This window comes from Thermothelomyces thermophilus, chromosome 4, assembly GCF_000226095.1.
Source record: "Thermothelomyces thermophilus ATCC 42464 chromosome 4, complete sequence".
In the NCBI taxonomy this organism is placed as follows: Eukaryota; Fungi; Ascomycota; class Sordariomycetes; order Sordariales; family Chaetomiaceae; genus Thermothelomyces; species Thermothelomyces thermophilus.
This window is the reverse complement of record NC_016475.1, coordinates 303,227-438,287: the sequence shown is the minus strand read 5'-3', so window position 1 is coordinate 438,287 and position 135,061 is coordinate 303,227. Positions and strand designations below refer to the sequence as shown.

Sequence of the window (135,061 nt, the reverse complement as noted above, 5' to 3'; positions counted from 1 at the left end):
AAATGCGAGTCATATATCATGCTAGATTTGATGATAACAGCTAGGTATGCAACCTTGCAGAGTCCACTTTGTTCCCGCTTGTTAATTTTGGTGTGTAGGTTTGTCCTGTTGCCATAGAGTTTTTAGACAACAATATCTGTCTTTTTTGGTTGGGATGAAGCGATGCTTGCCGTAGTAAACGTCGTTTGGTATTGGAATGCGAGGTCATCGTACCTGCCACCCTTTACGGAATCATCTATGACAAGGATGCTTAGAACGAACAAGAACCTGAATATTACAGGATTTGACCACCAGGGGATCATATCTGGTTGAACCACCAACGGGAATGACAGACCAGGGCTCGACATGAATTTAGACAGCACCTTCCAGTGCCTCTGGCACTTGAAAATAATCAACGCATTTATCACCACTTCTGAGGCTCATACAAAAGTTCCGGGAGTGTCTGCCACAGCGCGCATACCGCTGTAGTTAGCCAGGATTGCAGCACATCTGCCCGTGCTGTAATTAGCAGTGAATGTGCCTGTTTGCAAGAACGCCACGCAAAAGACCAACTAAAATACTAACTCAAAAGGAAAACGAGAGTGACTATCGTTTAAAGTTTCCCTTGGGTAGAACAGAATCTAAATTGGAAATGAAAGATGGAAACAAAGACAGTTGGAAAGCAAATGGAGATGAAGAAAGCTTGATATATACAAGAGGAGTTATATGATTTGGTTAATTATATCCTCCGCGTCGATTGACAAACCTGACGTAATAACTGCCTTATCTCTATCAACGACAAGCTAAGAAAACAATTGGCTGTTCTTATCTAATTATATAATGGAAGAACTAGTTGCCTGTATCTGGTACGCTGGTACGCGATCAGTCTGTGTTGATGTGTGAGGGATACTGCTGGGGCTGTAGCAGGTTCTTAGGCTTCAAGGGACGCGGGTAGCATGGCATGGTATATTTCCGTACATACATACATGGAGTATGTTTCGCAAATACTGGGCCAATGGAGGAAGCGTAGAAATCTCTGGTGATTGAGTTTTTCGATGTAATTGACCATCCAATGAATGCTCTACCTTTCCCCAACTCAGATATGCGGCTCAGTTCCCTCTGCCAGGGTTATTCCCACGGTGGTTGCGCTTGGGTTCTGCCTCGGAGCATCGAACATATTTTTAGACACCATCATCTATACCCTCCAACATTGTATTCCATGTGTGAAGTGTCTGATCTTGGAGAGGATTCGTTGAATAGCATTCCCTCGGGCAAGAACAGGGAAGGGGACCAATGTCTTCGCTAAGTTTAAAACACTTTTTGTATGTAAGGTATTTGTTGCAGATGCCTCACCGCCTTACACAGAGGAGCTATCGGCGGTTTGCTTCGAATTACTTGTAAGTGCATACGAAATTCATCAGATACTCATCAAATGGGTATCGTTGGCTCTTTCCACTGTCGGGGTCCAACATCTCCACTCTCCACTTATCCCCGCGTTTGCCTTCCCCAAATGCCGATCTGTAGCCACCCAGACCCGCTATCGAGCGCTGATCCTGGTATTTTTGGTCGAGGGATTTCGCGTTGCCGGTCAGCAGAAGGGCAAAGACACGCAAAACCGGGCCAATAATTGCGGGGCGGCTCGAAAGCGGAAGGTGAGAACACTGTCCCACGCTTGTTTCCCAGTCCTTTGTGCGGAACTGATTGGTCGAATCTCCCATACCCCCGACCCTGAAGGTAACGTTCGACACCCGATGTTTGGGCGCGGACCGGCGGGAACCGCCATCGTTCCTCCACAATACGGACCGACTCACATTACCCTGCGATGCTCAAGGGTGCAAAACAGCCGAACACCGGCATTGCCAAGGCCCCGAGGAAGCTCCGCGTCGCAACGTGGGGAACTGCCCGCGAAACTGGGGAACTGGGGAACTGGGGTTTTGGCGGGGGGAAGGGGGCGGGGAGGGGGGTGCTCCGGATGAATCATTACCCGGGTGACACAGTAAAGGTATCTATCTACCTTTACTTCGCCCAGTACCTGACTTGCATCGTGCATGTTTTCTCCTCTTGACCCACCAGGAAGTTGGCAAAGTTGTGGGATTGTGGAAGTTCAAACCATCCAGAAACAAACATACGATGCTGTCGAGCGGGTTCTGGAAGCGGCGGTCGCTGCGGGTGCCCGACAACCAGCGGACCAAGGCGGCCGAGTTGACGCTACGCGAGTCGCTATATCCCCTAAGCCTCGTCACCATTCTGTTCTTCCTGTGGGGCTTCAGCTACGGCCTCCTCGACACGCTCAACAAGCACTTCCAGAACACCCTCGGCATCACCAAGACGCGCTCGTCCGGGCTGCAGGCCGCCTATTTTGGGTAAATAGCGGGATCTCAAGACTTGGCTACGGTTACTAGGTATTCTTTTGGACCCAAGAGAACGACTAACGACTCTTTCGCCAGGGCGTACCCGCTAGCTTCTCTTGGCCACGCGGCATGGATTCTGAGGCACTATGGCTACCGCGCCGTCTTCATCTGGGGCTTGTTCCTGTACGGCCTCGGCGCCCTGCTCGCCATCCCCTCCATCATGCACCATTCGTTCGCCGGCTTCTGCGTCTGCATCTTCATCATCGGCAACGGCCTAGGCTCGCTCGAAACGGCCGCCAACCCGTATATCACAGGTTCGTCCTCGTTTTCTTCCCCCTTCTTTACTCGAGAAGACGTCTCGGCGCTGACGCGTGAGGTCCGATTTACCGCTTCCTCCCAATAACAGTCTGCGGCCCGCCCAAGTTCTCCGAGATCCGAATCAACGTCGCCCAAGCCTTCAATGGCATTGGCACCGTCGTGGCCCCGGTCCTGGGCTCATACGTCTTCTTCACTTTTGACGACCAGACGGCCCTGCGCAACGTGCAGTGGGTGTATCTGGCCATCGCCTGCTTCGTGTTTCTGCTGGCCGGCGTCTTCTTCCTCTCCGTCATCCCCGAGATTACCGACGCCGACATGGCCTTCCAGGCGGCCGAGACGCACGCCGGCGCCGACGACCGGCCCTTCCACACCCAGTACCGTCTCTTCCACGCCGCCTTTGCCCAGTTCTGCTACACGGGCGCCCAGGTCGCCATCGCGGGCTACTTTATCAACTACGCGACCGAGACGCGGCCCAACACGGACTCGTCGCTCGGCAGCAAGTTCCTGGCGGGGTCCCAGGCCGGATTCGCCGTCGGCCGCTTCGGCGGCGCCGCCATGATGCAGTTCATCAAGCCGCGCAAGGTGTTCGCCCTGTTCATGACCATGTGCATCGTCTTCTCGGCGCCCGCCATCACCCAGCGGGGGAACGCGGGCCTGAGCATGCTCTACCTCGTCATGTTCTTCGAGTCCATCTGCTTCCCCACCATCATAGCGCTGGGCATGCGCGGCCTCGGCCGCCACACCAAGCGCGGCTCCGGCTGGATCGTCGCCGGCGTGCTCGGCGGCGCCTGCGTGCCCCCGCTCATGGGCGCCGCCGCCGACGCCCGCGGCACCGGCTTCTCCATGCTCGTGCCCCTCTGCTTCTTCGTCGCCGCCTGGACCTACGCCCTGGCCGTCAATTTTGCACCCCCCTACCGCAGCGTCGTAGACGCCTTCTCTACCACCGACGTCGGCCTCAGGGAGAAGCAGCGCGAGGACGTCGGGGCGGAGAAGGGGGGAGAAGCAGGGGGCAAAGGAGGGGTAACCGGGCCGGAGGACGCCAGTGAGGACAAGCCGGATGTGGTGAACTCGGAGAAGGTCTGATAGAGTATCCGCTTAGAGAAGAAGGTAGAGAGACTGGGGGGCTACTCTCCCAAAGAGAAGAGAGGGCCATGGTTTTTGATAACGGCATATAACGAACACCCGGACGAACAGGAACAGGCATTGAAAGTAATCTGAAAGCCTTTTTCAATTGTGTTGGTCCTAGTACTACGACGCTACGGTATCCGTAGTAGCACACCTCTCAGAACCGGATGATGGGTTTGATAACCTGGGTGTGTCAGCAGTCGAGTGGGCACGGGGCTATAGCAAGCCTCTCTCTCTTACCGTTCCGTCCTTCATGTCCGAGATGGCCTTTTTGAGATCAGCCACAGGATATACCTTACTGATCCTCTCCACCGGAAACTTCCCTCGCTTATGGAGGTCGATAAGTTCGGGAATGAACTGTTGGCCGTTAGACTAGTCCGACGAGGGCTGTTTTTGGGTGGCGGTGGGAAAGAAGGGGAGACTGGGTGGCGGGGATATATTATCAAACCTTTGGGGGATGCGAATCTCCTTCGGCAACGCCGATCCACGTCTTCTTGTTGGCGAAAAAGGCCCCGACGTCCACGCTGATCCTTGCTTCCATGGGCGTAGCGCCGATCGATGCCGCGGTCCCGCCGTACGCCAGGCAGTCCAGCATCTTCTCGACAACCGACGGCACACCCGTGGTATCGATGGCAAAGTCCACCCCCCTCCCGCCAGTCAGGCGTCGGATCTCGTCCACGACTGTGCCCTTCTGGAGCGCGGCCGTGTTGATGGCGTCGGTCGCCCCCATCTCTTTGGCCAGCTCCAGTTTCCGCTCCACAAGGTCGACGGCAATGACCTGCTTGACCGAGACGGCCGCGGCAGCCATGATTGCGGCGAAGCCGACGCTCCCCGCGCCGAATACGGCCACCGTCTGGTCCGGCCGCGGCCGCATAATGTTGAGGATGGTGCCCGCCCCGGTCTGGTAGCCGCAGCCCATGGGCGCATAAATGGCCAGGGTATCCTCCTCCTCCTCCTCTTCTTCTTCTTCCTTCGGGAACGGATACCGGACGACGCAGTGCTCGTGGACGGCCGAAAAGCGCGAGAAGGAGGACTGCCCGAAGAACTGGCTCCGCACCGGCCGGCCGTCGTCCCGCAGCGCCGCCGGCGTGGTCCCGTCGGGCCGCCGGAGCCCCGTCAAGTTGAGCCGCGCAAAGTCGGCGCACCGGCTGAACTGCTCCTCCCGGCAAGGCGTGCACTCGCCGCAGGCGGTGAATGAGAGAAGAACGCGGTCCCCGACGCGCAGCGTCTTGTCCTTGACCTCCGAGCCGATCGCCCGGATGATGCCCGCCCCCTCGTGCCCGGGAATCGCGGGGAACTCGACGAGCGGCCCGGCGGCGCCCGACTGGAGCCAGATGTCCTGCAAGTGAGATGGACTGGTTAGCTGTTTTCTAATAATAATTAATCTGTATTCTTTTTTTCTCTTCGTTTTGCCCTTTTGCCCTCTTTCAGGGTTAATAATTAAAGCGTATTTTCCCCCCTTTTTTCTGTTCTCTTCTTTCCTCGAGAGGAACACGTACTGTGTGGCAGATGCCCGAGTACTTGATCTCCACCAGCAGCTCGTCCGGCCGCAGATCCTGGATCACGATTGGTGTCATGGCGAAGTCGGCCCCCGGTGCATGCACCACGAGAGCTTCCGTCTCGAGCGGTAGTTGCATCTTGAGTGTGCTTTGCCCCGTATCAGGACCGCGCGTAGAAGAAGAAGAAGAGCTGGGGAGGAAAGCAGATGCCAGGTAAGGCATTCATCAAGTCTCAGTTTGCTTTTAATATTTAAGCAAAAGCACGGGGAGAGATCTCCACTTCGGTTACGAAGTCGAACATCCCGGAGCTGGAAGTCGTTCTCCGTGTTAGTTCAAGAAGCAACACTCTCCTCACCCCAGCCCATGTCCCCCTTGTCCCAAGTCTTGGCTTTTCCGCACATACATAGCCTGTATAGAGCAGGCTATTTTACCCCTTTCAGTCACATGGTTGCGCTGTTTAAGCCGACATTCAGAACTTATTAGTTACACTGCTACCCCACAATCATCCTACGAGTAGAGTTTTCCGAAACCCCTAAACAGAGGCAGCCACAGATAGCTATGCTGTATTATTAGCAACCTGAGACAATAGGCTCATTGGCTATTCACTTTTCGATTCCGATACCATGTGGCTGCCCTTAGCGTTTCGTCCTTCCCCCCTATATGCTTGTGAATGAGCAACGGATGCTGTATTATTCAGTGTGCCGAACGCAGTGATAAGCTTCCGGGAGCGCTGAAAGCAGTCTACAGTAGGTGGCTATACGAAGGAAAAAGTGCCTTGTTAAAACTATCTACAAAGGAGACAAAAACGACTAATATTTATAGATAAAGGAACTAGCTAATGCGTTAAACAGCCTTATACAGCTGTGGCATATATGTGGCTAATACCCTTAGAAGCTCTATAGCTTCTGACACACCCCCTAGTTAAAGGCGATAGTCGTTTAACTACGCTTTGTAGTAATACTGTTCTTAGTATTATATCCTTTGTTACTCTTACCTTGATAGCTCCTTCAGGGGCCTGCCTTCTATATTTAGAAGTCTAAAAGAGTTAAGTATAGTAGAGCGATTCCTTTGAAGCTATAGATCAAATATAGCTATTATAACTATAGTAATAATAGTATCTTTAGTTTTAATTATAGTAATAATAATAGGATAATGCCTTTTATACTTAAATTAATGGATGACTTGTTAGGTACGCCTGTTACGAATATTATAACTATTAGTAGGTCGACTCTTACTCCTATAACGCCTCGAAAGCGTAAGCGTACTAAAGCTTCTATATTGTAAGTATTCTAGTCGTGTTAAGATCGTTTAAGCTGACTAAATATAGTAATATCAAAGCTAGCGAGCTTTGTAAGGTGCCCTATAGAATGTATATATGGTCGGCTCTAGTAGGACGTTCTTTCGGCAAATGTCATAATCATTCTAGTACTAGCTCCTACTATTACTATTATATCTATGGTTCTTATAAGTATAAAGATATATATACTAATTGCCTATATATCTAATAGCTCTTGTAATACTTATATTAACTATAATAGTAGTCCTACTTCTTATATTAGGTTAATAAAGGATTTGACAAAGGCTCTACTAGATAGAGCTAAGGCTTTTATAAGTCCCTAGATCCTAAACCTTTACCCCTAATACGTAGGCAAATCGCTAATAATTACATGTAGGATCTTAAGAAGTTATATATAGTTCTTTAGAATGACCTTAAACGTGCTAGTATAGATAATATAGAGGAGTATAAGCTTAATGAGGCTGAACTTGCACGTTTTACAAAGATTACCTACTCTATATATAATATCTTCTACTAGTTAGGTAAGATTAAGGAGGGTTATAATGCTTACGTTAGCACGTCCAATAACGCGTTAGGCGCTACGTCGTCACCTAGCTAGGATAAAGGTAAGGGTAAAGCTATTAATCCTAGTAACGGCTAATAGTAGTAGATAGGGAGTATTAGGTAGCATTTTATTTCGCGAATTTGACTTATTTTCTACCCCCTGATTATATAAGCCTATAACTAACATTTTAAAGATTAAAGAGAGCCTTTTAACGCTTAAAGGCTTATTGGCTAAGTCATTTAGTAAGCCTATCTACTAATATCTAACTAGTTAGTAGATATATAGCTTTAAACGTTCGTTTTGCTACTTCCTAGTATAACTATATATTATAGATATCTATATACTATAGGCAAGTATTAATACGTTTATTCTTAGCCATTACTAGTCTTATTATTTACTAATTGTCGTAGTAGATGTTCTAGGGTTCCCTAGGCTTAAGATAAATATCTATAAATAGCCTTTTAAGCGCTATAGCCTCTCTTACTATAAGGGAGAGTATTAGAAGTTTTACTTTAGTGCTTAACGTTATAATAGTATTCTAGTATAACGCCTTCTACGTAATAGGACCTCCGAATAGGAAGAAGATATATCTCTACGACGAATACTACATATCTAGATCATCTACGTACAAAGCGTCCCTAGCGATTACAAGCGTCGGACTTTCTAGCACTCGCTTACCTCTATACTAGATTGACAGGTAAGAGGTCCTAAATAGATATCTTACTACTTGCCGCGCCTCTAACAAGTAGTCTAGTCCTAGGTTAGTCAGGTATCGAGAGAGTACTAAACAGATATATACAACGTCTAGATGTAGTATAACTATATAGTATAGGATTAATCTAACGAGCTCCTAATACTCTTTGATCTATATACTAGTAATACTCCCTTCGAACTTCTTAAGCTCTTTATAGCTTAAGGGAGTTAGCTTATATATACTAGGTATATCTAGCCTATATCTTCTTACTACCTTTCTAATATATTAGTTATAGACTAACTATATCTTATATATAGGTTAGTCTCAAATCACCCTAATACTAAGGAACTAACCGACATTACCCTACTTATAGACGTCATATCAAGCTTTGATTCCTTCTATTACCTGCTTAGCTATTATAGTATTACTTTTATAGAAGAAAACTAAGAAGTTATTAATATAGAAGATCAGGATAACTTGTTTATTATAGCTTAGGAAAAGATACTTCTCTTCGCCTAAAGGTTCTATACCTAGATCTAATAGCATTTTATAGAACTCCTTATACTATAAGAGTAGCAAATCTCTTAAGCTATATAGAGCTCTTTATAACTCTATATATTTCCCTAGCTACTTAAATGCTTCTAGTAATTTGTAGATAATAGGATTATCTTCTGGTCGTTTAGTATTAAGGAACGCTTACGCTATATCGAACTACTTGACTTCTAAGTCAAAGTATATAGCGATTACTATTATTATATAGAACGACTACGCCGCTAGAGTAGCTATATACGTACTTTTTACTAAGCTAATATCTTATAGATCTCCTTATATATAGATCCTTGCCTTGTATTTCTCTAAGAAACCGTCCTTGTCAAACTTATATATAAAGACCTATTTTAAAGGGATAGGTCGCGCTTTTGCCTACTTACGTAGTACGACCTTTTACATTCCCCTGCTCTCTAAGTTATATATCTCCTTATAAGCTATATCTTTAAACTATTATTCTAACAGGTAATTATATAGGTCTCGCTAGTTATTAGGAATACAAATAAGATTATTAATATACTAATATAACTTATTTAGAGCTGCTCTAAGGTATATAATATCCTTCTATTATATAGTAGTAGCAAATACCATATATATCGTTTAAAAGCTCTAGTCTCCTAGGTAAGCTTCCTATTAATTAGGTAAACTTTCTTCCTCTATACCCTCTAACTGCCCTTGCCTCCTATAATTATACTTACTATCTATACTTAAAAAAGGGGAAGGGGAGGACGCTTCTCTTACATCTCTGCGAAAACCCTACCAAAACACGCGAAACTACCATCGCTAGAAAGCTCTCGAAAAACGCTACCTAACGGTACCACTTTCAACCGTGCGTAGGCTGTTGCGGCTACACAACAGGCATTGCGAGCGTGGAAGCCGGACCCGACCGCATTCCGACCGCTTCTCGTACGCCCGTCAAAATTTTCACCGCATAGACCACCTAGAGCCCTTGAACGCCCCTGAACGTAACGTCGATTTAAAGCCTACTGCCAAGCCACTAAGTAGGGAGGCCTATAGCTTTGAACTAAACAAAGGGGGGCCTATTATAGGCCTACCCTACCCTAGATATTAAGGAGCTAAGGGGTCCTATTACGTAACTAGTTGACCTCGTACTAAGCCCTAAATAGGGTAAGGCGTAGGACCTTATTAATAGGCTCTTATAGGGCCTTATAACTACTATTATAGGCCTAGTCCCGAACCTATAGGAACTCGTGGCCAAGGAAGTCAAAAAGGGGCTTAAAGAAGCCTTTAAGGCTACCCCCCGCCCTACCTAGGCATAGGTAGCTGTAGGGCCGTAATAAGGGGTAATAGCCCCCTAAGGAGGCTTACCGTCGGCCAAAGTAATACCGTTATAGGCCTTATAGGAGGTCACGATATGAAATACGAGCCTATAGGAGGACCTTAAAGCCCGGACCCTAGCCGAGATAGTCTAAGCAATTAATAGGGCTTCTAGCCGCTAGGGAGCCGTTATAGCTAGGAAGCTCCTAAGCGGGGATATAGTAGTAGTCTTTGAAGATAAGGCTACTAAGGATTAGTATTTGGCTAATAAGCGATAGGTAGCTATAGCCTTTAGAGAGGAGGCTAGGGAGGTCGGTAGGGCCTATATAGTCCTAGCTAATGGAGTCCGGAAGGAGGAGCTATAGGGGGTTAGCAAACAAGACTTTAAGGGGGCTATAGGCCTATACTCGATCGAAACGGTCAAGTTCCGGCTGCTAAAGAGCCTATAAAGAAAGTAGGCTATAGTACTCTTAGGCTTATAGGACCTCGAAGAAGCCTAGAAAGCCTGTAACAAGGGCGTAGTCTAGGATGCCTAGGTACTAGACTACGAGCCCTACTAGGATGCTCTAAAGCTAAGGTAGTATTATAAGTATTAGAGCTTCGGCTACACCTAGCGGTATTACTAGCGGCTAGCCCGTTATAGCCGGTACGGTATAAAGGCCTATAGGGAGGGAGGGAAGACTAGGGAGGCCTAGTATCCTACCTACTCTAACTAACTCCCTTATAGATATATAGCCTGTAGGGGCCCCTATATAGCTTAGTATAGGGGCTGCCTAAAGAAAGTCAAAGCCTAGGAACGGGCTAAGGAGGCCTACTAGTATAGACCCTAAACCTTCTAACCACTAGAGCAACTATATTAGAAAGTAGCCTTCGAGTTTAATAACTAACTAGAAAACGACGACCACTACCAAACCGGGGCTAAGCGCCCCTATAGGAGGCCTACCCTAGCCTAGCAGGCGGCTAGGGGTGCCCTATTCGACGCCTAACAGACCTATATTTCCTTTCTATAGCTCAGAACCCCCTCCTTTTTGTAACTAGCCAGGGGGGTAATAGCTATAAAGCCTACTACTATACCTTTAGCCTCTACCCTAGCTACCTTAGATATCAATTTAGATCCTTTAATGGAATACCTAAGGTAATAAACAGGCCCTTAAGGTCCTATTAGAAGAGGCTAAATACGACCTACTATTATAGGCCCAGGCTACACCCAGGCTAGACAATGCCCAGGCTTTACCTAGGCACGGAACAGACCTACCCTACCCTACTTACCCACGCCCCACAGGTCCGTAAATCGTTCGTTACTCGTTCGTAACTCGTCCGGTAGACACGCGGCCAAGGCCTAGTTAGGGCCTAACCTAGAGCCTAACCGGGCCCTACCTAGGTCATAACGCACACACTCAAAAGGCGCCCCTCTATATAACTCTTATATTCTTTCTCTTTTTCCTCCCTAAGGTAGTCAAATAAAATATTATACACTTATCTATAGTTACTATAAGGCCAGTATATTACATTTTAACTACCTTCCTACTAGTAGTAACTCCCTAAGGGAGTTATCGATAACGTAGTTATATCAGATTTAATAGTATATAGGCCCTCAGGCTTAGTGGAATTATAGGAGCTTATCTACTCCCTTTAAGCAGTAATAGAACAGCAGAATACGACGATCGACACTCTCCGAGCATCCTAAACCTAACCTATCCTAACCCCTAAGTCGGCTAGGGTGCCCCTTGAAGCTTAGCGGCCGTAGCGGAAGCGTCCCCTAACTAGACAACCTTTTGATAGCAAAAAGGAACTCTTTATAGTATAGAAGAGTATGATAGAATATGTCCTTGTGGCTAATAGAGATTTTATTAGCTCTAATCACGACTAATAGGTCTTTATCTAGGGAAACCTCACGTGCTAGGTATAGACTTAGGTTATAGCCTACTATAAATCTACGGGCCTAAAAGTTAGGTATAACCTGACCAAGTTCCTCTAATATCTCGAGAGTATCTTCTCCGACCCCTATAAGAAGATGGTAGCCCTGTCGGAACTAGAATTCCTTCGATAGAGAGACAACGAACCGTTTACCGCCTTTATTATTCGGTTTAAGGCCAAGCTATCGAAGGCAGGCGGTCTCCTCTAGAGCGACGAGCTATGCCTAATCAAATTATAATAATGCCTCTCTTTAAAACTTAAATATACGGCGGTCGGACGAGGAATTCCCTAGGATAATTACGTAATAGCGGTCAAGAAATACTATAAGATTACTATAGATCTCGAGGCTCTTTGGCTTAGTAATAAGTATTAGCAGATATAGGGGTAGTAGGCGGTACCTAAACCGTAGAGAGAGAAGGATGTAGAAGGAGATATACCGATAACCGGAATTAACTTATTACGTACTAACCTATAGAGGAAGGGACCTAACAAGGATAGGGTAGGAAAATATAGAGGTAATATCCTATAGGCGAAATAGGTTAGTCTAGAAGTACGTATAGCCTAATAGGTAGCTAGAGTATATATCTAGTATAGGTAGAAGGGTCATTTTATTACTAAGTGTTACTTTACCCTTACTTTAAAGCTAATATAGTAGAACTAGCTTAGAACCGATATTAATGCCTTAGAGGCTAAGGATTGGAAGGAAGACGACGACCTATCTAATAAAGAAGATAGCAAGCAGGGAAAAGAGTAGCCCCCGAGCAAAGCCTTATAAGGGGGCTAGAAGACTACGACTACTTAGAAGATAAGTTTATAGAGATTAGTAAAAGAATAGATAGACCTCCTTTTCTTATTCTAATCTTCTTTAACTCTACCGGCTTTATAAACGCTTAGGTGGATAGTAGATATTCTAGCTATAGTATTATTAGCAAGAGAATATACTAGAAGCTTAGAATTAAGTAGATTAGTTTGCCTACCACACGTACCCTTAGGACTATAACTAGGCTATAACGAGACCAGAAGATTACTTGGATAGCCTACATTACGATAGATATTAATGGCTAGGAGAGTTAGGCTACGTTTTACATAGTCCTAGGACTTATATATAATGTTATACTAGGTCTTCTATAGATAGAACACCAAGAGGTCAAACTAGATATATATATAGGTATTCTCAAAATCGAGATATAATTAGGGTTACTTATCTATAAGATCTCTTTATAGTCAAGATAGATAGGAATCTCCCAAATTATAGGTATAATCTTTATAGGTATAGTTCGGAAGGTATAAAAGAAGAAGACTTCCAACACCTTCCTAGTTACTAGTATCTAGGAAATGACAACTATCCTAGAATCAAGATACCAATTTAACGGAGAAAGTATGGGGAATAAGGGTACCTAACGAGGGCCTAGTATAGAGTTAAAGGTCACCTTACTAGACGAACTTCGCGACTTTACCGACCTCTTTAATAAGGAGAAAGCTAGCGGACTTCCCCTATATCACAGTATAGCCGATCATTATATCAAATTAAAGGAGGGCCTAGACGGAAAGATCCCTAAACTCCCTTAGGGGCCTCTCTATAATATACCATAGGATCATTTATTAGAAGTCCGAAAGCAAGTCATTAACTTACTAGATAAGGGATAGATCCGAGCTAGCTCCTCTTTAGCTACTGCCCCTGTCCTCTTAGTAAAGAAAGCAGACAGAGGTTAGAGGTTCTATATCGACTATCAAGCGCTAAATAAAATCATAAAGCAAGATCGATACCCCTTCCTACTTATTAAGGAAACGCTTTACTCCCTAGCCGGAGCTAAGTAGTTTATAAAGTTAGATATCTAGGCGGCCTTCCACCGTATCCAGATCGCAGAGGGCTATAAATACTTAATAGCATTCTAGATCTGGTTTAGCCTCTTCAAGTAGCTTATCTATCCCTTTAGACTTATAGGCATACCTATAACCTTCTAACGATATATTAATAATGCTCTTAGCCTAATACTTAGAGACTTTATAATGATATACCTCGATAATATCTTAGTTTATACTTTAGGTAGTAGGAAAGATTATATAAGGTAAGTAAAGAATATACTCTAAAGGTTATAGAAAGCAGGACTTATACTAAACCTTAAGAAGTACGCGTTTACTATGAAAAAAGTTAAGTACCTTGGCTATATTGTAGAGGCAGGGGCCTAGGTCTGTCTAGACCTTGAAAAGCTAGCCGCTATCTATAAGTAGGGGGTACTATAGAAGGTTCAGGGAGTACAAAGCTTCCTAGGGTTTACTAATTTCTACCGAGACTTTATCCCTAACTTTTCCAGGCTAATAGAACCCTTAACGTAGTTAACCTATAAGAATATCCTATTCTAGTAAGGGACTAAGGAACAGAAGGCCTTTAACGCCCTTAAGACGGCCTTTATATCAGAACCTGTCCTTACGTAATAGGACCCCAAACGGGAGACGATACTCGAGGCAGATTGCTCTAGGACAGTACTAGGAAGATGCCTATCCTAGTAAGGAGAAGACAGGGTCCTATACCCTATAGCCTACTACTCTACGAAACTAACCCCGGCTAAATAGAACTATATAATCTATAATAAGGAGTTACTTACGATTATCTCGTACCTAAAGGCCTAGTTAGCCAAGCTTTATAGTATTATAGCTCCCTTTTAGATCTTAACTAACTATAAAAACCTCGAATACTTTTCCTAGCCTTGTTTAATTAGTAAGTAGCAAGCTCGATAGGCTAAGATACTCTCCCTCTTTAACTTTAAGCTCTGTTACCGACCTAGGTCGTAAGCGTCCTGCCTAGATGCCCTGTCCCATCGCGAACAAGACTTTCCTAAAGATATATAGTATATAGTACAACTTCTCCCTACTATCTAGATAGACACGATAGATTCCTCGACGTTATTTAAAGCATCCTACCTACCAAAGGGAAGTACTATTTTTACAGACAAATAGCTAGTAGCCTTATAGGATAAGGGAGTTGTTAAGGACAAACATTATATATACTATCACGGAAATATACATACAGATGCCGCCTAAGCCACTGGCACAAACGGGCCAATTAAGCCGAAGGAATGATAGACCAATTAGGATAGGATCACACTTGGTAAGAAATGATCCTAGCAAAGGATCACTAGCTCACGACATAAGCTAGGTAAGCCAGTATAAAGGATCACCATAACTACTAATAATCCTAGGATTATATATATATATAGATAATCACTCGTTACAATGGACTCTAAGAGTTCACCAGTAAGAGTAACCTACAATCACAGTACTTATACCAAACATCGTTAACTACTATAAGAGATAACTCTAGTATTGTTATAAACCCTTTAGCTTTACCAAATCCTTTAGACGACCTATACGCTTATCCCGCTTCACCTACCTTCGTCTAAACCCTTTCAGAAGAAGTCTAAGTTAGGTTCGTCACACGTTGCTATTACTCCCTTTGTTCTGTCATGGTTTAGAATAGAGGTAACTTCGACCTCGACATCGATATAGCTACTAATGTTACGGCCGAACAGCTGCTTGCCTAGCTTAGTCAACTCTATTAGTAAATCTAGGAGTTAGACTAGAGAGATAAGACTGCTTAAGCTCGAATCAAGGAACTCGAGAACGGTGAAAAGCACTCGTAGAAACTGGTTAACGAGGCCTATACCAAAATCAAGGCACTCGAGGGTGCTAAAGCGAGCCGTATCAAGATCGAACTACCTAGCAAATATAGAGGAACTAAGGAGGATCTTGTAGGATTCCTAATAAACCTCTAATCTTACTTCTGGCTTAATAATAACAAGTTTCCAGATAATAAAGCTAAAGTCTTCTATATAGTTATAAGACTAAAGGGTAAGGTACTTAGATAGTTTAAGCCTATATAGAATGACTATCTTACTAAGGAAGACGAAGATAACTAAGACGTATTTATATAAGTAGTCTTTCGATCCTATGACCGTTTCGAAGAAGAGCTTTAGAAGGTTTTTAATAATAAAGACGAGAAGATTTATATATAAGAAAGACTTACTAATCTCTAATAGACTAAATTAGTAGCCTCTTATGCTATATAATTTAGATAGGATATACTTAAATCTTAGCTTAATGATAAGGTATTGATATAACTATTCTATAATAGCTTAAAGAAAAAGGTTAAAGATAAGCTATATAAGTATAATCGGCCCAAGACTCTAGATAAATATATTATATAAGCTATTAGAATTAATAATTAACTCTATATATAGGAGTAGTAGAAACGAGGCCAAATAAACGGAACCACAATTAAGGCTAATAATAAGAAAAAGCAAGCATATATTAGTACCTTATATAGGACGTACCCTAGAGCTATAGATATAGATATAGTATAGAAGCAAGACTAGAAGAAGACAACTAAAGACAAGTCTAATATTACCTACTATAACTATAGAAAGAAAGGGCACTATAAGCGAGAATGTCGAAGCCCGAAGAAAGAGTAGAAGACAGTCCCTAGAAAGGAAATTACGGTTATCGACAAAACTACTAAGGACGTTATCAAAGTAGCGGCTACAAGCTACAAAGATAGGAGTAGTAATATAGATAGTCTTAGATATAACGGCAATAGTAAAGACGAACAAGCACCGTACTCTAAACTAGTCACTATAGACCTAGAGATAGGTCTTGCTAAATAGGATATGGCAGGAGAGTATATACTGCCAATTTCAATTCTCCTAGCCTTGAGGTAGTAGGGTTTTACAGTTATATAGAGGCAGGACGGATTGTAGATAACCAATACCTAAGGAATTAAAAGACCTAGACCTAATATTCTATTCCTCTAGGAACGAATTAAATAGTACTATAATAAAATTTTCCGACTTAATATGGAACTATATAAATAGGATAAGCACTTAACTTGACTTGCCTAATAGAGCGATAAGATAAGGGACGAGATAAGGGAACTCTAACGTATCGTAGAAACTATTAAAGGAGAACAGCCTATAATATATAATAGGCCTAATAGCTATACTAAGTATTTTAATGACTAGTAACTTAGTAATGACATATAGAACCTAGAGTACTAGTTTATACACGCGAACCGTAGAAAAGACGAACGTACGTAGGAAAGCTACTAGAAGAAATATTCCTACCTTAGCGTTAGGGTACCTATAGTCTATATATAGTAGGAAGGATTTAGGAAAGAATTCTAATACCTCTTAGATAACGCTATATAACTATACCCTTGACACGAGGCATACGCGTAAGTGCCCTAGTTCTAATGTATAGTATACGAATGTCGATATTACTTCCGCGATAAATTCGAAAACAATTACTAGCCAACCTGATAAGGAAATGAGGATAGAAGCCTCCGCCCTATAGAATAGGTCTATAATATAAGAAACAGAGCAGCCGAATTGCTCTAGAAGATTAAAGCCTACGATCTAAAAGGCATTACGATAGTTTTAAGACGAGCCTAGCCTAGGTACTATGGAACGGGACGAGACATATAGGACTTGTACTAGAGTAACGACTACCTCTATCACACAGACAAAAAGAAATCGCGAATTCGGGAGCTTTAGATAAAGCTATAATATACATGATAAGAAGTAGAACAGACTTAATAGTAGGAAGCCGTAAGCACTTAATGGCTTACGGAAATAAGTACGATTGACAAAGCTACTATTAGCCGAATGACTAAAGAGGTTAACATTAACCTAGGAAACAGGTTAGGACCCTTTAAGGGGCCTAGGAACTATTAATGCCTATATAGTAGCGAGTAGTAGTATAGTATAGGAGGAACTAGCATAAGAGACTACTATATCGAGACCTCCTAGCAGAAATATAGGAAATCACTATAATCTTTAGACGATAGCGGTAAGATAAGCGATTATAGATAATAGCATAATGGAAATAGCATAAAATGCTCGTACTAGTAGATAGTAGAGTAGAGATAAACCTAATTTTACCGACACTTATAAATTAGCTATAGATACCCTAGAGAATAAAGCAGAAGTATAATATAGTCAAAAGGCTATTTCTAATATAATAGGTATATAGGGAGACTAAACCGATTAACATTATTATAGTAGGAAAGACTATAGTAGTTATATTTAATATTATAGATATAGGTAATAACAAAGATATAATATCAAGGTTATTATAGTATAAAGATTACAACCTAGATATTAGCTAGAAGAATAGTAGCTACCTACGATCCCGAACAGAGTTATATTTAACTAGTAAGATAAGGAGCATATAAGGATCGCAAATAGACGATACTTAGGGGAAGGCATATCTTATAGATCTACTACAAGAGACGAGTAGTAGTAGGCAGACTACTATAGACTCTAGAAGAAGCGGTATAATGACACTAACATTATAATAGGAAGAACGAGCTAAACCGCCGATAGCTATTCTCTCTATTAACGAATACAGAGCACTATAATTAGAGTAATAAGTTAAGATAGGAGAAATCGCTAGCATCGCCATAGACGGAACCAAGTTCGCATACTATTAGAAAATCGAGAAACGAGACAAGACTAGGGAAGTACCGAAGGAATACGAAGGATACCTAGCATTTAAATCGAAATATCTAGAAGGATTACTAGAACACGGCCTATAGGATTACAAGATCAAGCTTAAGGAAGGAGTATAACTAAAGTTCTTTAAGATTTACTATATAAGCTAGATATAGAACGAAGAACTTAAGCGATATTTAGAGGAGAACCTTCGAAGAGGATATATCTGCCTGTTAATATCGCTAGTAGGCTACCTAATCCTATTTATACCTAAGAAAGATAGAAAATTATAGTTATATGTCGACTATTAGTAACTTAACGAATAGACTATAAAGAATCGATACCTGTTACCGCTGATCTTATAGCTCCGAGATTAGTTAGTAGGAGCCTAATATTTTATGTGTCTTGACTTGCTATTGGCCTATAACTATATATAGATCAAAGAAGGCAATAAGTAGAAAACGGCCTTTAGGACACCCTATAGCCACTACGAGTACCTCGTTATACCATTCGGACTTACAAACGCGCTAGCAACGTTCTAAGCTCTAATTAATCAAGCGATCTAACCCTTCCTCGACAAATTTACAGTATATTATCTTAACGACATACTTATTTTCTCTAAGACAATAGATAAACACCGGAAGTACGTAAAAGCAGTGCTAGACGCGTTATATATATATAAACTATTAGTTAACAAGGAAAAGAGCGAATTCTATATTAGGAAAACAATATTTCTAGGATACGAGATATCCTTAGGATAAATTTAGATAGAACCTTTAAAGGTCAAAGCTATTAAGGAGTAGCTATGACTAACGTTAGTAACGGAAATACGAAGCTTCATCGGATTTGCAAATTTCTACTAAATGTTTATTAAGAACTTTAGAGCGATCATATAACCTTTATACAAACTTACTAAAAAGAACGCTAAATTCCAATAAGAAGAGCAATACAAGTAAGCATTTACGTAGATCTGTAACACTATTACTAAAGATCTAGTACTAGTACTACCAGACCCTAAGAAGCCATTTAAGGTAGAAACAGACGCTTTAGACTATGCTATCGGAGGATAATTAGGACAACGAGATAGACAAGGGAAGCTACATTCTATAGCCTTCTTTTCAAAGAAGCTCGATAGACTATGTCTTAATTATCTAATCTACGACAAGGAACTACTTACGATTATCAAAGCTTTTAAGGAATAGCGACTATACCTTAGCAGTACGATTAAACCGGTATAAGTATACATAGATTATAAGAACCTATAATACTTTATAACGATAAAGGAGCTTAATAGATGATAAATACGATAGGTAGAATTCCTTATAGAATTTAATTTTAAGATCTGCTACAAGAAAGGTAAAGAGAACGTATAAGCGGATGCTTTAAGCTAACAAACGGATCATATAGAAAGACGAACGGGAACAACACCACTATTATTCAAGGAACGGACAGATAGAACACTACATCACGAAACGTAGATACCTATAGAAGATAATCTACTTAACTCGTTCCTAGAGTATTATGTAATCTTTTAAGAAGAAAGGACTAACGAGGCATAGTATCAAGCAATACCTAGACTACTAGTACCTAATAGAGTAGAAGAAAGGGATAGGAAACTCTAGTACCAAGGCAAAGCATATATCTACGACTAGGATTAATAGCTACAGATAATTCGAGAACTTTATAAGTCAAAACTCGGAGGATATAAAGGAGTTATAAAGACTATTGCACAAGTTAAGAAACACTACGACTTTCTATAGTTAACAGCACAAGTTAAGGAAGTTATATAGAACTATAACATCTATAACCGAAGAAAAACGGCACGATATAAGCTATATAGGCTACTTTAGCCACTGCTAATAGCTAATAAACTATAGAGCTTAGTCACGATAGACTTTATTATAAAGCTACTAGAATCTAAGGATATAGCTACAAGAGTAACCTATAATAGTATTCCTACTATAGTAGATTGCCTAACTAAATAGGTATACTTCTTTCCCCATAAGGAGTCCTAGATAGCTAAATAGCTAGTAGACGTGATCTATCGGCAAGTTACATTAATATATGCTTAGCTATAAAAATAGATTACCAATAGAGACACCAAGTTCGTATCAAAGTTCTAGCAAGCGTTAATATAACGATTAGGCGTTAATAGTAAGCTATTAATAGCATATTACCTATAGACTAACAGACAAATAGAGCAACTAAACTAAGTTATTAAGCAGTACCTCTACTCTTACATTAACTACTAGTAAGATAACTAGGTCATACTATTACTAATAGTATAACTCGCTTATGATATAACGCTAATGGAAACGACTAAAGTCATACTATTCTTCGTAAACTACAGATATAAAGTAGACCTTAGGTAAGGACTAGAGGTCATAGTGCCGAAAGCAATAGTCAAAGTAAAACAAATGTACGTACTATATAAGAAGCTTAAAAAGAAACTCGAGTTTATTAGGACTAGAATAAAAAATTACTACGACAAACATAGGCTTAAGGGACCTCGCCTAGAGAGGGGAGACAAAGTCCACTTGATTACACGAAACCTATAAACCAAATGACTAAGCACGAAGCTAGACTTTAAAAAGGTCAGACCTTTTATTATTAAAGAACAAATTTCGACATCTAACTACCGACTATCGTTACTATTATCTATATAACTATAGATAGATGTTTTTTATATTTCGCTTCTCGAACTAGCACCGAAAAACGCTAAGGTTACTATATATATTAAAGTAGAAGACAAGGAAGAAGAATAGGATGTTAAAGAAATTCTAGATTTATATATTATTAATAGGGAACTATAGTATCCAGTTAAATAGCTTAATTTTAGACTAGAGGATAACTTATAGAAACTAGTTAAGAACTTAAACTGCCCTAAGAAACTAGAACAGTTCTACTAGCAGAACCCGGATCGACTATAGGCACTAGCTCGGACAAAACGGCTAAGTCGGCCTCTAACAAATCCAGGCCTAAAGAAGACTAGTCAAATAGGACATTAGCACCCTAGGACTATACGTTACTAATAACGTATACCTTAGAATCCCGCACCTTCCGTTCTTCTACTTCTATTTCCTCTAGAGACTATATACCTTGACGAAACAGCTCGGAACCCTGCTCCTTTAAGAAATATTTCTAGCAATAAAGACAAGCTAATTAACTAATAGCCGTCTAAAGTTAAGTCTGAAGAACGAAAAGGGCCTCTTTAGCATTAGCCTCTTCTTATTCTATACATTTTTCTTTAGATATAATCTTTATTACTATAAAAAATTAGCTATAAATATTAAAGCAATAAACTAGGTCATAAATAAGCAGACGCTACGTCGGAACTATTATAAAAATAACCCTAACATATATACTCGCTATAGCGAGAAGAGCCTGACACTATATAATAAGCCAAGTTCCGCTTAAAATACTACAAACATAGTATAACGTCTATACTAGAAGAATTAATAAAAGAAGCAAGCGCGGCATGCTATTAGAATTTCGAAGATTAGCGTTTAGAGATATAATCTGCCATCTTATTAGCCACTAGTAATATAGAAAAAGGAAAAATTACAAGGTATACGTAGAAAAGAATATTAGCGCTATTTAAAACGACCTAAAGAGGGCTTTTAGGTCGAAAGCCTTAGAAGGAAGGCATCGTGTCACGGAAATATATATACAGATGCCGCCTAAGCTACTAATATAAACGGGCCAATCAAGCCAAAGGAATAATAGACTAATCAAGACAGGATTACACTTAGTAAGAAATGATCCTAGCAGAGGATCACTAGCTTACGACATGAGCCAGGTAAGCTAGTATAGAGGATCACCATAACTACTAGTGATCCTAGAATTATATATATATATAGATAGTCACTCGTTACGGTGGACTTTGAGAGTTTACTAGTGATAGTAACCTATAATTATAGTACTTATACTAACATCGTTAACTACTGTGAGAGATAACTTTAGTGTTGTTGTGAACCCTTTGGCTTTACCGAATTCCTTAGACGACCTGCGTGCTTGTCCCGCTTTACCTACCTTTGTCTGAACCCTTCTAGAAGAAGTCTGAATTGGGTTCGTCACATATACCGGCTCTAGGCTATCTAGGATAGGGCCCGAAAATTTCCGAAGGAAGTAAATATAGTATAGACCTAGATTATAGACTATTCTCTTAATATATAGGGTACTCTCTAGTTCTAGGGTAGACTTTAGCTCCCTATATAGGAACCACTTACTATTACCATCCTTTAATATATCTATAACTCCCCTATATTAGGTTACCTAGGGAGGAATAGGCCATTTAAAATGCTTTAATAGGACTACTATTAGAATTTTATATCCCTAGACGTAAAGAGGTTTACAAGGAACTATTATATATATTAAAGGGCTAAGGTTTTACGTTAACTATAATAAGGACTCCTCTAGCCCCTACCCATTGCTAACCGCTTCTAGAAATGGATTTCTATCGATTTTATAGTCGATCTCCCTATACAAGACGAGAATTTACCCTGGTATCTTATGATGATTACCGACCAGCTGTCAAAGTACGTCTAGCTTGAAGCCATATCCTCGATAGGAGCCGAGGCGTATACGCTCTAGTTCTAGGACGTATAGTAGCGGTTTTATAGATTCCCAATATAAATTATTACTAATCGCGGTTTAGACCAGCTTAGCCAGTTTTAGACTACTCTCTATAAGACTATTAGAATCAAGTAACTACTATTAATAGCCTATTATCTATAGATAGATAGAGGTATAAAACGTATAAATTAGGAGGTATAGACTATCTTATAGATTATAGTTTCCTTTACCTAGTATAACTAGCCTAAATATCTACCTATATACTAGCTTATAATTAATAACCGTAACTTGATAATAACTAGGACAAACGCGAGCTACCTTCTCTATAGTTATAATATAAGCCTAATATAGTTTGCCGACCTATTAGACGCTCCTACCTTAACCCTATAAGGAAGAGCTACTAATTTCTTACACTACCTAAGAGAAGGTATAGAATAGACCTAGGCCGCTATTATATATATATAATAGCACTAATAAGAAAACGCTAATCGTTCTTAATATTTAGCTAAGAGATTTAAAGTAAAGGATAAAGTATAGCTATCCTTATATAATATTAAGATTAACCGTCCTAACTATAAACTTAACTAAGTTAACGCTAAGTATAAAGTAATTATAGTATTAACGCTATTAATAGTAACTCTAGATATTCCCTATAGCCTTTACCCTACCTTCTATATTAACCTTATTAAGTATACTATATCTAACCTACTACCTTCGTAATATATATTAGATTTCTAACTAGACCTAGTATTAGAACTCTCCTAGGAAGGACTACTATAGGAGGAATATAAAGTAGAAGCAATCCTCGCGGCTAGGAACGCGAGGGGGAGAGGAAATCGACACGACATATTAGTAAAATAGAAAGGATATAATATCCTAACTTAGGAACCGTTAGAGAATCTAGAAAATACTAAGGCGCTTAACGCGTTTAAGTAGGAGTAGGGAAACATATATTACTATAACAGACCGGTTACGAACAGGAGGTAGGGGAGAGTATAAAAGTAAACGATATAAATTTTTCGCGTAAGTAGGCAAACCTAGGGCAAACGAGTAGCAGGCGCGTCGCGGTCGTATCGCGGACGCGTCACGACCGTATTATAGACGTACCTATAGAGATAGTCTAATTACAAAAACAAAACAAACATACTAACCAGTGTATAATATACTTACTCTATAACCTCCTCCTCCTTATCCTCCCCCTCTAAAACAATGGTTATAGCGGCAAGGGTAGGGTTGTCATAGTCGTAGACTAGGCGCGCTATACGCTTGACGGGTAAGGAAGAGCGGCGGGCGTAGGAACGGCTAAAGTTGATTAGCACGGGTATAGGGTATATAGAGGCGCTCGAGTAGGCGCGGGAGGCAGGCAACGGGGTGCCTAGGACGTAGGTGACGAGGGTAGCATTAGTATCGACTAAAGTTGACATGTTCTCGTTCGTATACTATATCTAGTATAGTATACTATCGTTCTATGCTATAGTACGGCGTATAAGCTACCTAGCAGCTTATAGGGTAGGGTTAGGGCTGGTGGTAGGCTAGACAATATTACTACGATAGGTAAGGGTATTAGGAGCGGTAGTAGTAGCGACTAGGGCAAAGTCGTTACTAGAATGATGAGAACTTGCGGCTAGGGTAGGGGCGAAGGCGGCCTATCTAGGCGAACAGTTAGACTAGGCGGCCTCGAAGAGTATAGAGAACAAACGTACTAGCGTAGAGAACTTAGGCATTAGGACGGCGCGACGGGCACCCTAGTTAGTAGTCTTATAGTAGGCAAGGGAGGCAAGGGTAGTGCTAGTATTGTAATAATCTACGATTTTCTTGATGCCTATATATAGGTAGGGGTTGTTAGCCTAGAGCTATAGATCTTAAACGTAGCTCCTATAGCTCTTATAGCACGTTATATAGGAAGCGCCCTAACCCTAGATGTACTTAACCTTATCGCCTTTTAGAAGTTAATTAATATATAGTAGGTAGTATTACTATTTTTTAGGCTATAGTTTAAACTCCTTATTAGAGGAGTTACTCTTAATAGTATATCTACTAAGGGAGAGGTTAGCATTCTTATACTATAAAATAAGGAATTAGTCTATACCTTATATATATATATAATAGTTAAAATTAATATAAGAAAAGGAAAAACTTATATAATGATCTTTATTCTTATTGCTATTAGGGTAGCGACTACTACTACTACTACTAAGCGAACTAGTAGCTATCAATATATTAGACGGATGCTAATTAAAAAAAAAAAAAACTTAAGAGTATAATAGGGGCATGGGTAGCGAGTATAGTTATAGGAGGTAGGGGCAGTTAGAGGGTATAGAAGAAGAGAGTTAGTTATAGGTAAGAAAAATTAAGAGGAGGAAGGAAGAGGAGGGGGTATTTATAGGTATAAGAGGAGGGCAATAGAAGAGCACACTAGGCCTAAGCAGACTACTTATTACGTATATAATCTACTACTAAGTATACAGGTCACGTTATTCTAATAATAAAGGAAAGGAGGTATAGGTTTTATCCGAACTCGAACAGCTACCTATTCGCGTATAACGCACCATTGTACGTATAGGTCACATTATCATAGCGACAAAGAAAGGAAGGTACAGAACCCGCTTACGGGACCGACATGTAGGGCATGATACAGCGCGGGTCGGCCCGGCGACCGCGAAAAAAAAAAAAAAAAAAAAAAGAGGGGGGGTATATTATAGGCCCGGGCTGCACCCGGGCTGGATAATACCCGGGCTTTACCTAGGCACGGAACGGACCTACCCTGCCCTACTTACCTACGCCCCACGGGTCCGCGAAGCGTTTGTTACTCGTTCGTAACTCGTCCGGTGGACACGCGGCTAAGGCCTGGTTAGGGCCCGACCTAGAGCCTAACCGGGCCCTACCTAGGTCATAACGTACACACTTAAAAGGCGCCCCTCTGTATAACTCTTATATTCTTTCTCTTTTTCCTCCCTAAGGTAGTCGAATAAAATATTGTGCGCTTATCTACAGTTGCTATAAGGCTAGTATATTACACCTACTAGCTATCTAGGAGCTGTAGATTAACCGGTTTATAGGGTTAATATACTACCTCTAGGCTTTAAAATACTACCTAGTTTACAAGCCTAAGGCAAAGCGGCAATTCTAGTGGCTAAGCGCTTCCTAGTTAGCTAGTAAGACTATTTAGTAGAGGAGAACTAATATAAGGTGACCTTTCTGGCCCTAGGGGAGAGGGGGTTTAAGCTCTGGTCAGTCTATAATAATAAGGGGGAGTAGGCCCTCTTATAAGATCTACTAGCCCTACCTTGGCTAACCTACCCCCTAGTTCTTACAGGTAACTTTAACCTTTACTACCTAGTCTAGGACCTATTTAATAGGCTTAGCCTAGGGGCTAGAGACCTCCTTAGCCTTGTAGACTAGTAGGACCTTAACCTATATACGCCCTATAGCTAGGTTATAAGGGCCCCCTAGGGGGACTAACGTAGCTAGCCTTCTACAATAGACCTATTCTAGGCCTCGGCCGGACTAGAAGCAACCTATAGAGATATCATAGAACGGGGGAAGTCCGACTACTACCTATAGGCCTTATATGTCTCCTTCTAGAGGGCTAATAGACCTATACCGGCTAGTAGGGGGTGGGATTAGAATAGCCTAGATAGGGAGGTTACATGGGCCGAAGCGGTGTACCTCCTACTCTAGCTTAGAAGATAAGCATTAGCCTAGGCTAGGCCTATCTTCTAAGGCCTAGAGGAGCTTCTATAGGCCTTTAATAGGCTTATAGAGGCCTTTAAGGAGATAGCTTTAGTCTCGGCTCTGGTAAAGAAGGCTAGTATAGGTGGTAAACAAGCTCGGTAGTAGACAAAGAAGGTTTAAGAGGCCTAGAAGAGGGCTAAGGAGGTAGAGAGAGCCTATAAGGGTACACTAAACCCCTATATATAGGAGGCACTTCGGTAGGCCCTATAGGACTAGGCTAAGACTATCATAGCTATAAAGACCAAGAGCTAGAGAGCTACGTTATAGGAGGTAACTAACCGGCCGGACCTGCTATAGAGGCTAGAGCGGTAGGCAAGGCTGTAAAGCTACCTACCGGTCGACCCCCCGAAGCTCCCAGCCTTCGAAGGAGGGCTTATAACCTACTAACAGAAGGCTAGGGCATTGGCCGACAAGTTCTTCCCGAACCCGGAAGCAGACCTTTCGGATATCGACGACCTAGAACTAAACGGCTACTAGGAGCCGAAGTTCGAGATAAGTCAGAGGGTCATAGTAGGCAAAGTCAGGGTAGTACTAGCTAGAGCAGCCCTATAGAAGGCCCTAGGGGAGGACCTCCTCCCTATAGGCCTGCTAAAGGCCTATAGGCGGCCGCTTTACCAGATACTAGCTATACTAGCCTCGGAGAGCCTCTGGCTCGGCTATTTCCTAGCCTAGTTTAAAAGGGCTAAAACAGTAGTCCTCTACAAGCCTGGCAAACCCCTATGGGCCTACTTTACCCTAGGCAGCTATAGGCCTATAGCACTCCTACTAATAGTAGGTAAGGTACTAGAGGCTATAGTCGCCTGGAAGGTAACGGCCGTTATAGAGGCCTATAGGCTTCTCCTAGCCGAGTAGATGAGTAACTAGGAATATAGGTCTACCGAACTAGCTATTCGGCTTGTTATAGCTTAGGTTTAGGAGGCTTAGAGGTACAAGGCAGCTACCTCCCTCCTATAGCTCGATATCTTAGGGGCTTTCGACACCGTTGACTATACCTAGTTACTAGCCACCTTACGGAGCCAGGGCTTCCTAAAGTGGCTAGTAGTCTAGGTTAGGGAGTAGCTATAGGATAGGGTAGCTATCCTTTACTTCGATAGCTAGGAAACAGAGGATATAATAGTAAGGGCTGGGGTCCCCTAGGGGTTACCCCTTTCCCCTATACTATTTATCTTCTATATAGCCTCTCTTTACCAGGCCATTTACTAGGCTTGCCCTGTAGTTAGTTTAATAGGCTTCGCCGACGATACTAACCTTCTAGCCTTTAGGAGAGCTAAGGAGGCCTGTAATAGTCAACTATAAAGGGCTTAGAAGGCCTGCCTATAGTAGGTAAAGACCTGGGGTATAGCTTTTGCCCTGGAAAAGTACGAACTTATCTACTTTAACAGGGGCCGGAGATAGTAGTCGCGACTGCTAGAGCTCCTATAGCCCGGAGGGGGTACTACTACTATAGCCCCGTCAAAGTCGGCTAGATTCCTAGGGGTCTAGCTAGACTAGAGGCTACAATAGGGCCCCTATTGTACGAAGGTGGCTAAGAAGCTAGAAACCTAAGAGTTTGCCCTAACTAGGCTTGCTATAAAGACCTAGGGCTCTAGCCCCTTATAGGCCTACAAGGTCTATACCAAGTGTATCTATAGCGCCCTAACTTATAGGGCCTCAAACTTCTACAGGCCTACCAAGCCAGGGGGTAAGCTAGAAGGCCCTGCTAGGGAACTATTAAAGGCCTAATACAGGGCCCTTCGAGTAGTTACCAGGGCCTATAAGGCTACCCCTATCCGATACCTCGAAATAGAAGCCTAGGTACTACCCCTTAACCTCTACCTTAATAAGAGGCTAGCCGACTTCAAAGCCAAACTCGACTAGCCACTCCTATGAACTAGGACAGGCCTAGGAGCCCCCCGGGTCCCTACAAGGGCTCTCATCTAACAGGCCTATAATAGGCTAAGCTAGAGGTTCCGGAAGAGAAGGGCTAGGGTAAGGGGCTAGGAGCCAAGGCCTATAGCCCTAGAAATAGTAAGATCGACGGTCCGGCAGTAGGTTTAGGAAGGCTATGGAGAGGGTCAACCCCCCCTACAGACCTTATAAAGAAGGCCACAGGCCATGGAACTAGCTATAGTAGTAAGCTAGAGCAACCGTTAGAGGGCCGACCAAGCCGGCAGGAGGATATAGTGTGTATCGGACAAGGACCCCCTACACCTAGTTTTTACAGGGGAAGGCCTATAAAGGTACCAGGGCCTAACGAAGGCCTAGAGCTCCCTACTAGTACAGGCCTATATAGGGGCTATTAGCCTCCGTGACTTCCTCTTTAAGGTTCAAGTCCCGGGGGTTAATACCCCTTACTATGCCTGTGGCTAGGGGAGGGAGACTGTCGAGCACCTGGTTATATAGTGCCCAAACCTACCAAGAAGCCGAACGTAGGAATCCTAGGAAATACGGTTGTAAAGGGACCTAGACCTCGTTTTACGGAGTATAGGGGCCCGTAACCATCGTTTGGCAAGGAGGGTTCTATAGTGGCTAATGGACCTAGGGAGGCTTCCGGAATACCGCCTCGTAAGGAGGCTAGACCCGGAGGTAAGGCCTCTATAGAGCCATTCTAGCCACTTCTCCTTTTCTTTGTAGTGTATTAGTATTCCGGATTAGGCGTTAAAAGCGGGACAGGGGTTTTTATCTGGCCTATTAAAGGGTATGGTTTCCTTTATATATAACTAGAGAGGCTCTAGTATACTTATTAGTATAGCGGTGTAGGACTAATAATAATAATGATAATAATAATATTAATTAGGTAGGTAAGTCTTATAGAACTATTACCAGAGTTCCTTTATTATATAGATAAAGGAGTAGTAGTAATTAACCCTCTCTTTGTTTTATAGCCGTTCGCTTGACTATATAGGGTCCCTAGGTATACAAGCCCTCCTCCTGCCTCTACCTCTCCTTGTAGGAGGTTACTAAATAGCTTCTCCTTCACTTCTACCTTCTAAAGAATACGTTAGCTAATCTAGACTTCGTTTAATACTCTACTCCTCTAGCCTAGCTAGGTATAATATATTAGTAGTACCGTCCCTAGCTTCTAGCTCTTCCGTTAATACACTATACGTGCTTAACTCTTCTATAGAAGGCATTTCTCTATCAGATCTAACGGCTCCCCTACTCTCCCTAGCGTCTAGTTAGCTAGCTAGTGACTAGGAAGGCCCTAATTTAAACCCTCCTACTTCCTAGTGGATATCCCCTTTACTAGCTAGCGTAAGGCAAGTTACCAAGGGCTTAGGTATATATTTAGGGGTTAAAAGTCCTCTAAAGCTCTCTATCTATTTAGTAAGTTTGTCTGTTACTTACGTCTCCGCTATAAGAGTCTCTAGAACTAATTGCTTGCTTGTAGGCTATATATTAGAGAGCTCCCTTACCCCTAAGTCTTGACCTTATTAGAGAGGTCGGTCTACTGCTAGACTCTCTTACGATAGAAATAGCTAAGCCACTATAATAGAGTCTTCTACTAATTATTAGGTCTATTATAACGCTTCCTAGAGAAAGTTAGTATCCTAGGAATCTTTACTAAGATCGAATTAATTGATTTCCTAGCTTACTACTACTAGCGACGACTCTATCGGCTACTCTTTATATAGACGGTAGAAAGTCTTCTTATCGAAGCGAATATTATAAGTTATAATAACCCTATTAAGCTTAGGTATCTAAACGTAATAGATATTAAATATATAATATCCTATAAGATACCTTATTAGCCTATATAATAGTACCTTAAAGTCCTTTATACATTACTTAGCTTCCTTATCCTTATAAAGGATATATACCTAGTATCTATATATAAAGATATTACTCTAGTCTAGGTATAGGTCGCTAGTTAATATAATTATCAAGCTAGGTTCGTACTAGTGAAAATACTATTTAAACTAGCTATAGAGCACTTTATTAGGAGTTCTAAACGAGTAAGCATAGCTCGGGCTTATTATATATAAGTATATTACCGCTTATATACTTTCTAACTAGAGCTTTATAGGCAGATTTGTATCATTAAGTATCTTAATTAAGTGTAAGATTAGTTCTTGCCCTACTCGCTCTACTAGTCTATTAGGCTCGTGGGTATATAAAGGTAAGAGTTTAAAATCAATACCGCTTTCTATAGCCTAAGTCTGGTAGCGTGTCGATATATACCTTGCTAAACTAATCGTCGTAGTATCGTTATCCTACTTGATCTTATGGATAGCAAGTCTATATTAGCGTCTTACCTAGCTCTCGAAATTCTAGATAACTCTTATAATCTAGTCTAGTGACTTTGTTATTAAGAGGAAAGGGAAGAGCTTCCTACTATACTTATTAATAATTATAAGTAGCTATCGCAATCTATTAATTGCTTTAGGATAGTCAAATAGATCCTAGGCTACTTACTAGAATAGGTATATAGACTTCTACTTAGGTAGTGTTTTCCTGGAGATAACCTTGCTTATATAAGTATAAGCGTAGCTCTCGTACTTAATATATGCTATCCCCTTAATATAGACGTTTCTAGCGTTATTAATAAGCGCTTTTAACGCTTCTAGTCCAAGGTAGCTAGCTCTTAAGTGCTAAAGATCCTTGGTATCCTTCTCTTATGGTAGGTAATGCTTATATCTAGGACCTTCTACTATATATAGCGAATATATTCCATAAGAATATACGAACGTTTATAGTACCTGCTTTACTAATTCAAACGTAGTCTAGGAAGCTTAAGTAGTAGGAAAGTAGCTTGTATTTAAGGAAGGTAAGATTATACTTACGTTCTAGCTCATAAAGAATAACGTTATTTTCTAATATTCTAAAACGTAGAGAGTAATCTAAGCTATAGTACCAAGTGCCTACCTTAAGTAATAGAGCTTCTGGGATAATATTAATATAGAATCCTTTGACAATAGTGACATCCTTAAGCGTTAGGTTCTTAGTATATAGTCTATATAGTTCATCTAGAACGTTCTCGATCACCTAAGTACCCTTCTTACTAATAGGAAAGTTTATTATACCTGCTTTAACAAACTTAGGATTATTTGCCTTAACGAATATCTCAGGTAAAAGGAACTTCTTATTATTAACTAAGTAGGTTATACTATATAAGTCTAGTAAAGTGCTTTCCGAAAGAAGATAATATTATAGAGCGACTATACTAAATGCCCTATAGTAAGTTAAGAGCTTACCAAATAGCTAAGGGCTAATAATTGATATATTAAGGGAACTAAGGTATCCTACCCCTAACTACCTAGAATAGGATAGCTCCCCCCACTTAGCGATAAGTTAATTTTTTAGTCTAGCCTACTTCGGCTTATCAAGCTCCTAGCAAATCCTCTTATACTCCTTATTGGAAAGGTACAAGCGTTACTCGTTATTATGGATAGCTTACTTAAGTATATAGTAGTCTACTAGATCCTATATATATCTTAGATGCTTATAGGGATATCTTATATTATACTACTAACCGCTATAAGAGTCTCTATATAAGTCTCTACCTCTCTCCTTACCGCTCTTCTAAGCTATAGGAAGTATTAGTATATAAGTTATCAAGAAGATTCTATACTTCTAGGAGACTCTAGGTTATATATTATTATTAATTAGGATCTCGGCTATCGTAACAAAGGTACTAAGCTCTAGAAGTAGCTATCTTATACTATTAGCAAGCTCGATTTCTATCCTTTTATTTGCTACCTAGGTTAGTAAAATATATATAACGATAGCGTTAAGAAAGGTATAAAGTCCTTATATACCTTATACTTCTAGGATATTATATTAGATAGCTTACTAGAAGGTAACATTAAAGTTATAAATCTAATATTATAGGTTAACTCCTAAACGCTTAACTATATTAAGACTAGCTATATATTATACTATAACTATTATATAAAGCGTTATGATAGATAGTATAAGTATAGAGTAAAGCGCCTAGATAATCCCTCTAATAAGGTTAATATCCTTCTTCCTATATACTTTTATAGCTTTATAGAGTTTAGGATTTATAATATATACTAGCTAGCATTATAACTATCCTATCTACTTATTAATATCTATAGTATATATAATATCTTTATAAAAAAGGTCTCATAGTTATATAAATTTGGCTATAATAGCTACATTAGAAGGCATTAAATCTATAGATATTAAAGGTAATAATCCTTCTAGGAGTTACTCCTAGGAAGCTAAGATAAGGTTATCTCTAGCTTACTTATAGGTTAGGCACTATAAAACTTCTAGCTCTAGCTTATAGTCATTATTAAGGTTAATAAATCCCTATATACTAGCAAATTTAGCCTATAATCATAGTTTAATCTACTATAAGTTCTAAGAACTAGGCCTAGTAAGGTATATAGAAGTCTTAACTAGGATCTTAGATATAATAGACGTATTACCGAAAGCATATTAAAGCAGGGTAAGAGAGTTTATAATAGAAGAAGCTACTACTAATATTAAAGATACGTCGGTAGAGGAGTAGTCAAGGCGCCGGGCTTATAACTGCTAAACGTAGTGATAAGCTTCTAGGAGCGTTGAAAGCAGTCTATAGTAGGTGGCTATACGAAGGAAAAAGTGCCTTGTTAAAACTATCTATAAAGGAGACAAAAACGACTGATATTTATAGACAAAGGAACTGGCCAATGCGTTGAACAGCCTTATATAGCTGTGGCATATATGTGGCTAATACCCTTAGAAGCTCTATAGCTTCTGACACAGTGGCTATATAAGTAATTTTGCTATAAGTAAGACGATGGCAACTGACCTTGTCAAGCTGCAAAGGTACTAGAATTTTGGTAATAAGCTCTAGAGATATTGTAATGAATGCTTTTGCTTCCCGCTGCGGCTTGTTTTCATGAAGAGCTATTAATTAATCACTTCATAATTGCTCCGTCATCACACGGACGTTGGCTTTGATTTCCGTTTGTCAATCCTGTTTGCAAGAGCGTCACGGCAACTGTGCCTCCTCTCTCTCTCATCTCGGAAACACATAAAGAAGGCCTTTTCAGACCCTTCAATTGATCCTGGTAGGCAATCTTATGATCTACCCCTATCAAACGTCCCCGTTATTCGGCACGAATTTCCACCAACGTCATCTAATATGGGTCCAATAGTTCAACACATCGCCGAGTGATCTCGTTATAGGAAAGTACCTACTCAGGGCGGAAGTCCGCGGGAGAGACGATCAGCCGCTACAACGGGACTCGACGTCCATTCATGTGTTTTTATCAGACGTTGAGGGCCTCCAAGCGTACCACAGTGAGCCCGGTGCGACCCAAACAAGGGGACGGTACACTTCGTGGCAGTGGTGGCGAGTCTTCTTGCCTTAATTACCGACAGAATGGCCACACTTAATATTTGGGGTGACTCTAGCAATCGTTTGTTTATGTGTGACAGCCGAGATATAGATTCATTCATCCCCTGTGTGCGATGCTGGGGTAGTCGAAAGAGACGGGAAAGAACAAACAGAACTGAGAAAGAACTAGAGAGCAATGAAATGAAAACCGAGTATCGTCCCACGGTTAATAGTACCGGCAACTGCGGGAAGGAGATATTCAAGACTGATCCCTTACCTGTACCGAGATCAGCCACGAGCAACCACCCAACACTACTAGAAAAGAAAATAATCCCTTATATCACGCCTTTTATAGCATTCCACCCCATCCTTAGAGCCTCAACTCGCCCATGACCTCACGGTAGCCCTCCAGCACCCGCTTGCCCCGCTCGGCGCTGCGGACGCGGATGCTGAGCTGGTACGGCCTGGGTTCGAGGATGACGTGGCTGTTGGTCGCCTGGCTGTCGATGGGCACGGGTTCGCCGGTGCGCGGGCAGGCCTTGGGGCGGAGGTCAAAGGCCCACAGGACGGCGGCGGCGAAGACGAAGGTCTCGTCGTCGACCAGGTGCTGGCCCAGGCAGGTGCGGCGGCCCCAGCCGAACGTGTGCATCGCCTGGCCCTCGCGGAAGTTGGGGTACCGCGTCAGCGGCTCCTGGTACGTCGGCCACCCGGGCTCTAGCCAACGCTCTGGCCGGAAGCTGTCCCCGTCCGGATACCGGCTCGGCACGCGGTTGAGGGCCCTGATCCAGAAGAGGAAAGAGAATTAGTCAGAATTTTTTTTCTCCCCCTCCCCCTTTTTTTTTTCCACAACGGGAAGGGGTGGAGAGGGTTAGAGGGAATGTAAAGAAAGAGAGAGAGGAAAGGGTATCGTTTCTGTCGAATGGTAGTATAGGTCCGGACTCCTTACCATTCGCAGGCGAGGACAACGGTTCCCTTCTTGATCTTTACCCCCCTGTACTCGTCGTCGCGCTCTGCTTGATGAGGGACACCTGGCAAGATTATAACTGTCAGTGGTTATGGTTTCTCCCCCCGTTTCCCCCTTTCAGTTCTCATCATTGATTCCGGGAGAGATGGGAAACAGAGTCAATACAACTCATTGAGAAGAAGGAAGATACTCACCCAAGGGCACACTCGACCTCCACCGGACCGTCTCTTTCATGCACGCCCGGACCGTCGGCAGATCGGCAAAGTCCTGCATCGTCGGCATGCGGTCGCCGCAGACGCGGTCGATCTCGGCCTGTGCCTTGATTTGGCAGTCCGGATGCAGGGCCATGGCCATGAGGAAGAACTTCAGGGGCCCGCTGATGGTAATGACCCCGACGAGGTTGAGGAAGCCGATCATGCAGCTCGCAAACACCTCCTGGTCCTCGGTCTGGTCGAGATCGCCGTTCCCCTCTCTCCCGACCTGCTCAAAGTAGCGGTACGCCCACGTGTCGCCGGGCAGGTCGCCCCTCCGCATGCGGTCCTTGGCCAGGCGGAAGTTGCTGAGCCACCAGGCGCGCTGCTCGCGCTCGCGGCGGATCTCGAAGCGGTACCAGGGGTTGGCGAAGGCGGGCAGGTGCCACAGGGGCGTGGCCGTGTTGGTGATGGGGCCCGACACGCTCATGCAGTGCAGCGTCGTGTCGGCGCTCTCGCCGTTGGCCCGCCCCTGCGTCGCGTCGTCCCAGGCCAGCCGCGACATGACGCGCCCGCAGTACTCGCGCGTGTAGTCGAGGAACCGCGCCGGGTCCAGGAGCAGCAGGCCCAAATACCGCCTCGTCTCGCGCTCCACGTGCCCGTAGAAGTGCTGCTTGTACGCCTCGGCCATGGCAGCGTGCACCCATTTGCGCTGGGCCTTCCAGATGTCTTTGGTTTGTGAAACACAAAATGGGAAGAGTGTGCTGTCAGCAATGAAACGGGCCGTATTTTTTTTTTTTTTTTTTTGGGGGGGGGGGGGGGGGTTTGGTGGTTGGGACGGACGGAGAAGAGGGGAATACGTACCATGGCGGTCCATCAAGGCGGAATACGCGGGACCGTCCTTGTGCCTGATGAGCGAGCGGATCTGCGGCCGGCCCGAGTAGATGTGACCCCTCTTCACCAGCAGCTCCTCGGCAATCTTCTCGTCCGTGACGATGACGAACCGTTGATCCAGTGCCCGGGTGTAGTAGATCGGCCCGTACATGTCGGCCCATTCCTTAAACTTCAGCCAGAGCGAGAATCGCGGCAGGTCATGTACGCGACCCAAGATGGGGAACTGCCGCGGTCCGGGGAATCGAGCCTTGGGTCCGGGGTTCTTTCTCCACGACATGAGCTTCTTGACGGCCGAGAATAGAAGGCTCGGGACAGCCAGGTATAGCAGAATCAATGCGAGTCCCTCCATCGTGATGGTCCGGGAGAAGAAAGACGGCGGAAGGGTCGACAGACTTGGCACCTTTAGTCCGTAAGAGACCGGGGGAAAGAGGTGTTCTGAGGAAGGCCGCGAGGGTCCTATTGAATCCCCTCGCCCTCGATCTGCTATGGGCTCAGCAGGGTGCAAAGAGAGACATTCGAGATATTCCACATCAGCTGGCCCTGTCCTGGCGTGGTTTATACCAGTCTCACAAGGCCGCTCTTTCCAGGGTCCGGAGGCGGCCAGGCTCGCGGCATCCGATATGTTCACCGGAGGAGGAGGAGGCTCGTTACCCGAGACCATGTTGTACGTGGTTTGATATTCATCCGGGAGACCACATATCTTAGGCTCGGGCTGACGGACAACCATGACGCTGGCGGCGGTCTTGTAAACCAGGACTAGCGTGGAGAGAGTCCGAAGTAGCTCGCGCCGCTCCGTCCCCAAGTCGGCGGCTGAGGGAACAGCAGAGTGGGGACGAGGATGCTACATGTGTCAATTTGAAGCTGAAAGCGGCATTTGACATGCCAACACGAGAAGCGCTGCATGCCGGTTCCGATGTGCTCTCGAACGGATGCAATGAATGATATGAGACGGAACGACTGCTGCGGCGCCCAAGTAGTTTTCTGTGAGGCAAACCCCGGATTAAAATTCGACCCTTGACGATCTGCTCAGGTGTCCGTCACCGCTCTGATGATCTGAGCCTATTAGGATGTCAGTTTCGATATGCCGTGTTCCCCCCTTCCACATTTAGCATGCAGGAAACCCGGGCCCAAAGTTCTTGCTCGCTGGCAACCAAGAGCTCGCATTTACCAGGCATAAGCAGCCTTTACTAGGGACTTCCATCCCCTCCCGAAGGAAGAACCAGGGTCGTGGGAGGGTGGTTTTCGTGGGTGCTCCCCCCCCCCCCCCAAAACCAACAACACGGCAACACCGCTCCGCTCCGTGAATCCTTCCCTCACTTCCCTTAGGAGACGGGACGGCCCTCGTAGAACAAAGACGCAGGCTTTGCAGAAGTGCCGGTTTTAGTCAGCCGTGGCCAAGCCGACATACAGCGAGTATAAGGCTAGTCGGGGATCGAGCATTGGATTCGCGCCGCAGCCGCCCTGAAAGCTGCGAGAGTCGGGTTGGCGGGCGCAACCGGCGCCGAACTAGCTGAAGGTGTATGTGCATTCCCAGATACAGACAGGGATAGGATCAGAGTGACTCTTCCACAGAGGCGGGAGTGTTTCACAACATTAAAAAGGCCGATGTGGAAGACTTTGTGGATGATGGATTGGGGATGTCCGAACCGCTTTGGCGAAGTAATTAATGCGCGACCGAAACGCCATACCGGCACAAACGCGGCTAATGTGTAATTACGTTCGAAAGTAATGGAACTTGAGTGGTTGGGTCATTGATGCAGGCATGAGTGTCGCAACCACTGCGCTGGGACGAAAACAGCTCTGCAAAGGTGTTACAGCTTGCAGGTCGCATCCCAGGGAAGGCTCCCCGCTGGAGACGAAAATAGTCCCCAAAGTTGGCCCCAGTCTCGAAACAGTAAATGCAATAGGTCCGGTGCCGAAGGCAGACGAACACCGACGATTGATTGCGGCATGCAGCGCTGTCGGCTTGACAGATCGTCATCGATGTCTGGCCACAAATCCGGGGGTGAGGGGACGAGCGGCGAGTTTGTGACGGGTGTTGCATTGTGAGACCATGCATAATAATTATGACCTGACTGCTGTCCAGTCAACCGGGACAATGATGCAGAGCATGAGCTCCGGCGTCGGGGTTCAAGCAAGGCCTGTGCGTCTCGTTTCTGGTTATGCAGCGCTTGCAGTCTCATCCAGGCGTCTAAACCGAGGCGAGCTTCTGGTAAAGCGACTGGACAACGACGCGTAGATGGCATTGGCCCATTTCGAAAGAGAGGCCAATGGACCTAGTTGAAACAGCGAATATGCGGACGCGTTCGTTGAACTTTCTTGGAGGCCAAAGCCAAGCCGGAACATAGTTAATTAGTGTAAGATGGCCCACGGTGGATGGACCACGAACAAGACTGGCTGCACAAAATCTAGCCGATGACGATACGTAGAGATGGGGGGGAATCAGCTGAAAATTATCAGCTTTTTGTGCGGCGTTGAAGCGGGAGGTTCGTCTCCCATTTATCTCTATCCAGGCTAGCCCTTCTCGTTGATGCTGCCCTGGTCGATTTTAAGCCTGAGAAAGGCTGCTTTGCTTCAAAATAGAGTCGTTCGTACACTAGAGCAAGAAGACGCTCTCAGAAGTCAGTGTGATTGTTGGGACCGCGTGTAGCCAGATTACTGGGGAAGATCTAGAAAATCGCATATTATACGAAGCGTCTGTTGATGAATTGACTTTACAAGTTCCAATTGGCACTGGTTGGAAAACCTGAAGGCCAAAGACAATAACAGGAAACCAGGTGAAATGGGCAGCTTCAGCCTTGGATATAAGGCTGTCAACCCAGTGTGGCTGCATGTGGGGTTTGACTTGGTTGCACAAGCGTTGCCTGGGCCCTGCGCCCGAACTACCCCGCCAAACACTCATCCATCAACCCTCTCCCCAAAAGTTCAGGGGGCCCAGCCCGATGACATCAGCTGCTACAGCTGAGCGCCCAGGGCCCAGAAAAAGGCTTTCCTTTGCGAAACCGAAGCCACTCTCCGGAGCTCTCTGCAGCGCGGAGTCGCAGCATACTGAAAATGACTGCGTGAGTAGCCGACGAACGCTGGCCCGACAAAGATTCTTCGATCTGACCTTTCACGATGATGGCTGCAGCTCCAACATCCTGTCGATTCCTTTCCGGAAGTCGACCCAGATTTCGCTCGCCCCCTCGATCCGCCAGTATATCTCGAAAAAGTATGATCAGCACCCGGACATGTTCCGCCATGACCTCGAAACCATCGACGCCTTGCGCCGGGACGCCGTCAACTCGCGCGACGCCCACCCCAGTGGCATCAAGAGGCTCCAAACATACGCGGGACAACTGGTGTGGATGAGCGGGAAATTCCCGATCGATGTAGATTCCCCTCTCCTTCCCATGCTGCCCGGCCCGGCCCCTCTTCACGAATCGCACACTGACACCAGTACTTGCTGCACAGATTGGCGTCGACTTCACCTGGTATCCCGCGCTCGGTTACCACACCGAACACCCCCTCGTGCAGAATAACCTCAAGTATGAGCTCATGAATATTCTCTTCAACCTCGCCGCGCTATACTCGCAGCTAGCCGTGGCCTCCAATCGGAGCAACACCGAGGGACTCAAAACCGCCGCGAGCTACTTTTCGCAAGCGGCAGGGGTTCTCAACCACATGAAGACCGAGATTCTTCCCGAGCTACGGATGCCCAATCCTCCTGACGACATGGATGAGGCAACGTTGGAGTCTCTGATTCAGTTGTTCTTGGCCCAGAGCCAGGAGTGCTTCTGGCAGAAGGCCGTGATGGACGGGTACAAGGACGCCTCCATCGCCAAGCTGGCGGCGCGCGTCTCGGATCTCTACAACCTGGCAGGCGATGCGGCGATGCGTAGCGAGGCCATCAGCTCGGCTTGGATCCACCACATGAGCGCGAAGCACCACCACTTTGCCGCCGCCGCGCAGTATCGTGCCGCCTGCGATTGTCTGGAGAAGAAACGGTACGGCGAGGAGGTGGCCCGGCTGGCTGATGCCATCGCCTGCGTCAACGAGGGCCTGAGGGAGTGCAAGGGAGGCTACATTAACAAGGCCGTCGTGGAAGACCTCCAGGGTCTCAAGAAACGGTTGGAGAACGACTTGAAACGGGCCGAGAAGGACAACGACGTTATCTACCTCCGTAGGTTTTTTTTTTTTTTTTTTCGTGTGATTTTCTCCCTTCCCTCCATTAAACAGCACTAACTGCCGGTAGAGGTTGTTCCGCCAAAACCGGAGCTGAAGATTCTCGAGCGTGCCAACATGGCCGTTGCACGAGTTCCGCCTCAGGTCGCCAAGCCTTATGAGTATCTGGGAGACCACGCCGAGTTTGGGCCCGCCCTTTTCACCAAGCTTGTCCCATTTTCTGTCCATGTGGCCGTTTCGATATATGACGAGCGGCGGGACCGCCTGGTTAACAACAATATTGTCGCCGAGCTTGAGTCAATGACGGACAAACTGCATGAAATCCTCTCCAGCCTGAATCTGCCCGGTTCACTGCAGGCGCTTGAAAAGCCTTTGGGTTTACCCGGCACGCTTGTCCAACACGCCGACGAGATTCGCCAAGCAGATGCCATCAACCGGCTCCAGCGTGGGCTCACGGATATTGAAAAGCTGTGCGCGAGCGACAAGATGATATTTGAAGAAGGAAAAGCGCTTTTGGCAGCCGAAGAAGAAGAAGACAAGAAGCTGCGGCTGAAACATGGTACCCAGCGCTGGACGAGGCCAGAATCTCGGCTAGATCCGAGTCGTGATGGCGGGGCGAGGTTGTGGAACCAAGCGGCCGAGATCGACGGTTACTTTGCATCCAGTACTTCTAGCGATGCAGTGGTGCGAGAGAAGTTTGCTGCCGTCAAGGATACGCTGGCCATCCTCGCCGGTCCTGATAGGGGGATCATGGACTACATCCCGAATAGCAGGAAAACCGAGATTCCCGAGGCCCTCAAGCCAGCCATAGGAAGGCTGAGAGGAGTGTACAACGATATTTTACGCCTGGAGTCCCGAAGGAGAAAACGGGTCGAATCTCTCAGGGCCAGAAGCCGAGCTGATGACATCAAAACGGATATTCTTGAGGAAGCAGCGCGCCTGGAGCGTACATACCCCAACACCCCCATCGTGCCGGCGCATTTTGAAGATTTCTTCGACAAGCGCCTGGACCGCTTGTACGAGCCCGAGCTTGAGGTGGTAGAGAAGGAGCGTGCAGATCAGGAAAAATTAGTCGCAGACCTCCAGCGCGCCAACCGTGAATTCGAGGCGCAAAAGAGAAGCATAGGGGAGAAGGGGAATCATGAGAGGGAAAAAGCGCTACAGCGGCTCGACAGTGCGTACTACAAGTACAAGGAAATCGTCAGCAATGTCGAGGTTGGGAGGAAGTTCTACAACGATCTGAGTAGGATCGTGGAAGCATTCCGCAACCAGGCGCGCCACTGGGTCAACGAGCGGAGGAAGGAGGCGCGCGCCCTGGAAGAGTAGGTCACCACCAGTTCGTCAGCATGGCCCGATGGTAATAACTAACATATCCCAGTGAAATATCAATGCCGCCGCTTGCATCCCTTTCGCTCGGGCCCCCGCAGTCGCCACAGGCCAATTCGTACCAGAGCCCGAATCCAGCCTCCTACTACACACAGACACAGCCCCCGGAACCGCGTCAAAATAGTGCCCACGCCCACCAGAGCCCGCCACCTGTAGAGGCGCAGATCCAAAGCTGGGCAGACAATGTCCAACAGCAACAACCTCGGCCAAAGCCACCCGTCGCTCCCGTGGCTGCCATGCAAGGTGCGTGGACGCCAGAAATGGGAATAAGATTCTCAGGGCCTCCCGCTGCTGGGGTGAACAGCGCTCCGGCGGCTGGGAGGCAAGGTAGTGGAAACCCTCCAGTAAGAGGAACATGGGATCCGAATTCCGGGATTCGGTTTGGTTAGAAAGGCTGGGGCTTGAAATTAGGGCGCGATGTCAAAGACGGCTTGGTTGTATGTACTGCCGCAAACTGGGAGAAACGTGCCTGGTAATGTGACGCTCTGGTACCTACACGACACAGACATTCTGTCAAGACAACGCCTGCTATAATTAGGCATTTGTGCAGGTGGTATATTATGCTTCTATTTCAACTCTCTATTTTTTCGAAACGGAATCTCCCGTTCCATTCCCATTTCCCGTGCCGGTTTATCAACCTCAACATGTGGATAGAAAGCGATGATTATTCCCAGGCATTAATCGTCATGATCGGGAGGAGCGGCCCGGACTTGATACTAATGATATTACAACCCCGAGCAAGCGCCCATGACATGACTCGATCCCCAACGCCGTCCCAAATTCCTTTCGTAATTAGATCCTGCGACTTACACATTCCCGTGATCCAGCGCGCGGACGATGGCGTAGCTCGTGCCGGCAGCGAGCGCACCGACGATCAGGGTCTGTACCGAGCCCCAAAGGCCGGCCTTGCGGGTGCGGATGGCCAGCCAGTTCTTGAGGAAGCCAAAGATGAGCAGGATGACGACGGTGATGGCGACCGAGACGAGCAGGGCGCGGTCGGTGCGGCTCAGGAAGAAGTAGGGCAGCATGGGGATCAGGCCGCCGACGAAGTAACTCAGCCCCATGGTGGCGGCCGAAGCCCAGGCGCGGCCGACGTCGGGCTCGGGCAGGCGCAGCTCAAAGTCCATCATGAAGCGCACCCACCGGTCCTTGGAGGCCGTCAGCTCGGCCACCAGCGGGGCGGCGGCCTCGCGGCCGACGCCGTAGCGGGCGAGGATGTCGTATATCTCGGTGCGCTCCACGGCCGGGCACGCGTCGACCTCGGCGGACTCGCGTTCCAGTTCGGCTTCCCTGCGGAGACGAGGAAGTCAGGACTAATTAATTCTTCGATTCGTTGGCTTTTCTGGGGGGAAAATGATAATTAATTAACGTACCAATGCTGCCGCTCGGTATCGGCCGCCAGGTAGGCGCCTAGGCCCATACTGATCATGCCGCTGCAGAGCTCGGCGAGGCCGCCCATGATGACGATCCTCGAGTCGCCGAGCGAGGACAGGCCGGCGGTCAGGGCGAAGGGCACCGTCAGGCCGTCCGAGAAGCCGATGATGACGTCGCGCATGATGCTGTCGTACTGGCCCATGTGCGCCTCGACGTGCGGCCGCTCCGGCTGCGGCGCGCTCGATGTCATGCGGTTGACCACCTTGGGGCGGACCCGCGACGATGTCGACGGCGGCGGGCGCTCGGGCGAGCTGAGCTCGGGCGAGAGGAGCGGCGTCTCTTCGGAGGAGTGGGACATTTTTTTTTCTTTGACTTTTTTTGTCCCTGTTTTACGGTCAATTGGCCCAAGCACTTAGCTGTGCGACGGTGATTGAAAGTTCAGTGCTGAGGTTGTCGCGTCGATGAGTCTGGTGAGGTTAAATATTATGTGGCCAGTCTCTTCAGTGCTCACGTTTGTATCGCCGCAGTTGCGGATTGTGAGCGAGAACGGGTCGTCTTCTTGGGGCATCGGGTATCAGAGGGTATTTCCTCACTGCTTTGCAGTTCTTGAACTTGCTCGGCGCTTACTTATCGGCGTCGACTAAGATGTCGCCGTAAAGATGCCCACGATGGTTGTTGTTGCACGCATGGCGTGATAATATTCGAAGCTGGAAGTTGCACACCAGGTGGCGCTCAAAGTGATCCTCCGCAAGGGTTAGGGGTTAGAACCCCAGTCAGCAGAAGTATGTGGAATACTTGGGAAGAAAATGGTGCCTTTTCTTGGATGACGATTACGAACAGGCCGTGGAAGATCAGTGCCAAGTAATAGCTTCAATTGAATCTGCTGGATAAGCCTTCCCTTGACATCGTGAACTCGTCGGGGCAGCTCTTCGAAGCGTCATAGGCTCGCTAATTACAAATGCGTGCATGTAATTGGCCCATGTGGATTGTGCAACACGCAAGCAAAAGAAGTTCATTCCTCCCCTGCGGCCTCCCCTTCACACTTGTGACCTGCTGAGGCTCTGAATCCTCAGAATCCCTCCTACGAATTCTTATCTGATCCTTGGGGTTCGAATCAAGGATTAATTATACAAGAACCGAATCTTGGCGAAAACATACCAGTTGTGCTGCTTTGAAATTCCAATGTTCGAATGCGTTTGCTTTGATTGCTTTCTGATTCCAATCGAATGGCGATCCTGACCGAACTCAGTAGAGTCTGGCATGATGTGCCGAAAACGGCCATATCCATTGTTTCAACCCGCGCCGAATTTGTCTAACAAAGACGGCTCGATCCAAATCACAAAGAACCGGAACGTAGTACTACTGAGCTTCCACAAGAAGAGTTGAACATGACTCGCTACCCTCAAAGCGATTTACTTGGTTTTCCCGACCTAGGAGTCTGAGCAGTGTGGACAGCGTACCAGTTAAAATGCTCGTCAATTCCCGAATAAGACAGGTCCTGTTGCGCATTGCTGGGAAACTCCGTTTCGTTACACAAGGCCGACCTGTCGCAAAGCACTATCACACAGGTCATCAGCTGCATTGGTAGCAAACCAGCAAACGTTCGGGCGACCGGCCATTGACATCAACTAGCCGAGATCGAAACTGTCCAACCTCTTGACCTTTGGCGAAACGAAAACCTTCAGACTCCTTCCTCCCGTAAGCCTTGAGCGCCGAATTTATGGCAGGAGGAAATGCGACCGATAAGAACGAGTCCGTCCCCTTTGGGCGCGTGACAAGAGCTCGGGCGGCGCAAGTAGCCGGCGCTCAAACGAATGAGACAACTCTAATCGATGCTCTCGAGGAACGTGCCTCTATGCTGGGGGAGGCAGCGGTTCAAGGGGCCAAAGTCGGGAGAAAAGCGATCCCCGAGCCCGGGAATGGCACGGCCAGATACGAGACAACAACGCCCACTTCCAGCGGGAAGCGCAAGCGCGAATCTGTGCTGAACGACCCGTCGCCAAAACCAGGGGGGACCTGTGTAAAACAAGGAACGAGGTTGAGAGTGTCGGACCGGCCACATGCTACACAGCATGTCGCACGGAAGGAACTCTATGGAACTTCCGAGTCGTCAGTTGATTCAGCACCGGACGCTGAGCTTGCGAGAAGAGAGAAAGGCCACAGGGGGGCCAGTCTGACGACGGGAATAGGGAGGCGTAATGATGGCGTCTTTTGGCAGCATGTTCCGAGCCCGCGTCTTCGAGATACTGCATCCGTCTCTCCCTCAACGTCGCCCGCGAGGGGGGAAGAAGACCTCAGTGAAGATGGGGAAGCCGATCCCCACGACAAGGAAATGGACGAGGACTACATCCCAACCGGGCCTGGCCCCATGCCAAAGGTTCCCAAGCTCCTCAAAGGCTCCAAGAAACGGCCCAAAAAGCGGCACCCACCTCCAGTCGCCACAGACGCGGCCCCAGGTTTATTTACGCTCCTCGATCCCGCATTCGCAAATAGTTCTTACCATATCTCCCCGGGTTCGGAAACTGGGCCGGCGCAGCCGCCGCCGCCGCCACCGCCACCAGCACCCGACCACACTCCCGAAGCCGATCCCAGAATCTGGGACCTCGGCATCGACCCACCGCCGCTATATTACAGCATCCACAGGGCGCCCGCCCGCCCGGGTAATGTCTATTGCGAGGCGTGCTTCCGCGACGAAGTGGCGCGCTGGGTCCGGGTCCGCGACGGTGTCGTCCGCATCCTGCACCTGCTTGGCGGCGGGGCGGCGCTGCGGGAGTTGCGGAGGCTGTCCAGCGAGGCGGAGCAGGCCGAGCAGCACGCTACGGAGGCGTATCTGGAAAAGCGGTCCGCGAGCCGGGCGAGATTGAGGAGCCCACCGCCCGCGGCATCCGGATGTTTACACCGTCACGGGCCGGGGTCCGAAGGCCAGGGAGGCGAGCACGGCGGAGACGGAAACGCCTGTGCGGCTGCCGGGGGCAGTGTGACGGCAAAGAAGATGATCATCATGGCACATTCCGGCCGCAGCTGGGAAGCACCGCATTTCAGCGAATATATGTCTGAGGTTGTCGGCATTGTACTCCTACGCATTCTTGCTGAGAGGCCCACTGCTGGACTCGCGGAGACGCAGAAGGGTGAAGTGCATAAGCTGCTAGAGGGTTTACGACAGGAAGTCGGCATCGAGCCAAGATTCTTTGACGCTATGACTACGGCATGCAGAGGGATGCTTGTCCAGTGGAGAATGGCGGTAACCATACCGCCCGACGAGAGTCACCCGAGTGGTGTAGACGCGGAATCCAGATGGTGGTGGGAGTTCGACAACGCGTTGCAAGACGCCAGTGACAAGGTCCAACTGTCGACGCATATGCCCTCGCTGTTCGCCAGCACTCTCGCCACAAAAGCTCGCGATGCGGCGATTGCTACTCTCACGGGCCGGGAGGCCGCCACAGCGCAGAACCAGATTACGGTGCTCGAGAACGATCTGCAACCGCGACCAAGCCTCGCTCAGATGGAGAGAATCCTCGGCATGAGCACCCCCAGGAGCCTCTTCCTCCGATCGATCAGCGACAAGCTCGCGGCGGCTAAACGACGCCTCGAGCAGCAGCAGCGCAGCGCCCCCTCTCAAGCCGCCGCCGCCGCTCCCGACACAGGGAGCGGCTCAGGACTCCCGAGCGACGACGCTCTCCTCCCTCCCGCCAAGCGTCGCAAGCTCAGCAACGGCCATGCACCGCCGCGCGATCCGGAAGAGCCGGCACCCCTGGCCTGCATCTACTGCTCCGAATCGGACGCCTCGCGCCGCTACACGGCCCGGCGCGCCTCCTCCTACTACGACGGCGACGCTGCGGGGCAAGCCAGACCGTGGACCAAGACCCTCCGATGGGCCTTCCCCGGTCTCAGCCCCGGCGCCGCGGCACGCGTGCGGCGGGCCGAGGACTGGTTCCGCCTCGTCGCGTCGTCGCGCCCGGTCGAGGTCGTCGACATCTTTGGTTGGGGCCACCACCGCGGTGGTGAAGGTAGCGGCCCACGGTGGGAGGAGCAAGGGCTATTACAGCACCACGAGGTGGAGAATAAGAAAGGGGAGGAGGATGGGGAGGAGGAGGAAGGGGTGATCGAGTTCATGATGGACGTGACCGGGGCCAGGACGAGGGTTGTGCTGGTGCGGATGAAGGGGGTTTTTGAGATCCTTCTTGGCGGGCGTGATGGCTCTTCTGGTGGCCTTGCTGGCGGTGGTGGTGGTGGGAGAGGGAGCCGGGTGCGGTTTGCACCACCGCCTGTTCTCGTCTGTGACACCGGGGTGGTGGTAGAGGCTTGCAGGACGGTGGGGAGGTGGGAGGATTGGAGGGCAGGGGAACTGAAGGGATTCAGGCTGATTTAAAACTCTGGTGTACGGACGTAGTGTGAGCTGATTATCGGATTTGTAGCGGTCGATCGCCAAGTTGTTATTGGTACACTGGGGGGGCGTCGCTATGATGAAAGTGCGTCGGTGGTAGGCATGGCAGGGCACCCAGAGCTTGCAGATACTTTTGGCGGTTGGTTGTTGGCTGTTTGCCGTTTCAAGTAGAGTGAACGAGTGGTCGAGCCTTCGAAAGCGTTCGATCCCATTGAAGACCGCAGAGGAGATAAGATATGCGAGTTAGGGCTCACCTGCCGATTGCAGTGGATAGAACCTGCCGCCGCCTCCACTTTCGACAAGCTGCAGCAGCAGTTTTCTTGTCACCAAGGTCCGGATCCGGCCACTGCGGGTATCAGCCTTTGCCTCTATCACTCCTCATGATCTGTGTGATCAACTCTCTCCCTAAATTGATCTATAAGCTGTGCGCCCCGCTTCTTGCTCACTTGTACAGTACATACTTCTGCAAAGTACCGAGGCACCGATCGCTCTTTGCTTTGGTCCAACTTCTTTACACTAGTGTATAACTAGTACCCCTCCCAACACTTGGCGAGCGGGAGCTAATCAATCCTTGGCGCTTGGCTTTCGTCTTCTTGGCATTAGTAGTTTGCTCCAGCACGGCAATCGTTGCCAGTCGATGAGACAGTTGCTACAAGGTCCTCGTATGTAGGTACGCATGCACATACAAGTGTATTAAGCTTCGCATTTTAACACCCCACGGACACCAGAAGTCATTATCGATCGTGGAGTGTGACCGAGCGGGGGATGAGCGGCCTTGAGGAAATTTTCTAATATATTCTTAAAGAACTGATTGGAGGCGGCCAACCCTGTTAGCGTCGTCGACCGGTTCGCTTGCTGTTACCTGCATCGAGGAGGCTGAAAGAAAGCGCATGGCAATATCATCCAAATACCGTCCTTGCAGATCTCTGCGACCTTTAAGAGCGTGTACTCGTAAAAACGCCTTGGAAGATCTGCATTCCTCAGCGGTCCGTGAATTACGCGAAGGCCCACTTGCACAAAGCTACACTACTGTAGTACGGATTACAAGGGACAGCCCCCAGTTGATCTGAAACCGCTACCGAAGGTCCGACCGAGCCCCGCCGATGACCTCATCGTCAATCCTTAAGGGTAAAGGGCTGGGCTCTGGGCCCTAAATTACGAACCAGAGAGGTGGGTTTGGGCTAAGGATAGCGTACGCGGAGCTAACCGGGCCCCATCGAAGAAGCTCGAGACCGCGATTGGTTTTGCAAAGGGAGATAAAAACAGTTATTTGCGCCCATGACACGAGAGAGGTGGAGGGTGGCTGGGCTTACTGTAGAAGAGCGATTCGTGGCCATTTACGGGCCAACCCCCAACAACAAACTGGGATAATGGTCGAAGATCATGCTGATCTCGGACTAAGTTGTGGAATGCCTTGCCCCAGGGGGCGGTGCATATCCCGCCATCAGGCAAGACGGGTGGCCACAGCGAACCGTGCAAACTCCTGTACATATGTAGTAGATTGTTTGTCTCGGTCGCAGGCCCTCCGACGACTTGCCAAACGGAACTACTCGATTGGCACGCTCCTCCGTGATCACCGAAGCGGTTTACAGCATGTCACATCCTCTAGAGATGGGATCCTCAGGCTTCTTTCCCTTTGGTACCGTCGTTTCATATCGCGGTATTGATAACTCGAATTGGCTCGCACCGTATGAACCCACACCGTGGCGGCTCCACATCCATCGTCTCCTGGCGATGCTTCGTAAACGTAGAAGGTTTGAGAAGTCGATTTTAGCAGCGGTGACTTCCATCCCCACCGTGTGTGGCCGCGTAATGGTGACCCGCTCGAACGACTGTGGAATCACGGCCCTCGTCGGCCAGCGACCCATGAGATGGGCGTTGCAAGTCCCCTGAAGATCGCCGACTACTTGGTGCATCCTTGCTCTCCCGTTTCGGCCCTTGCGATTCCTGAATCAGTCCTCAACATTGTAACACCCGCTCCCGTTGTGCCTTTTTGTGTCCCTGCGTCCTTTTACTCCTTGCGCTCGTTTCGTTTCTGTTTCCCTCGCCTCTCCTATCGCTCACTTGCCCCGTTCCATCCCATCTTTTCGTTTCTGCGAGGTCGTTCTCTGCTATTTGGCGGTCAAAGAAATCTGACATCCAATCCCGCCCGAGAACGAGGGAGCCTAATTAATAGAGATCTTTGCTGAGAACCCTTTCCCTCTTTACTTAATTACTTACGCCACTTGAGCGCGCTTGCCCTCGGCGGGGGCCGGCAAGCCGCGCCTTCCTGACAGACTGCTGAGCCGTCACGCCGTACTTCCAAAGCCGGAGGCGCGATTGCCAATTTCGCTTCTCTCTTCCGCCCCGTGATTCGAAGATCGCCCCTTTGGGCGATTTGGATTTCGACTCACCAGTAAGATCATCTGGGGCCGTATTAACAATAAAGCGCCATGATGGGGTTGGGCGTTGCGAAACACCGGAACCGCTGCTTCAGCATGCGGAATACCTTCACAAGAGCCGTCGTCCTCACGATCGCCATGCTTGCGGTTGGCGGGGTAGTCCTCCGGTCAGACGTGGATGTACAGTCAGCCATCGCCAAGACAGCTGCATCAGCCCGGGAGGCCATGTCGCTGCAAAAACCGTTGGGCCATCCCGAGTCCGCGGGCTGGGGTGGTCCCGTGGACCACCCGCCGAAGCAGGAGGAACAAGACGAGAAGAATGTTACAGCGGAGGATTCCAAGCCGACGCCCTCGAGTTCGTCGCGCGTCATGACTTGCGACTACGACATGGATCGCCTCCGGAGGTGGCAGCAACAATTTGGGCTCCAGGAGACGTTTGAATACACCAAGCGATACATCCAAGCTAGCCGCCAAGACATTCCGAGAAGGTCCATTACGCGGCTCCAGCAGGACTTCCTAGTCGACGCCGTCAAGGTGGTGGACGTGAACAAGGAGTACGAGGCCGAGACGTGCCCGGAGCCCCTCCTTGCGCCCGTTACCAAGTCTCCGTACCCCGCCACGGCCAACGGTTCCGACTTCATGTTTGGCGTCTCAACCACCTACCAGAGATTCACCGACCCCCGGACCAGCCCGATCAACGAGTGGTCCTACTGGCTCACGGACGGCAAGGGCAACTCCAACGGCGGGAAGCTCGTTCTGCTCCTGGTCGACGCCCAACCGGAGGAGCTTGAAGATGCGTACAACAAGCTCAGCTCCGTCGGCATCGACGTGGACGTGTATCGCTCGAGCTCCAGCCTGATCATGGCGGTGCGCTATCTGGCTCTCGCGCCCACCCTCTACAACCACCCCGAACGGCCCCGCAGGAAGTGGTTGGTCGTCTGCGACGACGACACCTTCTTCCCGTCGTTCCACGCGCTCGCCGACAGGTTCGCCCAGTACGACCACGAGAGGCCCATGTACATCGGCACTTTCTCCGAAGACGTCAATAACATTGAGCGCCACGGTCCGCAAGCATTTGGCGGCGCCGGTGTGTTCTTGAGCCGGCCCATGGCCAAGATCATCGCCGAGAACTTCGAGAACTGCAGCTCGGAGCAGAAGATCCAGGAGTCCAACACGGGCTGGGGCCCGCAGGGCGACATCATGCTGCGCAATTGCATCTACCAAAACTCCGAGGTCAAGCTCACGCTGCTCAACGACCTCTGGCAGCTCGACATCATGGGCGACCCGTCCGGCTTCTACGAGTCCGGCATTAAGCCCCTCTCGCTGCACCATTACCGCGGCGGCATCTGGCACCTCGCCCGCCCCTTCCAGTACACCAAGGTGGCGCACGCCTGCGGCGAGGACTGCACCTTCCAGCGCTTCCAGACGGCCGACGGCTTCATCATCTCCAACGGCTACAGCGTCGCCTACTACCCGCGCGGCATCGACTTCGACCTCAACCAGTTCGAGCGGACCTTCCGCGCGGCGCCCGAGGACAAGGGCTGGAACCTCGACTTCCGCATGGGCCCCCAGCGCCCGTCGCTGCACAACACGGGCCGCAAGATCGCCTGGGAGCTGCTCGAAGCCACCGTCAACCCGGACGGCAGCGTCAGCCAGGTCTACGTGGGCAAGCACAACGATTCGCGGTGGACGAACCCCGACGGGACACCAATGAACAATCGCGATGGCATCATTGAGATTGTGTGGCTGCCAGAGGCATGAAGCCTGTTTTCTCCCTTTTCCTTTATACTTCATGCTCTTCCATTCTATGTCGGTGGGGTAAATATACAAAGATGCCCTTCTCTGAGTTCTTCTTTACAGTTTTGCTGCCGGTACGCTGGCCGACCCTAGGGAGGTACATACAGGAATATAGGGTGTTATGATGATGTATTTAGGTAAGTATGCGGGCGGGTCCAGGTCGGCGTTGCTGCAGGGTGCGACAAAGAAATCGCTGGGATGTGTGGTTGGGTTTTGACAAGGCCTTTCTATATGTATTCATACCAGTTGGGAATGAACAGATGAACAGATGTCTTTGATTGCCATGCGACCATGCCGAGGTTCAAGTACCTTGAGGAGGTCTTAATTGCCCAACGTACTTGTAGGGCATAATCATTTCACACTACTAGTTAATGGTAATATCTGTTGCTATAACAATTAATAAGAGAAATATTGTTTCTCAATGTCAAAAACAAGGCGGTCCCGTCGAATGGAAATGGAGAAGCATCAAATACGACTAATAGTCGCTTTGAGTTTCCTAAGTACTAATTCCGCTACGCTAGAAAAACTGCTAATCAAGGTTCTCGAAAATCACATTGAAATAACCGAGCGGAATAGATAAGGTAGACATCCGAGTGGAAAACCAAACGCTTGACGAGGTCAGAGCTGTTGTTCCGCATCACCTCAGATGCGCAATACCTTCTCCCCGTCAATGCAGCCCCGTCTTGCTATCGCCTGCAAAGTGTTTGTACCTCTCGTCCTCCTCGTACGCAGGCGGGAGGTCATCCTCGGCGGGCGGGTCCGAGTACGACGGCGGCGGCGGATAGGCTTCCTCTTCCTGCTGCGCACGCGCCGCCTCGGCAGCGGCTTCGGCAGCCTTTGCTGCCGCCGCGGATGAAGTGCCCACGGCCGGGGGAGGCGCGGCGCCCGAGGAAGATCCGATTCCCAAATCCTTCATCCCCGCCGTGACACCGTACACGCCTTGCGCCGCGGTTGAGCCGGAAGCAGCAGCCGGAGGAGGTCCGGGAGGAGGCGGAGGGGGGACCCACGCGCTCGTCGGCGCCCCGCCCGTCCCAGGTGGAGCGCCAAACGCGGGACTGGGTCCGCCGTACCCGGGACTCACAGTTCCACTGTGTGCAGAATATGGTGGTGCCTGTTGGCCAGCTGCCTCTTGTTGTTGTTGTTGTTGTTGTTGTTGTTGTTGACCATGGCCCTTCCACCCTTGCTCGGCACCCCTCAAGACGTCGTAGAGGACCTTCGCGCCGCCAGGCCAGGTCGACAGGGCCCCTCCATGCTGCTGCTGGGCGAGATTCGCAAGGCTCCGGGCCGGCACCTCACCGCGCAGGATTCTGCCCACCGAAACGCCCTTGCCGTAAACTTCCGCGTTGGCCCTGTCGCGCGGGGCAATGATGGTACCGTCGATCTGCACGCCGGCGTAGAAGCCGCGGGACTTGATGTAGCTGTAGACAGGCTTCTTGAGCGCGTCGCGGAAGGGGCTAGGCCGGCGAGCCGGGTGCTTGCCCTTGCCACCGTCGTCGTAGTCATCCTCGTCTAGATCCTCCGTCACCGGAGGGGTTTGGAACTGCGTGTTATCGGCCGAGAGGGGCGATGGAGCGAGGGTGGCTGCCCCGGACGAGGGGTTGGCGCTGCCTTTGGCTTCTTTTCCTCGTTGTCGGTCGCCGCCAGCGGGTAAACCCCAATCCAAAGCGCCACCTGCGCCGAAGGGCCCAGCAGTAACGGCTAGGTCGGAGCCGAGGCTCACGCGTATCTTGATGAACATGTCGAGGGCCTCGCGCGTGTTGATGACGAGGACGCAGTCGTAAATGTCCACGCCCGCGACGAAACCGGCACCGATAGAGGTGATCTGGATGCCCGAGGGCGGCGACCAGCTGCCGTCGTCGAGACGCGCGATCAGGATGCCGCTGCCGCTGGAACCGGTTGCTTGGAAGCCTAGGCGGACAGCGGTGAAAATTGCGAGGCCCTGGGCGCGGGCGATTACCTTGGAGGGAATGGTCAGGAGGGCGTGGGACTTCTTTGCTTTGCTCGAGGGCGACGCGGGCGGCTTGCTTGATGTCTGTTGAGTACCGGCTGTCTCGGCAGGAGTTGTCGCTGCCGGAGGGACGGCATCGTCGGTATAGATGCCCTCCTCTGGAAAAACAAAAGGTCAGTCAGCGGGCGGCGATGCATGGGTGGTGGCTTTTCAACAGTGTTGCTTACTGCAAAAGCTCCTGAGAATCCTGGCCGCCTTCTCGCATTCCTTGTCTAGAGACTCTGGCATGAAGCCTTCGGATCCAAATTTGTTCGCAAGGGCGTTGACGGGGCCGGCAACCTTGCTGGTGATAGCATGGCCGAACGCGGAAAGCCTGTTCGACTTCTTCTTTGCTTCTCCTTCGCCTTCCTCACCATGATGGCCATGGCCGTGACCCCATTTTGGAGGATGCTCGTCAACCGGGGATGCGTTGTAGATGTCTTCCTCTGCAGCTGCCGGTGGGGGCGCGAATTCTGGAACAGGGTAATCGGGAAGGGGAGTCTCGTCGGGGTGCTTCGGGGGGCTCGTTTGCGTGGTCTGTACCGGCGGCGGACCTGGAGGCGGAGGCGGAAAATACTGCTGCTCGGCCGATTTCTTCTCGTTTGAGCTCATCTCGTCGGTTCTGAAGAGTAGCCGATGATTTGGCTGTCGATGGGGTGATGGAGCACGGGAGCTGAAGGCGTGGTGCAACACTGCAGCAGGAATGAAGGCGGGGGTCTCTGAGTGGTCTCTCTGCTCCTGTTTATACAGAAAACGGGTTTCGAAAGAGATCGCTTGCGACGGAGAACTGCTTCGGGCAAAATGGATTATGGAAGACTAACCTATGCGTGTGCAGTTTTGGTGATTTTATCTGTCGAGCTGGTCATGGTCCAGATCTAAGGCTCCGTTGTTGCTGAGCTCAGGTACCCGTGGAGTTGAGGAGGGGCGAGCTGTGCCAAACGTCATAACGTGGCGCGGCTGTGGCACCACCTAACTCACAGCCCACATGCCGCGCGCCAACAAAGAGTTAAATAGGTGGCAGTGCTGGAGGGCACTGTGGGGCTGCGGCTTCCAAAGAAACGCGGCATTCCCTGTAATTCCTCGGCTTTCTATTCTGTTTTCTTTCGCCGTTGATGGGTATCGGATGAAACACATGCATACACTAAGGCATAGAGACTAGACGACTGTTGTCGCAAAAGAATGCCTACAGTATCCGAAAGCTGTACAAATATAGCTTTCCGCTCTTTTGAGGCTCGGTCCTTCAGCAACCTTAGCGCCTGATCGCTGAAAACTGTCATGGATGTCAACCAGTCAGTCGATCGCTAGTTGCAAATGGGAAGTTATGCCTTAAAATGGGACGAAAGTGATTGAGCTACCAGAAGGCCGCAAGTATTAACAGGCAGACTACAACAAGTCCTAACTAAGCAGTTTCAATCACAATGAACTTCGTTTTCCTTCGTGTCAAGGCCTCATGATAGTATAATTATTGATTTAATAGAGCTCGAGGAACCATGTCCTGGAGCCGTGAGGGGAAGTGGACGGGGCCGTCTCTATCTCCTAAGACATGATTACCTTCTGAGACATACTTATCATGGGCAGCAGATCGACTAATTGCCTCCTCCATCACGGCGGAAGGTGTGTGTATTTATAATACGTCGCCGGCAATGTAGGAAACAGGCTTGCCTAGGTAAGGTACCTTGGGTAAGCTAGGCGACCCTGCAGATTCAAGCCTCATTCCATGTCACTCAACTTATCTGGGCTTCAAGCAGCGGCTCTTCCTTGACGTAGCTCGCAGTGGACTGCATCTGAAGAGCAGTCTACTGCGGGCCATTTTTCAGATATTGCCAACACTTTGAAGTAGAACGTGAGGTAAGAGGGATGATTACTGCTCTTCAGCGCAAACGTTTTGTGCAAGTGGCGCCGTTAGCGTTTGAAAATGTCTTCATGTCTTTGGCGACGCCAATTATTCGTATTACGGTCTTCGACTGATTTGCAGTCGGCACTGAGACGTCCACGCTGAGCAAACAAGGCAAACATGAATCATCACCAACCACCTTAGCTTGGCATGGGTGTTGTTGGTCAGATGGGTGGTTTGTCCTACACTAATAGGGGGCAATAATTGAACAGACTCAGTTGCGGTCAGCAACTGGAACACACATAGTGTAATAGCCATCGCAGAACCGGAAGGTCCGGAATGCTCATTCAACCCCGTGACTGTCCGCCTACACGGAAAACCTCGGCAAGTACAGGCCCGAAAAGCGCGGTGCTCGGGCTGTCTGAAGTTGCGAGTCGGCGCTGTGAAGGATGAGATTGATTAGACATGGCTTTGTCAAGAATCAATCGGGGTCAACGCAGTGTGGCATCTCTACACCTCCCTTCTCGAGCTATGTCCCGCAACATAGATGGCCTCCTTTAAGGTCTCGACATGGCGACTATCTGAAACTGAGAGAGAGGCGCGAATCACGCAAGTGCCTCGTCCGGTACTCGGCAAACTCGGCAAAGACGAGAAAGGTTCAGGGGTAATTACTATTATCTCTTGTTCTTTCTTGACCGGCACTTTCGTCACACTCTTTCTCCTCGTCGCCCGTACCTCTGCCTCCGTATTATCTTTTTTTTCCTTTGCTTAAGGCGGCCGGGGGGGGGGGGGGGGTTGGACGTTGCTGTGCAACGCATACTGCGAGGCCAGCCGGGGTGTAGCGTTGTGTTCCTATTTCTTTGAGACCTTCTGGGTTGGTTTCCCTCGGGACCTAGATTTAGGACGTAATACACCTAAGCCCGAGACGTTCCGACTTGGTTCCATGCTCCTTTCCATGCAAAATGTGGCGATACAGACTGTCCGATTTGGGTGTGCATGGGCTTCCCGGCTTCCTCACTAGCGCCCGTTAGCAGCTTATCTTTGGGGGCCAGTGGCTGACCGTTTCCCGCTATGCCCGGGGAGCAGTGCGATGAGATGAGAGGTTAACTGCACGTCAGCAGGAGCTGTCGGGGCGGATTGCGTGGGCGCCACGCGGCGCGCCCCGGGGGGGGGGGGGGGGGGTGGTTGGGGATTGGGGGGTTGCGATTATCGCGCGGCTTGCTGTCCGGATCGTTGATGGTTTTGGCAATTAATTGCTAGCGGAGTTCCCTCACGTCCGCTGAGGGTTCACTAATCCGGAAATAAAACGCACGTGGTAGAACCTGGCAGCAAGGTACAGTACTGTCCGTGCGGAGGAAGCTGCACATGCAGGTGCCGTGGTGTCTCAGGCGGTGTCTCAGGCTGCCTGGATTGTAAGGAAGGCGAAGGCCGGGGGAACGTGCTCAGCATGTGTTGGTGTATGTATGTATGTATGTATGTACATACAACTTCAAGTATGTAGTGTAATTCGCACACACACTGGGTCATCGTGATTTCTATTCGCGGAGGTAACTTGCGAGAGCGATTGCTAATGGCTCAGGTCTTCTTCGCAGGGGGGGTTGTCAAAAATAAGTGATTTGTGGCGCTCGCTAAGCCGCTTGAATTCCTGCCGGAGGTCTTTCCCTGGAGCTCGGCTCGGGCTTGCCCGCCGCCCGCTCCTGCCGCCCTGCGCTCTCATGACCCCAGCCAGCCGTGACTTCCTGCCCAAGATGTTGACCTCCCGAGTTCTTTTTTCCCACAGCTCGGCTCGTTTTCGCGGCCACCAGTTACACCAACTTCAAGAGCATGTCCAGCGGACCCAAGAGAAAGTAGAAAACAACCCAATTCTCTGGGAAAAGCAATCAGCACCGATGCGCCAAGCCCACGTGGCGCACAGTACAGTCCAAGTCACCAACTTACACTTTCGCTTCGGGCTTCGGCGGAGAGCTCGACTTCCTAAAGTTCCTCCGCCACATTGTCATACAACTTTGCATGCCGGCATCCTCTTCGACCCGATCCTCCCGCGCTCGGTGATCGGTCACATCGGAGCTCGGGGGCTCGTTCTGAACGACACCACAGGACGCAGTCCGCAAACAGACAAGCTCCGCGGGAGATGTGGAAGCGCGAGGCCTTGGAAAGCCGTCCTTCTTTCCGTCATTTTGCTTGCGTCGGTGACGCATATCTTGGGGTAGTGCCAGACAAGTTGCATGCGTTGCAGGGGTTTGGTGGCAACCCAACCTACGTACCCTACTGCAGCGTCGGGATGAACAGAACACTACCTTACCGCGCATGGGATTATGTATTTTTTACTGTACCCTCGGTAGGTGAGTGGGGTTTGGCGTGGGTGTGCGAATGCTGCCCACGCTCAGACACTCATCCGCGACCTGCGCACTCGATACTTGCGGGCGGCAGATACGAAAAAGGCTGTTACACTACTATCCCACGGGTTAGCGTGACCAACTTCGCTCTTATTAGCCCATCGGGTTGTTGTCGCATCCCTGCGGCGCTACTGACGCGGCAGCGCGGCCTCTAGTATAGTCAGGCACAATAATGTATGTATGTATGTACTTACATACACCCCACACACAGCGGTGCCGGTTGCCGAACGCGAGCGCCCTTTCTAGCGTGGCAGTTCCCGCTCTGGACAATTCTTTGATCGAGTATACCGGTGCGGTATCACACCGGCGAGCTCCAAGCCATCAAAGACGAGCGCTCGAGCGTCTCGACATGGCCAAGTACGTATTCAGGTTGGTTGCCATTATCCCCTCCGTCCTCCCTACACTGAGACCTTGGCCATTCCCGGTTCTCGGATTAGGTACCTAGATTGGATACGAAACGCGGCCCGGGTGTCCCATCTCAGACATGCTTCCCGGGTCACGTAGCCGTGGTATCAACAACGCTCATGCTTCTTCTCCCGCGCTCCCACTGGTCCGATTATTCCAAGCCTCGTGGTCGGTACGATCTGGCTCTCGGAGCCCATGGTACCTCACCCATCGGAACCGCAAATCCCTCCTTTCTGGTAGAACCGCTTAGCTTGACATATCCGGCTACCCCAGGGGTACGCAACCCAGCCGCAGCCCAGCCGCAGCCGCCCAGGAGTCGTCGTTCCGGAAGCCGGCGCGGAACTCTGCCCGACGCAGGTCTGCCGCACGGTCAGGGATTACCGTAGGACTCGGCCGAATCCCACTGTAAGCTCGGAGGATGCCCGGCGTTTTCAAAACGGGTCTAGGTTTTTATTTATTTATTTATTTTTTGACAGATACCAGGATGTTTGGACACCGGCTCTCTCGTTCACTTGCTGAGGGTGCTCCATGAACCAACGGTATGCCAAGTCCTCACTCAACGGCAGCCATCACGCATGTCATAGCCCAGGGCTATACGACAAAGAATCCGTACATACTTACAATACTAATACTACTACACTACATTCGAGGGTGTACTATTGTGTGTACCACCATCATAATGTGGAAAGGATCATCGCACGGCAATTCCAGTCTCTCGACTAGTCTCATCGCCAAGCCCAACCTATGGCCAATGAGTACACGTTCCAGAGCAAGGGAGACGAGCGGCGGCTAGTGTAATCTATTAATTAAATGCCATACCGGTAGGGCAGAGCACGACGGAAAAGGTGCCATTGTCGGAGAGAATGGTACCTTACCGTGACATCTTCCCAGGGAAGCAATATCATGGTAACGTCCCCACGCTCTCATGGTGTCTTCCCGACTCAGTAGGTAAGTACGCGGCAGGACGCGTTTCCTTCCACCGCCAAGATATTGCTTGTAACAAAGGAGCCCGAGGATTTTGGCAATCGAAATTCCACGCCTCATCTGGCCTTTTTTCTTTCGTATACTATCGTCATGTCTTCATGTTTGCTCTGTGCATTCTGGGCACTCACCTTCTCCCTCCCTCCCCCCCCAAATTCCCCACTCCTCCCGTTCCCCCCTCCATCTCGTCCTCTTCCACAGAAGAACAGGACCTCGTCAGGTCAAGGCTGCCATGCAAAGAGTGTTTTCCTGGCGCGATACGTTCCGTCTTATGCTGAGTTATCCCGCATAACTGAACTTCTAGAACGCCGCTTGTTGTGACAGAGCGTTCGCCCCAGCCGTGACAATGCCAGCTTCACATGGTAATTGCTCCAAGCCACACAACGCCAGCCCATAGCACTCGCCCAATGGTTTTCAAAGTGTTCTCGTATAACACTCAAGTTATGCCTTCTCTTAGGGACATGTTTCTCCGTCCCTGCCAAGGAGGGCCTGGCAGACTACGGGAATATCGGGCGCCCCCGGTCTGTGTAAGCGTGCAACTGTCCAACGAGACAGCCACCGCGCGTGTACATGCGCCATCTCACCAGCCTTTCCCGCCCTTCACCGGTTCTCGTGTGCCGGCGACGTGGTGGCACATGGCGCTAGGATGGTTAAGGGGGCCGCAGCCTTAGCCCACGTTGGCCAAGCCAATACTTCCTGCGAGGCCTGGAAGTTGTGTGGTTTGCCGACTTCCATTCATAATAATTACACACACGAATAGGGTAGCTCTACTCACGGAGGGAGGCCAGAGAGCGACCATCAGCTCCATCGCCACATCATGGGTTGGCTCCGTCACGAACAAGCCCTCAACCATCGCTCACACCTCTCCCGCAGCAGCTAGCAAAACTATTGATTCCGGCTATGGCTCTTGACATCCGCGGGCCATAAAAGTGAGCTGTGGTAGAGTAGCCATCTCCCCTCCCGGAGCTGTTCGGCCCTACGCTGGGTCCCACCGAGGATTGTCGCACAATGCTTACTCCACTCCCGAGGTCACGCTTCTTCGGTGGTTGACGACGGGCTGGTGAAGGTCGAGAAACCGCAAAGGGGCGAGTGAAAGAAGGGTGCCCCTGCTACGGCTGCTAGCTTCTTTGGTCACCGTCGTTTTCGCCCGCCCCCTCCCTCCTTCAACCCCCTGAGTAGTCGGCTAAGCGATCCTCAATCTGGTCTTGTGAGGTCACGTCCTCCAGCAGATGACAGTTCATCGAGCGAGTGATCTCCACCACCCAGAAGGGAGGGGGATGCGCGCATGCTCCAACATCCCTGGTGTCGCTAGAGACGTCGCGGCATCAGCCTTTTCATCACACCGAGCACGTCCACGGACCGGCTCCTTTCACCCCCGCGTCCTCCGGAGGATTGAGTCACGATATTTCGGGATGTGGGAAGGGGGAGAGAAAGGAGGGGGGAGGGGCGGAAACATGTTGGATACGAGCTGCGCCCCTTTTTCAACATCGAGAACAGGAAGTCGTTGGTGTCGGCCGTAATGTCTATAAAACGAGGCTCCTTCTCGTCGTCGACTTGTCTCAGGTTCTCTCTCTCGTCCACACCAAGCCAGTCTTGCCTGAGCCACCTGAGCCACCTTCAACTCATCATCTTCAGTCAAGTCGTTCATTGACATTGTGTCTCTCTTTCTATCGAGTCGGCTTCCCGGCCCTTCACCACAACATGAAGTCCTTCATCAGCGCCGCGACGCTTTTGGTGGGCATTCTCACCCCTAGCGTTGCTGCTGCCCCTCCATCCACCCCTGAGCAGCGCGACCTGCTCGTCCCGATCACGGAGAGGGAGGAGGCAGCCGTGAAGGCTCGCCAGCAGAGCTGCAACACCCCCAGCAACCGGGCGTGCTGGACTGACGGATACGACATCAACACCGACTACGAAGTGGACAGCCCGGACACGGGTGTTGTTCGGCCGGTGAGTGCTCTCGTTAATTACGCTTCGGCGAGTTGCGCAGATATATTAAATACTGCAAACCTAAGCAGGAGCTGACATGCGACAGTACACTCTGACTCTCACCGAAGTCGACAACTGGACCGGACCTGATGGCGTCGTCAAGGAGAAGGTCATGCTGGTTAACAGTACGGCACCCCTTTTCTTGTCCTAGGATCTGGGTGATGTGCGTCGTTGCCCCTGAGAGAGACTGACCGAGCCTTTGGCTGCAGATAGTATAATCGGTAATTAATTATACCGCCCTGCCTCCAGCAGCCCCAGCAGCTCGAGAAGGGTATCTGAAGTTAGTCAGGCCTGCTGACCTGACCGGGGCCAACCCACCATAGGACCAACAATCTTTGCGGACTGGGGCGACACGATCCAGGTAACGGTCATCAACAACCTCGAGACCAACGGGTATGTCTGCTGCTTGCTCTCTTGCTCTCCTCGTCCGCGACTAATAATAATATCAACTCGTGTGGAAAACAGCACGTCGATCCACTGGCACGGACTGCACCAGAAGGGCACCAACCTGCACGACGGCGCCAACGGTATCACCGAGTGCCCGATCCCGCCCAAGGGAGGGAGGAAGGTGTACCGGTTCAAGGCTCAGCAGTACGGGACGAGCTGGTACCACTCGCACTTCTCGGCCCAGTACGGCAACGGCGTGGTCGGGGCCATTCAGATCAACGGGCCGGCCTCGCTGCCGTACGACACCGACCTGGGCGTGTTCCCCATCAGCGACTACTACTACAGCTCGGCCGACGAGCTGGTGGAACTCACCAAGAACTCGGGCGCGCCCTTCAGCGACAACGTCCTGTTCAACGGCACGGCCAAGCACCCGGAGACGGGCGAGGGCGAGTACGCCAACGTGACGCTCACCCCGGGCCGGCGGCACCGCCTGCGCCTGATCAACACGTCGGTCGAGAACCACTTCCAGGTCTCGCTCGTCAACCACACCATGACCATCATCGCCGCCGACATGGTGCCCGTCAACGCCATGACGGTCGACAGCCTCTTCCTCGGCGTCGGCCAGCGCTACGATGTCGTCATCGAAGCCAGCCGAACGCCCGGGAACTACTGGTTTAACGTCACATTTGGCGGCGGCCTGCTCTGCGGCGGCTCCAGGAATCCCTACCCGGCCGCCATCTTCCACTACGCCGGCGCCCCCGGCGGCCCGCCCACGGACGAGGGCAAGGCCCCGGTCGACCACAACTGCCTGGACCTCCCCAACCTCAAGCCCGTCGTGGCCCGCGACGTGCCCCTGAGCGGCTTCGCCAAGCGGCCCGACAACACGCTCGACGTCACCCTCGACACCACGGGCACGCCCCTGTTCGTCTGGAAGGTCAACGGCAGCGCCATCAACATCGACTGGGGCAGGCCCGTCGTCGACTACGTCCTCACGCAGAACACCAGCTTCCCACCCGGGTACAACATTGTCGAGGTGAACGGAGCTGATCAGGTAAGAAAAAGGGGACCGCAGGGGTGCTGCTGCAAGTACACCTTGCTCGCCCTCCTGTTCTTCCTTAATAACTACCTCCCAACCCTCCCCCCTAATTAATTCACTTTAAAGGCCGATCAAGACTGACCGAGCCCCCTCTCTTTGCAGTGGTCGTACTGGTTGATCGAGAACGATCCCGGCGCACCTTTCACCCTACCGCATCCGATGCACCTGCACGTAAGTTGGATACATATATATATATATATATACATTGCTTTCCTGGCTCGCTCCCTTAAATAAAATTAAATAACCAAAAATAACAAAAAAAAGGGCCACGACTTTTACGTGCTGGGCCGCTCGCCCGACGAGTCGCCGGCATCCAACGAGCGGCACGTGTTCGATCCGGCGCGGGACGCGGGCCTGCTGAGCGGGGCCAACCCTGTGCGGCGGGACGTGACGATGCTGCCGGCGTTCGGGTGGGTGGTGCTGGCCTTCCGGGCCGACAACCCGGGCGCCTGGCTGTTCCACTGCCACATCGCCTGGCACGTCTCGGGCGGCCTGGGCGTCGTCTACCTCGAGCGCGCCGACGACCTGCGCGGGGCCGTCTCGGACGCCGACGCCGACGACCTCGACCGCCTCTGCGCCGACTGGCGCCACTACTGGCCTACCAACCCCTACCCCAAGTCCGACTCGGGCCTCAAGCACCGCTGGGTCGAGGAGGGCGAGTGGCTGGTCAAGGCGTGAGCGAGGGAGGAAAAAGGAAACAAAGAGGGGGGGGGGGGCTAGTTCCTATTTTTGCTTTTTTTTTTTGTTCTTGTCCTTGTGCTGGCGGTTCCCTGGTAAAGGAGAAGGGGGCCCCAAGTTCGAGTGGGTGTGTGATCGGGTAAATATTATCAAGAGATCTTGATGGTTGGGTAATAGCAGCAGAGCAAACCGCACTGTTCCAGCGGGAAACGAAACTAACAAAAGAATACTTACGGGCGTTTAAGGGACAATATATGAGGGAAAATATACAAGGTGATTACTGATTATATGCTCCTAATAAGTGGGATGCTATATGGTATTATTGTCTTGTCCCATGCGATGATTGACCCTCGTAATTAAATGTGAGAGATATTGGTCTATGTACTCTGATCCATGATGGTCAAGTCGAAACTCCTTCTCGAGACTCAATCATTGTGTTCTCTGACAGCCCCGGTTGACTGTGAACAGCCAATTGGTCATGATATAATTAATTAGACGAGCTCGAAACAGCCGTGCTGGGCAAAGAAACGCAGCAGATCAAGTCGGCTATTAATTAATAATTATGCAGATACGAATGCAGACAAAGAAATCATCAACCCAAGCGATAATAAACCATAGAGCGCTGGAAGCAGCAATGTACCTTTTCTATATTTATTTATAACTAAGCCATGAGGTTGGGCCGTTCTACCACTTTCTAATCACTCACCCCATCAATCATATTACCTAGCCATCACGACCCCAGTGTCTCACATATTTATCCACGGCAGACTCGGTCCGACAACAGGCAAAGATGTGCTCCTTCATCCTCCAGCGCAGTATCTGCAAGGACTGCCGCACCCCCCTCGAAGTTGACCGGGTAGACCACCTATCCTGCGGTAAACCCCCAAAGAGGTGCCCGGGCACGAAGAAGAGGGGAGTCTCCGTGCGCCATGTTGATGCCGCAGAGTGCAGCAAATGCGTCCTGGAAGTGATGGAGGCTGAGGAGCTCGCGCGGCAGGAAGAAGAAGAAGAAGAGGAGGAGGAGGAGGAGGAGGAGGAGGAGGGGGACCTGCTGGGCTCGGGTTCGCCGCCGCTTAGGCCCATGAAGCTCGGAGACTGGATGATTGACATCTCGGAACTAGCACAAGATGTGTGAGTATTATTTATTAGAGTCGAGCAGTGTCCAAACATTACAAATAGTGTGAATTCAGTTACTTCGGCCTCCCCAGTGTATCCATGAAACGCTATGCTAACAACGGTATCGTCGACCAAACCCTGCTAATCACAAAGTGCAAAGGCGTTCCCGTTCCATCTATATACAAGAAGCTCTAATAACCCAAAATTTGAGAACAAGGCACAAGCATATTAGACGGTCCGAGCTCCGCCCCTCTGTTGCTTATTAGATTCATGATCCTGTGACAGACGAGGAACCCACCCCGCCACGTCCAAACCGATCCCCGTTTGCCGGCGTATCCGGACTCGGGCTCGATACGGCTGACACATTTCCACCACCATATCCCCCCACGACTAGAAGTATACTACTGCTGCTGCTGCTGCTGAGCATGATACCTCCCAGCACCACCCGCACTTGCAGGCGTGAGCGTGACCGCACTCAGCGGACTGACCAGATCCTCCAGACCCTCCTCGCCTACACTACTAGGAGTACCAATAGAACCGCCGCCGGCGGCACCGCGCATTAACGGGGTATTCGGGAGCGCAGCTCGCATATTCCCAGGCGCCTTCGCGAGATAGGCCGCGTTGATCGCGCCCGGCAATGGGCCCAGTGTGTCCCGGTCGCCATCTTTCTGCCCGTCCCACTCCATCTCGCCATTCTTGATCTCACTCCGAACCGGAGGCGCCCCGGCCATGGTCCCCCCCGCGTTTGCAACCCCCCCCCCATTACCGACCAGTGTCGTGGCGAGCGTCGCGTCGGTGCTCGCGTTCGCGCTGCTCGCGGTGCTGCCCTCGGTCATGCTATCCGGCTCGCCGAACACGATGCCGATGCCGTGTTGGGTAGGAGGATTGGACTGGCGGAACACAGGTTGCGAGGCGGCGGCCGGGGGGGCCGCCGATGAGATGTCGCCGTGCATCCCGTCCAGAGACTCGGTCTCTTCGGCGATGGGCTCGAACGCTGGGAGGCTGGGAAGTTGCGGCGCGACCGAGGGGACCTGCAGGCCCGGGCTCGAGTTGCTTGTGCTCGGCGTCGTGCGCGGGGTGCCGGTGCCCGAAGAGTTGTTGGGGCTGACGCTGCCGATGATCTTGGGTGAAAGAGGGGAGAGATCGGCGACCATGGCCGAGGCCAGACCGATGGCGACCGGGGAGGTCGGGGTTGGCGGTGGTTGAGACTGAGCTGGATGTCGAATCACGGCGGCTGTGTTGTGATTGCTGTTGTTGGTTGGTGGGGAAGCTGTCCGGGCGACGGTGCTGGCAAAACGGCGGATGCGGCTGCTGAAGGAGGGCGTCGGGATAGAGATACTCCCGCTTGGTTTCCTCTTGTGGGATTGATGAGACGGGGGTTTTGCGGTCCAGGCCCCCCTTTCTGTCTCCTTGCCCTTCTGGGACTCTTTGGCGGACAAGGCCTTAAGCTTGGTCGCAATGAGCTCAAACTGCTTCAGCATCGTCGGGTTCTCGACAATCTCCTCCATGGTGACTTGGAGACTAGCGTCGGCTCCCGGGTGCTGAAGTTTTGGCAGCTCGGTGTTGAGCTGCTCCGTGATCTGGGCCGCCGGAATGAGGCTACCCCAGAGATCGAAGAAGGCGGCATTGTGGATCTGGGATTCGGGAACGCCCAGTGCTCTAGGGTTGAGAATCGAGGTCCAAGTATCCTGAATGATTGTCTGGACGGCTTCCACCTGTTCGTTGCTCAGAGAGTTCATTACACTCTCTGCTAACTCCACATCTTCCGCGTGCGCAGCCTTCGGCGGGAGCGGGATCCGCTTGATCATGTTCCGGTACTGATATCCGCATGGGATGACGGGCTGCATGATGCTAACGCTGGTGAGCAGGCTGACGGTTGAGCAGAGCATGCGGAGCGCGTGTTCGGCAAACTTTTCGGGAATGCGGTCGGCGCAGAACGTGATGGAGATTTCGACACGATCCGGCGGACGCACCAGAGACCTCACAAACATATCCGGCACGTCCTGCGCGTTGGACTCGTGGATGGTGAACTTGCAAGAGGCCGAGCCGAGGTGGAACGATTTCGGCTCGGAAGGGTTGATGGCGGTGTCTTGGTACTGGTGCTGCACCAGTGTGCTGAATCGAGTCCAGTAGGGCCATGGCGTGCACTTCTCCACGATCGTCAGGGTGCCGAGATTCTCGAAAGGAATGCCAGACACGCGCTGTGCGTGGATGTACTGGAGAAGGTTCAGCGGCGTCAGCGGGGTGTCCGGAAACTGGACCCGGACCGGGGTCGCATTGACGGTCGGCCCCATAACGCCGGCAACCGAATGCCCGTCGGGAAGTCTGATGTGGCGGCCGTCGACAAGTTCACCGAAAACGACATCGGAGGAGGCGGAAAGATTTGCGAGGACCATCGCCCAGGCTCCCTTGAGGACGGTTTCAAAGGAGATGCCGAGGCTAGAGAGCGATCCCAGCGAGATCGCAGGGTTGCTAATCGTCTGAACGTTTGTCGACATCGGGTACGGCTGCGGGTGAGCGACGACCTGCGTGACCGCCGAGCCCTCAAGCAGCGCCCGCCAGTACTCTTCCGCCCCGAGCGAATTGGCGGCTTGGGTGGTGCGCACAAAGTCGCAGTACGTCGGACGCCGAGGCGGCTTCTGAGAGCCATCGTATAGTCGCTTGAGATCCTTGACCAATAGGGCAACCGAGAGATCGTCGTACTGCGCCTTGGACAGCCGGAGGATGAGAATTGACTGCTTGCCACCGTCGAGGAATATGAACTTAGTGACGGGATTCTCGAATCGGATAGGCGTGCTCTGGTCCTTCTTGATCTCCTTGTCCAGCATGTTGGCAAGCCGCCGTGTTTGGCAGTGTTGCCGGGTGAATTCGATGCTGTTAGACCTGATAACGGCCTGGTATACTCGGCGATTATGCGGCACGAAGGCGGTGCGAAGGATGGGGTGTATAGACACCAGGGTCTTGCAAGCATCTTCCAACTTCTTGGAGTCGACGGTCCCGGTGAAATTAAAGACTAAGTAGTTGATGTTCGTACGACCCCCTAGCATGCCGGTCTCGATGTACCGTATTTGGGCCGATGAGGCCTCGGCCGCATCGGCGATCACGCTCGCGTCGACTCCAACACCCGGAGCAATGACTTTCTCGATGAAGACTTCCTTGATCGCGTTAGGTGGCAAGGGTATGGGCGACGGTGTTGTCGCTGGCGGAGCGGGAGAGGTGCCTTGTTCCTGTGGGGCGTGCGGAGAGTCGACGGTGGTGACCGCCTGACTGAGCTCGGCCAGGGTAACGTTTCGCAAGATGTCAGCGATCGATACGGAGATCCCCTGCTGTCGGCAAACGGCCACCAACTGCGCGGCGACGATGTCATCTCCGCCGAGAGTGAAGAAGCTGTCAAAGGTTGAGATCTTGGCCTCCTCGACGCCCAACACTCGCGCCCATATAGCCCGCATCTTCTCCTCGCTCTGTGTCAATGGCAAAGGCTTCAGATGCTGGAAATTTGCTGTATTCGGCACCTTAGCAAGCCCAACCAGATCCTCCTTAGTCAGGCCGGCGATCATTTTGAGCAGCCGTCGCCGGTTGACCTTGAGTGACGGCGTGATGGGAAGGTGTTTGACGGGGACAAATGCCGAAGGTATCATGGACTGCGGGAATCTGTTCTTGAGCCCGAGTTCAACGAGCTGCTTCGCCAGGGCGAGCTGCTCCTTCGTTGTTGGGCTCAGCGACGAGAGAGTCTCCTCGTTACCCAGACGGTCACCGAGCTCGATGAAGGCGGTGAGCACGGTGTCGTTCTTGGCTTTGCCACGGAAGATGACGTTCTCGACGACGACATCAATGCCTTGTCCGAGGCAACGGCGCAGGTACTGCTCAATCTCTGTGAGGTTGACAACCCTGCCATCCTTGCCATCATCGTCGCGCGAACCCGAGATGAACTCCATCAACCCCCTCTCGGTGTACCTTACCCGATGGCCAGTCTTGAAATACCGCGCCTTGCCTTCGGCCGCGGGCCCCAGCGGTGACAGAGGGGTCATGGTCGACTCCCTGTTCGGGTACGGGACCCCTATGGTCGGTCCTTCAACGACCAATTCACCAACCGCGCCAACAGGCACGCGCTTCTTGTGATCCTCTGGATTCACAATCAACAGGTTCCCAGCAAAGGGCCAGCCAATGCTCTTGAAGTGGTGGGGTCCGAGCGCTTCGACAAAGGCAATGCCCAGAGGGCACACCTCCTGAGGGCCGTACGCCAAGATCACATTCACCTTGCCATGCCAAATGTTGTAGGTGTCCTCATCAAGCCCTCGGGTCCGGAAACACACCACCTGGAGCGAGGGGAGCAGCATCGGGTCCACTTTTCTAGACAGCAGCGGCGTCATGTACGACCAGTTGACCTGCATCCTGTTGACGGCGGCAGAGAAATCTTGCAACCTCTCTACCGCGGAAGGAATGCAGACACAGCCGCCGTGACTTAGGGTCGTGAAGATCTCAGTAATGCAGATGTCCACATTGAACGATGAAAGCTGCATCACCCGGCTGAGAGGCGAGATCCTCGCGGCGTGGCCCTGCCCTTCTAGGGCAGTTGACAAGGCTGCGTGGCTGAAGGTGATTCCCTTGGCCTCGGTTGACGATGCCGGCACGAAGAAGATGCAGGCCGGGTCACCTGGCGTGGCCATGGAGGTCAGCGGCCCTTGACCTCGCGGCAGAACGTTCATTAGTTCGTCTATGAGAATAACGACACGGTCGAAGAGGTTTCCAAGGACAGGGGCGGCACGCTCTGAGGAAATGGCCACTCGAGAGTTGAGGCGCTCAAAGATGGGTTGGATCATGCCGAGTTCCAGTGAGTCGACGGGAACAAATGCCGCGCCGGACCTGGGGTACTAGGTGTTAGCCGTGGGTTCTTTGATCGAAAGTGTCTTGTTTTCTTACTTCAGCACGGCGATCATGGCAACAGGGGCGAGCTTGCACTTGTCCATCACGACGGGAACGACAGAATGTGGGCCAACCCCGACATCGACGAGGTGATGAGCCAGCCTGGTTGCCTCCTCTTCGAGCTCGAGATACGTAAACGATCCGTCCCAAGAACAGATGGCCTGCGACGATGGTTGCATTTTGGCCTGTCGGGAGATGAGGTCATGGACCACAGATTGTACCGGCTCCTTAAATTGGGGAGGTGACTCGGCCTCCCAAGCAAGAATTTGGGCATAGTCCCTGTCGCTGAAGAGGTCGACCAAGCCGATGGCAGTATTAGGGGAGGAGAGAATCGCGCGGATAGCTTTTCCAAAGGTGTTTGCCACGTTGACGGACTGCTCCGGGGACATGACCCGCTGTCCAATATCGACAATTAGTTTGCCGGCGGTGAAGCGCGTGTTGACAACAACGTCCACATCAAAGGTCTGCTGCAGCGAGATGGGCTTCAGCTCGAAGCTGGTTCGTGTGGTGAATTTGCTGTTCAGACCGGCTGGCTCTTCCGTGAAGGTTAAGCACGAGTTGAACAGGCGCTCCCCGCCTTTCATGCCCATGGCATGTTGGAGTTCGGCCAGGGTGAAGTGCTGGTGAGGGAGACAGGTAACGAGATGCTCCTCAACCATGTGCAATGCCGCGGCGATCGTGCTGTACGTCGCTAGTTCGTAGTTGCAAGCCACCGTGTTTGAGAAGGACCCCACGGCATGCCGCATTCCGAGTATCGAATCGTCGCGGCCGAGGGTTTGAAACCCGAAGCAGACGAGATTCGAACCGGTGAAGCATCGCAAAACGAGGGCCCATGCGAGCCGTAGAATGGCGTCGACGGTGGATTTATGAGTCCGGGCAAACCCGGATAATTGGTACGATGTGATGTCAAGTTCGACGCCGGTGTTGACGAACCCCAGTTCGCCGGGCAGAACGGTAAGCCGTGGAAATAGGCAAGGAGGGACGCCCTTCAACTTCTCCCTCCAGAAAGCCAGGCTGCTTTCTTGCCGGACCATCTTGAGAAAGTAGAGATAATGTGGGTAAGAGAACTGGTCGGGCTCGATGATGGCCCGTTCTGTCGCGTACGCTCGCCGCAAATCATGGAGGAGCAGGTGGATGCTCAAAGACTGCAACCCGGTTAGCCGCGAATAACGGCACACTCCTAGGAGGAGGTGAACTAACATCACAAAGCGCCGTGCTGATATCGAGTTTTACCAATGTCCTCGTGGGCGCCTTGCAGACAGTGAGTCTGTGTAGTGGTTTGCTCGGGGTCGGCCGGAGATTCGGCAGGTTGCTCAGCTCGTACACGGGGTCTTCGGCGGGCGCGGTGTCGATAAATAGCATCTCGGGCGAGGTTCTGCGGAGGATGACCATATCCCAAAGACCGGTTTCGGTGACGCTCTCGGTAAAGACGGTTCTCAATGCCGCATGTCTCATGGTGACCTGTGTCCACGCGGTGCATATCCTGGAAATGTCAATGGGATCGCCATTGGGGGACGCAAACTCGTAGACGGCGTGCAAGTAACACGTATCCGGCCGCTGCGCTTGGCTAATCAGGATGCTCTGCTGAACAGCAGTGACCGGATAGATCGTCTCGACGTCTCGAACGCTGGCGAGCTGAAGGGTGGCGACACGGTCTTTATTGAACTTGTCGAGGCCTTCGTAGGTCACGTCGAGGTGCGGAACGTCTGCCTGGGTCAGTTCCTGGGGGTGATATCGCAGCCGGCCGATGGCCTCGAGCAAGACGTGTTCGTAGTTCTGCACCCATTGCTTGATCCGCGCTTGGTCCTTGGAGAAGCGGTTGTACAAGAACTTGACCTTGGCGCTTCCTTGGTCAACCATGGCGCTGATCTCAAACAGCGCGATGCGGCCAACATTGGGTCCGATATCTGAGGTGGGTGATGCTAACGTGCTGCCGGGAATAGTAAGCTGCTCCAATACCCCGTTGTCCCGCTCGAGATGCTGCAAGGTGCCGGCATAGCTGAAAATGATCTCGAAAGGCCAGTCTTTTGCGACCAAGTCCTCCCTGTCGTAGTGGTAAAACCTCGAGGCAAAGTACTGGGCACCGCGTGCGGGAATAGACCGCCGCGTATCCTTCAGATGGCGAAGGACGTTGATGAAGTCGTCCGCTGGCTCGGCCTTGATGCTGACGGGACAGAGCGATGTGAACCAGCCCACCGTTTCTGAAATGTCCATGTCCGGGTTCATCGGGTCTCTCCCGTGCTCCTGGTTCCAGACAACGGGCACGGGTCTATCATGGAAAGTCTGGGCAAATGAGAGTACGAGCGCAGCCAGGTAAATGTCGACCGAGTCGGTCTTGAAAACCTGATTGCAAGAGCTCTGAAGGATCGTCGTGAGCTCATTGCTCAGCGAGAAACCGATCTCGGCTGCGTCTCCGTACGTATTCGGAGTGTCTTGAAGGCCCCAGTATGCGTAGTCACCCGGCTGGAGGGCGAAAGGAAGCAGGGACCCGGGATCCGGGCCCAGAGCCTCGGCCTTCTGGAGGTCTACCCACTTGTTGAAGGGCATTGACCTTTGGGAAAGAAGACTTCCGTGCTCCAGCAGCTCGTCGAGGTCGTGGATGATGGTCCGCCATGAAGGGAGGTCCACGGCGAGGTGGTGGGCAACGAGGTACACTAACTGTTGCCCATCATTAGTGGTGAGGTAGTCCACCGCAAATACGGGCCCGGTCTCAACGTTGATCGACATTTGTGTGCGCTCAATGATGTTCTCCAGCTCGCGCTCGGATTGAACTGCACTGTGGCTCAAGGTGTAGGAGCCGGCGACCTCGGGAAGGATTCTCTGCACCCACCCGTTTAGACCCCGGCCAAAGCGGGATCTGAGCATGGGGTGGTGAGCGACAACAGCCTCAACGGCAGCCGATATGTCACTAAAGGAGAAGAGCTTCTTCAACCGCAGCAGCAGACTCTGATTAAAGCGATAGCTACCGTCCAGGACAGGCCGCCGCTTCAGGTCGCCGCCCATGGCCGTGTCGAAATAGAGATGTTGCATCGGCGAGAGATCGAAACAGCCTGTTGTCTCCTCGTCCCACTTATGTGCCAGGCCGCCCCGAGATGCCGCAATAGCGGCGAGTTCGGCCAATGTCATGGATCCCAGGGCCTCGGAGGTGTTGATGTAGATGGATTCGTGCTTGCACCGAGCAGCCAATTCCATAGCCGTCATCTCGTCGCCGCCAAGCTGAGTGAAGGAGAAGTTGACGCCAATCTGCCCTTGCGGGATATCCAACACCTTACTGACCAGCCTCTGTATTGATTTCTCCATTTCTGTCTCCGGGCTTTGCAGACACTCCTGGTGCTCCAAGCTCAGTGCTTGGTGGTAGACGTTCTCGTTCATGTTTTGGGCCCAGGTCCGCAATCGCCGCAGGTCGATATCACCAGCCTCGGTGAGGGGCATTCCGTCCAAAACGATCCAGACATCCGGTATGGCTTCGGGGGCAAGAAGGGTCTCAGCAGCGCGTTTGAGGTGGGCCACCTGGGTTCCCGCAAAGAGGGCGTGCGACTGCGGTATGAGATTGATCGCTGCCGGGTTTCGCGGAGTCGTCTGGGCGCTCGAAAGCGTCAGGAGGGCGACCAGTTTCCCATCGAGGGGGCCTGCCTTTGGCCGTATCGTGACTATCCTCCCAACCTCGGCCTCTGTCCCCAGCGCCCGTTCAATGTCTGTTCTGTTCGCCCGGCCCGGTTTCGGCAGCTGCCCGTCTTTCGGTTCGGGCATGATGGACATGCGACTCGCTCGGTGGATCTCGAGTGGTGCGATCATGACGGGCTCGACGGCGTCGGTCGCGGAGGGTCGGTTCTGCGGGGCGCAGGGCGTGATGCATGTCTGCAGTTCGGCGAGCGTCGAGCACCGTAGGATATCCTTGACCTTTACGTCCATCCCGGCAGCCATGCAAGCCTTCCTCAGCGCAACCGCAAGCTGCTCGTTTCCTCCCAGGTCCCGAAACGACTCATGTGGAAGAACCTTGTCCGTGCTAATGCCAAGTACTTTGGAAACCAGGACCAACAGGCGCGCCTCGGTGGTTTCTTCTTCCAACAACAACCAGGACGTCGAAGCATCGATGGGCGGGGCGGGCCTTGGACCGGCGGCCATGGCGACAGGCGCCCCGGAAGCGGGGGCTGACTAGGAAATACACCAAGAAAAAAAATCACTAACAGCAAAACAACAAGTCCTAACGCCCAATGGGTATCTCGAACAAAGGAGAGCGAAGCTGGGGGCCCTCAGGCACTGGGCCGCATGGCGCAGCAGGAAGCGGCTGTTGGCACGAGGTTCGCGGTTGGGCTGCACATGGGTCCCTGCCCGGTCTCAAACCGTCCGGGACTTTGGAACTCGAGCAGCAGGTTGGCGCCGGTTGGCGCGTGCCGTCGGGAGTGAGAAAGCCCCACAACCGAGTGTTCAGGAACCACAAGCGGAGCGAGAGGTGCGAAGAGAGTAAGCGGTCGACATGGAGCGCCAGGCACCGAGGCAGATGCGCAGAGTGTGCGGATTGATTAGTCTAATCCGTACTCTGTAGCAGCCAGCTTTGTCGAGGTCGATGGCCGCGCCCGCGCCGCTCTGCAAGGCCTCCCCTGGTAAACAACGCCGACGCTCTAGCACTGTGCCTTTGCAGAAGGAGCCTTGAGTGGTGGTACAGAGCCCCGTCATCAGCGTCTAAGAGCCAATCAGAACCCGGTTAGGCTAAGCTCAGCCAGCTCAGCCCCTGGCCTGCAGAACAACCGATGGTGGATCGCCCGATCTGGGCAGCACATGCCGCAGCAGGAGGATGAAAAGTGCGGAAACGACAGGGATGCAGAGAGCAGGAACGAAGGTTGCAGCTTACCAGAGGGACCCGTGTAATGGGTCACCGCAAAAAGATGGGACGAAAAGAAGATGGACCAGGTTGGAAACATATCCCGGCTTCCTTCCAAATACGGAGTACCGCTGGCATGGTTCAATCGGCCTACCCTATTCCGTTAACCAGCCACCGCAACTCACCGACTTGCATGTCCTCCCGTCGAGCCCCCATCGGGCACTCCTGCAGTTACATTCGGCTCATCAGTTGGGTAGTGTAGTCGGCGTGTGACTAGGGTGTCGGCGCGAGGTCGTCCATTACCTCAGGTAGATTCTAAGGTACCCGAAATTTGCAGTCTGCAATCAAGCTTCACGCAACAGCGTGTCTCTCGCCGAATCTCAAAAAAAAAAAAAAAAAAAAAAAAAAAAAAAAAAAAAAAGTTGAGCTGAGATCCTGTCAGATGCAAATCGTGGCTGAGTTTCCGCCCAAGGCAGTGCCCGTGTCCTGGATCTTTAAAAAGAATTTACGATGCTCGGCAGCACCTGCCACCCGCGCTAGCGCCAGCGGCTGGCAGCCCACTGAAAAAAGCGGCCCCACCTCAAGCGGCGCCCCGCACTGCGATCCCTCACTCATGGAAAGCATGGACTCCGTATCTCGCAACGACCTATCCTATACTGTGTTATTAAGTTCTTGTACTTACAATTGAGAATTGGTTCTTGCGCTCTCTCCACTCACTCAGAGAAATTTTCGCTGCACTACGTTTAGGCAATTCATGCTGCTCTCTCTTGAATCTCTTCAGGCCAATACGTAGTGCGTAGTACCATGTGCCCTCTGGTTTGGTGGGAAGGAACACCCCAGGTGGGAATCAGGCACCAAAGCTACGTACTGGGTCCAGTACAAAGTCGCCATTTACGAAGTCGCCCTTCCTGTAGGCACACCACTTTGTTGCCGACAATACGCAGGAGGTAGAGATCCATTTGGGTGTAATCCGCCCGTCTCAAGAAATCAACTCCTTTCTGGGACCCCGTGTCTCTCCTCCCATGAACAAGAAAAACAAGGCGTACCACTGCAAGCGTTCGTTAAGCACGAAGGTCGAGTTAGATTGGACCCGCAGGTGCGGCTCGGCAGACAAAACCCGAACAGCTTAATTACTTCCTTCGTAGTATAGAACACGACGCATAAGAGACAACATGTGGAACGGTCCACCGAACTGCCCGGATGTTTGTACACACTGCAGTCATTCTGACATTTAGATCCCGATATCTTCGGGTGCTACCCGAGGGCACAGGGTTTGAATACCTTCAGAATACTGGGGCCGTACGTACAATACTTCTCGAACTCAGGGCGCCCTGTCAGTTGGTGTTTCGTGCGCCTTATTCCAGGGTCAGCGTAAGAGCTGTCGAAGGCCTACCGGATGAGAAGATCAGAAGTCATGAAAAGAGCGGAGACGGCATCACCGTGTAGTCTACTATCTCCTTGCGGTGAATGCCTAACCCCTATGTACTTGGCTAACATCAAGGAGACACGCACGCCGTTTTGAACTCCCCGTGGCTATCCCATTTCCACCGTTCAATAATAGATGTCTTCATTGATGTCTTCTCCGTCAACAGGATCACGGACAGTCCGGTCTTCAGAACGTTTCTTCAACATCTTCCTTGTTATTGATGGTCACTGACCTGGGAGTCGAATAGATATCGCCAACGAAAGCCGACAACATCCCTTTCCAGACTCAAGTTAGTTACTGGCATCTTGAAGCCTCTGCAACAGAACCTGCTAATGAGCTGAACGAGGAGATTGAACTGCACTAGCACAACCAGCTGCTTTAACGCCTGCCCCTCGATTCAGAAGCTGCCACTTCGCGGCGAGACAATACCGGCCCATCCGATTCGGGGGATGTGAATGTCCAGCAGCGCTCTTGAGAGGAAGGACCAAAAAGGTGTGCGCAATCCGGGATTCGAACCCGGGTCACTCGCTACTCCAAGAGAAGATGGGAAGCGAGAATTCTAACCACTGAACTAACCGCGCTTTCTCATTTGTTGCCACCTGAGCTTTGGCTTTCAAATTATGAAACGCAAGATGGAACATCCAGTTGAATGGAGACTCGGATCATAAGTATCGAATGGCAGAACTAAAAGGAATACTGCGAATGAGGTAAACTCCGCAATTGACTCGCTCTCCGCTCCCCATGCTTTAGGCACACCGTAGGGAACTTCCTGTATGGAGTACAGATTCCGGAGTCCTCATTCACCAGTTTTCGAGCCCGCCGGCTCAGATCTAACATGCTCATGGGTACTCAGACCTCATCATCTGATTCAACACCAAATGCCAGCCACTGTTGATACAACTCAACTCCAGCAGCATATCCGCACACTTCTAGAAGAGCTAGAGCTATACACACACAAGTAATACCCATGCTATTATAAAAGGTGCATGAGATGCAGGTAAGACCAAGACAGGGGATAAAGGTACATAAGAGGGGTATGGCTCCTATCCCAACCAACGCCTTGGAAACGGAATCCGATAAGAACCGAGATCCGTTGGGAAGACGCACTCCGCCACGGAAGCCTCTAATACGGAGTCAGCCTGCCTTGTATGGAGGTGGATCTCGCGAAGACAGGTAGATCTCGAGAATGCCAGATGCATTTTCGCCAGCGGCACGGCCACCCTACTGCGGCCTACTGGCCTGTCTGGCCTGGTGTTTGCTGTTAGCAACGAATGCTCAAACGGGGGGATTCGAAGAGAACGAACCCTCATCTGCTCGATCCGAGCCTTTAATTGACTTGTCACCTCGGCCGCTCTCTTCCAGCTCTCCATTCCGGATGTTGCTGATGTATTCATGCTAGAGGGTGTGTCTCGGCCACCAGTCCGGCTACTAGCCCTGCTGCCGGCCCGGTCATTGTAGCCACCATAGCCCATATCAACGCTCCGCGGTTCCTTCTCCTCCACACTAACTTCCCGTCTGAACCCCCTTGCCGGACTACCGCGCCCGCTGCTTGCGTTTCTGCCTCCGTACCTAAGCTCCGGGCTGAGCTTGGTGCACGGGTGAGGCATGCCGTCCCCGTTTTCCTTCTCCTCGCTGAGCGTGCTGGCCATGCTCATCCGATTCCGACTCGCGTTGGATGCGTCACGGTAAAAGTCATCATGTGTCGGGCTCATTGCCCTAAATCCCAAGCTGCCGGGAGAGCCGGGGCTACCCGAACCAGCAGCCGCGTTGAGTGCCTCGGCCTTGCTCAACGCACGCTTCAACCGCTCGAGCTCGCGCCGTAGCCGCTCGTTGGTTTGCTCGGCTGCCTCGGCGTCGCTTCGAGCCCGAACCAATTGTGTCTCCTTCGCCTTGATGGAGAGCACATCCCTCGTATGGTCCTCGATAAGGCTCGCATTCTGGTTCTTGAGCTCTTGTATTTCCGACAAAAGCTTAGAACGGTCGTGCCGGGCATCTTCCAGGGCTTTCAGCAACCGCTCGTTTGCATCGCGAAGTTCCTCGAGCTCGGCACGCTCGATAGCTGTGAGCCCTGATGCGGGTGTTGGCGATGGCGGCGCAGCAGGGGCGGCCGGCGCAGCGGGCTTCGCGAGGGAACGACCAGCGAGACCACCACGGCCAAGGCCGATGCGCGGTGCGGGCTTGGCAGGCGGCGGCGACATTGGAGGCTCTTCCTCGTCTTCCGCGGGAGGAGGGGACTGAGCTGGCGCTGGTCTCTTTGGTGAAGCCGGCGCCGGCGCCGGCCCTGACAACGTCCGCTTCTGAGGAGCTTTGAGACCGCCAAGACCAGCTGGCTTGGGCATGCCAAGTTTACTGCCCGGGCCAGGCCGCGGTGCAGGAGCGGGTGTAGGGTCTGCTGGAGGTGCAGCGGCAGGGGCGGGAGCCGGCTTTTTCACACCAGCTGGCCCTTTCTTGACACCAACCCCTCCTGTCGCCTTCTTCGGTCCACCGGGAGGCGGACGGGCTGCTGGAGGCGGTGGTTTCGGCTTGTCTTTGGCCTTAACTTCGGCAGTCTCGTAGAACTCCTTGACTTTCGTCTTTCGAATGTCGTCGAGACCTTCCAAGTGAGGGTTCATGGCCCGCTCGCCAATGATCTTCATGATGGTTCCCAAAATTTCCGCCCCCCCCGAACGAAGCCCCTCGCTTGATTCAGCTAAAAGCTTCTTAGCCGATTCGACCATTGCCGCAATCTCCTGCTTGCTGGGTACTTCTTTCGTTGTCCGAAGGCATCTGACGAGGAATTTCATGGTGCCCTCCTTCACCTGAGGGTTCTTGTGGACCAAGAACGTTGTGATATCCTCGAGGCACTCGGTCAGGCTGGTCGTAAGAAACACCGCGTCTAAGGCGGCGCCAAGGGCATCGGCTACACTTTGCTTCTTCTCCTTCAGCCTTTCCATGATAGGCTGCATTACCATGGAATGGTACTTGGCATAGCCTGCCCTCAGACCCTTTGCCAGCAATTCGATGCATTGGGCTGCCTGCGTGACGACCGCGATGTTTGCGTCCTTCATGCATTTGGCCAAAGCGCGGTTGATCTCGTTGAAATCGCCCTCCTTGATCCTTGGCACATTGACCAGTGCATACAAGGCGTCGAGCGCCTCTTTCCTTTCCTTCCATTTTGACGAACCCAGGTTGTCGAAGAAGTCTTTCGGCACCTTGCTCAGGACATCTTGCGGTTCGGCAAGGTCAAAAGCGTCCACCTCAACTGGTTCCTCAGCTTCCCCACCGTCTTCCTCGTAGTCGCCGCCGCCGTCGCCGGCAGGGGCACGCTCCTTTTCTGCTTGCTGTGACCTTAGCAGGCGCTCTTGCTTCGGCGCACCCTCCGCCTTGACTTTCTCAAACTGGGCTTCGAGGTCGCTCTGCTGCGTTGGCTTCAAGTCGTTCCAAAACATGGGCTTCATGGCATCGCGCAGCCATCGGTAGAACTCAACGGCAAGGTTGGTAGCTTCGGCTCGCACATTTTTATCTGCATGGCCAAAGACTTTGGGCAGAATCTTGAGCACCGGTTTCGGATCGGCAATCTTGCAGCCGTAGTTGTGATAGATTTGCGTCAAAGCCGATAGTGCCGCTGCCACGACTTTAGGCTGTTTGCTAGACAGCACGGGGAGAAGCTCCTCTATTACAGGACCGGGAACGTCAATCTCAATGAAAAGGAGCAGTGCCTCGAGCGCCGAGGCCTTGGTGGCGGCTCTGGTGGACGTGAGGCACTTTTCGGCAATGGGTGTCACCGCATGGTGACGGGCCCTGAGACCGGCATCGCTGGAAGCAAACTTCAGGAAAGCACAGAGCGCAGCTAACCCTTCCTGCTGTGCTGCAACGTTCGAGTCGGCCGCGGCGGATTTCCACAAGCTCGGGTCTTGTGTAAAGGGGTGAAAAGCAGGGTCGTACTCGTCGGGGGTCTTCTCAAACTGTTGTGCGGCCTCTTCGTAGGCCTGTTTCCGAACTTTCCATACCTGTTACCGGGGAGAATAACAGTCAGCGAGCGCGTCATGTCTCATGCCACATTTGTCAGAGTCCATACTTTGTGCACCCAACGATCTGTCAGGGGTAGAGAACTATAGTCTTCCTCTTCGGCCATGCTGGGCCAATGTATGGAGATTGAACAAGGGAGATGTGCCCCTGCAAACTTGCGGCAGAACCGTTCTTGTCCGTGGCTGGTGGAATTGGGAGTCTCGGAGCGTAGCTGCTTGCGGCCTATTCTGGCAGTTCTCTCGATCAGTATCCGGAAACAACAAGATCCCCTGGCGCCACACATATCGGATTCAGGGCCGGGCAGACATATGGGAGGGTCGAGGGTATTTTCTCTGTCCTCGAGCGACCGTGTGGAACGCCTGCGAGGCGGCAAGACGGAGAGGGAGGGAGGACATACAATCAACCGGTCAGGCAAGTGCGTGCAGTGATTGGGCTCCTAGCGTGGTACCGCAACGTCGAGGAAGCCCCGTGAAAACGTAGCGGTCGTTCCTGCACGGGAAAGTTGCCTTTGTTGAGAGGTGAGAACGTTCCAGAGGCTGTTGGAAGTCGGTTGTCGTGTGCTTCCTGCTTTGATGCCTTCAGATTTCTTGTTTGGCGGTCGGTGCAGGGCGGGAGCGATTGTCAAGGGCGACTCTGGCTTTTGCCGTCGCCGAGGTCTGCGAAACGGTTCCCGGAGACTGCGCACGTCAGATTTGCAAAATCGATCGAAAATACTGGATATTCCAAGCCACGTAAAGTGCTTGGAAAAGAAGTGCGAGTTTGCGAAATCTGATTAATCTGACCCTTAACTTGCAGTGCTCTGCGTTGTTTGTGTCTGTTGTCAGATGCAAGGCGGTGGGGCGCGAAGCCTGATTTGGTCAGTGCCCTGGGCTGCTTGTTGACAATGTGCCGACTTGGGTTGGGTTTGTGCATTGCTCCAGAAACCCCAGTCGGGCACCCGTCAGAAGGATGATGTCACTCCCTCATTGGCCCCTGCGGCCGACAAATGCGCATTGCCAGCTGTAACCGGCTCTCATCGCCCTAGCGTAGCTTGACTGCGTCAACCGAACGCATGAAGCGCAGCAACAACAAATCCCACCTTTTATCGGGAGGGTTTCAGTTCCCTCTGCCCCGCCATTCTGCGCAAGGTATTATCTGGCGACAACCGCAATCGTTCTTTCAACTTTTCTAGCAATACACAGCCTCTCACACCTAACCGCTGATCGGAATCCCGCAATTCAGGTTGCCCAAACGCTAGCCCGCCTCTCGGATCTGTCGACAGCCAGCTCCACTTGGGTGTGTGACCCGTGGATCTGGGCAATCAATCGGGTTTCACTCAGAACCGTTAAACTGGCCCCGAGCAGCTGCGCCTTCGGCAACGGGCTGTCCCTCGAAAGCGATCAGTGATCGATTCCTACCAACGGCAATGGACCTTTGCATCGAGCATTTTGGCTCAGGATTACGATAGTTTGCTCGACTAGCGTGCGAGGTGATCGACTGCCACAACGTGACCGCCGATTCAACCTTTCCCCGCGATTTTGCCCGTCTCCACCCAACATCCAAGACCGATCAGGGGTTCCCGACTTGCTCTCTGAACGTCTGCAATGGCCCAGCTATTAACGCCTCGACAGGCTGAGGAGCTGTAGGTATTGCGCCCGGCCTTGATCGGGGTTCGCCTTGGACCCGGAAACCGGCGCTGACGGGCGAACAGACACCGAGCCCTCATTGCCTATCTGACCTCCAACAACCTGACCAGTACCGCTGCCGCTCTCAGAGCCGAACTCGGTCTTGGGGAAGATGTCTTCGATGCCGCTACAGCAAAGAAGTATGAAGGCCTCTTGGAGAAGAAGTGGACCAGCGTTGTCCGGTTACAGAAGAAGGTTGGCGAGAGAGCTTCCCGCATTCGATCACGAGCCATCCCTTATGCTCGGCTCTAACCGTGCTGCTCGCAGATAATGGATCTGGAAGCCCGCAATGCTGCCCTGCAGTCAGAACTCGACAACTCGACTCCGACATCACGGCAGAATAAAGACCCAGTCAACTGGTTGCCGAAATCCCCTGCGCGGCACACGCTGCAATCACACCGCAGCCCCATCACATGCGTCGCCTTCCACCCGGTCTTCTCCTCGCTAGCTTCGGGCTCCGAGGACCAGACCATCAAGATATGGGACTGGGAACTTGGAGAGCTAGAACGGACAATCAAAGGCCATACCAAAGCTGTATTGGATGTTGATTTTGGTGGCCCGCGAGGGAACACACTCCTCGCCTCATGCAGTTCGGATCTCACCATCAAACTCTGGGACCCGTCAGACGACTATAAAAATATCCGGACATTGCCCGGTCATGATCACAGCGTCAGTGCCGTTCGGTTCATCCCCTCCGGCGTCGCGGGCGGCGCTGGGAATCTCTTGGTTAGTGCTAGCCGAGATAAGACGCTCAGGATATGGGATGTGAGCACGGGCTATTGCGTCAAGACATTGCGAGGACACGCTGAGTGGGTGCGCGATGTTTGTCCCTCGATCGACGGCAGGTTCATCCTTTCAACAAGCGATGACTATACAAGCCGACTGTGGGATGTATCGATAGCAAACCCAGAGCCAAAGACAACGCTCATCGGCCACGAGCACGTGGTGCTCTGCTGCGCAATCGCGCCTGCCGCTTCCTATCCTCACCTGGCGGCTATCGCCGGAGTCAAGAAACCACCCGCCACCAGCGCGGTCGAGTTTATGGCGACTGGGTCAAGGGACAAGACCATCCGGCTCTGGGACGCTCGGGGCACATGCATCAAGATTCTAGTCGGACACGACAACTGGGTGCGGGGCCTCGTCTTCCACCCAGGCGGCAAATATCTCCTCTCGGTCTCTGACGACTACACGCTGAGATGCTGGGACCTTACACAAGAAGGGAGATGTGTCAAGACGATATCGGACGCTCACGGTCACTTTGTGCAGTGCATCCGGTGGGCCCCTTCCGTCGTCAAGGATGTCCCCGTGGTTAACGGTGGGGATGGGCAAGGTGCCGAGACAAATGGCACGCCGAAGAAGTCATCGGGGGCCGTCGAGGCCCAGCAAATCCGCTGCGTTATCGCGACCGGGAGCGTCGACCTCAACGTAAGGATCTTTGCCAATTGAAAGGACCGATGAGCGTTCAGTGCAGCCACACGTGTATGGGCAAGCCTGTCCGTGATCATCTCGGAAGTTATCAGCGCGACCCGGGCGGGAGTGGAGAGAAACCAAAAAGAGGGGTGTCACACGAAGGCCGGACCTCAAAGAAGGGACTCCTGGGGAAGGTCAGTTGCGGAATGGACCGAACGACTACTTTCCTCACCTAGTGTGCAGGGCCACGAGAGCGCCGCCTTTTCCGCAGGTATCGACATTGGTATCTTCGATTTCCGGGTCCGTCACTGTATCCTGCTCCTTGGTTGAGCGATTAGGATCTCCCTTACCTAAGATACCAAAGCTATAGATAGATACCCCTATGTTGAGCGATTTAATCCTTGGCGTCGACCTGGCCTACTCTTCAACGCGACGTCGAGCTCCATGTCCGCATTGTCATTCATGTTAACGAAGAATCTCTGCTTCTCTTTGGGTGCCGCAAACTCGAATTCCAGGTCTCAACATCCATAAGCTGACAATGCCGGCTCGCTTTCCTCCCTGGTTCAACGGATAACACCTCGAGGCCCTCCCAAATGAAATTCATCGGAGAGGAAGAACATGCTTCCGTTAGCGGGTATGATGGACGGCCAATGACGGAATTGCCGGATCGCCACGAGGTCCCAAGCAACGAGTTGTAGCAGCAAGAGGTGTCTGACCGAGCTCACGACGACTGGTAATGCTCGCTTCCAGCACCAGTTAGTACACTTCCTCGGCACAATACCGACCAAGCCGCACGGTCAGCATGTCGAGTCAGGGGAGTCAAACTGCCTTCGTCCCGGGACGTCTGATCTCCCACTTCAGTGGCAGGTAAGCCATAAACCTCTTTGCTTTCCCACCCATGCGACGGCTATCACCGCCCCAGGTCACGGCTTACATTTTGCAGGCGGCGTTCCGAGCAGGTAGATGGATGGTCAGCGCTCTGGGAGAGCGAGCAGAGTGACCTCTGGGACCGAGGCAAACCCTCCCCCGCGCTTGTCGACCTCGTCGAATCTCCCACTAATCTGATCCCGAGACCGGACGGGCTGGCCAAGCATCGGCCAAGAGTTCTGGTGCCGGTAATACAACCCTCACCGCAGCGCACGGCACATCCCCATGCCGAGTAGCATCAAATTACTGACGGCGTGCTTTTTCCTTCTCAGGGCTGCGGGAAAGGATATGACGTCGTGATGCTCGCCCTTCACGGCTACGATGCTTACGGGCTGGATGTTTCGCAAAGGGGGGTGGAGATGGCCCGGGCATACGCGGCCTCCCAGCTCGCCGCGCCGTCTGAAGACAACTTCTCGAGCAGCAGCCACATGGGACGGTATCCCGCATCCGAGCGAGGCCACGTCCGGTTTGTGGTTGGGGACTTCTTCGCGAGGGACTGGGAGAGCGACTGCTGCTCGGACGGAGAGGTCTTTTCCGGATTTGACCTCATCTATGACTACACGGTGAGTCTGGGAGACCAAAGGTGCCACGCTGTGGTGAAGAAGAAGAAGGGCTAAATCGAGCCGGAAGTTTCTTTGTGCCCTGCTCCCGGAGATGCGGAAAGACTGGGCTCGACGGATGAGCGAACTGCTGGCCCCTTCGGGAGTCTTGGTTTGCCTGGAGTTCCCCCTATACAAAGATCTCAGCCTTCCCGGGCCGCCTTGGGGCTTGAGAGAGGGGATCTACTGGAACGTCTTGGCAGCAGGCGGTGATGGTATGATCCAGGATGAGGCTGCCGCTCGGAACGCAACGCATGAAAATTCGGGACGTGGTGCATTCAAGCGGCTCGCATATATCAAGCCTGAGCGGACGTATGAGGTTGGCAAAGGAACCGATATGTTGAGTATTTGGGGGTTGAAGGAGCGAGCCTGCTGCACGTCAAGCCCCCACTTTGACGCCTGATTTGACGCAAGGGGACAGGGAGCAGGCGAGTCCAGCTTGAGGGAACGGGGTATGTATATAATTATATTTGATTGAGAGCAATGATATCTAATCATGCCTCCAGACGCGGACCCTTGTCGTGTTTGGTGGCGGCTCGGGGAGAGCACCAAGGTCCAAGAGGGGGTTGGATGTAACAGATAACAGTAGGCTGGGGAAGACTACGATGATAGGTCAAAAGTTCCGATAAGTAAGATTTTACTAAACATGGTGTATCAGTGAAAGAAACCTCTAGAGTTTGGGGAGGTATGCTTCTTGAAAAATCAACAGGATACCTCGTAAAACAGGGACATTGATTAAGCTTTGTTTACTAGAAATTGGGAGGCGCGGGGGAGGCGTGTTGGTAATTACGTCTCGCCTGAGCTTAACGTCAATCATACCTATATTGGTCACATACCAAATTCGGCCACCAAATCTCCACCAATTTAAGCCCCTAAACGTACACCACCAAGATACCAACATCGCAAGCCAGTTTACCATAAATTCCTCTTTTCTTATAATATTCGAAGTCTACTCTACCTTTTTGACGATGGCTAATTTAAATCTTAATTAGGAAGGCTGTATCCAAGCCGCAATCCTAGCGCTCGAATAGAAAGATATCCCTAGTATTCGACAAGCTGCTATCCTCTTTAGAGTCCCCCGATCAACGCTTATAGACCGTCTTTCTAGTTAGTATAAGAGTCTTCGAGCTTCTAGAGAGCTATAATAATGCCTGTTAAATGTAGAAGAAGCTTCTCTTATTCGAGCTATCTACTAACTTGATGCCTAGGGCTAGCTAATATCTATCTTGGCTATTAAGAATCTGGCTAGTTAACTCTTCCTTATAAAGAAGGATATAAAATCTCTTAGAAAGTGCTAATATTCTAACTTCCTTGTATACTATTTAGAGGTTCGAATATAACGCTCCTATATATTAGATTAGTCCTAGAAAGATGCCTTTGATTATTAGACTTTAAAGTAGTAGTTTAAACTCTTCTAAATTACCTAGCTTATATATAATATTACTAATAATAATATCTATAATATAAATAAGAAAGGCTATATAAAGGGTATTAGGGATATTCTAATAGTTATTATACCTTATATAAAGGTATGAAAGCTAACCTTTATTTAGCTTAGTAACTATGAATAGGTCTCAATTATTAAGTATATTAATACTAATAACTATTTTTATCAGGGCGGCCTGCTGTTAGGCTAGTTATTAAGAGAGGTAGCACTATCACGAAGGCCTTTCTAAGCAGGTTTGTACTAATCGCGGGGGCAAGGGGAATCAATTGTTCTAAGGCCGGCAGGCTGCCTATTTGTATCCCTCTCGAATCGTAGATATATAAACTAATCCTTAGGGAGGAAAACCTCTCTTTCGGATCCGTAGGCTAATAGGTATATCTTATACTACGGATCGGTTATCCTCTTTTCCTAGCCATGCCCTAACTATACCTGTTATAATAGGGTTATACCTATTAGTGCCTAGGCACGGGCCCTCTAGCTACTACGGCCTGGCTATAGGCGTAGGTTAGCTTACATTTATAATAACTTACTCTCCCCCTTAGTAGGTCTGTCTATAGGCCTATAGGCTTTATTAGAATAGCTTTATTCCGGATGTTTATTTGGTAGTAGTAGGTCGTTATTATTTTAGCGCTTTGTTATTATAGCTTTATTTATAATTATATATAGAATGGATAGGTGCTAAGTGCCTTTGTTTTCGTATATATATCGCTATTATTATAGTTACCATTCGAGTGTTTTCGTCTAAAGATTTACTTTATTATAAATATATCTAGTGGTTACTATAGCGTTAGGAAGGTCTCTACTACGGCGATAGAAATAATATTTAACTCTCTTAGAGGGCTGCCTTTTGCTCTCGATTTTCTTTTAATCTTTAACCTTATCTTCCTTATATCGTTCGCTCTTTGGCTGCCTATAATCTAATTTTTTAATTTTCAAATCTTTATTTTTATATCTATAGTAATACTATAGAGATCTAGTAGCTTAGTACGGCCGATTTGCTACTATATATATAGTACTTATATAGCGCTATTAAAGAAATTAAGGCAAATGATAAGGTCCCCTTTGACGTTTAATATATATATCTTATTATTAGCTTATTTAAGTGTTTTTAGTACTGCTAGGGCCATTAGACAAGCTACCTCCTGGTAAGTATACGTTTTGGTAGTGATTCCCTAGGTATTGATAATTGTTTAGGCTGCTAGTACTATAACTAGTGATATAGTTAATCTTATAATTATAATTTGGTCTGCCTATAAGGTTATTTCGGCCTTAAAGCTAGATATAGCTAACTCTAAGGATTTGTTTATATTTAGTAAGTGCTATTACTACTATATTACTATACTTATAAATGATATAGCTATTACTTTTAAGGTAGTTAAGAAGTATTACTAGTTTAATATAAGCCTTATTAATAATAGTAATAAGAAGATTACTTTTATAGGCACATATTTATTTTTGTTTACAATTTAGCGTAGATACTAATATATTTATAGGAATAATAGCTTATATATGGCAAGTTTATAACTAATTATAAGTAGGTGATTATAGCTACTAACCTATAGCCCAAGTTTAATACTAGTATAGTACGTTTAGTCGCGTTTCGGTCTAGCCGATTATTTACTAATATAATATAGGTACTATATAATCTTATAATCTAATAGTATTTGCTATTGCCTTATCCAGAGCTTATTAACGAAGGTTATATTACTTAGTAAATAGCTAAGTACAAGTTTATTACTAAACGAGGTACATTTATAATAGGGGCCCTAGGTAATAAGGGCAAGGTAGCCTAATTCTTAGGTAAATATATAGTAGACTTAGAGTTTATCTCCTATAGGGGCTTTTAGTAAGGTTTTTAAGGTGGTAAAATTTTATCCTATTCTTATTTTTTCTTAATTATATAGAGTAAATACCCCTTTAGCCTTAAATTAATATTATAGATTTACTTCGCCAATTTATAATACCTATAATATAAATGTTTTTTTTTCACTAATTTTAATACCTCTAGTAAGGCCTTCTTTACTATAGTTTTAGTGTAATGTCGATTTAAAATATAGCTCTCTACAATACAGCTTAGGGCCCTTTCTAGGGCGCCCTTCTCTAGGCCTTTTCTATAGTATTTCGATTACCGTCTCGGGGCATATTACTATGGTAATATACCGCCCTACCCTATATACTTTTTCTTAGGATACACATCTAGGCGTTTTTCGCGGGCGCCCTCTTCCTAGCCTCTTCTCGTACTCTTCCGCACCATATCGTCGGCACTCTATAGTTATAGCACGCTTCCTAAACTTATATACTTTACCTTATATATTAGCGATGTTTTCTTCGTCTACCTACTGGTTAAATTTAGAGGGCTACCTTTTCTATTTTACTAGGAACCACTAAGTCCTCCTATCGGCTTACTTTGCCAAAACTTCTTTAACCTCCTATTCTTTATTATCTTTAAGCTCTAGCATTGGCATTTATTCTGCCTTGTTTTGGCTATATAGGTGCTATAGTTCGAGCAGAGAAATAAGAAAGATATTATATAGCTAGGTATACTATATAGGTAATACTAGCTAATATATTAGCAAACCGACTAGGTTAAGTACCTAAAATAGACTAATAAATTTAGGGGTCAATTTTTTAGGTATCTTTAACTTAAGATTCTAGGTCGAGAGTGGGATAAAGTTACCCCTCCTAAATATCCTTTCCTAATACTTTTAGTTATAATGAATCTTATAATTTTAGACGGCTTCTTTCTAATGTCCTTCTAGTTATTTTTGTAATACTTGTAATTTTTCGATTTGTTCTATTATATTAGGGTAGTACCTCCCCTCTAGCAAATTGTCTCTAATTTATAATAAGATTGTAAGGTTATAACCTATTAATGCTTAAAAAGGGGGTAGTCTAGTAGTTATATTAATAGTATTATTATATATAAACTTTACTTCTAAGAGGATTTGTGCCTAAATTATAGAGGTTGCTATAGTAAAATAGTAAAGGTATTATATAAGTGTTTAATTACTCTGTTTGGTTTAGCTATCGATTTAGGGATAAAATGCTATAAAAAGCCTCCTATTAACGTGGTTTAGGTAGTAGAGATCTGCCTAGAATTTTAAAGTAAATATGGAGCTACAATTACTTATATAGCCCTCTAGTATACTATATTTAAGTTTAATTTCCTTATAAACTAGCTTAGTAAGCCGCTAACTTATAATATCTGAATTAATAGTAAAGAACTAGTTTATCTTAGTATATTAGTCTATAATTATAAATACTACGTTCTTCTCTTTTACTTGGAAATTTATCGTAGGAAAACCTATAATTATATCTATATTAATCTCTTACTAGGGTTAGTTAGGGATTAATAGGGATTCTAAGCTACTATAACCTTAATATCGTCTCGGCTTATTCGTTTAGTAAATATAGTAGGTTCGGTACTAATGCCTAACGTCTCTTGCCAGGCCTTACTAATTAAACTTTCTTTAAATAAGTTCACTAGTTCTTTTAGGGCTAAAGTACCTAGCTCTAGCATTATTATAATGTAACTAGAGGATTTCTTGCCTTATAGTTTCTTCTATAGGAACGTAGAGTGCTCTTTTATAGAGTAGCTTGCCACCGTATCCTAAGGACTATAGTTCGGCTTCGCTAGTGCTTTACTAGCTTTTTATTATACCCTTTTCTAGGCTTTCCCTTACTCTTTAAGTTAAAAGGTCTAATCTTTAGAGCTCTAAAATATACTCTCTAAGTATTTATAACGGCTAGATAGTAAAAGCTAATTCTAGTCTTACCACTTCTTCAGCCTATCTTTATAATATAATTAGCTTCCTTTTAAGGTATACTTGTTCTATATTATATAATCCCTTTAGATTGACTTTTAACGACTAGACTCTAATTTAGTATTAAAAAGATTACAAAACTCTCTATACTTCTTATATCTTTTTATAAGAGCTTCTCTTACATCTTTGCAAATACCCTACCAAAACATACGAAACTACTATCGCTAGAAAGCTCTCAAAAAATGCTATCTAATAGTACCACTTTCAACTACACGCGAGCCGTTACAGGTGTGTAACAGGCATTACAAGCGTTAGAACCGGACCCGACCGTAATCCGACCGCACCTCGTACGCCTATCAAAATTTTCACTACACAGACTACCTAGCGCCCCTAAACGTAACGTTAATTTAAAGCCTACCGCTAAACCACTAAGTAGGGAGGCCTATAGCTTTGAACTAATCAAAGGGGGGCCTACTATAGGCCTACCTTACCCTGGATATTAAGGAGCTAAAGAGTCTTATCGTATAACTAGTCAACCTTATACTAAGCCCTAAATAGGGCAAGGTATAGGACCTTGCTAATAGGCTCTTATAGGGCCTTATGACTACTATTATAGGCCTAGTTCTAAACCTATAAGAACTTATAGCCGAAGAAGTCAAAAAGGGGCTTAAAGAAGCCCTTAAGGCTACCCCCTACCCTACCTAGGCATAGGTAGCCATAGGGCCGTAACAAGGGGTAATAGGCCTCTAAAGAGGCCTACCGTCGGCTAAGGCAGTGCTATTACAGGCCTCGTAGGAGGTTATAATACGGAACGTAGGCCTATAGGAAGACCTTAAAGCCCGAACCCTAGCTAAGATAGTCTAAGCGGTTAATAGGGCCTCTAGCTGCTAGGGAGCCGTTATAGTGTCACGGATAAGCACATAGGCGGCCTAGCAGGCTGCAGCTAGGACACGGGACATTCCGACAGCCAATCACTCGACGGACCAATCAGAAGATTATCACCGCCAAGACTAAGGTCTTCACTAGTGATAATAATATGTCACCGTCGACAACGCAGAATCACAAAGTGAAAGGAGAAATGGTACTAGTGATAACTATTGAAGAAGGACAGACCATTATATATATATAGCTAGCTAGTCACTCGTTATAGTAGACTCTAGGAGTTCGCTAGTGGTAATAATCATAATCACAGTACTTATACTAAGTATTGTTAATTACTATAAGAGACAACTCTAAGTGTTGTTATAAACCCTTTGGCTTCACCAAATCCCTCAGACGACCTGCCTACTTGTCCCGCTTCACCTACCTCCGTCTAGACCCTTTCAGAAGAAGTCTAAGTTAGGTTCGTTACACGTTGTTACTACTCCCTTTGTTCTATTATAGTTTAGAACGGAGGAGACTTTAACCTTGATATCGATATAACTACTAACATCACGGCTAAATAGCTGCTCGCTTAGCTTAGTTAACTCTAGTAGCAGATTTAGGAGTTAGACTAGAGAGATAAGGCTACTTAAGCTCGAATTAAGGAACTTGAGAACCGCGAAAAGTACTCGCAGAAGTTGGTTAACAAGGCCTACGCCAAAATCGAGGCACTCGAGGGCGCCAGAGCGAAGCGCATCAAGATCGAACTACCTAGTAAATATAGAGGAACTAAGGAGGATCTTGTAAGATTCTTAACAAACCTCTGATCCTACTTCTAGCTTAATGATAACAAGTTTCTAGATGATAAAGCCAAAGTCCTTTACGTAGCTATAAGACTAGAGGGCAAGGCACTTAGATGGTTCGAGCCTACGTGGAATGACTATCTCACGGAGGAAGACAAAGACGATCGAGACGCGTTTATACGGGTAGTCTTCCGATCTTACGACCATTTCGAAGAAGAGCTTTGGAAAGTTTTTAGTGACAAAGACGAGAAGATTTATATATAAGAAAGACTTGCTAATCTCTAATAGACCAAGTTAGTAGCCTCTTACGCTATATAGTTTAGATAGGACATACTTAAGTCTTAGCTTAATGACAAGGCATTAATACAATTGTTCTATAATAGCTTAAAGGAAAAAGTCAAGGACAAGCTATATAAGTATGATCGGCCTAAGACCCTAGACAAATATATCATATAGGCTATTAGAATTAATGATCAACTCTATATACGAGAGTAGCAGAAACGAGGTCAAATAAACAGAACTACAGTTAAGGCTAACGACAAGAAAAAGCGAGCGTACGTTAGTACCTCGTATAGGACGTACCCCAGAGCTATAGATATAGATATAACGTAGAAGCAGGATCAGAAGAAGATAACCAAAGACAAGTCTAATGTTACCTACTATAACTATAGAAAGAAAGGGTACTATAAGCAAGAATGCCAAAGCCCGAAGAAAGAATAGAAACTAGCCCCTAGAAAGGAAATTACGACTATTAACGAAACTACCAAGGACGTTATCGAAGTAGCAGCTACAAGCTACAAAGATAAGGACAGTGACACGGACAGTCTCGGACACGACGGCGACGGAGAAGACGAACAAGCACCGTACTCTGAACTAGTCACTATGGATCTAGAGATAGGTTTCGCTAAATAGGATATAGTAGGAGAGTATATACTGCTAATCTCGATTCTCCTAGTCTTGAGGTAGTGGGGTTTCACAGTTATATAGAGGCAGGATAGATCGTAGACTACCGATACCTAAGGAATCGAAAGACCCGGACCTAATGTTCTATTCCTCTAGGAACGAATCGAATAGTACCGTAACGAAGTTTTTCGGCTTAACATAGAACTGTACGAACAGGACAGGCGCTTGATTTGACTTGCCTAGTAGAGCGATAGAATGAGGGACGAAATGAGGGAACTCCAACGTATTATAGAAACTATTAAAGGAGAATAGCCTATGACATACGATAGGCCTAATAGCTACGCCAAGTATCTTGACGGCCAACAACTTAGTAACAACGTGCGGAACCTAGAATACCAGTTTATATATACAAACCGCGGAAAAGACAAGTGTATGTAGGAAAGCTACTAGAAGAAATACTCCTATGTTAGCACTAGAGTACCTACGGTCTACGTATAATAGGAAGGATTCGGGAAAGAATTCTAATACCTCCCAGGCAACGCCACGCGACTATACCCTTGACACGAGGCACATACATAAGTGCCCTAGTTCTAGTGTGTAGCATACGAATGCCGATACTACTTCCATGACAAATTCGAAAACAATCACTAGCCGACCTGATAAGGAAATGAGGACAGAAGCTTATACCCTATGGAATGGGTCTACGATATAGGAAACAGAGCGGCCGAATTGCTTTAGAAGATCGAAGCCTATAATTTAGAAAGCATTACGATAGTTCCAAGACAAGCCTAGCCTAGGTACTGCGGAACCGGACGAGACATATAGGACTTGTACTAGAGCAACAATTGCCTCTATTATATAGAAGAAAAGAAATTGCAAATTCGGGAGCTTTAGACAAAGCTATAGTATGTACGATGGAAAGCAGAACAGACCTAATAGTAGGAAGCCGCAAGCACTCAATAGCTTATAGAAATGAGTACGATCGACGAAGCTACTATCAGCCGAACAACCGAAGAGGTTAGCACTAACCTAGGAAACGGGTTAGGGCCCTTCGAGGGGCCCGGAAACTATTAACGCCTGCGTAGTGGCGAGTGGTAGCGTAGTATAGGAGGGACTGGCGTAAGAGACCACTATACCAAGACCTCCTAGCAGAAATATAGGAAATTGCCGCAATCTTTAGACAACGGCGGTAAGACAAGCGGCTATAGATAACAGCATAATGGAAATAGCACGAAATGCTCGTACTAGTAGATAGTAGAGCAGAGATAAACCTAATCTCGCCAACGCTTATAAATTAGCTACAGATACCCTAGAGAATGAAGCAGAAGTATAGTATAGTCAAAGGGCCATTTCCGACATAATAGGTATATAGGGAGACTAAACCAATCAACATCACTATAGTAAGGAAGACTATAGTAGTTATATTTAGTATTATAGATATAGGTAATGATAAAGACATGATATTAGGGTTACTATGGTATGAAGATTACGACCTAGACATTAGCTAGAAGAATGGTAGCTACCTACGACCCTAAACGGAGTCATATTCGATTAGCAAGATAGGGAGCACGCAAGGATCACGAGCGGATAATGCTCAGAGAAAGGCATATCTTACGGATCCACTACAAGAGACGGACAGTGGTAGGCAGACTACTACAGACTCTAGAAGAGGCGGTATAACAACATCAATATCGCGACAGGAGGAACGAGCTAAATCGCCGATAGCTGTTCTCTCCGTTAATAAATGCAGAGCACTGTAATTGGAGTAGTAGGTTGAGATAGGAGAAATCGCTAGTATTACCATGGACGGAACCAAGTTCGTATACTATTAGAAAACCGAGAGACGAGATAAGACTAGGGAAGTACCGAAGGAATACAAAGGATACCTAGCATTCGAACCGAAGTATCTAGAAGGATTACTAGAATACGGCCCATGGGATTACGAGATCAAGCTTAAGGAAGGAGCATAACTAAAGTTCTTCAAGATTTATTATACGAGCCAGACATAGAACGAAGAACTTAAGCGATATTTAGAGGAGAACCTTCGAAGAGGACATATCTACCTATCGACATCGCTAGCAGGCTACCTAATCCTGTTTATGCCTAAGAAAGACAGAAAGCTATAGTTATATGTCGACTATTGGCAACTTAATAAATAGACCGTGAAAAATCGATACCTGTTACCGCTGATCTTACGGCTCCGAGATTAGTTAGCAGGAGCCTAACATTTTATACGTCTTGACTTGCCATCGGCCTATAACTATATATAGATCAAAGAAGGCGACGAGTAGAAAACGGCCTTTAGGACACCCTATAGCTACTACGAGTACCTTGTCATGCCATTCGGACTTATAAACGTACTAGTAATGTTCTAAGCCCTAATTGATCAAGCTATCTGACCCTTTCTCGACAAATTTACGGTATATTATCTCGACGACATACTTATCTTCTCTAAGACAATGGACAAACACCGGAAGTACGTGAAAGTAGTACTAGATACGCTATACATATATAAGCTATTAGTTAACAAGGAAAAGAGCAAATTCTATATTAGGAAGATAGTCTTTTTAGGATACGAAATATCCCTAGGACAAATCCGGATAAAACCTTTAAAGATTAAAGCTATTAAGAATTAGCTATGACTAACGTTAATTACGGAAGTACAAAGCTTTATCGGATTTACAAACTTCTACCGAATGTTTATTAGGAACTTTAGAGTAATCGTACGACCTTTATACGAACTCACTAAAAAGAACGCCGAATTCCAATAGGAAGAGCGACATGAGCAAGCATTTATATAGATCCGTAACGCTATTACTAAGGATCTAGTACTAGTACTACCAGACCCTAAGAAGCCATTTAAGGTGGAAACGGACGCTTCAGACTACGCCATCGGAGGACAATTAGGACAACGAGACGAATAAGGGAAGCTACATCTTATAGCCTTCTTTTTAAAGAAGCTCGACGGACCATGTCTTAATTACCTAATCTATAACAAGGAACTACTTACGATTATCAAAGCTTTCAAGGAATAGCAACTATACCTTAGTAGCACGATTAAACCGGTACAAGTAAATATAGATTACAAGAATTTACGATACTTCATAACGACAAAGGAGCTTAACAGATGACGAATACGATAGGCAGAATTCCTCGCGGAATTTAACTTTGAGATCTACTATAAGAAGGGTAAAGAGAACGTACGAGCGGATATCTTAAGTCGACGAACGGATCACACGAAAGGACAAACAGGAACAATACTACTATTGTTTAAGGAACGAACAGATAGAACGTTATATCACGAAACGCAGATACCTGTAGAAGATGATCTACTTGACTCGTTCCTAGAATGCTATACAATCTTTCGAGAAGAAAGGATCAACAAGGCATAGTATTAAGCAGTACCTAGACTAGTGGTACCTGACGAAGTGGAAGAAAAAGATAGGAAACTCTAGTACCGAGGCAAAGCGTATATCCACGATAAAGATCAATAGCTACGAATGATCTAAGAACTCTACAAGTCAAAACTCGGAGGATATAAAGGAGTTATAAAGACTGTCGTATAAGTCAAGAAACACTACGACTTTCTATAGTTAACGGTACAAGTTAAGGAAGTCGTACGGAGCTACGACATTTATAATCGAAGCAAAACGGCACGACACAAGCCGTACGGGCTACTTTAGCCACTGCTAATAGCTGACAAACTATAGAGCTTAGTTACGATAGACTTCATTACGAAGCTACTAGAATCTAAGGACACGGCCACAGGAGTAATCTACGATAGTATTCTTACTATAGTAGATCGCCTGACTAAATGGGCATACTTCTTTCCCTACAAGGAATCCTAGACAGCTAAACAGCTAGCAGACATGATCTATCGGCAAGTTACATCAGTGTATGCTTAGCCGTAAGAATAGATCACCAATAGAGACACCAAGTTCGTATCAAAGTTCTAGTAAGCGTTAATATAACGATTAGGCGTTAATAGCAAGCTATTAACGGCATATTACCCGCAGACTGACGGACAAACGGAGCGACTAAACTAAGTTATTAAGCAATACCTCTACTCTTACATCAATTACTAGCAAGATAACTAGGTCATGCTATTACTAATAGTATAACTCGCCTATAATACGACGCCGATAGAAACGACCAAAGTTATACCGTTCTTCGCGAACTACAGATACGAAGCAGACCTTAGGCAAGGACTAGAGGTCACAGTGCCAAGAGTAGCAATCAAAGCAGAACAAATATATGTACTATATAAGAAGCTTAAAAAGGAACTCGAGTTTGTCAGAACTAGAATAAAGAATTACTACGACAAACACCGGCTCGAGGGACCTTGCCTAGAGAGGAGAGACAAAGTCTACCTGATCGTACGAAACTTACGAACCAAACGACTAAGTACGAAGCTAGACTTTAAGAAGGTCAGACCCTTTATTATTAAAGAACGAATTTCGACATCTAACTACCGACTATCGTTACCATCATCTATACGCCTATAGACGGATGTTTTTCATATTTCACTTCTCAAACCAGCACCGAAAAACGCTAAGGTTGCTACATATATCGAAGCAGAAGACAAGGAGGAAGAATAGGATATTAAAGAAATTCTAGATTTACATATTATTAATAGGGAACTATAGTATCTAGTCAAATAGCTTGATTTTAGACCAGAAAACAACTCATAGGAACTAGTTAAGAATTTAAACTGCCCTAAGAAACTAGAACAGTTCTACCAGCAGAACCTAGATCGACTAAAGGAAAACCTAGGACAGAACCAAAGACGGCGCCCTAGTCGATAGCATCGACGGCATCATTAATCTGTAACGAGGGCATAGCAGGCGTCTCTTGCCGCTCAACCTCCTCTAACTCGTCTAAGGTCGACAGACTATACGCTACCATATTAGTACCTTTCTCTATCAAAAACTCCTTCTGCTGACGAAGACGCCAGAGCTATACAAGCTTTTCGGACAACTTATACTAGGCCTCTTCTAGACGGCGTTAGGATTTATCTAGCTCAAGTTTGGCACGACGTTTAGCATCTTTAATATGACGCTGCTCCTGAAGAATGCGATCTACTAGAACGAACATTAGGAATTACAGTACTTATAAAAAAAAAAAAAAAAAAAAAGAGGAGACAAGCTTATAAGAAGAAAGCAGGATGCTAGAGCTATCGTAAGAACGATCTCGACGAACATAGGCCTTGTAACGCTTTGTATATACGATCATTTTACAGACAAGGCCTTGCGACATATACCAAGAGCAAGGCATAACAATAAAACCGTTCTTAGCAATGTTCTAAGCAAGGGAAGCACGGTAACGTATAGAATACGACTTCCATTTCTCTATCGGCATTTTGTCAGTATAGCGACTATAATACAGAAACAAGGAGAATGTAGTACTTACAAGCGAAGGGTTGTTAGCACTATTTGAAACGACCTAAGAGGGCTTTCGGGTCAAAAGCCTTGAAGGAGGGGCATCGTGTCACGAATAAGCACATAGGCAGCCTGGCAGGCTACAGCTAGGACACAGGACATTCCGACAGCCAATCACTCGATAGACCAATCAGAAGATTATCATCGCCAAGACTAAGGTCTTCACTAGTGATAATAACATGTCACCGTCGACAACGTAGAATCACGAAGTGAAAGGAGAAGTGGTACTAGTGATAACTATTAAAGAAGGACAGACTATTATATATATATAGCTAGCTAGTCACTTATTATAGTGGACTCTAGGAGTTCGCTAGTGGTAATAATTACAATTATAGTACTTATACTAAGCATTGCTAATTACTATAAGAGACAACTCTAAGTGTTGTTATGAACCCTTTGGCTTCACTAAATCCCTTAGACGACCTGCCTACTTGTCCCGCTTTACCTACCTCCGTCTGGACCCTTTTAGAAGAAGTCTGAGTTGGGTTCGTCACATATAGCTAGGAAGCTCCTAAGTAGGGATATAATAGTGGTCTTTAAGGATAAGGCTACTAAGGATTGGTATTCGGCTAATAAGCGATAGGTGGCTATAGCCTTTAGAGAGGAGGCTAGGGAGGTTAGCAGGGCCTATATAGTCCTAGCCAAAGAAGTCCGGAAGGAAGAGCTATAGGGGGTTAGCGAATAAGACTTTAAGGGGGCCGTAGGCCTATACTTGATTAAAACGGTCAAGTTCCGGCTGCTAAAGAGCCTGTAGAGGAAATAGGCTATAGTACTCCTAGGCTTATAGGACCTTAAAGAGGCCTAGAAGGCCTATAACGAGGGCATAGTCTAGGATGCCTAGGTACTAGACTACAAGCCTTACTAGGATGCTCTAGAGCTAAGGTAGTGCTATAGGTACTAGAGCTTTGGCTATACCTAGCGGTACTACTAGCGGCTAGCCTATCATAGCTATTATAGCGTAAAGGCCTATAGAGAGGGGGGGAAGACTAGGGAGGCCTAGTGCCCTACCTACTCTAACTAATTCCCTTATAGGTATATAGCCTATAAGGGCCCCTATATAGCCTAGTATAGGGGCTGCCTAAAGAAAGTCAAAGTCTAGGAGAGAGCTAGGGAGGCCTACTAGTATAGACCCTAGACCTTCTAACCACTAGAGTAACTATACTAGAGGGTAGCCTTTGAGTTTAGTAACTAGCTAGAGGACGACGACTACTACTAAACTAGGGCTAAACGCCCCCATAGGAGGCCTACCCTAGCCTAATAGGCAGCTAGGAGTGCCTTATTTGATGCCTAACAGACCTATATCTCCTTTCTATAGCCTAGAACCCCTTCCCTCTTATAGCCGGCCAAGGGGGTAATAGCTATAGAGCCTATTACTACTACTATACCTTCGTCTTCTGCCCTGGCCACCTCGAATGTAAATTAAGATCCTTTAGTAGAATACCTAAGGTAATAAACAGGCCCTTAAGGTCCTACTAGAGGAGGCTAAATATGACCTACTAGCTATCTAGGAACTATAGATTAACTGGTTTATAGGGTTAATATACTACCCCCGGGCTTCGAAATACTACCTAGTCTATAAGCCTAAGGGCAAAGCGGCTATTCTAGTAGCTAAACGGTTTCCGGTTAGCTAGTAGGACTATTTAGTAGAATAGAACTAGTATAGGGTAACCTTTCTAGCCTTAGGAGAGAGGGGGTTTAAACTCTAGTTAGTCTATAATAACAAGGGCAAATAGGCCCTCTCATAGGACTTACTAGCCCTACCTTAGCCAACCTACCCCTTAGTTCTTATAGGTAACTTTAACCTCTATTACCTAGTCTAAGACCTATTTAATAGGCTTAGCCTAGGGGCTAGGGACCTCCTTAGCCTTATAGACTAGTAAGACCTTAACCTATATACACCCTATAGCTAGGTCACTAGGGCCCCCTAAGGGGACTAATACGGCCGGCCCTCTACGATAGACCTATTCTAGGCCTCGGCCGGGCTAGAAGCGACCTATAGGGACATCGCAGAACATAGGAAATCCGACTACTACCTATAGGCCCTAAACGTCTCCCTCTAGGGGACTAATAGGCCTATACTAGCTAGAAAAGGGTAGGACTAGAAGAGCCTAGACGAGGAGGTCGTATAGGCCAAGGCGGCCTACCTCCTACTCTGGCTTGGTAGGTAGGCATCGGCCCCGGCCGGGCCTGTCTTCTAGGACCCGGAGGAGCTTCTATAGGCCTTCGACAGGCTTATAGAGGCCCTTAAGGAGATAGCAATAGTCTTAGGCCTGGCTAAGAAGGCTAGTATAGGTGGCAAACGAGCTCGATAGTAGACAAAGGAGGTTCGAGAGGCCTAGAAGAGGGCTAAGGAGGTAGAGAGGGCCTATAAGGGTACCCTAAACCCCTATATATAGGAGGCACTTCGGCAGGCCCTATAGGATTAGGCCAAGACTATTATAGCCGTAAAGACCAAGAGCTAGAAGGCTACATTATAGGAGGTAACTAACCGGCTAGACCTATTATAGAGGCTAGAGTAGTAGGCAAGGCTATAAAGCTACCTACTAGTTGACCCTCTAAAGCTCCTAGCCTTTGAAGGAGGGCTTATAACCTACTAATAGAAGGCTAGAGCACTGGCCGATAAGTTCTTTCTAAACTTGGAAGCAGACCTATCGGATATCGACGACTTAGATCTGAACGACTACTAGGAGCCGAAGCTCGAAATAAGCTAGGAGATTATAGTAGGTAAAGTCAAGGTAGTACTAGCTAGGGCGGCCCTATAGAAAGCCCTAAGGGAGGACCTCCTCCTTATAGGCCTATTAAAGGCCTATAGGTGGCCGCTCTACTAGATACTAGCTAAACTAGCCTTAGAGAGCCTATAGCTTGGCTATTTCCCGGCCTAGTTTAAAAGGGCTAAGATAATGGTCCTCTATAAGCCTAGTAAACCCCTATAGACCTACTTTACCCTAGGTAGCTATAGGCCTATAGCGCTTCTACTAATAGTAGGTAAGGTGCTAGAGGCTATAGTTACCCGGAAGGTAACGGCTGTCGTAAAGGCCTATAGGCTTCTACCGGCTAAATAGATAGGTAAATAGGAATATAGGTCTATAGAACTAGCTATCCGGCTTATTACGGCTTAGGTTTAGGAGGCTTAGAGGTATAAGGCAGCTACCTCCCTCCTATAGCTCGACATCTTAGGGGCTTTCGACACTATTAACCATACCCGGTTACTAGCTACCTTATAGAGCTAGGGCTTTCTAAAGTAGTTAGTAATCTAGGTCAGGGAGTGGCTATAAGATAGGGTAGCTATCCTTTACTTTAATAGCTAGGAAACGAAGGATATAGTAGTAAAGGCTAAGGTCCTATAGGGGTTACCCCTCTCCCCTATACTATTTATCCTCTATTAAGCTAGTACTAACCCTCCAGGGCATTACTTAGCACCTCTAGAACCAAACCTCTATCTAGTTAGATAGGGAGGAGCGTTAGCTCAAAATGTCTAGGGCGTCCGAGTGTTCGCGGTTATAGCAAGCAAGTCCGACTATCTAGACGGCAACGACAATAGGGGCGAAGGCAGCGATAGTAATGTCTCTCTAGACAGACGTAAAAGAGTCTACTTATATAGAAAAAAGATACTCTAACTTATAAAAGAAAGAAGAACTACATCCTATTACTCTAATCTATTAGAGTAAACGAGTATTAAAAGCTATCTATTATCTTTGTCTCTCTATCTAGTACCCCTAGATAGGTAACCCCTATTTATACCTATTATATATAGTAAAGCTCTATAGAACCGGAAAAATAAAACTATACCTTATATCCCTCTAGTTATATTAAGAACTTCTAGCCCTAGTCTATACTTCCCCTTTAAATTCGCCCTAAGGCTCTTACTAACAAATTCGAATCTGTAACAAACCCAACTCAGACTTCTTTTAAAAGGGTTCAGACAAAGGTAGATTAAACAGGATAAGCAGGCAGGTCGTCTAAGGGATTCGGTGAAGCCAAAGGGTTTATAACAACACTAGGGTTATCTCTTACAGTAGTTAATAACGGTGCTTAGTATAAGTACTATAATTGTAAGTTACTATCACTAGTAAACTCCTAGAGTCCACTATAACGAGTGACTATCTATATATATATATAATCCTAGGATTACTAGTAGTCGTAGTAATCCTCTATACTGGCTTACCTAGCTTATGTCGTAAGCTAGTGATCCTCTGCTAGGATCATTTCTTACTAAGTGTGATCCTATCCTAATTAGTCTATCATTCCTTTGGCTTGATTAGCCCGTTTGTGCTAGTGGCTTAGGCAGTATCTATATATATATTTCTGTAATACGATACCCTCCCTCTAAGGCTTTTAACCTAAAAGCCCTCTTTAGGTCGTCTCAAATAGTGCTAACATCCTTTTCTACGTATACCTTGTAATTTTTCCTTTTTTTCTATACTACTAGTGGCTAACAAGATGGTAGATTATATCTCTAAGCGCCAATCTTCGAAATCCTAATAGCGTGCTACACTTGCTTCTTTTATCGATTCTTCTGGCGTAGACGTCATACCGTGTTTATAGTGTTTTAAGCAGAACTTGGCTTATCGTATGGCGTTAGGCTCTTCTCGCTATAGCAAGTGCGTATGTCGGGGTCGTTCTTGTGATGGTTCCGACGTAGCGTCTGCTTGTTCATGACCTGGTTTATTACCTTAATGTTCGTGGCTAATCTTTTATAGTAACGAAGATTATGTCTAAATAAAAACGTGTAGAACAAGAAGAGGCCGATGCTAAAGAGGCCCTTTTTGTTCTTCAGACTTAACTTTAGATAGGGTCCTAGGGTGCTAACGTCCTATTTGACTGGTCTTCTTTAGGCCTAGATTTGTTAGAGGCCGACATGGCCGTTTTGTCTAAGCTAGTGCCTATAGTCGATCTAGGTTCTGCCGGTAGAACTGTTCTAGTTTCTTAGGGTAGTTTAAGTTCTTAATTAGTTCCTATAAGTTATCCTCTAGTCTAAAATCAAGCTATTTAACTAGATACTATAGTTCCCTATTAATAATACGTAAATCTAGAATTTCTTCGACGTCCTATTCTTCTTCCTCGTCTTTTGCTTCAATGTGCGTAGCAACCTTGGTATTCTTTAGTACTGGTTCGAGAAGTGAAATATAAAAAACATCTGTCCGTAGTCGTATAGATAATAGTAACGATAGTTAGTAGTTAGATATCGAAATTCGTTCTTTGATAAAGAAGGGTCTAACCTTCTTAAAGTCTAGCTTTATACTTAGTCGTTTAGTTCGTAAGTTTTGTACGATTAGGTAGACTTTGTCTCCCCTCTCTAGGCAAGGTCCTTCGAGCCTATATCTGTCGTAGTAGTTCTTTATTCTAATCTTAACAAACTCGAGTTCTTTTTTAAGCTTCTTATATAGTGCGTACATTTGTTCTACTTTGACTGCTGCTCTTGGCACTATAACCTCTAGTCCTTGCCTAAGGTCTACTTTATATCTGTAGTTTGTAAAGAACGGTATAACTTTAGTCATTTCTATTAGTATTATATTATAAGCGAGTTATGCTATTGGTAATAGTATGACCTAGTCGTCTTGCTAGTAGTTAACGTAAGAGTAGAGGTATTACTTAATAACTTGGTTTAGTTACTCCGTTTGTCTGTCAGTCTATAGGTGATATACTATTAATAGCTTGCTATTAACGCCTAATTGTTATATTAACGCTTGTTAGAACTTCGATACGAACTTGGTATCTCTGTTGGTAATCTATTCTTATAGCTAAGTATATATTAATGTAACTTGCTAATAGATTACGTCTATTAACTGTTTTGCTATCTAGGACTCCTTATAGGGAAAGAAGTATACCTATTTAGTTAGGCGATCTACTATAGTAAGAATACTATTATAGATTACTCCTATAGCTATATCCTTAGATTCTAGCAGCTTTATAATAAAGTCTATCGTAACTAAACTTTATGATTTATTAGCTATTAGTAGTAGCTAAAGTAGCCTATATAGCTTATATTATACCGTTTTGCTTTGATTACAAATGTTATAGTTCTGTATAACTTCCTTAATTTGTGCCGTTAACTATAGAAAGTCATAGTGTTTCCTGACTTGTACGACAGTCTTCGTAACTCCTTTATATCTTCCGAGTTTCGACTTGTAAAGTTCTCGAATCATTCGTAGCTATTAATCCCTATTATAGATATATACTTTGCCTTAGTACTAGAGTTTCCTATCTCTTTCTTCTACTCTATTAGGTACTACTAATCTAGGTACTACTTAATACTATATCTTGTTAATCCTTTCTTCTCGAAAGATTACATAACATTCTAGGAACGAGTCAAGTAGATTATCTTCTATAGGTATCTACATTTTATAATGTAGCGTTCCGTCTATTCGTTCGTTGAATAATAGTAGTATTATTTCCATTTGTCCTTCTATATAATCCGTTCGTCAGCTTAAGATATCTGCTTATACGTTCTCTTTACCCTTTTTATAACGGATCTTAAAGTTAAATTCTATAAGGAATTCTACCTATCGTATTTATCGTCCGTTAAGCTCCTTCGTCGTTATAAAGTATCGTAAATTCTTATAATCCGTATATACTTATACCGGTTTAATCGTATTACTAAGGTATAGTTACCATTCCTTAAAAGCTTCGATAATTATAAGTAGTTCCTTATCGTAAATCGGATAATTAAGATATAGTTTATTAAGCTTCTTTAAAAAGAAGGCTATAGGATATAGCTTTCCTTGTTCGTCTCGTTATCCTAATTATCCTCCGATAGCATAGTCTAAAGCGTCCGTTTCTACCTTAAATAGCTTTTTAGGGTCTAGTAGTACTAGTACTAGATCTTTAGTAATAGCGTCGTAGATCTATATAAATGCTTACTTATGTTATTCTTCCTATTAGAATTTAGTATTCTTCCTGGTAAGTTCGTATAAAGGTCATACGATCGCTCTAAAGTTCCTAATAAATATCCGGTAGAAGTTTACAAATCTGATAAAGCTTTATACTTCTATAACTAATGTCAGTCGTAGCTAATTCTTGATAGCTTTAACCTTTAAAGGTTCCATCTAAATTTATCCTAGGGATATCTTATATCCTAAAAATACCGTTTTCCTAACGTAGAATTTGCTCTTTTCCTTATTAACTAATAGTTTATATACGTATAGCACGTCTAGCACTGCTTTTACGTACTTCTGGTGTTCGTCTATCGTCTTAGAGAAGATAAGTATATCATTAAGATAATATACTACAAATTTGTCGAGAAAGGGGCAGATAACTTAATCAATTAGGGCTTAGAACGTTACTAGCATGTTTATAAGTCCGAATAGCATGACAAGGTACTTGTAATAGCTATAGGGTATCCTAAAGGCCGTTTTCCACTTATCGCCTTCTTTGATCTATATATAGTTATAGGCTGATGGCAAGTTAAGACGTATAAAATATTAGGCCCTTGCTAACTAATCTCGGAGCTATAAGATTAGCGGTAACGGGTATTAGTTTTTTATAATCTATTCGTTAAGTTACTAATAGTTAATATATAACTATAGCTTTCCGTCTTTCTTAGGTATAAATAGGATTAGATAGCCTACTAGCAATATTAACAGGTAGATATATTCTCTTCAAAGGTTCTCCTCTAAATATCGCTTAAGTTCTTCGTTCTAAGTCTAGCTTATATAATAGATCTTAAAGAACTTTAGTTATACTCCTTCCTTAAGCTTAATCTCGTGATCCTATAGGCCGTATTCTGGTAGTCCTTCTAGATGCTTCGGTTCGAATACTAGGTATCCTTTATATTCTTTCGGTACTTCCCTAGTCTTGTCTTATCTCTTAGTTTTCTGATAGTATACGAACTTAGTTCCGTCTATAGCGATGCTAGCGATTTCTCCTATCTTAACCTACTACTCCAATTACAGTACTCCGTATTCGTTAACGGAGAGAATAGCTATCGGCGGTTTAGCTCGTTCCTCCTATTATAACGTTAGTGTTGTTATACTACTTCTTCTAGAGTCCGTAGTAGTCTATCTACTACTGTCTATCTCTTATAGTAGATCTATAGGATATGCCTTCCCCTAAGCATCGTCTGCTTGCGATCCTTGCATACTCCCTATCTTGCTAGTTAAATATAACTCCGTTTAGGGTTATAAGTAGCTACTATTCTTCTAGCTAATATCTAGGTTATAATCTTTATACTATAGTAACCTTAATATTATATCTTTATTATTACCTATATCTACGATACCAAATACGACTATTATAGTCTTCTCTACTATAGTGATATCGATCGGTTTGGTCTCCTTATATATCTATTATATCGGAAATAGCCCTTTGATTATACTATACTTCTGCTTTATTCTCTAGGGTATCTATAGCTAATTTACAAGCGTCGGCGAAATCAGGTTTATCCCTACTCTACTATCTACTAGTATAAGCATTTCGTGCCACTTCTATTATGCTATTATCTATAGTCGCTTGTCTTATTACTATCGTCTAAAGATTGCGGCGATTTCCTATATTTCTACCGGGAGGTCTCGATATAATGGTCTCTTACGCTAGTTCCTCCTATACTATACTACTACTCGCCGCTATATAGGCGTTAATAGTTTCCGGGCCCCTTAAAGGGCCCTGACCTGTTTCCTAGGTTAGTGCTAACCTTTTCGGTTATTTGGCTAATAGCTACTTCGTTAATCGTACTTATTTCCGTAAGCCATTGAGTACTTGTAGCTTCTTACTATTAAGTCCGTTCTGCTTTTCGTCGTATATACTATAGCTTCATCTAGAGCTCCCAAATTCGCGATTTCTTTTTGTCCGCGTAATAGAGGTAGTCATTGCTCTAGCACAAGTCCTATATATCTTATCCTATTCTATAGTACCTAGGCTAGGCTCGTCTTGGAACTATCTTGATTCCTTCTAGATCACGGGCTTCGATCTTCTAGAGTAATTCGGCCGCTCTATTTCCTATATCGTAGACCTATTCTATAGGGTGTAAGCTTCTATCCTCATTTCCTTATCAGGTTAGCTAGTAATTATTTTCGAATTTGTTATAGAAGTAATATCGGCATTTGTATACTATATACTAGAACTAGAGCACTTGTATATATGCCTTATGTTAAGGATATAGTCATATAATGTTATCTAAGAGGTATTAGAATTCTTTCCTAAATCCTTCCCATTATATATAGACTATAGGTACCCTAATACTAAGGTAAGAATGTTTCTTCTAGTAGCTTTCCTATATATACTTGTCTTTTCCGTAGTTTGTATATATAAACTAGTATTCCAGATTCTATATATCGTTACTAAGTTACTAGTCATTAAGGTACTTAGCGTAGCTATCGGGCCTATTATATATCACAAGCTATTCTCCTTTAATAGTTTCTATAATATGTTAGAGTTCCCTCGTCTCGTCCTTCATCTTATCGCTCTACTAAGTAAGTCAAATCAAGCATCTATCCTATTTACGTAGCTCCATGTTAAGCTAGAAAACTTCATTACGGTACTATTTAATTTATTCCTAGAGGAATAGAATATTAGGTCTAGGTCCCTCGATTCCTTAGGTATCAGTTATCTACGATCTATCCCGCCTCTATATAACTATAAAACCCTACTATCTCAAGGCTAGGAGAATTAAAATTAGTAGTACGTATTCTCCTACTATATCCTATTTAGTAAGATCTATCTCTAGGTCTATAGTGACTAGTTCGGAGTACGGTGCTTGTTTGTCTTTACTATTACTATTATGTCTAAGACTGTCTATGTCACTACCCCTATCTTTATAGCTCATGGCCGCTACTTCGATAATATCCTTAGTAGTTTTGTTAATAGCCGTAATTTCCTTTCTAGAGACTATCTTCTACTCTTTCTTTAGGCTTCGATATTCTCGCTTGTAGTGCCCTTTCTTTCCATAGTTATAGTAGGTAATATTGGACTTATCTTTAGTCGTCTTCTTCTGGTCCTGCTTCTATACTATATCTATATCTATAGCTCTAAGGTATATCCTGTATAAGGTATTAATATATGCTCGCTTTTTCTTGTCATTAGCTTTAACTATAGTTCTATTTATTTGACCTCGTTTCTATTGCTCTTATATATATTATCGATTCTAATGGTCTATATAATATATTTATATAGAGTCTTAGGCTGATTATATTTATATAGCTTGTCTTTAACCTTTTCCTTTAAGCCGTTATAGAATAGTTATATTAATGCCTTATCGTTAAGCTAAGACTTAAGTATATTCTATCTAAACTATATAATGTAGGAAGCTATTAACTTGGTCTATCGGAGATTAGCAAGTCTTTCTTATATATAAATCTTCTTGTCTTTGTCGCTAAAAACCTTCTAAAGCTCTTCTTCGAAACGGTTATAGGATCGAAAGACTACCTACGTAAACACGTCTTAGTCGTCTTCGTCTTCTTTAGTAAGGTAGTTATTCTATATAGGCTCGAACCATCTAAGTACCTTGCTCTCTAATCTTATAGCTATATAGAGAACTTTAGCTTTATCATCTAAAAACTTATTATCATTAAGCCAGAAGTAGGATCAGAGGTTTGTTAGGAATCCTATAAGATCCTCCTTAGTTCCTCTATATTTACCAGGTAGTTCGATCTTAATACGGCTCGCTTTAGCGCCCTCAAGTGCCTTGATTTTGGTATAGGCCTCGTTAACTAATTTCTATAAGTGCTTTTTGCCGTTCTCGAGTTCCTTGATTCGAGCTTAAGTAGCCTTATCTCTCTAGTTGTCACGGAAATATGCATGCAGGACGCCGCCTGAGCCGCCTCCCCCGACAGGCCAATAGGACAGCAGGCACGAACGGACCAATCAGGAAAGGATCACGCTTGGCAAAGTGATCCATACACTATGGGATCACTACCGCAGCCGTGATCCAGACGGCAAAGGATCACTAGGTGAAGAGTGATCTCAGGATTATATATACATGTAGATAGTCACTCGTTATGGTGGACTCTGGGAGTTCACCAGTGGTAACAATCACAATCACAGTACTCATACCAAGCATTGCTGATTACTGTGAGAGACAACTATAGTGTTGTTGTGAACCCTTCGGCTTCACCGAATCCCTCAGACGACCTGCCTGCTTGTCCCGCCCAATCCACCTCCGTCTGGACCCTTTCAGAAGAAGTCTGAGTTGGGTTCGTCACACGTTGTTACCACTCCCTTTGTTCTATCATGGTTCAGAACGGAGGTGACTTCGACCTCGACACCGACATGGCTACCGACGTCACGGCCGAACAACTGCTCGCCTAGCTTGGTCAACTCCAGCAGCGGATCCAGGAGTTGGACCAGAGAGACAAGGCTGCTCAAGCTCGAATCAAGGAACTCGAGAACCACGAGAAGTACTCACAGAAGTTAGTCAACGAGGCCTACGCCAAAATTGAGGCACTCGAGGGCGCTAAAGCGAAGCGCATCAAGATCGAACCACCTGGCAAATACGGAGGAACCAAGGAGGATCTCGCAGGATTCCTGACAAACCTCCGATCCTACTTCCGGCTCAATGACGACAAGTTTCCAGACGACAAAGCCAAAGTCCTCTACGCAGCCACGAGACTGGAGGGCAAGGCACTCAGATGGTTCGAGCCTACGTGGAACGACTATCTCACTGAGGAAGACGAAGATGACCGAGACGCGTTCACGTAGGCAGTCTTCCGATCTTACGACCGATTCGAAGAAGAGCTTCGGAAAGTTTTTGGCGACAAAGACGAGAAGATTCATACGCAAGAAAGACTCGCCAATCTCCGACAGACCAAGTCAGCAGCCTCCTATGCCGCATAGTTCAGACAGGACATGCTCAAGTCTCAGCTTAACGACGAGGCGTTAATGCAATTGTTCTACAATGGCCTGAAGGAAAAGGTCAAGGACGAGCTGTACAAGTACGATCGGCCTGAGACTCTGGATGAATACATCGCGCAGGCCATTAGGATCGATGATCGACTCTACGCACAAGAGCAGCAGAAACGAGGTCGAATGAACGGAACCATGGTTAAGGCCAACGACAAGAAAAAACGAGCGTATGTCAGTACCTCGTACGGGACGCACCCCGGAGCCATGGATGTAGACGCAGCGCAGAAGCAGGACCGGAAGAAGACGACCAAAGACAAGTCCAATGTCACCTGCTATAACTACGGAAAGAAAGGGCACTACAAGCAAGAATGCCAAAGCCCGAAGAAAGAGTGGAAGCCAGTCCCTGGAAAAGAAATCGCGGACATCGACGAAACCACCAAGGACGTCATCGAAGTAGCGGCCACAAGCTACGAAGACAAGGGCAGTGACACGGACAGTCTCGGACACGACGGCAACGGTGAAGACGAACAAGCACCGTACTCCGAACTGGTCACTGTGGACCCAGAGACAGGTCTTGCCGAATGGGACACGGCAGGAGAATACGTACCACCAATTTCGATTCTCCCAGCCTTGAGTCAGTGGGGTTTTACAGTCACGCAGAGGCGGGATGGATCGTGGACAACCGACACCCAAGGAATCGAAAGACCCGGACCCAATGCTCTATTCCTCCAGGAACGAATCGAATGGTACCGCAACGAAGTTTTCCGACTCAACACGGAACTGCGCGAACGGGATAGGCGCTTGACTCGACTCGCCCAGCAGAGCGATAAGATGAAGGACGAAATGAGGGAACTCTGACGTATCGTGGAAGCCATCAAAGGAGAACAGCCTGTAACATATAATGGGCCCGATAGCTATGCCGAGCATCTTGACGATCAGCAACTCAGCAACGACGTGCGGAACCCAGAATACCAGTTCATGCGCGCGAACCACGGAAAAGATGAGCGTACGTAGGAAAGCTACTGGAAGAAACACTCCTATATCAGCACTGGAGTACCTACGGTCCACGTACAGTGGGAAGGATTCAGGAAAGAATTCCAATACCTCCCAGGCGACGCCACGCGGCTGTACCCTCGACACGAGGCACATGCGCAAGTGCCCTGGTTCCAGTGTATGGCACACGAATGCCGATACCACTTCCGCGACAAATTCGAAAACAATCACTGGCCGACCCGACAAGAAAATGAGGACGGAAGCTTACGCCCTGTGGAATGGGTCTACGATGCAGGAAACAGAGCGGCCGAATTGCTCTAGAAGATCGAAGCCCGCGATCTAGGAAGCATCACGATAGTTCCAAGACGAGCCTGGCCTAGGCACTGCGGAACCGGACGAGACACATGGGACTCGTGCTGGAGCAACGATTGCCTCTATCACGCGGAAGAAAAGAAATTACAAATTCGGGAGCTTCAGACGAAGCTATGGCACGCACGACGGAAAGCAGAACGAGCCCAATGGTGGGAAGCCGCAAGCACTCAATGGCTCACGGAGATAAGCACGATCGACAAAGCCGCTATCAGCCGAACAACCGGAGAGGTCAGCACTGACCTGGGAAACGGGTCAGGGCCCTTCGAGGGGCCCGGAAACCATTAACGCCCGCGCAGCGGCGAGTGGTAGCGCAGTACAGGAGGAACTGGCGCAAGAGACCACCATACCGAGACCTCCCGGCAGAAACATGGGAAATCGCCGCAATCTTTGGACGACGGCGGCAAGACAAGCGATTGTGGATAACAGCACAGTAGAAACAGCACGAAATGCTCGCACTAGTAGACAGTGGAGCAGAGATGAATCTGATTTTGCCGACACTTGTAAATCAGCTGCAGATACCCTGGAGAATGAAGCGGAAGCATAGCATAGTCAAAGGGCCATTTCCGACGCAATAGGTACGCAGAGAGACCGAACCGATCGACATCACTGTGGCAGGGAAGACTATAGCAGTCGTATTCAGCATCGTGGACATAGGCAACGACAAAGACATGATATTGGGGTTACCATGGCATGAAGATTACGACCCGGACATCAGCTAGAAGAATGGTGGCCACCTGCGACCCCGAACGGAGTCGTATTCGACTAGCGAGATAGGGAGCGCGCAAGGATCGCGAGCGGACGATGCTCAGAGAAAGGCATATCCTACAGATCCACCGCAAGAGACGGACAGTAGCAGGCAGACCACTACGGACTCTGGAAGAGGCGGCACAACGACATCGATATCGCGACAGGAAGAACGAGCTAAACCGCCGATAGCTGTTCTCTCCGTTAACGAATGCGGAGCACTGCAACTAGAGCAGTAGGTTGAGACAGGAGAAATCGCCAGCATCGCCATGGACAGAACCAAGTTCGCATACTATCAGAAAACCGAGAGACGAGACAAGACTAGGGAAGTACCGAAGGAATACGAAGGACACCCAGCATTCGAACCGAAGCATCTGGAAGGATTACCAGAACACGGCCCATGGGATCACGAGATCAAGCTCAAGGAAGGAGCACGACTGAAGTTCTTCAAGATTTACCATACGAGCCAGACACAGAACGAAGAACTTAAGCGATATTTGGAGGAGAACCTTCGAAGAGGACATATCCGCCCGTCGACATCGCCAGCAGGCTACCCAATCCTGTTTATGCCTAAGAAAGACGGAAAGCTACGGTTATGCGTCGACTATCGGCAACTCAACGAACAGACCGTGAAAAACCGATACCCGTTACCGCTGATCTCACGGCTCCGAGATCAGTTAGCAGGAGCCCAATATTTCACGCGTCTTGACTTGCCATCGGCCTACAACCACATACAGATCAAAGAAGGCGACAAGTGGAAAACGGCCTTTAGGACACCCTATGGCCACTACGAGTACCTCGTCATGCCATTCGGACTTACGAACGCGCCGGCAACGTTCCAAGCCCTGATTGATCAAGCTATCCGACCCTTTCTCGACAAATTTACGGTATGTTATCTCGACGACATACTCATCTTCTCCAAGACGATAGACGAACACCGGAAGCACGTGAAAGCAGTGCTGGACGCGCTACACGCGTACAAGCTATCAGTCAACAAGGAAAAAAAGCGAATTCCATGTCAGGAAGACAGTCTTTTTGGGATACGAAATATCCCCAGGACAAATTCGGATGGAACCTTCAAAGGTTGAAGCCATCAAGAATTGGCCACAACCGACGTCAGTCACGGAAGTACGAAGTTTCATCGGATTTGCAAACTTCTACCGGATGTTCATCAGGAACTTTGGAGCGATCGCACGACCTTTGCACGAACTCACCAAGAAGAATGCCGAATTCCAATGGGAAGAGCAACACGAGCAAGCATTCACGCAGATCCGTAACGCCATTACTGAAGATCCAGTACTAGTACTGCCAGACCCCAAGAAGCCATTCGAGGTGGAAACGGACGCTTCAGACTACGCCATCGGAGGACAATTGGGACAACGAGACGAACAAGGGAAGCTACATCCTATAGCCTTCTTTTCAAAGAAGCTCGATAGACCACGTCTCAATTATCCGATCCACGACAAGGAACTACTTGCGATTGTCGAAGCTTTCAAGGAATGGCGACCATACCTCAGTGGCACGATTAAACCGGTACAAGTGTATACGGATCACAAGAACCTGCGATACTTCACGACGACGAAGGAGCTCAACAGACGACAAATACGATGGGCAGAATTCCTCGCGGAATTCAACTTCGAGATCCGCTACAAGAAGGGCAAAGAGAACGCACGAGCGGACATCTTAAGCCGACGAACGGATCACACGAAAGGACGAACGGGAACAACACCACCGTTGTTCAAGGAACGAACAGACGGAACGCTACATCACGAAACGCAGACACCCGTGGAAGATGATCCACTTAACTCGTTCCTAGAATGCTACGCAATCTTTCGAGAAGAAAGGATCAACGAGGCACAGTATCAAGCAGCACCCGGACCAGTGGTACCTGACGGAGTGGAAGAAAAAGATAGGAAACTCTGGTACCGAGGCAAAGCGTACATCCACGACAAAGATCAACAGCTACGAATGATTCGAGAACTCCACGAGTCGAAACTCGGAGGACACAAAGGAGTCACAAAGACTGTCGCACAAGTCAAGAAACACTACGACTTTCCACAGTTAACGGCACGAGTTAAGGAAGTCGTACGGAACTGCGACATCTACAATCGAAGCAAAACGGCACGACACAAGCCGTATAGGCTACTTCAGCCACTACCAACAGCTGACAAACCATAGAGTTCAGTCACGATAGACTTCATCACGAAGCTGCCAGAATCCAAGGACACAGCCACAGGAGTGACCTACGACAGTATTCTTACTGTGGTAGATCGCCTGACTAAATGGGCATACTTCTTTCCCTACAAGGAGTCATAGACAGCTGAACAACTGGCAGACGTGATCTATCGGCAAGTTGCATCAGTGCATGCTTGGCCGCAAGAATGGATCACCGACAGAGACACCAAGTTCGCGTCGAAGTTCTGGCAAGCGTTAATGCAACGATTGGGCGTTAACAGCAAGCTGTCAACGGCATATCACCCACAGACTGACGGACAAACGGAGCGACTGAACCAAGTTATTGAGCAGTACCTCCGCTCTTACGTCAACTACCAGCAAGACGACTAGGTCATGCTGTTGCCAACAGCACAACTCGCTTACAACACGACGCCAACGGAAACGACCAAAGTCACACCGTTCTTCGCGAACTACGGATATGAAGCAGACCTTAGGCAAGGACCAGAGGTCACAGTGCCAAGAGCAGCAGTCAAAGCAGAACAGATGCACGCACTATACGAGAAGCTCAAGAAGGAACTCGAGTTTGTCAAAACCAGAATAAAGAACTACTACGACAAACACAGGCTCGAGGGACCTCGCCTAGAGAGGGGAGACAAAGTCTACCTGATTGCACGAAACTTACGAACCAAACGACCAAGCACGAAGCTAGACTTCAAGAAGGTCGGACCCTTCGTTATCAAAGAACGAATTTCGACATCTAACTACCGACTATCGTTACCGTCATCTATGCGCCCACAGACGGATGTTTTTCATGTTTCGCTTCTTGAACCAGCACCGAAAAACGCCAAGGTTGCCATGCACATCGAAGCAGAGGACGAAGAGGAAGAATGGGACGTCGAAGAAATTCTGGATTCACGCATCATCAACGGGGAACTGCAGTACCTGGTCAAATGGCTTAATTTTGGACCAGAAGACAACTCATAGGAACCAGTCAAGAATTTGAACTGCCCTAAGAAACTGGAACAGTTCCACCGGCAGAACCCGGATCGACCAAAGGCAAAACCGGGACAGAATCAAAGACGGCGCCCCAGTCAACAACGTCAACGCCACCATTGAGCTGCACACCCAGAACCGCTCCCGATTCCTGCTGTTCCACCTCTTCCAATTCATCCAAAGACGTAAGACCCCGGCAAACCATCTCCGACCCTCGAGACAACAACGATCGCTTTTGACGACGAATACGGTCCAAACGAGCTAGAGACTCGTCCAGACGACACTGCGCTTTTGCCAACAAATCGCGGTCGGCACGAAGAGCCTCCTCAGCATCTTGTTCTAATCGGTCGAGGCGCTTTGATTCGTCCACAATGCAGGACACTACAGAAGTCAGTACAGGAAAAATACACCAACAAGGGAACACGGACAAGATAAGACCGGAACCCCAGAACCGTCGCACGACCTTCCGCGACGAACGCATTCGCCGCAACGAGAAGAACTCTCTATCATACGGCAGCAGAGGCCGCGAGAAAAACAATGAGAACAAGGCATCACTTCGAACCCTAGCTCGTTGATGGCAGCAGCCAGGGCAATGCGCTCCTTGGTCTTCACGGATCTTTTTGTCGAACGCTTTGCTACACGAGACATGTTGTCAGCAGCATGCAGAGGAAAGAGAGAAACACGGGAGACAACTCACCAAGGGTTGTTGGCGCTATTTGAAACGGCCTAAGATGGGCTTTCGGGTCGAAAGCCTTGAAGGAGGGGCATCGTGTCACGGAAATATGCATGCAGGACGCCGCCTGAGCCGCCTCCCCCGACAGGCCAATAGGACAGCAGGCACGAACGGACCAATCAGGAAAGGATCACGCTTGGCAAAGTGATCCATACACTATGGGATCACTACCGCAGCCGTGATCCAGACGGCAAAGGATCACTAGGTGAAGAGTGATCTCAGGATTATATATACATGTAGATAGTCACTCGTTATGGTGGACTCTGGGAGTTCACCAGTGGTAACAATCACAATCACAGTACTCATACCAAGCATTGCTGATTACTGTGAGAGACAACTATAGTGTTGTTGTGAACCCTTCGGCTTCACCGAATCCCTCAGACGACCTGCCTGCTTGTCCCGCCCAATCCACCTCCGTCTGGACCCTTTCAGAAGAAGTCTGAGTTGGGTTCGTCACACTAGTCTAATTCCTAGATTTGCTAATAGAGTTAACCAAGCTAGGTAAGCAACTATTTGGCTATAACGTTAGTAGCTATGTCGATATCAAGGTCGAAGTTACCTCCGTTCTAAACCATGATAGAATAAAGGAAGTGATAGCAACGTGTGACAAACCTAACTTAGACTTCTTCTAAAAGGGTTTAGACAAAGGTAGATTAAGCAGGACAAGTAGGCAGGTCGTCTAAGGGATTCGGTAAAGCTAAAGAGTTTATAATAACACTAGGGTTATCTCTTATAGTAATTAATAACGGTACTTAGTATAATTACTATAATTATAAGTTACTATTACTAGTGAACTCCTAGAGTCTACTATGACGAGTAACTATCTATATATATATATAATCCTGGGATTACTAGTAGTTGTGGTGATCCTTTATATTAGCTTACCTAGCTTATGTCGTAAGCTAGTGATCCTTTGCTAGGATCATTTCTTACTAAGTGTGATCCTGTTCTAATTGGTCTATTATTCCTTTGGCTTGATTGGCCCGTTTGTGCTAGTGGCTTAGGCGGCATCTATATATATATTTCTGTAACAGAATCTAAAACCTTACTTATATCCCTTATAATACCTAGCCTATTTAGCTCTATTATTACCTTTAAGCGAGGGCTATTTCTTAGATACCTAATACCTTTACTAGGCTTTTACTTTAGTATCTAACGTATCCTAGCCTATAAACTATAGTAGGTACTTAGGAATTAGCTTAAGATCTTTAGGCCCTAAATGTTTAAATAGTAGGGGCCAAGTCTATTTGGTAGGATTATTGGCAGGACGATACTAATAAGCCTATCCTTTCTTAGTAGCTTAGGTCAAGTATATCTTTTATATCTATACTAGCTTACTTAGCTTTATCTTGGTCCAACTAGGCAGCTATTATATTACTAAAGGTACCTACTTTACTAGTTATTACTATTATAACCCTAAAAGTTTTCCTTATCCTTCTATAGCTATAAGTTGCTCTTTTACCTATTCTACTATACGCTAGTAAATAGCTATCCTTGGTTTATAGGGATACTTAAGTACCTATTAGAGTAGCTAAGGCGGCCTAAGTCCCTTAGGCGCCTTGCTAAGAAACCGCTAGATAGCATCGTCTAGAGGAACCTAACGATCCTTCTTTATAACTAGTTACTCCTTTGTCGGTAGCAGATTGTCTTCTCCTTCCTCTATCTAGACAGAGATAACTAATTTGGCCTATTCTAGCTATAGCTATAGCTATAGAACCGGCGGCCTATGAAGTAGCTTATCTATAGGCTACCTAGGTAGTTAATAGGGACTAATATCCCCCTAGGGATTCTTCGGCTTCTCTAGCTAGAGGGAGCTATTAGGTAGATAGCCTAGAGCTATCTGGATTGTTCTAAGCTAGAGCGTCAATATCTTGTTCTTAGCCTTTGTCACTTTTAGCCTTGTATATAGACGGCCCTTCTACTAGGGGAGCTTAAGCTATACCTTATCTCCCTATCGAATCTCTTAGAAGTAGAAGTGGTAGAACTTAGCGACCTAGACACCGTATTCCTACTGGCCTTTCTGCTTTAACGTCGCCTATACTGTCGGCTAGTATATATAACCTCTGGGCGGTAGAAAAAGAAAGCTAGGGAGAATGACCTTATCCTATAGAGTCTTAAATAAATCTTTTTAGCTTTACTTATCGGAAGGATAGGAGTCTATATAATAAAGATAGGACTCTGTCTGGTCATATATGGCCACGGCCCAGTGTGATTATCGTAAGTAGCAAAGGATTACCTAGAATCGTTTTCTGGCCGTATCCTTCCATTTTCATAGGGGTAATACTAACTACTTAGGCTTTAGGTCGCTAACAGCTTCTAGAAAGATATAGACGTATAGCTCGTAGGACACTAATATATACCAAAGCAGGTTTAGGAGGTTATAGCCGTTTAGGTACTCCTTTCTTAATATAAGCCCTTTAATATCGTATAGGCTTATAGCGATATTATACTAACGCTAGCCGAAGTATATCTTCCCCTAACCACGTAACCTAATGTATAAGGGAAATAGGTAACTAATGATTCGCTCGTTAATCTTAAGACTAGGACTTATAAGCCACTCTAGCCTTCTAGCTATAACTTCCCTAGGATGGGGAATAGGCCTAGTATATAGTTCGTTAAAGAGCTTCTAGGTATTACCGCTCCTAGGGTAGTTAGCGATTTCTTCCCCTTTATAGTCAGACTACGGCCCCTTTATATAGATATTATCTAGGTAAACGTAGCAGACATCCGGAATCAGGTTCTAGAAGATCCGGGTTATCGCTCGTTAAAACTAGGCAATAGAGTTCGTTCCGCCTATAAGGAAGGTACACATCTAGAAGAGACCAATAGGCGTTTGAAAGGTAGTAAGATCCTGGCTCTATTCGTTAAGGCTAACTTAGTCGTACCTGGAAAACAGGTCTAAGAGGGAGATAACTTTATAACTACTAAAGTCTTCGCTAAATTCCTCTATAGCCGGTAGTACGAATATGTCCCGTATAGTTATGGCGTTAGCTTTCTAAGCGTCATTAATTAGCCGGAGACTACCCTTCTTAAGGACTAGGAACTAGTTATTATAATAGCTCCTATAGCTAGGCTCGATAATCCTACGCTAGATCTACTACTTTAGGAGGTTAATAACCTTCGGCATTAACGGCTTCAGGATAGGGATACTCTTTAATTGCTATACTATATAAGGGATAGTCCGGATAACCTAAAGAGGAATAATATTAAGTTAAATCTGTCTATATTTAGTGAAATCCTATACTAGGGCGGCCTCTCTATTCTATAGGACCTATATAAAGAGTTCCTTCTCCTAATTAGATAGAAAGCTTCCTATAGATATAAGTAGTATATTAAGCCGTTTGGCTATAAGCCGTGTCCTAGGCTCTAGGTCCGAAAACCGTAACGTAATAAGGCTATCCTACTCTAACCTAAACTTTATCTTTTTAGTAGCTTCCCCTAGGCGCTGTTCCTACCAGTTAGGGTCACTATTAGGTACCGAACTATCGCTAACGGCCGTATCTACTAGGTAAACTTTTCTAGCCGTGGACTTTCGTATAGTAAATGTCTATACCTCCTATAACCCTTTTCTGACCTCTAATACAAGTTTTCTAAGCGTTTTCCGTCTGTCTAGACGGCTAGGCTCGTCCGTTTCGCCCTCCATTTCCCAGTATCTCCATTTTAAAGTGTTCTATCTAGTAAGACAAAATATCGAAACTTTAGTAAGTATATCGATAAGAGGTAGGTAAGAAATCCCTAGTATTATATTAAAAATGACTTTATTAGCCTGATTATTAAGAAATCTAAGTAGAATTTCATTATTCTAAACGTTAGTAAATGTAAGGGTAGCGCTAGTCGTTATAATTAGACGCTAGAGTTTATCCCCTATAAGTTAATATTTTCTTTTAAATATTATTTTGGCTATAATGTCTAAGATAATTAACGCTTTAATTAATTTATTCTTAGTAATAATATTTACTATAACTAAACGGCTAGCTTTATAATTAAACCTTAGGCTTATATTATAGATAAATAGTATACCTAGTAAGATTTAGTAATTACTAGTATCTCTATCTAAAACGAAGAAATGCTTATAGATTAAGATAGCCCTTAAGATAATTATACTAACCATTTCCTTAGTAAATAGCCTACTATTATAAAGACCCTAGGAAATTACTATCGTTATCTATATAGGGAGATAGTATCTCTATACTAGGCTAAAGATAATTATATTATACTTAGATCTAGTATCGATTAGAGTAAGTACCTTCTTACCCCTTAAATCCTCGAAGTTATAATGGAGCATTAGTAGTATATATATCTATATAAGTATACCTATCTGAATCTTCTAACTAATAGAAAGTATATAAATTAGAGCCTAGAAAGATGTTTCGATTTCTTCCAAATCTAACTAATCTCGCCATCTAATGAGGTAATTACTCTAGAAACCGTCTATTATAATAGCCTACTAGCTATTACTAATAACCTCTAGAAATATTAGAACTATAATTATAGACTCTTTTTCCTTAACGTTATTCTATTTACCTAGATAGCTAAGGTATATCTTAACCTCTTATAACGCTCTCCCTCTTATTTATAAAGCCGGCTTATTAGGAAAAGGAATAGCTAAGCCCTTATACTTAATCACCTCCTAAGGACTTTTATAATCCTACTTAAAGAATATAATTAGCATGTTTTTAAATGCTAAGGAAATCCCTTAGACCTTGTTAATAGTAAGTATCTTTGCTTAAAGAGCCTTACTAACCAGAGAGGGTATATTATAGGCTACATTCTCCTTAGTCGATTTCTCTAATTCCTTAAAGTAATCCCTATAACTATATTAAATACTAAGAACCTACCAAAAAAGCTTCTCTTGCATCTTTGCGAATACCCTACCAAAACATACGAAACTACTATCGCTAGAAAGCTCTCGAAAAACGCTATCTAACGGTACCACTTTTAACTACGCGCAAGCCGTTGCGGGTGCGTAACAGGCATCGCAAGCGTTAGAACCGGACCCGACCGTAATCCGACCGTACCTTGTACGCTTATTAAAATTTTCACCATACAGACTACCTAGCGCCCCTGAACGTAACGTTGATTTAAAGCCTACCGCTAAGCCACTAAGTAGGGAGGCCTATAGCTTCGAACCAATCAAAGGGGGGCCTACTATAGGCTTACCCTACCCTAGATATCAAAGAACTAAGGGGTCTTATTATGTAACTAGTCGACCTTGTACTAAGCCCTAAGCAAGGCAAGGCATAGGACCTTGCCAACAGGCTCTTATAGGGCCTTACGACTACTATTATAGGCCTAGTTCCGAACCTATAGAAACTTGTAGCTAAAGAAGTCAAAAAGGGGCTTAAAGAAGCCCTTAAGGCCACCCCCTGCCTTACCTAGGCATAGGTGGCCGTAGGGCTGTAATAGGGGGCAACAGGCCCCTAAGGAAGCCTACCGTCGGCTAAGGCAGTGCCGTTACAGGCCTCGCGGGAGGTCACGATACGGAATATAGGCCTATAGGAGGACCTTAAAGCCCGAACCCTAGCTAAGATAGTCTAAGCGGTTAACAGGGTCTCTAGCCGCTAAGGAGCCGTTACGGCTAGGAAGCTCCTAAGCAGGGATATAGTAGTAGTCTTTAAGGATAAGGCTACTAAGAATTAGTATTTGGCTAATAAGCGATAGGTAGCTATAGCCTTCGGAGAGGAGGCTAGGGAGATTGGCAGGGCCTATATAGTCCTAGCTAAAGGAGTCCGGAAGGAAGAGCTATAGGGGGTTAGCGAACAAGACTTTAAGGGGGCTATAGGCCTATACTCGATCGAAACGGTCAAGTTCCGGCTACTAAAGAGCCTATAGAGGAAATAGGCCATAGTACTCCTAGGCTTACGGGACCTCGAAGAGGCCTAGAAGGCCTATAACGAGGGCGTGGTCTAGGATGCCTAGATGCTAGACTACGAGCCTTACTAGGATGCTCTAGAGCCGAGGTAGTGCTATAAGTACTAGAGCTTTGGCTATACCTAGTAGTATTACTAGTAGCCGGCCTATTATAGCCGTTACGGCATAAAGGCCTATAAGGAGGGGGGGAAGACTAGGGAGGCCTAATGCCTTACCTACTCTAACTAACTCCCTTATAGGTATATAGCCCATAGGAGCCCCTATATAGCCTAGTATAGGGGCTGCCCAAAGAAAGTCGAAGCCTAGGAGAGAGCTAGGGAGGCCTATTATTATAGACCCTAGATCTTCTAACTACTAGAGTAACTATACTAGAGGGTAGCCTTCGAGTTTAGCAGCTAGCTAGAGGATGACGACCACTACTAAACTAGGGTTAAACGCCTCTATAGAAGGCCTACCCTAGTCTAATAGGCGGCTAGGAACGCCTTGTTCGATGCCTAATAGACCTATATCTCCTTTCTATAGCCTACAACCCCCTCCCTCTCGTAACTAGCCAAGGGGGTAATAGCTATAGAGCCTACTACTACTACTATGCCTTTGTCCTCTGCCCTAGCCACCTCGAATGTAAATTAAGATCCTTTAGTAGAATACCTAAGGTAATAAATAGGCCTTTAAGGTCCTACTAGAGGAGGCTAAATATAACCTACTAGCTATCTAGGAACTGTAGATTAACCGGTTCATAGGGTTAATATACTACCCCTAGGCCTCGAAATACTACCTGGTTTATAAGCCTAAGGGTAAGGCGGTTATTCTAGTAGCTAAGCGCTTCCCGGTTGGCTAGTAGGACTATTTGGCAGAGGAGAACTAGTATAAGGTAACCTTTCTAGCCCTAGGAGAGAGGGGGTTCGAGCTCTAGTTAGTCTATAATAATAAAGAGGAGCAGGCCCTCTTACGGGACCTGCTAGCCCTACCTCGGCTAACCTACCCCCTAGTTCTTATAGGTGACTTTAACCTTTACTACCTAGTCTAGGACCTATTTAACAGGCTTAGCCCGGGGGCTAGGGACCTCCTTAGCCTTATAGACTAGTAGGACCTTAACCTATATATACCCCATAGCTAGGTTACTAGGGCCCCCTAGGGGGACTAGTATAGCCGGCCTTCCATAATAGACCTATTCTAGGCCTTAGCTAGGCTAGAAGCGACCTATAGGGATATCGTAAAGTGTAGGAAATCCGACTACTACCTATAGGCCCTAGATATCTCCCTCTAGGGGACTAACGGGCCCGTACCGGTTAGTAAAGGGTAGGACTAGAAGAGCCTAGACAAGGAGGTCACGTAGGCCAAGGTAGCCTACCTCCTACTCCGGCTTGGTAGATAGGCATCGGCCTAGGCCAGGCCTGTTTTCCGGGGCCTAGAGGAGCTTTTATAGGCCTTTAACAGGCTTATAGAGGCCCTCGAAGAGGTAGCTACGGTCTCGGCCCTAGCAAAGAAGGCTAGTATAGGCGGCAGACAGGCTTAATAGTAGACGAAGGAGGTTCGGGAGGCCTAGAAGAGAGCTAAGGAGGTAGAGAGGGCCTATAAGGGTACCTTAAACCCCTATACATAAGAGGTACTTCGGCAGGCCCTATAGGACTAGGCTAGGACTATTACGGCCGCGAAGACTAAGAGCTAGAGAGCTACGTTATAGGAGGCAACTAACCGGCCAGACCTGCTATAGAGGCTAGAGAGGTAAGCAAGGCTATAAAGCTACCTACTGGTCGACCCCCTAAAGCTCCTAGCCTTCAAAGGAGGGCTTATAACCTATTAGTAGAAGGCTAGAGCACTGGCCGATAAGTTCTTTCCGAACCTAGAAGCAGACCTATCAGATATTAACGACCTAGGTCTAAACGACCATTAGGAACCGAAGTTCGAAATAAGCTAGGAGGTTATAATAGGCAAAGTTAAGGTAGTACTAGCTAGGACGGCCCTATAGAAAGCCCCTAGGGAGGACCTCCTCCCTATAAGCCTATTAAAGGCCTATAGGCGGCCGCTCTACTAGATACTAGCTATACTAGCCTTAGAAAGCCTACGGCTTGGCTATTTCCTAGCCTAGTTTAAAAGGGCTAAGATAGTAGTCCTTTGTAAGCCTAGTAAACCCCTATAGGCCTACCTTACCCTAGGTAACTATAGGCCTATAGCGCTCTTATTAATAATAGGCAAGGTGCTAGAGGCTATAGTTGCCTAGAAGGTAACGGCTATTATAGAGGTCTATAGGCTTCTACCGGCCAAATAGATAAGTAACTAGGAATATAGATCTATAGAACTAGCTATCTGGCTTGTTACGGCTTAGGTCTAGGAGGCCTAGAGGTACAAGGTAGCTACCTCCCTCCTATAGCTTGATATCTCAGGGGCTTTCGATACTATTAACTATACCTAGCTACTAGCTACTTTATAGAGCCAAGGCTTCCCGAAGTGGTTAGTAGTCTAGGTCAAGGAGTAGCTATAGGATAGGGTGGCTATCCTTTACTTCGATGGCTAGGAAACGGAGGATATAGTAGTAAGGGCTAGGGTCCTATAGGGGTTACCCCTCTCCCCTATACTATTTATCCTCTATATAGCCTCCCTTTACTAGGCCATCCGCTAGGCCAGCCCCGCGGTCAGTTTAATAGGCTTCGCTAATAATACTAACCTCCTAGCCTTTAGGAGGGCCGAGGAGGCCTATAACGGTTAGCTATAGAGGGCCTAAAAGGCCTGCCTTTAGTAGGTAAGGACCTAGGGTATGGCTTTTACCCTGGAAAAGTGTGAGCTCATCCACTTTAACAAGGGCCGGAAACAGTGGTTACGACCGCTAGAGCTCCTATAGCCTAGAGGGGGTACTACCACTATAGCCCTATCAAAGTCGGCTAGATTCCTTGGGGTCTAGCTAGACTAGAGGCTATAGTAAGGCCCCTACTATATAAAGGTAGCTAAGAAGCTGGAAACCTAGGAGTTTACCCTAACTAGGCTTGCTATAAAGACCTAGGGCCCTAGCCTCCTATAGGCCTACGAGGTCTATACCAAGTATATCTATAGCGCCTTAGCTTATAGGGCCTCGAACTTCCATAAGCCTACTAAGCTAGGGGGTAAGCCGGAAGGCCCTGCTAGGGAACTATTAAAGGCCTAATATAGGGCCCTTTAAGTAGTTACTAGGGTCTATAAGGCCACCCCTATCCGGTACCTTAAAACAGAAGCCTAGGTGCTACCCTTCGACGTCTATCTTAATAAGAGGCTAGCTAACTTTAAAGCTAAACTTGACTAACTACTCTTATAGACTAGGGTGGGTCCGGGGGCCTCCTAGGTCCCTATAAGGGCCCTTATCTAATAGGCCTATAATAGGCTAAGCTAGAGGTTCCGGAGGAGAAGGGCCAGGGCAAGGGGCCGGGAGCCGAAGCCTATAGCCCTAGAGGTAGCAAGGTCAACGGTCCGGCAGTAGGTTTAGGAGGGCTATAGAGGGGGTCGACCCCCCCTATAGACCCTACAAAGAAGACTACAGGCTATAGAACTAGCCGTATTGGCTAGCTAGAGCAACCGTTAGAGGGCCGACCAAGCCGGTAGGAGGATATAGCGCGTATTGGATAAGGACCCCCCACGCCTGGTTTTTACAGGGGAGGGCCTACAAAGGCACTAGGGCCTAACGAAGGCCTAGAGCTCCCTACTAGTATAGGCCGTACAGGGGCTATTAGCCTCTGTGACTTCCTATTTAGGGTTCAAGTCCCGGGGGTTAGTACCCCTTACTATACCTGTAGCTAGGGAAAGGAGACTATTAAGCACCTGGTTATCTGGTGCCCAAACCTACTAAGAAGCCGTATGTGGGAATCCTAGGAAATACGGTCGCAAAGGGACCTAGACCTCGTCTTACGGGGTATAGGGGCCCGTAACCATCGCTTAGCAAGAAGGGTTCTATAGTGGCTAATAGACCTAGGGAGGCTCCTAGAATACCGCCTTATAAGGAGGCTAGACCGGGAGGGAAGGCCTCTATAGGGCTATTCTAGCCACTTCTCCTTTTCTTAGTAGTGTATTAGTACTCTAGATTAGGCGTTAAAGGAAGGACAGAGGTTTTTATCTGGCCTATTAGGTATGGTTTCCTTCGTATATAACTAGAGAGGCTCTAGCATGCTTATTAGTATAGCGGTGTAGGAATAATAATAATAATAATAATAATAATAATTCCTTAAAGTAAACGGTTTATTTCTATCTAGCTAGAGAGAAAGCTCCCTTACTAGCTAGATTAGCAGCCCTCTTAATAGTAGCTATAACCCTTTAACTTATAGCTAAAAGGTAAGCTCTTCCTACTTTTATATTCCTTTTTAGTAATCGAATAGTCTTCGCTTTATTAGTCCCCTCTTACCCAATAAGATCTTATATTAGCTTATCCTCTATTTCTATAAAATAGCGCTTTATAAGGGTAATACTCCATACTATAGTCACTATATTACCATCCCTATTAGAAATATCTTTACTATTAACCTCTAACTTGATAGTATTAAAAGCTTATATTACTATCTAGTTAGACCGTAATACGTCTGTTAGTAAGCCCTTGTAGTTAGTAGCAAAAACAGGGTCGTCTATCTAAGACGTTGTCCGTTTTATCTACTAGATAAGGGTATATCTACCTTACTTACGATCTATCTAGAAACTAATCTCCCTAGCCTTAGTATAGTTATAGATTAACTCTAGGGAAACTCTCTTAGTATTAGTAAGGCAATTAAGGGAGGTTATAACTACTTCTAGTAGATATAAACCTTTAGTATACTAAAGGAAGGCCTTATTAGTAATAAGGTTTAGGTCTAGATAGTACTCTTAATTATATTCCTTTTAATAGCTCTCTATAAAACGTTAATATAGCTCTTAACTAGGAAGATCTAACTAAAGAAAGATATGAATATAAATAATATACTATTAGGTCCCCTAATTAGCTATAATAGCTATATCCTTACTAAGAATTTTAACTTACTAGCTTTTTAAAAGACTAGGATCTCTCTTACCTAAGATCTACTTAAAACTAAGCTAATAGATAAGACCATTATAGATATCCTTTACTAGGACTAGACACCTATAGGTAAAGTACGTCTAGTTACTATAGTAGTAATAGCTATAGGGTATAGCTAAGGTCGAACTCGGCCGGAATCCGCTGCTCTTTTTCTTCTACTAAGACTCTTAAGCAGCCAATGGATAGGTCTAGATCTCCTTAATCTCGTCGTCGCTTAGATCGTCCGTCTAGTTATAGGAACGCCTACCCCTATCTAAGGATTTACGGCTAACTTTACCCTTGTTAATCCGAAGCTTATATAAGGCATCTATAAGCCTGTTAACGATCTTATCAAAGGTAGTGTCTCTCTAGGCAGATAAACCTAAAGGACTCTCCTATACCTAGGGAGCCAAAGGACTTTTCTTAATGGTCTAGCTTACCTATAGTTTAACTTCCCCTCCTTTCGGATCTAGCTTATAGTATACTAACCTAGTATTAACTCCCTTATATAGATACTCCTATATAAAGTTATAGAAGTCTTCTTACTCTATATTATTAACCTATAAATTACCCTTCTTATAAACCTAAAGACTAGTCTAGAGAGTAAAGAGAAACCTATCTTATACCTTCTAGATAGCTAATAACTAATAAATTACTTTCTTCTTCTTTAGCACTTAGGTAAGCAAGATATTAATATACTCTAGGTAGTTATAGATAGACTTGGCCGAATCTATATACTAAGAATCCAGAAGACGCTTTAGCTCCTAAGTAGAGGTTTCCTGGCAAGAATTATTCTACTTCTAGCGTTCCTTGACAATAGCTTTAAAAGTAGCCTAGTCTTTCTTCTTTAACTCTGGCCACTAGTCTAGGATTTCCTAAAGGTTATCTATATATTATTACTCGAAGTAGGAGATCTTGTTATTATTATCCCTGCTAAAGATCTTATAAGCTTCTTTAAAACGTTTGAGGTACTTAGTAACGTTATAACTAGAGAAGAGGCTAGGTAATTCTTTATCTATTAGCAAAGGGAATATAACCTAAATAACTTTAGTAAGTCTGTCTACTATAATATCTACTTAAGTATAATGCTTAACTTCTAAGTCTAAAGTAAGGTTTCTAAACTCTAGTAATTAAGGCGATTCTAATAGCATCTTTCCTGATAAGATTTTAATATACCTAGATATAAAAGGTATTAAGAGTAGTAATTCCAATTAAGGTATTTACTAAATCATTAAGAAGAGTAATACCTAAGGTTACTATCCTTAATTATACCTTTCTATTTAAGTAACTTCCTTAAAGATAACTCTTCTATCTAAGTAGCTAATCTAGGAAGCCTTCTTCCTTTCCTTTAAGTCTTCCTATAATAGGCAAGATTAAATATAAACTTAGTCTACCACTTTCATTCCTTTAAAGTATACCTAATAAAGCTATTTCTAAACCTTCTAATAGGGGATACCCTATAATAATAATACTCTAACCCCTAAGGTTAGAACTCCTAGAATAATAAGATAAATCTACACTAGACCGCTGAAGAGTAGTAATATATAGGTAGACACACCCTTACTAGCAAGCGCTAATACCAAGGTAACTAAGGCTAGAATAGCTATAAAGCTTTCCTCTTGTATCTATATAACTTTAAAATCTCGTTTCCGAATCCTAAATAGTTCTAGCGTCGCTAATCTGTATTTCGGAGTTTCTATCCCTCTAGACAAACGTCGAACTCCTTTAAACTTATTATCCTACGATTCTTACCGTCTCTACTAGCAGTGTTATTACGTTAGGGCAAGAGTAGTTCCCTAGCCTACCGCCAAATATACTAATCTCTTAGTACTTATATTTACTCTCCTTGGTTTCCTAACAGTTTTGCCATATACACCTCTATATATATGTCCTTGCTCCTCTATTACAAACATTACTATTCCATTACGCTCGAAGTCCGGTAATCTAGTTTAGACTTAGAGTTATACTCTTCCCTAATTAAGCCCTTAAAAATATAAGCTAGTACTAACCCTCTAGGGTACTACTTAGCACCTCTAAAACTAAACCTCTGTCTAGTCAGATAGGGAGGAGCGTTGGCTTAAAATGTCTAGGGCATCCGAGTATTCGCGGTTATAGTAGGCAAGTCCGACTATCTAGATGGCAATGACAATAGGGGCGAAGGCGGCGATAGTAATGTCTCTCTCTATAGATGTAAAAGAGTCTACTTATATAGAAAAAAGATACTCTAACTTATAAAAGAAAGAAGAACTATATCCTACCACTCTAATCTATTGGAGCAAACGAGTGTTAAAAGCTATCTATTGTCCTTATCTCTTTGTCTAGTACCCCTAGATAGGTAACCCCTATTTATACCTATCGTATATGGCAAAGCTCTATAGAACTAGGAAAACAAAACTATACCTTATGTCCCTCTAGTTATATTAAGAACTTCTAGCCCTATGTCACAAGCCAACCATATACCACGACCCGGTGGGGTGCAGCAGGCTAAATGAGCCACCAATCAAGAAGGGCACGAAGCGAGGCTGACATAGGATCGCTAGGGAGCACGGGCTACTACAGGCAAACAATTCCTAAAAAGGGAAAGATAGCAAAGGATAGCTAGCTACCAAAGGCAATCTAAGGATAGGATAGAAGGGGACTATAAGCAACTAATAGAAGTATATATATATATAAATAGTCACTTATTATAATAGACTCTAGGAGTTTACTAGTAATAGTAACCTATAATCATAGTACTTATACTAAGCATCGTTATTAACTACTATAAGAGATAACTCTAGTGTTATTATAAACCCTTTAGCTTTACCAAATCCCTTAGACAACCTACCTACTTGTCTTACTTAATCTACCTTTGTCTGAACCCTTTTAGAAGAAGTCTAAGTTAGGTTTGTTACACGTTGCTATTACTCCCTTTATTCTGTCATGGTTTAGAACAGAGGTAACTTCAACCTTAACATCAATATAGCTATTAACGTTATAGCCGAATAGCTACTTACCTAGCTTAGTTAACTCTATTAGCGAATCTAGGAGTTAGACTAGAGAGATAAGGCTACTTAAGCTCAAATTAAAGAACTCGAGAACGGCGAAAAGCATTTATAGAAACTGGTTAACAAGGCCTATACCAAAATCAAGGCACTTAAGGGCGCCAAAGCGAGCTATATCAAAATCGAACTACCTAGCAAATATAGAGGAACTAAGGAAGATCTTATAGGATTCCTAATAAACCTTCGATCCTACTTCTAGCTTAATGATAATTAGGTTTTTAGATGACAAAGCCAAAGTTCTCTATATAGCTACGAGACTAGAGGGCAAGGTACTTAGATATTTTAAGCCTATATAGAACGACTATCTTATTAAGGAAGACGAAGATAACTAAGACGTATTTATATAGGTAGTCTTTTAATCCTATGACCGTTTCGAAGAAGAGCTTTAGAAGGTTTTTAATAACAAAGATAAGAAGATTTATATATAAAAAAGACTTACTAATCTCTAATAGACCAAGTTAGTAGCCTCTTATACTATATAATTTAGATAGGATATACTTAAGTCTTAGCTTAACGATAAGGTATTAATATAATTATTCCATAACGGCTTAAAGAAAAAGGTTAAAGACAAGCTATATAAGTACGATCGGCTCAAGACCCTAGATAAATATATTATATAGGCCATTAGAATCGATAATCGACTTTATATATAAGAGTAGTAGAAACGAAGTTAAATAAATGGAACTATAATTAAGGCTAATAATAAGAAAAAGCGAGCATATATTAATACCTTGTATAAGATATATCCTAGAGCTATGGATATAGATATAGTATAGAAGCAAGACTAGAAGAAGATAACCAAGGACAAGTCTAATATTACCTACTATAACTATAGAAAGAAAGGGTACTATAAGCGAGAATGTCGAAGCCTAAAGAAAGAGTAAAAGATAGTCCCTAGAAAGGAAATTACAGCTATTAACGAAACCACTAAGGACGTTATCAAAGTAGTAGCTATAAGTTACAAAGATAAAGGTAATGACACGGATAGTCTCGGACACGATAGTAATAGTAAAGACGAACAAGCACCGTACTCTAAACTAGTCACTATAGACCTAGAGATAGGTCTTACCAAATAGGATATAGCAAGGGAGTATATACCGCTAATTTCGATTCTCCTAGCCTTGAGGCAGTAAGGTCTTACGGTTATATAGAGGCGGGATAGATTATAGACAACCGATACCTAAGGAATCGAAAGACCCGGACCTAATGTTCTATTCCTCTAGGAACAAATCGAATAGTACTATAATAAAGTTTTCTAGCTTAATATAGAACTACGCGAATAGGATAGACGCTTGATTTAACTTGTCTAGTAGAGCGATAAGATAAGGGATAAGATAAGGGAACTCCGATATATCGTGGAAACTATTAAAGGAGAATAGCCTATAATATATAATAGGCCTAATAGCTATATTAAGTACCTTAACAATTAGTAACTTAGTACCGATATATAGAACTTAGAATACTAGTTTATATATATAAACTATAGAAAAGATAAGCGTACGTAGGGAAGCTACTAGAAAAAATACTCTTACTTTAGCATTAGAGTACCTATAGTCTATATATAGTAGGAAGGATTTAGAAAAGAATTCTAATACCTCCTAGGCAATACTACACGACTATATCCTCGATATAAGGCATATATATAAGTGCCCTAGTTCTAATGTATAGTATATAGATGCTAATACTACTTCTATAACAAATTCGAAAATAATCACTAGCCGACCTAATAAAGAAGGACGGAAGCTTACGCCTTGTAGAATAGGTCTATAATGTAAGAAATAGAGCGGCCGAATTGCTCTAGAAGATCGAGGCCTGCGATCTAGAAGGCATTACGATAGTTCTAAGACAAGCCTAGCCTAGGTACTACGGAATAGGACGAGACATATAGGACTTGTGCTAAAGTAACGATTACCTCTATTACGCGGATGAAAAGAAATCGCGAATTCGGGAGCTTTAGATAAAGCTATAGTACATACGACGGAAAGTAGAACGGACTTAATAGTAGGAAGCTGTAAGCACTTAATAGCTTACGGAAATAAGTATAATCGATAAAGCTACTATTAGCCGAATGACTAAAAAGGTTAGCACTAACCTAGGAAACGGGTCAGGGCCCTTCGAGGGGCCTAGAAACCATTAACGCCTATATAACGGCGAGTAGTAGTATAGTATAGGAGGAACTAGCGTAAGAGACCACTATATTAAGACCTCCTAGTAGAAATATAGGAAATCGCTATAATCTTTAGATGACAGCGGCAAGATAAGCGACTATAGATAATAGCACAATAGAAATAGTACGAAATGCTCGTACTAGTGGATAGTAAAGTAGAGATAAACCTAATTTCGCCGACGCTTGTAAATTAGCTATAGATACCTTAGAGAATGAAGCAGAAATATAATATAGTTAAAGGGCTATTTCTAACGTAATGGGTATATAGAGAGACTAAACTAATTGACATTACTATAATAAGGAAGACTATAGTAATTATATTTAGTATTATAGATATAGGTAACGATAAAGATATAATATTAGGGTTACTATAGTATAAAGACTATAATCTAGACATTAGCTAGAAAAATAGTAGCTACCTATAACCCTAAACGAAATCGTATTCGACTAGCAAGATAGGGAACGTATAAGGATCGTAAGCAGACGATACTTAGGGGAAGGCATATCCTACAGATCTACCGCAAAAGACGGATAGTAGCAGACAGACCACTACGGACTCTAGAAGAGGCAGTATAACGACATCGATATCGTAATAGAAGGAACAAGCCAAACCGCTAATAGCTATTCTCTCTATTAATGAATGTAGAGTATTGCAATTAGAGTAGTAGGTTGAGACAGGAGAAATCGCTAGTATCGCTATAGACGGAACCAAGTTTGTATACTATTAGAAAACCGAGAGACGAGATAAGACTAGGGAAGTACTGAAAGAATACAAAGGACACCTAGCATTTGAACCGAAGTATCTAGAAGGATTACTAGAATACGGCCTATAGGATTACGAGATTAAGCTTAAGGAAGGAGTATAACTAAAGTTCTTTAAGATTTACTATATAAGCTAGATATAGAACGAAGAACTTAAGTAATATTTAGAGGAGAACCTTTGAAGAGGATATATCCACCTATTGATATTACTAGTAAGCTACCTAATCCTATTTATACCTAAGAAAGATAGAAAGCTATAGTTATATGTTAACTATTAGTAACTTAATAAATAGACTATAAAAAACTAATACCCGTTACCGCTAATCTTACGGCTCTAGGATTGGTTAGTAAGAGCCTAATATTTTACGTATCTTGACTTGCTATCGGCCTATAACTATATATAGATCAAAGAAGGCGACGAGTGGAAAACGGCCTTTAGGATACCTTATAGCTACTACAAGTACCTTGTCATGCTATTCGGACTTACAAACGCGCTAGTAATATTCTAAGCCCTGATTAATCAAGCTATCTGACCCTTTTTCGACAAATTTGCGGTATATTATCTCGACAATATACTTATCTTCTCTAAGATAATGAATAAACACTAGAAGTATATAAAAGTAATGCTAGATACATTATATATATATAAACTATTAGTTAACAAGGAAAAGAGCGAATTCCATGTTAGGAAAACGGTGTTTTTAGGATACGAAATATCCCTAGGATAAATTCAGATAGAACCCTCAAAGGTTAAAGCTATTAAGAATTGGCTACGACTAACGTCAGTTACAGAAATACAAAGCTTTATCGGATTTACGAACTTCTACCAAATGTTCATTAGGGATTTTAGAGCAATTATATAACCTTTATATAAACTTACTAAGAAGAACGCTAAATTCCAATAGGAAGAATAGTATAAGTAAGCATTTACGTAGATCTACGATACTATTACTAAAGATCTAGTACTAGTACTACTAGACCCTAAGAAGCTATTTAAGGTAGAAACAGACGCTTTAGACTACGCTATCGGAGGATAATTAGGATAACGAGACAAATAAGGAAAGCTATATCCTATAGCCTTCTTTTCAAAGAAGCTCGATAGACTATATCTTAATTATCTAATCTATAACAAGGAACTACTTACGATTATCAAAGCTTTCAAGGAATAGTAACTATACCTTAATAGTATAATTAAACCGGTATAAGTATATATAGACTATAAGAATTTACGATACTTTATAATAATAAAGGAGCTTAATAAACGACAAATACGATAGGTAGAATTCCTTGTAGAATTTAACTTTGAGATCTGCTATAAGAAGGGCAAAGAGAACGTACGAGTAGACATCTTAAGCCGATAAACAGATTACATAGAAGGGCAAACAGAAACAACATCACCGTTATTCAAGGAACGAATGGACAGAACGCTATATTATAAAATATAGATACCTATAGAAGATAATCTACTTAACTCGCTCCTAGAATATTATATAATCTTTCGAGAAGAAAGAATTAACGAGGTATAATATTAAATAGCACCTAGACTACTAGTACCTAATAGAGTAGAAGAAAGAGATAGAAAACTCTAGTACCAAGGCAAAGTATATATCTACGATAGGGATTAATAGCTACGAATGATTTGAGAACTTTATAAGTCGAAACTCGGAGGATACAAAGGAGTTACGAAGACTGTTACATAAGTTAGGAAACACTACGACTTTCTATAGTTAACAGTATAAGTTAAGGAAGTTGTACGAAACTACGACATTTGCAATCGAAGTAAAACGGCACGATATAAGCCGTATAGGCTACTTTAGCTATTACTAATAACTAATAAACTATAGAGTTTAGTTACGATAGACTTTATTATAAAGTTGCTAGAATCTAAGGATACGGCTATGGGAGTAATCTATAATAGTATTCTTACTATAGTAGATTGCCTAACTAAATAGGTATACTTCTTTCCCTATAAGGAGTCCTAGATAGCTAAATAGCTAGTAGACGTAATCTATTAGCAAGTTATATTAGTATATACTTGGCCGTAAGAATAGATTACCGACAGAGATACCAAGTTCGTATCAAAGTTCTAGTAAGTGTTAATGTAATGATTAGGCGTCAATAGCAAGCAATTAATAGCATATTACCTATAGACTAACGGATAAACGGAGCGATTAAACCAAGTTATTAAGTAGTACCTCTACTCTTACGTTAACTACTAGTAAGATAACTAGGTTATATTATTACTAATAGTATAACTTGCTTATAATACGATACTAACGGAAACGACTAAAGTTACACCGTTCTTCGCGAACTATAGATATAAAGCAGACCTTAGGCAAGGACTAGAGGTTATAGTGCCAAGAGCAATAGTCAAAGTAGAACAGATATACGTACTATATAAGAAGCTTAAAAAGGAACTCGAGTTTGTTAAGACTAAAATAAAGAACTACTATGACAAACATAGGCTCGAGGGACCTCGCCTAGAGAGGGGAGACAAAGTCTACTTAATTATACGAAACCTATAAACCAAACGACTAAGCATAAAGCTAGACTTTAAGAAGGTCGGACCCTTTATTATTAAAGAACGAATTTCGACATCTAACTACTAACTATTGTTACTATTATCTATATAACTATAGATAAATATTTTTTATATTTTACTTCTCGAACTAGTATTGAAGAATGCTAAGGTTACTATATATATCGAAGCAAAAGATAAAGAGGAAGAATAGGACGTTAAAGAAATTCTAGATTCATATATTATTAATAGAGAACTATAGTACCTAGTTAAATAGCTTGATTTTAGACTAGAAGACAACTTATAGGAACCTATTAAAAACCTAAATTGCTCTAAGAAACTAAAGCAGTTCTACTAGTAGAATCTTAACTAGCTATAAGAACTAGCTCTAAAGCCTATTCCCTAATAGAAAAAGAGGGAAACCTACTAGAATTAGGATTAGGATCTAACCTGATCGACTCCTAATTAAGCACGTTAAAAGCACCTAACGCCTAAGCCTAACCTGTAAGGGTCTACGTCTCTAATATCGGCAGAGGAGTATCTAGCTCTTCCTCCTCCTCTAGACAAGCTACGCCACAACGAAAAACTTTGGTACTATAATCGCGTAGGGATTACTATGAACGACGTAATCGACTTAAATGGCTTAACGTCTAAGCAAGTAATGCCTCGGTCTTAGTAATCTCCCTCGAAACCTTCTCCTGCTCTGACAAATTTAGAAGGACTAAGATAGTTAGTAACCTAAGACTATAAAGGAAAATAACGAGGAACCTATAAGCATCTATAACGTTCGGACTACTATACTTCTTGCCTATATAAATATAGTTTTGATACTTATTTAAACCCTCTATCATCATATAATACTTTCACGGCTTTATATTCTAATAACGCTTATAAGGTATAGTAACTTTATAACCTTCT

At 46.6% G+C, this 135,061-nt stretch overlaps 20 protein-coding genes and 1 non-coding gene across 21 annotated transcripts; 11 read left to right on the top strand and 10 right to left on the bottom strand.

The window, feature by feature from the left end:
• Window positions 1-2,109: 2,109 nt before the first annotated feature.
• Window positions 2,110-3,731, top strand: MYCTH_102977 (uncharacterized protein; the record flags this gene model as incomplete). The annotated part of the gene is made up of 3 exons (XM_003663702.1): window positions 2,110-2,342; window positions 2,427-2,644; window positions 2,737-3,731. 3 exons carry the CDS (start codon window positions 2,110-2,112, stop codon window positions 3,729-3,731), a joined length of 1,446 nt encoding a protein of 481 aa, XP_003663750.1.
• Window positions 3,732-3,973: 242 nt separating this feature from the next.
• On the bottom strand, window positions 3,974-5,533 carry MYCTH_2305870 (uncharacterized protein). The gene is made up of 2 exons (XM_003663701.1): window positions 5,273-5,533; window positions 3,974-5,112 (listed from the first exon to the last, which is right to left on the bottom strand). The coding sequence occupies exons 1-2, from the start codon at window positions 5,408-5,410 to the stop codon at window positions 4,216-4,218; spliced, it is 1,035 nt and encodes a 344-aa protein (XP_003663749.1). The 5' UTR covers window positions 5,411-5,533; the 3' UTR covers window positions 3,974-4,215.
• A 28,329-nt stretch (window positions 5,534-33,862) lies between these two features.
• MYCTH_2305868 (uncharacterized protein) lies at window positions 33,863-35,512 on the bottom strand. Its single transcript, XM_003663700.1, has 3 exons — window positions 34,775-35,512; window positions 34,563-34,644; window positions 33,863-34,395 (listed from the first exon to the last, which is right to left on the bottom strand). Exons 1-3 carry the CDS (start codon window positions 35,460-35,462, stop codon window positions 33,987-33,989), a joined length of 1,179 nt encoding a protein of 392 aa, XP_003663748.1. The 5' UTR covers window positions 35,463-35,512; the 3' UTR covers window positions 33,863-33,986.
• A 3,028-nt stretch (window positions 35,513-38,540) lies between these two features.
• MYCTH_2305865 (uncharacterized protein) lies at window positions 38,541-41,690 on the top strand. Its single transcript, XM_003663699.1, has 5 exons — window positions 38,541-38,727; window positions 38,796-39,036; window positions 39,119-39,827; window positions 39,900-41,151; window positions 41,208-41,690. Exons 1-5 carry the CDS (start codon window positions 38,720-38,722, stop codon window positions 41,602-41,604), a joined length of 2,607 nt encoding a protein of 868 aa, XP_003663747.1. The 5' UTR covers window positions 38,541-38,719; the 3' UTR covers window positions 41,605-41,690.
• Window positions 41,691-41,812: 122 nt separating this feature from the next.
• Window positions 41,813-42,965, bottom strand: MYCTH_2305861 (uncharacterized protein). Its single transcript, XM_003663698.1, has 2 exons — window positions 42,589-42,965; window positions 41,813-42,505 (listed from the first exon to the last, which is right to left on the bottom strand). Exons 1-2 carry the CDS (start codon window positions 42,945-42,947, stop codon window positions 42,022-42,024), a joined length of 843 nt encoding a protein of 280 aa, XP_003663746.1. The 5' UTR covers window positions 42,948-42,965; the 3' UTR covers window positions 41,813-42,021.
• A 1,239-nt stretch (window positions 42,966-44,204) lies between these two features.
• Window positions 44,205-47,084, top strand: MYCTH_2305858 (uncharacterized protein; the record flags this gene model as incomplete). Its single annotated transcript, XM_003663697.1, has 1 exon — window positions 44,205-47,084. A coding segment is annotated over exon 1 (2,032 nt), but the record flags the coding sequence as incomplete, so codon positions are not given.
• Window positions 47,085-49,283: 2,199 nt separating this feature from the next.
• MYCTH_2305857 (glycosyltransferase family 31 protein) lies at window positions 49,284-51,343 on the top strand. Its single transcript, XM_003663696.1, has one exon. The coding sequence runs from the start codon at window positions 49,406-49,408 to the stop codon at window positions 51,113-51,115; it is 1,710 nt and encodes a 569-aa protein (XP_003663744.1). The 5' UTR covers window positions 49,284-49,405; the 3' UTR covers window positions 51,116-51,343.
• A 70-nt stretch (window positions 51,344-51,413) lies between these two features.
• On the bottom strand, window positions 51,414-53,989 carry MYCTH_2134461 (uncharacterized protein). The gene is made up of 2 exons (XM_003663695.1): window positions 53,327-53,989; window positions 51,414-53,257 (listed from the first exon to the last, which is right to left on the bottom strand). Exons 1-2 carry the CDS (start codon window positions 53,748-53,750, stop codon window positions 51,819-51,821), a joined length of 1,863 nt encoding a protein of 620 aa, XP_003663743.1. The 5' UTR covers window positions 53,751-53,989; the 3' UTR covers window positions 51,414-51,818.
• Window positions 53,990-57,579: 3,590 nt separating this feature from the next.
• MYCTH_95391 (uncharacterized protein) lies at window positions 57,580-59,665 on the top strand (the record flags this gene model as incomplete). Its single annotated transcript, XM_003663694.1, has 7 exons — window positions 57,580-57,725; window positions 57,814-58,009; window positions 58,047-58,178; window positions 58,250-58,312; window positions 58,604-58,721; window positions 59,212-59,281; window positions 59,515-59,665. Coding segments are annotated over 7 exons (876 nt in total), but the record flags the coding sequence as incomplete, so codon positions are not given.
• A 790-nt stretch (window positions 59,666-60,455) lies between these two features.
• Window positions 60,456-62,901, top strand: lcc1 (extracellular laccase, lcc1; the record flags this gene model as incomplete). The annotated part of the gene is made up of 6 exons (XM_003663693.1): window positions 60,456-60,701; window positions 60,787-60,865; window positions 61,064-61,133; window positions 61,206-62,178; window positions 62,326-62,394; window positions 62,488-62,901. The coding sequence occupies 6 exons, from the start codon at window positions 60,456-60,458 to the stop codon at window positions 62,899-62,901; spliced, it is 1,851 nt and encodes a 616-aa protein (XP_003663741.1).
• A 790-nt stretch (window positions 62,902-63,691) lies between these two features.
• MYCTH_2065457 (uncharacterized protein) lies at window positions 63,692-64,036 on the top strand (the record flags this gene model as incomplete). Its single annotated transcript, XM_003663692.1, has 1 exon — window positions 63,692-64,036. The coding sequence occupies one exon, from the start codon at window positions 63,692-63,694 to the stop codon at window positions 64,034-64,036; it is 345 nt and encodes a 114-aa protein (XP_003663740.1).
• Window positions 64,037-64,418: 382 nt separating this feature from the next.
• On the bottom strand, window positions 64,419-73,065 carry MYCTH_102985 (non-ribosomal peptide synthetase; the record flags this gene model as incomplete). The annotated part of the gene is made up of 3 exons (XM_003663691.1): window positions 64,419-68,880; window positions 68,938-70,085; window positions 70,141-73,065. 3 exons carry the CDS (start codon window positions 73,063-73,065, stop codon window positions 64,419-64,421), a joined length of 8,535 nt encoding a protein of 2,844 aa, XP_003663739.1.
• A 2,618-nt stretch (window positions 73,066-75,683) lies between these two features.
• MYCTH_t101 lies at window positions 75,684-75,769 on the bottom strand. The gene has a single exon. It is a non-coding gene; the product is annotated as a tRNA-Gly (tRNA).
• Window positions 75,770-76,279: 510 nt separating this feature from the next.
• Window positions 76,280-79,647, bottom strand: MYCTH_2305849 (uncharacterized protein). Its single transcript, XM_003663690.1, has 4 exons — window positions 79,594-79,647; window positions 79,246-79,418; window positions 76,493-79,177; window positions 76,280-76,436 (listed from the first exon to the last, which is right to left on the bottom strand). The coding sequence occupies exons 2-4, from the start codon at window positions 79,300-79,302 to the stop codon at window positions 76,410-76,412; spliced, it is 2,769 nt and encodes a 922-aa protein (XP_003663738.1). The 5' UTR covers window positions 79,303-79,418; window positions 79,594-79,647; the 3' UTR covers window positions 76,280-76,409.
• Window positions 79,648-80,681: 1,034 nt separating this feature from the next.
• On the top strand, window positions 80,682-83,212 carry MYCTH_2305846 (uncharacterized protein). The gene is made up of 3 exons (XM_003663689.1): window positions 80,682-80,817; window positions 80,887-81,055; window positions 81,128-83,212. Exons 1-3 carry the CDS (start codon window positions 80,780-80,782, stop codon window positions 82,304-82,306), a joined length of 1,386 nt encoding a protein of 461 aa, XP_003663737.1. The 5' UTR covers window positions 80,682-80,779; the 3' UTR covers window positions 82,307-83,212.
• Window positions 83,213-83,748: 536 nt separating this feature from the next.
• On the top strand, window positions 83,749-84,341 carry MYCTH_2305843 (uncharacterized protein). Its single transcript, XM_003663688.1, has one exon. It carries the CDS (start codon window positions 83,852-83,854, stop codon window positions 84,197-84,199), a length of 348 nt encoding a protein of 115 aa, XP_003663736.1. The 5' UTR covers window positions 83,749-83,851; the 3' UTR covers window positions 84,200-84,341.
• A 1,018-nt stretch (window positions 84,342-85,359) lies between these two features.
• On the top strand, window positions 85,360-86,955 carry MYCTH_95398 (uncharacterized protein; the record flags this gene model as incomplete). The annotated part of the gene is made up of 10 exons (XM_003663687.1): window positions 85,360-85,381; window positions 85,413-85,476; window positions 85,707-85,743; window positions 85,824-85,851; window positions 85,910-85,918; window positions 86,356-86,388; window positions 86,466-86,555; window positions 86,601-86,614; window positions 86,806-86,826; window positions 86,905-86,955. 10 exons carry the CDS (start codon window positions 85,360-85,362, stop codon window positions 86,953-86,955), a joined length of 369 nt encoding a protein of 122 aa, XP_003663735.1.
• A 9,271-nt stretch (window positions 86,956-96,226) lies between these two features.
• MYCTH_69995 (uncharacterized protein) lies at window positions 96,227-96,932 on the bottom strand. The gene is made up of 2 exons (XM_003663686.1): window positions 96,717-96,932; window positions 96,227-96,530 (listed from the first exon to the last, which is right to left on the bottom strand). The coding sequence occupies exons 1-2, from the start codon at window positions 96,846-96,848 to the stop codon at window positions 96,369-96,371; spliced, it is 294 nt and encodes a 97-aa protein (XP_003663734.1). The 5' UTR covers window positions 96,849-96,932; the 3' UTR covers window positions 96,227-96,368.
• A 7,132-nt stretch (window positions 96,933-104,064) lies between these two features.
• Window positions 104,065-104,232, bottom strand: MYCTH_2065250 (uncharacterized protein; the record flags this gene model as incomplete). The annotated part of the gene is made up of 1 exon (XM_003663685.1): window positions 104,065-104,232. A coding segment is annotated over one exon (168 nt), but the record flags the coding sequence as incomplete, so codon positions are not given.
• A 4,750-nt stretch (window positions 104,233-108,982) lies between these two features.
• On the top strand, window positions 108,983-110,123 carry MYCTH_95399 (uncharacterized protein; the record flags this gene model as incomplete). The annotated part of the gene is made up of 4 exons (XM_003663684.1): window positions 108,983-109,018; window positions 109,229-109,533; window positions 109,702-109,793; window positions 109,834-110,123. The coding sequence occupies 4 exons, from the start codon at window positions 108,983-108,985 to the stop codon at window positions 110,121-110,123; spliced, it is 723 nt and encodes a 240-aa protein (XP_003663732.1).
• A 3,728-nt stretch (window positions 110,124-113,851) lies between these two features.
• MYCTH_82995 (uncharacterized protein) lies at window positions 113,852-114,712 on the bottom strand (the record flags this gene model as incomplete). Its single annotated transcript, XM_003663683.1, has 3 exons — window positions 113,852-113,977; window positions 114,096-114,445; window positions 114,493-114,712. The coding sequence occupies 3 exons, from the start codon at window positions 114,710-114,712 to the stop codon at window positions 113,852-113,854; spliced, it is 696 nt and encodes a 231-aa protein (XP_003663731.1).
• Between the last annotated feature and the right edge of the window lie 20,349 nt (window positions 114,713-135,061).

Excerpts from the sequence above, each read along its gene's own strand:
- MYCTH_2305846 (XM_003663689.1), top strand. The coding sequence starts at position 80,780 with ATGGCCCAGCTATTAACGCCTCGACAGGCTGAGGAGCT. Across the intron at positions 80,818-80,886 it reads CCTCGACAGGCTGAGGAGCT|ACACCGAGCCCTCATTGCCT; the intron begins GTAGGTATTGCG and ends ACGGGCGAACAG. Across the intron at positions 81,056-81,127 it reads TTGTCCGGTTACAGAAGAAG|ATAATGGATCTGGAAGCCCG; the intron begins GTTGGCGAGAGA and ends TGCTGCTCGCAG.
- MYCTH_69995 (XM_003663686.1), bottom strand. The coding sequence starts at position 96,848 with ATGCCTTGCTCTTGGTATATGTCGCAAGGCCTTGTCTGTAAAATGATC. Across the intron at positions 96,531-96,716 it reads TGCTTTCTTCTTATAAGCTT|CTCTGGCGTCTTCGTCAGCA; the intron begins GTCTCCTCTTTT and ends AAGCTTGTATAG.
- MYCTH_2305868 (XM_003663700.1), bottom strand. The coding sequence starts at position 35,462 with ATGGCCGAGGCGTACAAGCAGCACTTCTACGGGCACGTGGAGCGCGAG. Across the intron at positions 34,645-34,774 it reads GAGGTCGAGTGTGCCCTTGG|GTGTCCCTCATCAAGCAGAG; the intron begins GTGAGTATCTTC and ends TAATCTTGCCAG. Across the intron at positions 34,396-34,562 it reads GTTGTCCTCGCCTGCGAATG|GGCCCTCAACCGCGTGCCGA; the intron begins GTAAGGAGTCCG and ends CTTCTGGATCAG.
- MYCTH_2305849 (XM_003663690.1), bottom strand. The coding sequence starts at position 79,302 with ATGGCCGAAGAGGAAGACTATAGTTCTCTACCCCTGACAGATCGTTGG. Across the intron at positions 79,178-79,245 it reads CAGATCGTTGGGTGCACAAA|GTATGGAAAGTTCGGAAACA; the intron begins GTATGGACTCTG and ends CCCCGGTAACAG. Across the intron at positions 76,437-76,492 it reads CTCGGATCGAGCAGATGAGG|GCCAGACAGGCCAGTAGGCC; the intron begins GTTCGTTCTCTT and ends AGCAAACACCAG.
- MYCTH_2305865 (XM_003663699.1), top strand. Across the intron at positions 39,037-39,118 it reads GCGGGAAATTCCCGATCGAT|ATTGGCGTCGACTTCACCTG; the intron begins GTAGATTCCCCT and ends CTTGCTGCACAG. Across the intron at positions 39,828-39,899 it reads CAACGACGTTATCTACCTCC|AGGTTGTTCCGCCAAAACCG; the intron begins GTAGGTTTTTTT and ends AACTGCCGGTAG.
- MYCTH_2305857 (XM_003663696.1), top strand. The coding sequence starts at position 49,406 with ATGATGGGGTTGGGCGTTGCGAAACACCGGAACCGCTGCTTCAGCATG.
- MYCTH_2305861 (XM_003663698.1), bottom strand. The coding sequence starts at position 42,947 with ATGTCCCACTCCTCCGAAGAGACGCCGCTCCTCTCGCCCGAGCTCAGC. Across the intron at positions 42,506-42,588 it reads GATACCGAGCGGCAGCATTG|GGAAGCCGAACTGGAACGCG; the intron begins GTACGTTAATTA and ends TCGTCTCCGCAG.
- MYCTH_2305843 (XM_003663688.1), top strand. The coding sequence starts at position 83,852 with ATGCGGAAAGACTGGGCTCGACGGATGAGCGAACTGCTGGCCCCTTCG.
- MYCTH_2305870 (XM_003663701.1), bottom strand. The coding sequence starts at position 5,410 with ATGCAACTACCGCTCGAGACGGAAGCTCTCGTGGTGCATGCACCGGGG. Across the intron at positions 5,113-5,272 it reads ACTCGGGCATCTGCCACACA|GACATCTGGCTCCAGTCGGG; the intron begins GTACGTGTTCCT and ends TCTCACTTGCAG.
- MYCTH_2134461 (XM_003663695.1), bottom strand. The coding sequence starts at position 53,750 with ATGAGCTCAAACGAGAAGAAATCGGCCGAGCAGCAGTATTTTCCGCCT. Across the intron at positions 53,258-53,326 it reads GATTCTCAGGAGCTTTTGCA|AGGAGGGCATCTATACCGAC; the intron begins GTAAGCAACACT and ends TTGTTTTTCCAG.